The sequence below is a fragment of the Dendrobates tinctorius genome, unplaced genomic scaffold (genome assembly GCF_039654945.1).
Source record: "Dendrobates tinctorius isolate UK_male_01 unplaced genomic scaffold, ASM3965494v1 ptg000374l, whole genome shotgun sequence".
In the NCBI taxonomy this organism is placed as follows: domain Eukaryota; kingdom Metazoa; phylum Chordata; class Amphibia; order Anura; family Dendrobatidae; genus Dendrobates; species Dendrobates tinctorius.
Genome location: NW_027362040.1, coordinates 1,040,359 through 1,182,500, shown reverse-complemented (window position 1 = coordinate 1,182,500; position 142,142 = coordinate 1,040,359). Strand labels below are relative to the sequence as shown.

At 44.6% G+C, this 142,142-nt stretch overlaps 1 protein-coding gene across 1 annotated transcript; it reads left to right on the top strand.

Annotated features, from left to right (window-relative positions):
• Nucleotides 1-37,478: 37,478 nt before the first annotated feature.
• On the top strand, nucleotides 37,479-111,891 carry SLC5A5 (solute carrier family 5 member 5). The gene is made up of 16 exons (XM_073562977.1): nucleotides 37,479-37,685; nucleotides 37,951-38,318; nucleotides 38,495-38,560; nucleotides 38,644-38,695; nucleotides 38,782-38,849; nucleotides 54,561-54,715; nucleotides 55,344-55,484; nucleotides 65,220-65,349; nucleotides 71,096-71,184; nucleotides 71,261-71,373; nucleotides 79,051-79,121; nucleotides 79,205-79,291; nucleotides 91,211-91,404; nucleotides 94,866-94,969; nucleotides 98,054-98,154; nucleotides 110,458-111,891. The coding sequence occupies exons 2-16, from the start codon at nucleotides 37,956-37,958 to the stop codon at nucleotides 110,656-110,658; spliced, it is 1,935 nt and encodes a 644-aa protein (XP_073419078.1). The 5' UTR covers nucleotides 37,479-37,685; nucleotides 37,951-37,955; the 3' UTR covers nucleotides 110,659-111,891.
• The last annotated feature ends 30,251 nt before the right edge of the window (nucleotides 111,892-142,142 follow it).

Sequence of the window (142,142 nt, the reverse complement as noted above, 5' to 3'; positions counted from 1 at the left end):
TACAGACGGAAATTCGAGTGTTTGCAGAAATTTGGGAATTACTAATCACGGGAAAACCTCGGGGTAGATTTCGCTAAGGCGATGCTGACCCTCAATTACTTTGTCTGTGGAGAGAGCAAACACGGTTATTTGTGAAGAAAGGATTGCTGTATCGCAGTAGCGTGGATCACATCACCGTTACTCGTCTCCATCAAACTGTGATCACAGGGAGAGATGTAGACATGGTCCTCACTGCCCATCATGATGTGCCTGGTCACTTTGGAGTGCAAAAGACAGAAGCCACAGGCCGTAGGCGATTCTATTGGATTGGCTATACTTCCAGAGTCAGACACAGACACTCACAGGCTCAGTATGGGATTACACCCGAATATAAAAAGTAGAAAAAGGGAAAAGTATTCGAAGCATACAACAGTATACATTGTTGCGGTACTTTTAAATCTTCGTATATATATCATATATTGGATTGGCATGAGAGGAGACATTGAAAAATGGAGGCAGGAATGTCACACGTTTGTGACTAGGAAAACTGTGAAAACTGATCATACAGCACCACTGCATCCGATTGTGAGTTGAAGTCCATTACAAATGGTAGCCATTGTTCATCTGAAGGTAGAGGCCAGCAGGACAAGGCCATAGCTACATCTTAGCCATCATCGATCAGTACACCAAATTTGTAGTGGCCGTCCCTGTGAAGGATTTAACTGCCCAGACTACACAGCGGTGGAGCAGGAAGAGGTAAGTATTGCAACTTTCAAGTGCTGCGGCCATGAGCAAGCAGGGGGGACCAACTCGTGGGTGACGGTACTGGCACAGGGCCCCTCATAGTATGCTGGTGTGTCTGACGGTGAGTGGGCCCCCCACCGTCAGAGACACTGTATTGTACTATGAGAGGCCCTGTGTCAGTGCTGTCGGCCAAGAGTGGGCCCACCCACCTGTTCAGAGCAACGGCACTTGCCCGGGTGTGCCAGGTGGTGACCCCAGCCCTTGGGGGGGCAGCACAGTTAAAGAGGTTTAAAAAATGGCATATGTTGATGTGTAGGCTGTACATTCAGCAGCTTCAAATGGAGGAATTTGACAAGTCCGAGGAAGAGGAGGACAAAAGCGAGCCAAATTTCTGGCAACCAATGTGTCACCAGGGGAAGGTGGGACAAAATCCTTTGAAACCTATGCATGGTTCATTTTAATGAAGGTTAGATCATCTACATTTTGGGTCGACAGACGGGTCCTTTTTTCTGTCAGGATTGATCCAGCAGCACTGAAGACTCTTTCAGATAGCACAATAGCAGCAGGGCAAGCGAGCTCCTGTAAGGCATATTGTGCCAATTCAGGCCAGGTGTCCAGTTTACAGGCCCAATAGTCAAAGGGGAATGACCTGTGAGGGAGAACATCGATATGGGAGGAGAAGTAGTTTGTAACCATAGTTGACAACTGCTGTCTCCTGTCTCTTGCAATCGATGCAGTATTACCTGTCGTGTGAGCGGTACTTGAGAAATCATTCCACAACATGGTTATGAAACCCCTGTCTCCAACGCCACTTCGGCTGTGTGCACCACGAACACCTCTTCTATTTTGCCCACTTCGGCTCGAGGGAGAACCAGCACTGCTGCTGTGTGCTGGGAATGTCTCAAACAAATGGTTTACCAGAGTGGCTTGTTTGTTAGCCAATATTATCTCTAAGTTCTCCTGTGGCATGATGTTGTGTAATTTGCATTTATAGCATGGATCGAGGATGCTGGCCAACCAGTAGTCATCTCATCATCCTTCATCATTTTGGCAATGTGGGTGTCCCTTTTTAGGATCCGCAAGGCATAATCACACATGTGGCCTATGTTCCAGGTGTCAATGATGCACTGGCAGTGGTGGGTGGAGGAGCACTTTTTGGCAAATCCACATCCCTCTTGTCACGCACAAACCCTGTGCCTTACCTTGCCACGCCAACATTTTCTCTTGCCCCCAGAGAAGCATCTTCCTCCCCAAAATAATCATACCCCTCATCCTCCTCCTCCTCTTCCTCTTCTTCCTCCACCTCGTCCAGGACAGTTCCCTGACCAGACAATGGCTGACTGTCATCAAGGCTTCCCTCCTCCTCTTCCTCCTGTTCCTCCTCCGCTGCAGATGCCTGATCCTTAATGTGCGTCAAACTTTGCATGAGCAGACGCATAAGTGGGATGCTCATGCTTATGATGGTGTCGTCTGCGCTTTCCAGCCGTGTGCATTCCTCAAAACACTGAAGGACTTTACAGAGGTCTTTCAGCTTTGACCACTGCACACCCGACAACTCCATGTCTGCCCTCAAACTGCCTGCCCGTGTATCCTCCCACAAATGCATTACAGCCTGCCTCTGTTCGCACAGCCTCTCAACCATGTGCAGGGTGGAGTTCCACCTTGTTGCAACGTCTATGATTAGGCGGTGCTTGGGGAGGTGGAGTAATCGCTGCAGCTTCTGCATACAACTGGAGTGTACGTGTGAGTGACGGATGTGCAAGCACAGTCTTCGCACCTTTTGGAGCAGGGATGTTAACTCCGGATAATTATTTAGGAAGCACTGCACTATCAGATTCAAAGTGTGAGCCAGGCAAGGTATGTGTGTGAGTTTTGCAAGGGCTATAGCTGCCACAAAATTCCAGCCATTATCACTGACTACCTTGCTTGACTCAAGATGTAGACTGCCCAGCCATGACTCAGTTTGTCACTGCAAGTAGTCGGCCAGTACCTCCGCGGTGTGTCTGTTGTCGCCCAAAGACATCATCTTTAAAACAGCCTGCTGCTGCTTACCGCTAGCTGTTCGATAGTGGGAAACCTCGTGTGCAACACTGGCAGCTGCGGATGGAGTGCTTGTGTGACTGCACTCTGTCGTCGAGCTTTCGCTTCTGGAGGAGGAGGAGGGTCAAACGCCTGCAGCCAACTGTTTCCTATACCGTGGGCTAGGCAGCACTGTTCCACCTCCGCTGTCCTCTGTGGAGCCTGCATCCACCACATTAACCCAGTGCGCAGTGATGGACACGTAACGGCCCTGGCCATGCCTACTGGACCATGCATCTGTTGTGAGGTGCACCTTTCCACTCACTGATTGTTTGAGTGCATGGACAATGCGGTCTTTCACATGCAGGTGGAGGGCAGGGATGGCTTTTCGAGAAAAGAAGTGCCAACTGGGTAGGTCATAGCGTGGGACAGCATAGGCCATGAGCTCTCGGAAAGCTTCGCTTTCAACCAAACGGAAGGGCATCATCTCTAATGAGAGCAGTTTGGCAATGCAGGCGTTCAAAACCAGTGTATGTGGATGAGAGGATGAGTACTTTCTTTTCCTACTCAGAGTGTCTGCTAGTGTGAGCTGGACTTGAGAGCTGCATATGGGGGAACTAGCGGTGGACTGGACAGACTGAGAGGGGGATGGTGATGGTGTTGGTGGTGATGGCCTAGATTCAGTGTTTCGTTGCAAAACCATTGTGATTCCCTGACTGCTTTGGCCTTACAATGACACCTCAACTTTTATTGCTGGTGGTGTGCTTACCGGTGGTGGTGGTTTTACAGTGGGGGAAGCGATGGAGCATTGCTGGCTACCTTCAGTTGGAGCAGGTGCACTTGTGGTACCAGAGGTTTTGTAGTCTGTCCACGCTTGCAAGTGCATGGTGGTTAAATGTCTAAGCATGCAACTGGTATTCAAATTTCTGATATTTTTCCCTCGGCTAAAGGTCCTTCCGCACTTCTTACAGATAACCTTTGCCTCATCAGTAGGATTTTGGACAAAGAAGTGCCACAATGCACTCTTCCTACTATGGTATAAATTTTTAGGGCTTGTACACTGTGCAAATTTGACCATGTGGCCAAGCTGTCCTGCACCTCTTTTGGATTTTGTTCCACGTTTTTGGACAGCTATGGGCCTGCCAGATAATCGCTGCTGCGATGTCGATGCCTGCTACGGATCCTTCTCCTCATCTGAGCTATTGTCAGCGGCACCCTCTTCCCCCAATGGATGCCAATCCGGGTCAACAACTGGGTCATCCATCACCTCCTCTTCAATTTCATCTGCACCTTCCTCTGTGTCACCGTGTAAGGTGGTATAGTATGCGGGAAGGGGCACCTGAGTTTCATCAGGGTCAGATTCTGGCTCAGTAGACTGCGAGGGCAATGTAGTGCTGTGGGTCAATGAACCAGCAGAATCATCTAGCAGTGGCTGTGCATCAGTCCACTCCATGTCAGATTCATCTTGGACTGGGGAATTCAGGATTTGACTGGATAACCCAGGCATGGTATGTGAAAAGAGCTCCATGGAGTAATGGAAGTGTGGGCTGCCGCATCCTTCACTTTTGGTGGGGGTGAAGGACACAAGGAAAGGTGTTTTTTCCTGACCAGAACCCTGCACTGATGACTCAGTGCTTGCAGGTTTTGAAAGTTCAGAAGAGGAGGCAATAGAGCTGGTGGCTGTTTCGGCAATGTAAGCCAAAACCTGTTCCTGATGCTCTGGCTTTAAAAGCAGTTTTCCTACTTCCAGAAAAGGGAATCTTACAGGCCTTCTTGTGGCAGAGGATGATGCAGGCTCAACACCTCCTGCCTTAGCTGCTATTGTGCTTTTGGCATAACCACCAGATGCACCACCACCACCATCATTACCAGCTGCCCCCCCGCCGACGTTCGCAGCCTCTTCCACCATACTTCCTCATGTTTGTGAAAATGTAATAAAAATACCAGCAGATATATGGTACTGTATGAGGAGCGTACAGCGGTATAAGGTGTAGGTAAAAATTTAAATCTCCGTATATATTTCCTTAGACACAGACGCTCTCCCAGTATGTATTTGACAGTAATCCAACCAGCAGATATACGGTACTGTATCAGAAGCGGACAGTTCTATACGGTGTATGTATAGAAAAATAAAAATCTCTGTCTATTTTTTTATGGAGTCACACCCAGATAGCATGTATTTGTCCGTGATACCAGCCGGTACATGGTAGTGTGTGAGGAGCGTACAGCTCTCTACGGTGTATGTATGGAAAATTTTAAATCTCTGTCTATTTTTTTACGGAGTCACACACACGCTGTTTCTGTATAGATTTGACCGTAAGACAAACGCCAGATATACTATACTGTTAGAGAAGTGGACAGCTCTATACGGTGTATGGAAAAATGGAAATGTCCATCTATGTATTTACGGACTCACACACACAAGCGCTGTCTCTGTATAGATTGGACCGTAATCTAAACAGCAGATATACGATACTGTTTGAGAAGCAGACAGCTGTATATGGTGTATGTATGGAAAATTTTAAATCTCTGTCTGTTTTTTTACAGAGTCAAACACGGATAGCATGAATTTGTCCGTGAAACCAGCCGGTACACGGTAGTGTGTGAGGAGCGTACAGCTCTATACGATGTATGCATGCAAGGAGGAGATGAGAGTAACAGGGTGAATATAGTAAAAATACATCTTTATTAGTTTACATATATATCACATTGTACAAACACAGACAAAGTAAAACAACACCACATGATAGAAGACAGAATAACCCGGGAGAAACACCCAGCCACATGATATCAAATAGCAAGACACTATATATGGTTTGAGTGCAGATATAGCCACAGCCAAGTGAATTACCGATGTCTGCTAATTCCCCATCCTCCAGTTAGAGAACTCCTACACCAACTTGTAAAGCCATTATAGCAACCAGTGCGCAGAAATAAATCTCATATGGTCAAGTGTAAGAGTGATGTCTTAGGCTGGTTTCACATTTGCGTTTTTTTGCGCTTGAAAAAAACGCATACGTGCGCATGCGTTTTTTCCCCTATATTTAACATGGGTGCGCATACCTGCGCGCTGGCATGCGCACGTATGCGATTTTCATGCGCTGCGTTTTTTGGGGGTGTGCGTTTGTATTTCACAGACGCTACATGTTGCATTTTTTGGTCCTGGAAAAAAACGCATGCGCACGTATGCGCACGTTTTGCGCTAAAAATGGCCATTATAGCCTATGGATGCGCATACGTGCGCACTGGCATGCGCATGTATGCGTTTTTTTTAGCGCTGCGTTTTTTTGGTGGTGTCCACTTGTTGTACTAGTTATAAACTTCTAAAGTCAAAAAAAAAAAGTCTATATAAAGGAGGTGCCTGCCAAAACTCTGCCACTACTACACTGACAGATTGGAGAGCAGACAGTCACCAAGGAACACATCATCAGCGCAAGAATGTGAGTATATTACATTATATGCCTGTCCTTTTAAATTATGTATGTACTAATGATTTTTATTATTTTTACATGCAGTATGTCTTCAGAATCCGAATATTCCCCATCGCGGCAGGAATTGGCGCAAGCAGACCGTGAGGTGATTATTTTCGTGCATCTGGTAAGTATATCTACTGCTACTCCAAATCTCTTACGTTTTTTTCAACTTTTTTAAGACATCATCCTCATCATCTTCTGCGGACGGGACTTCTGAGGGCGAAGAGCAGGAGCAGCGAAGCCAAGTCCCGGTGGTGATACGGAATGTATGTATCAAATGATTTGTAATGTTCTTTATTTTTTATCTTCTATTTTTACTCTTTTTTTATGTTTCTTTTTTTGTAACTTTTTATTCAATTTAAATTTGATTATTCTAATGAATGTGCTTTGTCTAGGTTCCACAACGGGATGAAGACGTCTACCTGGATAATGAGCAGCTCATCAGCCTGGTCCAGGAGCGTGCGCCGTTGTGGGACAGCCGTGACCGGCTGTACAAGGACAATGTGGTGACCCGGAGGCTATGGAATGAGGTGGCCGCAGTGTTGATGGATGGCTGGGACAGCGCCACAGCATCCTCCAAAAAGGCATTTAGTGAGTATTTCCCTGCTCTGTATTGTGCCGCAGTGACTGTTGTCCTTGATGGCACTGTTGGGTTTCGTGCTAGGTATATTCTAGCAGGAAACCCAACAGTGTCATCGGGCTCTACAGTGACTGCTTTGAGTATTGTATTGCTATATTGTGCCGCAGTGACTGTTGTCCTTGACGGCACTGTTGGGTTTCGTGCTAGGTATATTCTAGCAGGAAACCCAACAGTGTCATCGGGCTCTACAGTGACTGCTTTGAGTATTGTATTGCTATATTGTGCCGCAGTGACTGTTGTCCTTGACGGCACTGTTGGGTTTCGTGCTAGGTATATTCTAGCAGGAAACCCAACAGTGTCATCGGGCTCTACAGTGACTGCTTTGAGTATTGTATTGCTATATTGTGCCGCAGTGACTGTTGTCCTTGACGGCACTGTTGGGTTTCGTGCTAGGTATATTCTAGCAGGAAACCCAACAGTGTCATCGGGCTCTACAGTGACTGCTTTGAGTATTGTATTGCTATATTGTGCCGCAGTGACTGTTGTCCTTGACGGCACTGTTGGGTTTCGTGCTAGGTATATTCTAGCAGGAAACCCAACAGTGTCATCAGGCTCTACAGTGACTGCTTTGAGTATTGTATTGCTATATTGTGCCGCAGTGACTGTTGTCCTTGACGGCACTGTTGGGTTTCGTGCTAGGTATATTCTAGCAGGAAACCCAACAGTGTCATCGGGCTCTACAGTGACTGCTTTGAGTATTGTATTGGTATATTGTGCCGCAGTGACTGTTGTCCTTGACGGCACTGTTTTTTTTTTCCCAACAGTGGACAAAGTCCGAACACGTTGGCGTTCGATCAAGGACCGCTTCAACAGTGATGTTCGTGCTGAGGGCCAGGTTCGCAGTGGATCTGCGTCAAGGACCAGAACTAGATACCGTCACTATCACGCGTTGCAGTTCCAGTATCCTTGCCACGAGATCGTAAGTATTATAAATTTTGGGTTTTTATTTTTATTAATCTGTGTTTTTCTAATCCACAGCTGATGCTTCTTGTAAAGGCATGGTAGTAATGATTTTCCTTTCTTCCACAGCACCTGGAGCAGCACCCTGCAACCTGGCCCTGGAGCGGTCCTTCCTCGGACGTCCTCTGACCCGTCCCAGCCATTCGACAGCCAGGAAGCACCTTGCAGGTCAGCCACACACACAGCTGGTGACCAGGAAGCTGGGCCATCAGGTGTTCCCCTGTCCCAGGTCTCTGCCACTGGTTATGCGGGCACTACCCGCCAGCGGCAGAGGGCCTTGGACAGGAATGTCTTGCCCGAGTTTATGCATTTGAGCGAGGCCTTTAATTCCAGCCTCAAGTCGCTGTCCGACAGAGTTGAAAGCGGTTTTGCACTCATGGAACGTGGTTTTAACCACTTTGAACACCGCTTCAATTCTGTAGAACAGCGCCTTGACCGTCTGGAGGCCGACCTCAACAGACCAGCACACCATTTTTTTAGTAAGATTGAAAAGGGCATGGCGGAACACCTTAGTCCTGAGCAACAGCTGAATGTGCTGCAGGCCTGCAACAATGCTTTCTTGCAGGCTATGCAGCATAATCGGTACGGTCAGCAGTCAGTGGTGTCATTTCCACCTGTGCCACCATTGACTCGCTTCACCTCACTACCGACTTGTGCTGCATACCACTGCACGGACACCTCTATTCAAAGCCAGGACACCCACCGTTACACCACCACAAGTCTGAGTGCAGCTGGTCACTTCACCGACACCACCATGGCAAGCGCTGCTCCTGTCTGGAGCACCACCGCCACTCCCATGCATGCGTGGAGCTCAGCCACCACTAGGCAAACATGGAACAGCCCTGCCGCTACAACAACATGTAGTAGCCCTGCCACTACCACTCCGCAAACCTGGACCATCACTGCCGCCACCAGTCCTCCTGCAAGGACGAGCACTGCCAACCAAGAGCAGCAGCAGCAGCCACCTCAGCAGCAGCAGCAGCCACCTCAGCAGCAGCCACCTCAGCAGCAGCCACCTCAGCAGCAGCAGCAGCCACCTCAGCAGCAGCAGCAGCCACCTCAGCAGCAGCAGCCACCTCAGCAGCAGCAGCAGCCACCCCAGCAGACGGGGGACCTACAATCAATATTTGCCCCAAGTTCAAGGCGAAATCAGCCACCTCAGCAGCAGCAGCCACCTCAGCAGCAGCAGCCACCCCAGCAGACGGGGGACCTACACTCAATATTTGCCCCAAGTTCAAGGCGAAATCCATCAAGGCGGGCATTGGGCCAAAGTCGGTCCAGGCACACAAGCCTACGGCGACATGCCATTACAACAAATGTACCTGAACAGATTTCCTCTCCTCCAAGTGTTCCTAGTTTAATTCCCTTAACTGGACTACCTTCCCCCACAAGTTTTGTTGCCCCTTCCCCTCAAACACCGTCTTCAACTGCAAGTGTTGCATATTCCCTGCACACCCCCAAATTGAAACCATCTGCCCCCAAACGCCGGAAAAAATAATTTTTTGGTTTATTTTTGTGATTAAAAATAAATTTACATTTGTGGTTCACCATTACAAAGTTTCATTAATGTTGTTTGCGCCGCTCACACACACTGATGGGTAAATACATGTTAAAAACCAACCCAAGGCCTAGTATAGTCATATGTGAAATAACACGGACTAGTATAGTCATACCAAGGCCTAGTGTAATAACTCGAGTTTTACCAACTTGGATCTGGTTTCATGAAAAACAAAAAGTTGAAACTTGTCTAAAAAATAAGTTTCTTTCTTAAAAAGTTTCACCAGTTTGTTTTTTGTGAAACAAGATGCTAGTTGGTAAAAATCGAGTTATTACAGTAGGCCTTGGTATGACTATACTAGGCCGTGGTATTTCACATGACTATACTAGTGTAGGCCCAAGGCCTACTATACTCATATTTGAAATACCACGGCCTAGTATAGTCATTCCAAGGCCTAGTGTAATAACTCTAGTTTTAACAACTAGAATCTGGTTTCATGAAAAACAAACTGTTGAAACTTGTCAAGTTTCACCAGTTTGTTTTTCGTGAAACAAGATCCTAGTTGGTAAAAATCGAGTTATTACAGTAGGCCTTGGTATGAATATACTAGGCCGTGGTATTTCACATGACTACTATACTAGTGTAGGCCCAAGGCCTACTATACTCATATTTGAAATACCACGGCCTAGTATATTCATTCCAAGGCCTAGTGTAATAACTCTAGTTTTAACAACTAGAATCTGGTTGAATCTGGTTTCATGAAAAACAAACTGGTGAAACTTGTCAAGTTTCACCAGTTTGTTTTTTGTGAAACAAGATCCTAGTTGGTAAAAATCGAGTTATTACAGTAGGCCTTGGTATGACTATACTAGGCCGTGGTATTTCACATATGACTATACTAGTAGGCCCAAGGCCTACTATACTCATATTTTAAATACCACGGCCTAGTATAGTCATTCCAAGGCCTAGTGTAATAACTCTAGAAACTTGTCTATTTATACACTACCAAAATTTTCAATAAAAGTTGGAATTGAGCTGATTACATTCATCCACTCAATGCTGACTTGTATTCCCCATTGACTTTCATTGGGTGGGGTTGGGTTTTGAGGGTTGGGTTTTGAAAAAATCACATACTTTTTTTTCAACTAGTTTGACAATTTTCTCTTGAAAAAAATTGGTTTCCTGATTCATGGCCTGCAGCTTTGCTCGTTCCAATATATTTCACACAGACTAGCAATGCTGCATTTTAACTCATATGTGTATTTACCTGCCCAGGTGTGTGAACATCAAAAAATTCAGTTATACATGGGAAGTTTTTTATTTAATTGGATTTTAAAAAATATAGTGCACTCAGTAATGGTATCAAATAAGGTTTTTTATTACCATAAACAAACAAAAACATTACACCATTTCATCTTGCCAGTGCACCCGTCCTACATCAGAAATAAAGTAGGCCGCAAATTGGTCCCTCATTTGGCCAACTTCAACGGATGACCTGAGAGTGTGCTGAGTGAATTCAGGCAATGGGTTAGGAGCATCATCGTCCAGTTCAAAGGTCGGGTGCTCTTTAGCCATCACAAAGTTATGTAGAACCACACAGGCCTTCACCACCTCATCGACTGTTTCAAGTTTAAGATTAATGGCCGTGCCCAGAATTCGCCATCTGGAGACAAGAATCCCAAAAGCACACTCGACAGTTCTTCTGGCCCTGGTCAGCCTGTAATTAAACATTTTTTTGGTGTGGTCCAAGTCCCGGCTGGAGTAGGGTTTCAGTAAGTTTCCGCACATTTGAAAAGCCTCATCGCCAACCATTACAAAGGGCAGTGGCGGAGCTTCGGTGTGAGGAAGAGGCCGTGGCATAGGGAAATTAAATTGGTTGCCATACAACCTCCGGCCCATGTCTGAGTTTTTAAAAGCCTGTGAGTCATTACCACGGCCAAATGCTCCAATGTCCACTGCTACAAACATACATCCGGCATCCGCAATGGCCATGAGTACTATTGAAAAGTACTTTTTGTAATTATAGTACTCAGATCCCGTTCTTTTGGGTTTGATGATCCGTATGTGTTTACCATCAACAGCTCCCAAACAGTTGGGAAAATTGCATACTGTCCAGAATTTGTCAGCAATTTCCATCCACTTTTCAGCGGTGGGCAGGGGCAGAAATTCTGGACAAAGAACATTCCAGAGAGTCCGGCAGGTGTCAGCAACAATTCCAGACAAGGTAGAGATTCCAATACGGTACTGGAAGTGTAGTGAAGATAGGGTTTCTCCAGTCGCCAGGAATCTGTGAACAGACAAAGAAGTAAAATTAATATTTATGTATATTATTTTAAAAAACTATAAAATAAAATATTAGTACATTCACGAAAACTAATTACCCAAGGTTTTGAATACTAAATTTAAAAAAAAAACATCAGACCGCACCCCTTGGTTTAATATTACATACCGTAATGTCACCAGTAGCCGTTCCTCAGGAGGAATCGCACGACGGAGCTGTGTGTCCTGTCTCCGGATGGATTGTTGGACACGAGCAAGCAAATCCCTGAAACTTTCTTGGGACATCCGGATATAATCTATAAATTTCTCCGGGTTTGCCTGGAGCTCGCTGTAGAGGGTGTGGTATGCCCCACGGCTCTCCCGGAGATCAACAATCGGATGTATCCACATACGCCGCCGCTGCCGTCTTCGCTCCCTCTCTCTCTTCCTTTGTTCATGGCAAGCAACTGCATACGCCTGAGCCATCGCGATGTCCAAATCCAAGTTGAAGTGAAAACTCTTCCAGCGCAGATCCATGGTCACGAGAAGAATCAAGCAAATGTGAAGAATACTGTAGACAGGGTCTATATATTAACATACCACACCCACAATGAAGTCCCATTGGTCTTGTGTGTTGTTGAATGTTTTTTTTTTCTTTTTTGGGGGGTTTTTCCAAAATCTGTAAAAAAACGCAAACGCACAAAAAACGCATACAAACGCACAAAAACGCTGCGTTTTTTTCCTGCATGCGCATAAAAAAACTTGAAAAAAACGCAGCGTTTGTATGCATTTGTATGCGTTTTTTCAATGCGTTTTTTTGCGGGAAAAACGCGCTGCAAAAAAAAGCAAGTGTGAAACAGGCCTGACCAGATATAAGGATGGAGGCTGAGTGGACCCAGGACCAGCTGGGGGGAACGCCCGACGCGCGTTTTGCGTGACTAGAAGCACGCTTTCTCAAGGGAAGTATGCCGGGAAGTGAGCACAGGACCTTCTTAAGCCCAAATGACTAGTCACATGGCTCCCAATAAGCCAATCAGAGCGGTTTCAAACGGCGCATGCGCGCTGTACACCCGAAGCGCCGAACAATGCAGGAGAAAGCATCATACGTTACCCCGGGCTGAAGGGGAGGAGAAATCCCCGGGGGCCCGGAGGAAGGCAAAAGACAATCCTCCGCATGTCGGCCACGAACAGGGACAGCGGGCATGCGCACAACCACTATCACCAATGAATGTAAATTTGTATCAAAGTAATATACAAAATAGACAAAGATATATAAATAAAGACATCAGATGGAAATAACAGTTACAAATGGGAATTATAAATATATATAAAAAAACTGCATATAATTCAAACATCATAGCATCACTATAAATATGAAAGCACATGTAGTCTCCTTAGATCGCAGCATCTCATATTCATCCATAGGGACAGATGTCCACGGTGACGTGTATATAATGCAGATACGAACATTAGGGCTAATGGAACAGCCAGATAAGCATATGAAATATGGATCCAGGGGGAGAATAAGAGAAAGATCCTGACGTAAACTAAAGAAACATGAATAAAACAACATACATTAAAAAAATTATTACATAAAAAATAATAATAATAAAACCAACCCAGAGCCTGGGGTAGGGAGCAACAGTGAAGGAGGAAGGGCAAAAATACAAGGAACCAGAAAGCCAATACCCAAAAGAAAATATTTTATATTCAGGATACCCTACAAAAAAGAGGAAAAGGACAATATACGGTGTATGTATGGAAAAATGAAAATCTACGTCTATTTTTTTCCGTAATTATACAAATTGTCTCTTCTGAGAGGAAGAGGACTAGAACTCTAGTGCCACCTATTGGAGGTAGCAATCCTAAAGGTCAATGTTGACCCTTTAACGAGCCTAGTTACATGACTTAGGATAAAAGCCAAGCCAGAATCTCCATTTGCAGACACTGTGTTTCGGGGTACTGCCCCTCATCAGTGCAAAGTGGGAGATCTGGTTTGGCTGTGAGAGAGGCGTCTGCCCGATATCCAAGAAGTATCATTTCTCCTTGCGGAGAATGACATGCTAAGCATGTCGAGGTGAGGAGACTTAAAGCCGCAATGCTCCTCTGGGAAATATGCTAATTATGCAAATTGTCTCTTCAGAGAGGAAGAGGACTAGAACTCTAGTGCCACCTATTGGAGGTAGCAATCCTAAACGTCAATGTTGACCCTTTAACAAGCCTAGTTACATGACTTAGGATAAAAGCCAAGCCAGAATCTCCATTTGCAGACACTGTGTTTCGGGGTGCTGCCCCTCATCAGTGCAAAGTGGGAGATCTGGTTTGGCTGTGAGAGAGGCGACACGGACGCTGTCTCAGTATGGATTTTACCGTAATCTAAACAGCTGATATACAGTACTGTATCAGAAGCGGACAGCTCTATACGGTGTATGTATGGAAAAATGAAAATCTCCATCTATCTTTTTACGGAGTCACACACAGATAGCATGTATTTGTCCGTGATACCAGCCGGTAAACGGTAGTGTGTGAGGAGCGTACAGCTCTATACGGTGTATGTATGGAAATTTTTAAATCTCCGTCTATTTTTTTACAGAGTCACACACACGCTGTCTCTGTATAGATTTGACTGTAATCAAACAGCAGATATACGAAACTGATTGAGAAGCGGACAGCTCTATACGGTGTATGGAAAAATTGAAATGTCCGTATATGTAATTACGGAGTCTCACACACACATGCTGTCTCTGTATAGATTTGACCGCAATACATACAGCAGATATATGATACTGTTTGAGAAGCGGACAGCTCTATACGGTGTATGCATGGAAAATTTAAAATCTCCGTCTTTTTTTTTACGGAGTCACACACAGATAGCATGTATATGTCCGTGATACCAGCCACTACACGGTAGTGTGTGAGGAGCGTACACCTCTACATTATACGGTGTGTGAAAAAATGAATGCTCTGTAACTGTGCAGAAAATCAGAATAAAAGTTTTTTGCTTTTAAAAAAGCAGTGTGCACAGCAGTGTGCACACAGCAATGCAGCTATCAGGTAGCCTTATAAGGCAGCCTAATAACCACCAGCGCTGCTGCACACACAAAAATCCTCCCCTATCACTGCACACTAACTGTACAGTTGAAATTGCTATCAGAAAAAGTGCAGTTTTTTTTTTCTTTGTTGTCTAACGCTCTCCCTATTGAGAATCAGCGGCAGCAAGCTCTCCCTATGCTAAGATCGGCAGAAGTAAAATGGCAGTCGGCGGTCAGGGCTTTTATAGCCACTGTGACGCCACACAAAGCAAGCCAATCACACGAATGCCTTTCTCTAAGATGGTGGTGGCCGCTGCCAATGTCATTGTGTTGCCCACAGTGTGTGTCTATGATGATTGGCTGAGAAAAGGCGCTGGAAGCATTATGGGAAACGCGACTTTGGCGCGCGGGTCGGCGACCTCATAGCCGACCTCATGCTATGGTCGGGTTTCGATCAGCGAAACCCGACTTTAGCGAAAGTCGGCGACTTATGAATTTGACCGACCCATTTCACTCAAATCTACTACTGCCAGTTTCTGGAAGACACCTTCTTCAAGCAGTGGTACAGGAAAAGTCGGTATCGTTCACGAAAAACATGATTTTCATGCAGGACAAAGATCCATCAAATGCATCCAAATACTCCACAGCATGGCTTGCAAGTAAAGGTCTAAAAGAAGAAAAAATAATGACATGGCCCCCTTGTTCACCTGATCTGAACCCCATAGAGAGCCTGTGGTGCCTCATAAAATGTGAGATCTACAGGAAGGGAAAACAGTACACCTCTCGGAACAGTGTCTGGGAGGCTGCGGTGGCTGCTGCACGCAATGTTGATCGTAAACAGATCAAGCAACTGACAGAATCTATGGATGGAAGGCTTTTGAGTGTCATCGTAAAGAAAGGTGGCTATATTGGTCACTGATTTTTGTTTTGTTTTTGAATGTCAGAAATATTTATTTCTAAATTTTGTGTTGTTATATTGGTTTACCTGGTGAAAATAAACAAGTGAGATGGGTATATATTTGGTTTTTATTAAGTTGCCTAATAATTCTGCACAGTAATAGTTACCTGAAAAAAACAGATATCCTCCTAAGATAGCCAAATGTAAAAAAAAACCACTCCAACTTCCAAAAATATTAAGCTTTGATATTTATGAGACATTTGGGTTGATTGAGAACATAGTTGTTGTTCAATAATAATAAGAATCCTCTCAAATACAACTTGCCTAATAATTCTGCACGCAGTGTATGCTAGAATATTTAGCGGTTGCCATGTCGCGTTAGGAGAGTCCCTGTGTGCCTAAACATTGGAGCTCCCCAAAAGTGACCCCATTTTGGAAACTAGACCCTCCAAGGAACTTATCTAGATGCATAGTGAGCACTTTGAACCCCCAGGTGCTTCACAAATTGATCCGTAAAAAAAAAGTACTTTTTTTTCACGGAAATTTTCTTTTAGCCTCATTGTTTTCATTTTCACATGGGCAACAGGATAAAATGGATCTTAAATTTGTTGGCCAATTTCTCCTGATTACATTCGGACGCACTCCAGTGCCCGGAAGGGAAGGAGTGTCATTTGACTTTTTGAATGGAAAATTAGCTCCAATCGTTAGCGGACACGATGTCGCGTTTGGAGAGCCCCTGTGTGCCTAAACATTGGAGCGCCCCCACAAGTGACCCCATTTTGGAAACTAGACCCCCCACGGAACTTATCTAGATGTGTGGTGAGCACTTTGAACCCCCAAGTGCTTCACAGAAGTTTATAATGCAGAGCAGTGAAAATGAAAAATCATTTTTTTTCCTGAAAAATCATTTTTTAGACCCACTATTTTTTATTTTCACAAGGCTAGCAGGAAAAATTGGACCACAAAAGTTTTTTTGCAATTTGTCCTGAGTACACCGATACCCCAGATGTGGGGGGAACCACTGTTTGGGCGCATGGGAGAGCTCAGTAGGAAAGGAGCTCCATTTTGGAATGCAGACTTTGATGGAATGTTCTGCGGGCGTCATGTTGCATGTGCAGAGCCCCTGATGTGCCTAAACAGTAGAAACCCCCCACAAGTGACCCCATTTTGGAAAACAGAACCCCCAAAGAGCTTATCTAGATGTGTAGTGAGCACTTTAAACCCCCAAGTGCCTCACAGAAGTTTATAAACGCAGAGCCATGAAAATAAAAAAAGCACTTTTTTTCCTCAAAAAATGATTTTTAGCCCACAATTTTTTATTTTCACAAGGGTAACAGGATAAATTGGACCCCAAAAGTTGCTGTCCAGTTTGTCCTGAGTACGCTGGCACCCCATATGTGGGGGGGACCACTGTTTGGGCACACGTCGGGGCTCGGAATGGAGGGAGCACTGACTTTTTGAACGCAAAATTGTCTGCAATAAATGGTGGCGCCATGTCGCGTTTGGAGACCCCGTGATGTGCCTAAACAGTGAAAACCCCTCAATTCTATCTCCAACCCTATCCCCAACACACCCCTAACCCTAATCCCAACCCTAATCATATCCCTAACCACAACCCTAACCCCAACACACCCCTAACCCTAATCCCAACTCTAACCCTAACCATAAGCCTAACCCTAAGCCCAACCCCAACCCACCCCTAACCCTAATCTTAACCCTAATTCCAACCCTAACCCTAACCCTAATCCCAACACTAATTCCAAACCTAACCCTAATTCCAACTCTTACCCTAATTCTAACTCTAACCCTAATTCCAAGCCTAACCCTAATTCCAACCACTACCCTAATTCCAACCTTAACCCTATTTCTAACCCTAACCCTAATTCCAACCCTAACCCTAATTCCAATCCTAACCCTAATTCTAATCTTAATGGAAAAAATACAAATATTTTCTTTATTTTATTATTGGTCCCTACCTATGGGGATGATAAAGGTGGGTTTATTTACTTTGTTTTTTATTTTGATCACTGTGAGAGGTTATCACAGTGATCAAAATAAATGAATGAATCTGCAGCCAGCAGATTCCAGCGGGCGCACTGTGCATGCGCCCGCCATTTTCCAAGATGGCGGGGCCCATGATCCAGGATGGCGGGACACCAGGACGGCCAGAGGGACATAGGAGATATCTGGGGGGTGAGGGGGGATCGGAAGGCGTGGGGAGCAGAGGGAAGGGGAGGGGGAGCAAATGATGACGGCAACGGCTGATGGCACTGTCAGTCGGTGGCGGCGGCCGATCGGCGCCGTCAGTTGTGGGGGGGTCTGATCGGTGTCTTGTCTTGCTGAACGCACGTGACCTTTGACCCCAGCAAAGGCGATCCCGGAGTGTTTTATCACATTGTGGTGGAGAACGCGGACATCACGTTGGAAGCATGAACATGGAGGACGTGGTGAAAGCGCTGGTACAGTCCACCGCCGTCCAGCAAGAAGCTAATCGGGTGATGATGGCCCAGCTGAATGAGTTGGTGGACATGACAGCTACCGATCGTTCGCTTCTCCAGCAGGTAGCACAGCGCCTGGCAAGCTTACCTGAGGTTAACCTGGAACTGAGTCGAGAGTGATTCACGTGAGTCGGTACTGGCAGAAGATGACGACCGAAGATGACATCGAGGCATACCTGACCACGTTTGAACGGACGGCGGTGCGAGAAAAATGGCCGAAGGCACGATGGGCCGGCCTGATTGCCCCGTTTCTTTCCGGTGAGGCCCAAAAGGCTTATTATGATTTAGAACCTGAAGCCGGGCAGGACTTTGACAAACTGAAAGCCGAGATCTTGGCCCGGCTGGGAGTGAAGACCGCTGTCCGAGCCCAGAGAGTGCATCAATGGAATTATCAGCCGGATAAACCACCGCAGTCACAGATATTTGACCTGATCCACGTGACGAAGAAGTGGCTACAACCCGAGGTGCTGACAGCGCCAGAGATACTCCAGAGAGTCGTCATGGACAAGTACCTGAGAGCTCTACCGCCAGCCCTGAGGAAGTGGGTAAGCCATGGAAATCCTAAGACGGCAGATCAACTGGTGGATCTGGTTGAACGTTACTCCGTGGCGGAAGGACTCCGTGATGACGCTACCCCACCTCGTTCTTCATCATCTCCACGTGGAACCGGTAAGACTGTTCCAGGGAGTAGAGGAGAAGGAAAAATCCCTAAGACAGTGGGGGAGGAAAACGGGACTGCCCGCACTGCGAGGCCGAGAGTAACGAACTGTGGTCTAAGCAAGGGGCCCGTTAGGTGTTTCCGCTGCCAAGAGATGGACCACATTGCTGCGAACTGTCCGGTCACTACTGAACCCATGCAGTGCGACATCACAGACTCTAAAAAACGCATGTCTATGGTTGCACGGGTAGTGAGTGTGAATGCCGGTCAACAGGATATGGAAAAACACTTGTGTGATTTAACTGTTGATGGTAAAAATGTGGTGGCATTGTTAGACTCGGGAAGTGTGGTGACTCTGGTGAAGGCCAGTCTGGTGTCAGCCCCGACTGGACCATCAGACAAATTTTCTGTAACGTGTGTGCATGGAGACACCTGTTCATACCTCACCATGGTCATATGCATTACTACTTCCTATTGGTCTGTGCAACATAAAGTGGTACTCGTCCCTGCGTTATTGCATGATGTTATCTTGGGCCGGGATTTTCCCCACTTCTGACTCAGTTGATACCCCAGGGTAATAGTGTACATGATTCTTCTTCCAGGGCGCGTGTGGGTCCCGAACCCCTGGAAGAGGTCCCACCGGAAGACTCGGGGGAAGAGTCTGCTGGAAATGACCTGCAGTTCCCGTTTTCAGTCATGGCGGGTGAGACGGAGGAGACCAGGGAAGAGGAGAGGCCGACAGCCGTCCACCTCCCCGTTTGCCGGATTTGGAAGTTCAGAAAGATGACTTCCAAAGCGAGCAAATAAAGGATCCTACCCTTTCTCAGGCTAGGACGAATGTAAAAGTGATAAATGTGGTACCCGTAGAACCTGGCTCTAGGCTGGCATATCCTTACATGGTCCTGGAGAATGATTTACTATATCATATAGAGAAAAAGGGGGAAGACACGGTGCAACTATTAGTCATGCCAAAACCCTACCGGCAGCAGGTGCTGGACCTGGCCCATGGACATGTGATGGGAGGTCACCTGGGAGTCCAGAAAACCACCGAAAGGATATTACACTGTTTTGTTTGGCCAGGCATGCATCACGATATTCGTGTATATTGTGAGTCTTGTCCTGACTGCCAAGCCTCTGCGCCTAAGCCCCGGTTCTGTAGCCCTTTGGTACCCCTACCTATTATTGAGGTCCCACTTGAGAGGATTGGGATGGATTTAGTTGGGCCCCTTCCACGGTCTGCACGTGGACACCAACATATCCTGGTCCTCTTGGATTATGCCACTCGTTACCCGGAGGCCATCCCTTTGCGTAACACGGCCACCAAGACGATTGCCAAGGAACTGGTGCATGTGTTTAGTCGGGTCGGTATACCAAAACAGATACTCACCGACCAGGGGACTCCCTTTATGTCCCAGGTAATGAAGGAGCTCTGCCGGTTGTTACAAATCAAACCATTACGCACATCCGTGTATCACCCTCAAACAGACGGGTTGATCGAACGGTTCAATAAAACTCTGAAGCAGATGCTGAGAAAGGCGATAGACAAGGATGGGAAGAACTGGGACTATTTACTTCCTTATTTGCTTTTTGCCATAAGGGAAGTGCCCCAGTCTTCCACGGGATTCTCGCCTTTCTAGTTATTGTACGCCCAACGTCCTCGCGGACTGTTAGACGTCGCCAAAGAAGCCTGGGAGGGTCAGGTCACTCCATTTAAAACGGTGATAGATCACGTATCCCAAATGCAGGACCGTATTGCGGCTGTTATGCCTATCGTCAAAGAACACATGATGCAGGCTCAAGGAGCACAAAAAAGAATCTATGATAGGGGCGCCAAGATCCGAACGTTTGCACCCAGAGATAGGGTGTTGATCCTGGTCCCCACGGTGGACAGTAAGTTCCTAGCAAAGTGGCAGGGCCCCTTTGAGATTAAGGAAAGAGTTGGTGAAGTAAACTACAAAGTATACCAGGCAGGTAAACGGAAACCTGAACAGGTTTTTCATGTAAATCTGATAAAACCCTGGAAAGATCGGTCTGCCTTGTCAGCGGAGCTGGCCCGTCCCGTCTGCCCGCATACCGTACCGGAGGTACGGGTTGCAGAGACTCTCTCGGAGCGGCAAAAGACTGAGGTCAGGCAGTTTCTACTTCACAACCAAAAGTTTTTCTCAGAAAAACCCGGGCAGACTACGCTAATGAAACATGACATCGTAACGGAACCTGGTGTCACAGTTCACGTGAAACCCTACAGAACTCCGGAAGCGTGCAGTGAAGCTGTTTCCCGAGAAGTGAAGGCAATGTTAGAGTTAGGTGTCATTGAGTAATCGCACAGTGCTTGGTCCAGCCCGATTGTGTTAATTCCTAAACCGGACGGTACCATCCGGTTCTGCAATGACTTCAGGAAACTGAATGCGGTCTCAAAATTTGATGCCTACCCTGTACCTCGGGTCGACGAGTTAATAGATCGGTTAGGAAAAGCCCGGTATATTATGACCCTAGACCTAACCAAGGGGTATTGGCAGATCCCTCTGGCGGAGGCTGCCAGAGAAAAGACGGCATTTGCTACGCCAGAAGGTTTATTTCAGTATGTGTATATGCCGTTTGGACTGCACGGAGCACCGGCGACCTTCCAGAGACTGATGGATCGAGTCCTGAGGCCACATAGGCAGTACGCTTCGGCCTGTTTGGATGACATTGTCATTTACAGCTTGGACTGGGAGACTCATCTCCAGAAAGTACAAGCTGTGATTGACGACCTGTGGGAGGCAGGTCTAACCGCGAACCCCAAGAAATGTCACATCGGGCTAGAAGAAGCCCGGTATTTGGGGTATGTAATTGGGAGGGTTATTGTTAAACCCCAGGTCGATAAAATTCAAGCGGTTCAGGACTTGCCGCAACCTGCCAACAAGAAGCAGGTGCAAGCCTTTCTGGGTATCGCTGGCTATTATTGTCGGTTCATACCCAATTTTGCAGCCATCGCTACCCCCTGACGGATCTTACCAAAGGGAAAGACTCTGTCATGATTAAATGGAATTTAGCGGCTGAAGAAGCCTTCCATAGCCTAAAACGGGCACTTTGCTCTCAACCCGTACTGGTGACTCTGGACTTCTGCAGCGAGTTTGTGGTACAAACGGATGCCTCTGATACCGGTATCGGGGCCGTACTGTCACAAGTGAGGCACAGAGTGGAACACCCAGTCCTCTATTTCAGCAGGAAGCTGAATAAACATGAGCAAAAGTATGCAGTTGTAGAAAAAGAGTGCCTAGCCATTAAGTGGGCCGAAAGTTCAGGCTGATCACTGACCATGCCCCTCTCAAGTGGATGCACTAGCACAAGGAACGGAATAGCTGGGTGACCCGTTGGTTCCTTGCCCTGCAGGCCTACACTTTTACGGTGGAGCACCGCCCAGGGGTACAGATGGGGAACGCAGATGCCCTGTCCCGAGTGCCCTGTTTGGCGGGTGTCATTGCTCGACTGGAGTGGTCTGAGCAGAGGGGGGGATATGTGAGAATCATGTGGGAATAGTGGATGAGGGCAGGTATATCTTGTCCAGATACCTTTCCTATGTGGCCTAGTCTGGTCAGTATCACACCTGGTTACTAGTGAATAATGGGAGGCGGATATAAAAGGATGCCAAGTGGTTGTGTGAGTGTCTCAGCCTGGGGACAGAGAGCCTGTCTGTGTGAGAGACACACGTGAATGAAAGCAGTGCCCACTGTAACTGTGGTTTGGCTGGACGGGAGAAGCCCGCCAGTTGGTAGTTAGGTTGTACCTTGTTTAGTTATTAGGATTTGTTTTATGTTTTTATTTCCTTTATGCATTGCTTTCCCCTTTAATAAACCTGAGCCAGTGCCAGTTATACCCGGACCCCGGCTGTGCGCCTGAGTTTCATGCTGAACACACGTGACCTTTGACCCCAGCAAAGGCGATCCCGGAGTGTTTTATCACACCTTGTACAGCATTTTATTGGGGTTATTTATCTATGGAGCTCATGCTGGTGGTGGTAAGGCTGGTAGTTTTGCTACCCCTACTGATGCGGGCATGGCAAGTGCTGCAAATGGCCTGTTTGGGGTTATCATCAGAGTCTTTAAAAAGCAACCAGACTCGGGAAAATCTAACCGAAGGAATGGCCACTTACGTCCTGTTGGTGTTTCCTCGCTCTGCATGTCCTCCTGCCAGGTTGGGTTAGTCACTATGTCATCCACAATCTCATCTTCCACATCCACACCCTGCTCCTCCTCCTGACTTTCCGGCAATTGTGTCTCATCATCATCCACCTCAGGTGACCGTGGCTGCTCAAAGATTTGTGCATCGCTACATGGAATATCATCTTGCCCTGCTTCAAGTGGAGCGGGCGAGAGGCACGAATCTCCAAATGGATAACTGAACAGCTCTTCGGAGTGTCCAAGTGTGGTATCAGTTGTCTCAGGGCACTCGGCATGGTGAGGGGAAGGAGGATCAGGGTGAGTAATATCTGGTCCACAGTCATGGCTACTCAGACTTGACCGTGTGGAAGACATGGTGGTGGTGGTGGCTAAGTGACTGGAAGCATTAAAAAAGACATCAACAAACTGGAGCAAGTTCAGAAAAGAGCGACCAGAATGGTGACCGGTCTGCAAACCCTGTCTTATGAGGAAAGGTTGCAGGATTTGGGAATGTTTAGTTTGCAAAAGAGAAGACTGAGAGGAGACTTAATAGCTGTCTACAAATATCTAAAGGGCTGTCACATTGTAGAAGGATCAACTTTATTCTCATTTGCACAAGGAAAGACTAGAAGCAATGGGATGAAACTGAATGGGAAGAGACACAGATTAGATATTAGAAAAAACTTTTTGACAGTTAGAGTGATCAATGAGTGGAACAGGCTGCCACGAGAAGTGGTGAGTTCTCCTTCAATGGAAGTCTTCAAACAGAGGCTGGACAGACATCTGACTGGGATGATTTAGCGAATCCTGCTTTGAGCAGGGGGTTGGACCAGATGGCCCAGGAGGTCCCTTCCAACTCTACGATTCTATGATTCTATGATTCTATGATTCTATGATTCATTATCCGCTATCCAACCAACAACCGTTTCACATTGCTCTGGATTCAAGAGTGGTGTGGTGCAGTCCCCTAGAAACCTGGACAGGAAGATCGAGCGCGCAGATGTGGGTCTTTGCTGTGGCCCACTTTCTGCTTGACCACGGCCTCGTCCTCTGCATGCACCATCAGCATCACGTCCACTTCCCCGTTCCTTGCCCCTTGCCTTGCCCATTTTAAATGGACTACTGAAATATTTAAAAACCTCAATACAAATGGATTTCTTGTCAGAGAAATTAGAAAAATTAGATGTCTTAAGTAGGCCTGCAAAGCAAACAATTTTCCAGCACAGATACACCAGGCCTCAGCCTGAGATAACAGACTGTATTAATTTTTTAGTATTTTTTGGATACAAAAGACTGCTGGATATAACGACTGTGACAGCCAGGCCCAATAAAGCAAAGCAACGATAAGAGTTGGTACAAAGATACCGCACAAAAAAATGGGTGGCCTTTTGAATTTTTTTTTGCCCTAAATACTGCTTTATTGACGCAAAACTAACAGCCTGGCACAAAAGAGAAAAAAGCCGTAAACTGGCCAAAATTTCACCACGCACAGATAAGAGCTGGCATGAAGATTCCGCACCAAAAAATGGGTGGCCCTTTTTTTGGCCTAAATACTGCTTTATTGAAGCAAAACTAACAGCCAGGCAAAAAAGCCGTAAACTGGCTAAAATAACACCACGCACAAATAAGAGCTGGTACAAAGATACCGCACCAAAAAATGGGTGGCCTTTTTTTTGGCCTAAATACTGCTTTATTGAAGCAAATACAACAGCCAGGCACAAAAGAGATAAAAGCGGTAAACTGACCAAAATTTCACCATGCGCAGATAAGAGCTGGCACAAAAATACCTCACCAAAAATGTGTGGCCTTTTTTTTGCCTAAATACTGTTTTATTGAAGCAAAACTAACAACCAAGCAAAAAAGAGAAAACAGCCGTAAACTAGCCAAAATTTCACCACGCACAGATAAGAGCTGGCACGAAGATGCCGCACCAAAGAATGGGTGGCCTTTTTTGTCCTAAATACTGCTTTATTGAAGCAAAAATAACAGCCAGGCACAAGAGAGAAAAAAGACGTAAACTGGCCAAAATTTCACCACGCACAGATAAGAGCTGGCGCGAAGATACCCCACCAAAAAATGGGTGGCCTTTCTTTTGGCCTAAATACTGCTTTATTGAAGCAAAACTAACAGCCAGGCACAAAGGCACAAAAGAGAAAAAAGCCATAAACTGTCCAAAATTTCACCACGCACAGATAAGAGCTGGCACAAAGATACTGCACCAAAAAATGGGTGGCCTTTTTTTGGCCTAAATACTGCTTTATTAAAGCAAAAGCAGCAGCCAAGCACAAAAGAGAAAAAAGCTGTAAACTGGCCAAAATTTCACCATGCACAGATAAGAGCTGGCACAAAAATACCGCACCAAAACATGGTTAGCCTTTTTTTTTCTTTTTGGCCTAACTACTGCTTTATTGAAGCAAAACTAACAGCCAGGCAAAAAAGAGAAAAAAGCCATAAACTGGCCAAAATTTCAGCACGCACAGATATGATATATGCAATGCTCTATGTACACATATACATTGCCTGCAGACCTTGCAATGATGTGTATACAGCAACGTACACTCCCCTGCCTGCCTAACACTGGAACCTATATACTGCAGAATTAGTCCTTACAAGGACTGTTGGTTTAGCTGGATGTGAGTATTTAGGATGGTAGACACCACACTAACTGAGAAATGCCCAATTGTGACCCTATCAAGGCAGCCGCTGTCCCTACACTCTCTGAATCCGGAGCTGAATGTGGCGAGCAGGGCGGCGTCCTGTCCCTTATACCCCTGATGATGCTGTGCGGCCAGCCAATCAATGCACAACCACAAGAAAGATGGCTGCGGCATTTCATGGCCTGGCAGACAATCCCTGCACTGTGATTGGGTCTTTAAAGTCCGCCAAAGTTGCTGGATGGAGACTCGAGTTCCCACCAAGTAATCCCGGAAATACTCGGTGCTCCCCGAGTACACCAAGCACAGTGATACTCAGGCGAGTACCGAGTAGTGGCAAGCACGTTCACTCATCACTATGTGGTATCTCCGTGCCAGCTCATATCTGTGCGTGCTCAAAGTTTAGCCAGTGTATGGCGGTTTTCTTTTTTTTGGCCTGGCTGTCACTGTAGTTAAATAAAATAGTATTTAGCCCCCCCCAAAAAAAAAAAATACAGGCCACACATTTTTTGGTGTGGTATCTCCGTGGTAGCTCATATCTGTGTGTGCTCAAAGTTTTGCCAGTTTACAGCGGTTTTCTTTTTTCGTCTTCGGTGAAACTGTACTTATATACAGCACTAAGCTGCATTATTTTAAAAAACAGGCCACATTTTACAGTGGGGTCTATCTGTATTCAAGTTACACTGCTCAAGAAAATAAAGGGAACACTTAAACAACAGAATATAACTCCAAATGAATCAAACTTCTGTGAAATCAAACTGTCCACTTAGGAAGCAACACTGATAGACAAGCAATTTCACATGCTGTTGTTCAAATGGAATAGACAACAGATGGAAATTATTGACAATTACCAAGACACCTTCAATAAAGGAGTGGTTCTGCAGGTGGTGACTACAGACCACATCTCAGTACCAATGCTTTCTGGTTGATGTTTTGGCCACTTTTGAATGTTGGTTATGCTTTCACACTCATGGCAGCATGAGATGAACTCTACAACCCACACAAGTGGCTCAGGTAGTGCAGCTCATCCAAGATGGCACATCAATGCGAGCTGTGGCAAGAAGGTTTGCTGTGTCTGTCAGCATAGTGTCCAGAGCCTGGAGGTACTATCAGAAGACAGGTCAGTACACCAGGAGACATGGAGGGGTTTTTTAGGAGGGCAACAACCCAGCAGCAGGACCGCCACCTCCGCCTTTGTGCAAGGAGGAACAGGATGAGCACTGCCAGAGCCCTGCAAAATGACCTCCAGCAGGCCAAAAATGTGCATGTGTCTGTCGGTTAGAAACTGACTCCATGAGGATGGTCTGAGTGCCCGACGTCCACAGATGGGGGATGTGCTCACAGCCCAACACCGTGCAGGACGCTTGGCATTTGCCACAGAACACTAGGATTGGCAAATTATTATTATTATCATTATTATACATTTATAAAGCGCCATTTATTCCATGGTGCTTAACATGTGAAAAGAGGAAATATAGACAAGTACAATAAACATGAGCAATACAAGACACACATAAGTACAGAAGGAGAGAGTACCCTGCCCGCAAGTGCTCACATTCTACAGGAATGGGTGAGGATACACTAGGAGAGGGTAAAGCTGGTTGTGCGGTGGTTCAGTAGACCGAGGATCATCGCAGGCTGTAGGCTTGTTGGAACAGATGGGTCTTCAGGTTCTTCTTGAAGGTTTCCGTTGTTGGTGAGAGTCTGGTGTGTTGCAGCAGAGAGTTCCAGAGTATGGGGGAAGCACGGGAGAAGTCTTGTATGCGGTTGTGGGAAGAAGAGATGAGGGGGGAGTGGAGAAGGAGATCTTGAGAGGATCGAAGGTTGCGTGCTGGTAGGTACCAGGAGACCATGTCACAGATGTATGGAGGAGACAGGTTGTGGATGGCTTTGTATGTCATGGTTAGGATTTTGAACTGGAGCATCTGGACAATAGGAAGTCAGCGAAGGGCCTGGCATAGGGGGGAGGCTGGGGAATAGAGGGGAGAAAGGTGGATTAGTCGGGCAGCAGAGTGTAGGATGGACTGGAGTGGTGCCAGAGTGCTGGAGGGTAGGCCAGAGAGTAGGAGGTTGCAGTTTTCGAGGAGCGGGATGATAAGGACGTGCACTAGTGTTTTTGGGGTTGCACGGTTGAGGAATGCACGGATCCGGGAAATATTTTTCAGTTTGAGGCGGCAGGAAGAGGCAAGGGCTTGGATATGTGGTTTGAAAGAGAGGGCAGAGTCAAGGATCGCCCCAAGGCATCAAGCGTGCAGGACTGGGGAAAGCGAGCAGCAATTGACATTGATGGATAGGTCTGGTGGAGGGGTAGAGTGAGATGGGGGAAAGATGATGAATTCTGTTTTGTCCATGTTCAGTTTGAGAAAGCGAGCAGAAAAGAAGGCTGAAATGGCAGACAGACATTGTGGGATTTTGGTCAGTAAGGAGGTGAGGTCGGGTCCAGATAGGTAGATCCGTGTGTCATCAGCATAGAGACACTAAATGTTTGGTCTGTTAGGTATGATGAGATCCAGGATAGGGCCAAGTCTGTGATGCCAAGAGATGAGAGAATCTGTAGCAGGAGGGAATGGTCCACGGTGTTGAAGGCAGATGACAGGTCCAGGAGAAGGAGGACAGAGTAGTGTCGCTTGCTCTTGGCGGTTAGTAGGTCGTTAGTGACTTTAGTTAGGGCAGTTTCAGTTGAGTGATGCGGTCGGAAGCCAGATTGTAACCGGTCAAAGAGGGAACAGGAGGAGAGGTGGGAGGACAGTTCAAGATATACATGCTGTTCTAGTAGTTTTGAGGCGTAAGGGAGAAGAGATATCGGGTGATAGTTAGACACAGAGGATGGGTCGAGGGAGGGCTTTTTGAGGATGGGTGTGATTGAGGCATGTTTGAAGGATGAGGGGAAGACACCATTTGTAAGTGAAAGGTTGAAGAGATGTGTTAGAGTTGGGATGAAGACTGTGGCAAAGTTAGGGATGAGGTGGGACGGGAGTGGGTCAAGCGCACAAGTGGTGACGTGTGATCTTGACAGAAGGGTGGAGAGCTGACCTTCTGTCATGGTGGAGTAGCTGGCTTTGGAAGAACAGGGCTGAGCGGCTAAGAAGGGCATTGGGGGCTGCGGGCCAAAGCTTTCTCTGATCGTATCGATCTTCTGCTTAAAGAAGGAGGCAAAGTCTTCAGCAGAAATGAGAGGAGAGGGAGGAGGTGCTGTGGGACGGAGTGCAGAATTGAAAGTGTTGAAAAGCTGTTTAGGGTTGTGAGACAGTGAGGATATGAGGGATGCAAAGGGATGCTAATTCGCCACTGGCGCCCTGTGCTCTTCACAGATGAAAGCAGGTTCACACTGAGCACATGTGACAGACGTGACAGAGTCTGGAGATGCCGTGGAGAGTGATCTGCTGCCTGCAACTCCTTCAGCATGACCGGTTTGGCAGTGGGTCAGTAATGGTGTGGGGTGGCATTTCTTTGGAGGGCAGCACAGCCCTCCATGTGCTCACCAGAGGTAGCCTGACTGCCATTAGGTACCGAGATGAGATCCTCAGACCCCTTGTGAGACCATTTGCTGGTGCGGTTAGCCCTGGTTTCCTCTTAATGCAGGACAATGCCAGACCACATGTGGCTGGAGTGTGTCAGCAGTTCCTGCAAGCAAGATGAAGGCATTGAAGCTATGGACAGGCCCGCCTGTTCCCCAGACCTGAATTTGATTGAGCACATCTGGGACATCATGTCTCGCTCCATCCATCAACGTCACGTTGCACCACAGACTGTCCAGGAGTTGGTGGATGCTTTAGTCCAGGTTTGGGAGGAGATCCCTCAATCCCTCAGGAGACCATCCGCCACCTCATCAGGAGCATGCCCAGGCGTTGTACAGTAGGGAGGTTATACAGGCACGTGGAGGCCACACACAATGCTGAGCATCTTTTCCTTGTCATGAGACATTTCCACTGAAGTTGGATCAGCCGGTAATTTGATTTTTCATTTTGATTTTGAGTATCATTCCAAATCCAGACCTCCATGGGATATTCATTTTGATTTACATTGATAATTGTTAGGTTTTATTGCTCTGAATACATTCCACTATGCAATGAATAAAAATTTGCAACTGGAATATTTTCTTCAGAGATATCTAGGATGTGGTATTTTAGTGTTCCCTTTAATTTTTTTGAGCAGTGTATATTTATGAAACTTCATCTCACAAAGAGTTTGAAATTCTTATCTATCATCAACAGTCACAAGCAAGGACATATATTGTATATGCCATAAATCTCTCTCAGATTATCTCCAATTATTTTGGAAACACAAAAACATTTAAATATAATTTACAACACTTCCCTTTTCCGGTTAAGTCACAGAGAAAATAACCATACTGCCTAATTAACACATACCTTTCCATCAGACTAAACACTAGTCACATTCCAGCATTGTTTAACATGTACTATACATTAACACTTGTCAATGCACTAGATACCCATTAATCCACTTCTTTTCACATACTCCGATCATATTTTTACATATTCGGACTATCCTTAGGCCCTCCCTCTTTTTGTTAGCACATTCTGTGGCTAACACACAACTATTCAGTCCCGGACACGTCAGCTGGAGTGATATTCAGGTTTTGGGGATTATGGACTGTGGCTCCAAGAACTGTAAGGGTGTGTGCACACTAGGGTGACCGCAAAAAATCGATGTCGGAATTTTGTCCGTCTGGACCCCACAAAACGATTCCCCTTTCCAGATATTGAGATAGCCAAAATTTGAGCTAGATCAAACGACGTTAACCCGTGCCGCTCGTCGCTCAAAGTTTGAAAAAATCCAAATTGAGGTATTTTAAGATTTAGGTATTTTGCATAGTCTGTTAGACTATAAAGAATGTGACAACAACATTGCAGAAATAGCCCTGACCAAATTTTCGAACCATTTGTGGTATTTGAATGCAGAGTTGGTGGGATTATCGTTTTTTGATCCCACCATTACAGACAATGAAAAGTTGTTAATGGCTAATAAATTGCTGCAATGTTGTTGTCACATTCTTTATAGTCTAACAGACTATGCAAAATACCTAAATCTTAAAATACCTCAATTTGGATTTTTTCAAACTTTGAGTGACGAGCGGCACGGGTTAACGTCGTTTGATCGAGCTCAAATTTTGGCTATCTCAATATCTGGAAAGGGGAATCGTTTTGTGGGGTCCAGACGGACAAGATTCCAACATTTTTCCCCCCCATATGAGATCCGGTCACCCTAGTGCACACGCTGCAGAATGGTCTGCGGATTTTTCCGCGCGGATCTAATAAAATCCGCAGGTAAATCCGTAGGTCAGAAGACCTGCGGTTTATCTGCAGATTAGCCTGCGGGTTTGCCCTGCGGTTTATCAATTCTACAATGGAGCAGATGGTAAACCGCAGCAGAATCCGCAGAAAGAATTGACATGTCAATTCTTTCTGCGGATTTGAAACCGCAGCAAATCCACGCGGAAAATTCCTCAGCATCTGCACTGCGGTTTCCATTTTCCATTCATTTTAATGGTACTGTACACTGCAGCTGATTCTGCTGCAGTTCCGCAGGGCCAAATCCGCTGCGGATCCGCAGCAGAATCCGCAGCATGTGCATACACCCTAAGATTCATCCAAAGTCAGAAGTTCCTGAGATGTAAGCAGCGTTGGGGAGATTCAAAAGGAAAACATAAAAATGTTATTTAAGCAAACTCTATGGCTATGGTGGTTTATTTTATCCCTAAAAATAATCTGCATGAATTTATATAAATACTGTATATCCAAGCACAGAAATTTGACATGAAAAATCATTGCCAACTCATACAGAAAAGATTATCGTAAGACTGTCTCTATTTTTCATAGTTGTCCATAAATTCAGTTCTGGTGATTTCTACATGGCTAAGATGGAAGACAATTAGCCTCAAAACTATGTGAAATTGACCTCCACAGTACACTCCCGGACTTGTTATCTAAAAACATTCTGCCTTAAAGAACTTAAAATACACTGTGTATATATATATATATAAGTGCAGATTATGTAAAATCAGAAAGTGAAATTATGTTTAACCCCTTTGCTGCGTCCCCCAAAGCATCACAACATTTACTATAACATCATTTGACAAATAAGAAGATATTAGCACTTTTATTTGCTTTAACACTTTTAAAGCGCTCCCCATATAAGTCACAGACTGCAGTCATTTTGTAAAAATGAAACAGAGGGACCAGAATATAGGAATAGTATAAGGATCATTAAACAGAGGACACCAGGAATGTTGACAAATACATTTGACTATACAGTCAACTTCTCAGTGTGGAACGTTTAAATACATGGACCGAATGACAGCATGATGCGATCGCTGATGGGTAAACTTTGACTGATTGGTGATCGTTTGACTACGTGTTTACAAACTACTAGATTGCTCAGTGGGCATAGGCTGCCATGGTTCTTGGCAGTGCTGGTCCTGGTTACACAGGACAATACACTGATGACCTTTTATAATGCACAAAAGATCATTTCTCATGATGAACGAGCATTTTGTTCATTCATAGGGTGATCGGCAGCAAGTTTACACTGCAAGATAATTGTGAAACAGTCGTTTTTAACAAACCTTGGTCACGATCAATGTGTTACCAAGGTTTTGTCCCTATGACAATTTTGAGTGTTCCTGATAGATTTTTTCATGCTGATTTCAGAAATGACTTCAGATTTTTTTCACGCAAGGATTTTGAGAAATGATACAAAACATTATAATATTTTGTTATAATTCTAAAAACTCATATATGAACTTTTATATTCTGAATTATAATTCTAAAAACTCATATATGAACTTTTATATTCTGAATTTTCCACTGAAATAACATAAATCGCTTATCTACACATATGCAAGCACTTATTATATGAATTCCGTGCAAGAGCAGTGAATCATTCGGCTGACCGTGTATGGAGCATACCACATCTCCTGGGCAGGGTAGGAATCAAAAGACAATACTGACATACTTAGAGCATGGCTGAATGGATCACGACCTTCAATGCCGTTCGCTGTCCCAATGATATGGAGAGAGCAGAGAGATCATGTAACAGATTGCTATTTTCTGCCTTACAAATGTGACAGAATATTCAGCAAAGAACAAGAAATCAATACAATATCTCAATCTTCCTTCAGCCATAAGACCAGTGCCACATGAAGAAAATCTTTGCCCCAAAGTATGAAACAATGGAGGATGACGAAGATGAACTAACAATGTCAGTGGAAAGCGAAACTGCTGCAGACCCAGACTTTGAGCCTTCTGCATCTAATCCACATCTGTTCAGTTAAGCTGATCTGAGTGACTTGGTCAGAGATTTGAAATTGTCAAAGAGGCAGGCAGAATTATTGGGATCAAGGCTACAAGAACAGAATCTCTTATTACCAGGAACAAGAGTTTCTGTTTTTTGCAGTTGTCAAGAAGACCTTAATCAATTTTTGAACCATGCCAACAATTTAACCTTTTGCAACAACGTCTTGGGGTTGTTTGGTCCTCTTGGATACGAACATGACCTGAAGGAATGGCGACTGTTCATTGACTCATCAATTTTAAGTCTGAAGGCTGTTTAACTACACAATGGTAACATCTATCCTTCTATACCTTTTGGACATGCCGTACACATAAAAGAAACGTATGAGAATATGGAGTTACTGTTGACCCACATTAATTATAGAAATTGTAACTGGAACATATGTGATGATCTAAAAGTTGTTGCACTTCTTCTTGGACTGCAGCTTGGCTATACCAAGTATTGTTGTTTTATTTGTGAGTGGGACAGTCGTGCACAAGAAATGCACTATTTCAGAAAGGACTGGCCACTCCGCAAAAACCTGGTTGCTGGACAGAAGAATGTTAAACATAATCCTCTCATTGATCCAGCAAAGAAATTTCTCCCTCCTTTGCATATTAAACTTGGGCTTATGAAGAATTTTAACAAAGCAGTGAACAAAGAATCGGAAGCCTTTTCTTACTTGCAACAGAAATTTCCAAGAATAAGTGATGCAAAGATTAAAGAAGGTATTTTTAATGGCCCACAGATCACAGATATAATGAATGACAGTAGCTACTGTATGATGGTCTTTTGTAAGGTGCTGAACAAGTGGCATGGAGAGCCTTTAAAGATTTGACCTTCAACTTCCTTGGCAACAGCAGGGCATAGAACTTTGAACAACTCGTGGACAACATGCTCACAGCATATAATTTGATTAAGTACAATATGTCAATAAGAATGCATTTTCTACATTCTCACTTGGACTTTTTTCCAGCCAATCTTGGTGCCGTTAGTGATGAACACGGTGAAAGATTTCACCAAGACACTGCGCTGATGGAGAAAAGGTACCAGGGAACGTGGAGTACGTCAATGCTGGCTGACTATTGCTGGAATCTTATTCAAGAAGCATCTGACATGGATTATAAACGAAAGTCGCCTGCAAAACGCTTTTGAACAATTGCTTTTGCTACTGACATCGATGCACATTTATATAGTGTCTCGGACGTCATAATGTAGACTATAAACTTTTTTTTCTTAACCCTTACTACCAGCTGATGGAATAGTACATCAGCTGGCAGTATCCCCCCCTTTGAGCTCGGCTTCGGCGGTGAGCCCACCTCAAAGCCGCGACAAGTCAGCTGTTTTTAACAGCTGACATGTGCCCGCAATAGGCGCGAGGGGAATCGTGATCCGCCCATGCCTATTAAGTAGTTAAATGCCGCTGTCAAACTCTGACCGCAGGCATTTAAATGCACTTCCAGACTCCGGTCCGGAAATACGCACAGTGTTGAACCCCGTCACATGATTGGGGGTCATCGCTGCATTGCCATCACAACCAGAGGTCTCCTTGCTATGAGCGCCACCCTGTGGTCGGTGCTCAAAGGAAGCCTGTAATTCTGCTGCATTAGGTGATCTGAGCATCACCTCCATGTAGCAGAGATGATTGTGCTATGGCAGCTTCTAGCCTCCTATGGAGGCTATTGAAGCATGCCAAAAGTTTAAAAAAAAGTGTTTAAAAATATTAAAAAATAAACATAAAAGTTCAAATCACCCCCCTTTCGCCCTAATCAAAATAAAACAATAATAAAAATCAAACCTACACATATTTGGTATCGACGCAATCAGAATTGTCCGATCTATCAATTAAAAAAAAAATTAACCTGATCGCTAAACGGTGTAGCGATAAAAAAACCAAAACGCCAAAATTACGTTTTTTGGTCGCCACAACATTGCATTAAAATGCAATAACGGGCAATCAAAAGAATGTATCTGCACAAAAGAGGCATCAGTAAAAACGTCAGCTCGGCAAGCAGAAAATAAGCCTGCACCCAACCCGAGATCACGAAAAATGGAGACGTTACGGGTTTCAGAAAATTGCACAATTTTTTTTTTAGCAAAATTTCACATTTTTTTCACCAGTTAGATAAAAGAGAACCTACACATGTTTGGTGTCTATGAACTTGTAATGACCTGGAGAATCATAATGGCAGGTCAGTTTTAGCATTTAGTGAACCTAGCAAAAAAGCCAAACAAAAAACTAGTGTGGGATCGCATTTTTTTTGCAATTTCACCACACTTGGAATTTTTTCCCATTTTCAAATACACGCCATGGTAAAACCAATGGTGTTGTTTAAAAGTACAACTTGTCCCGCAAAAAATAAGCCCTCACAAGGCCATATTTATGGAAAAATACAAAAGTTATGGCACTGGAAAAAGGGAGTGAAAAACGAAAACGAAAAATCGAAAAAAGCTCCGGTCATTAATGGGTTAAAAACCTTACGTGATACAGACTTTTGGAGCACATATTTGTGTTCAGCATATCAAAATCTATAAGATACAATACAATGTTCTCAGGAGACAAGAACTTCCCTGAAATTTGTTAACTTCCAGTGTAAATACCCTTTAAGACATTCTCCTTAAAGATTGTTCAGCACAGTGGCTCACTAGTTAGCACTGTTACTTTTCCAACACTTGGGTCCTGGGTTCAAATCCCACCAAGAACAATATCTGCAAGGAGTTTGTGGGTTTCCTCCCAAGACATGCTGATAAATAAATTAGATTGTGAGCCGTAATTGGGATTTTGACGATGACGTCTTTAAACTGCTGTGAAATATGATGGCGCAATATACTGTAAGTAAAATAAACACATCTGTGTTCCAATTTTTTTTTTTGCTATGCTTAAGATGGTAATAGCCTTTTATAATTATTTTGTGGTTTGGAAATGACCACTGAATGGCTGGAAACAAGCTGATTGGCAGTTGTCGAATGGTCTGTCTTAAGGCCCTTTTACATTTAGCGATGTACCAGCGATCCGACCCGGTCAGGATCGCTGGTGCATCGCTAAATGATCGCTAGTGAGCTTTCACACAGAAAGATCTCACAGCGATGCAGCAGCGACGCAGCACACGATACTCACCTTTCACACACAGCGATCCTGACATCCTCCCGCCCGCCTCCACGCGTCGCTCGTCGTCACAGCAGGAAGCCGATGACGAGAAATGGAGCCGGACATTCTCGTGCGATCAGCGATGGACAGCGGGGGAGCCGGTCGGAGGTAAGTATCACACATAGCGATATCGCTAGCAATATCGCTGCTGCGTCACAAAATAAACCCACTTAAGGTCAACCATATCTCTTTGCACACAGAACAATTATTAATACCATTGTTCTGTGTGTATAGAATATCATCATTATCAGCAGCACATCACACAGGACAATGTGCTGTCAATAATATCTTTATTGCCAGCATGAAGGACCCAGTAACCAGCATTTAACTTATTTGTTGGGTGATTGGCATCATTATTACACAAGCCGATAATCGGCGAACAAGCAAAGAGTATTCGTTCTTGGTTATCAGCTTCTTACATGTTTTCCCAGATTGCCATGGGCCCTGAAGACCAGGTACTCATCCTCTATGCAGATGTACCTTGTGCTGACGGCTGTGGAGGATCCCACTTGTTGGTGCATCACATCTAGAGGCACTGCATGGGTTACTGAGCCCTCCACTGCAGATTACAGGTGATTGCTGTAACCCCTGTTAATAGCTTATCATTATTGGATATTTCTAACATAAAACAAAATTCTTAAGAGGACATTTGATGTGTATTGTAAATGTAATGGCCCTATTACGATAGGGATGATCAAAGTCACAGCTGAAGTCTAGATTTATTACCTAGACTATACTATACCGAATGAAGCTTTGATACAGAATTAATTTGATTAAGTTTACAGTAAATCTGTTCTTTACTTATTTTTTCACACAATTAAGATCTGTAAAAAAAGACCAATAATCTGGAAAATATGCTCTCTAATGTGCCATTCATAATAACATAGTATTTAAGGTTGAAGGGCGACTTTAAGTCCATATAGTTCAACCCATAGCCTAACATGTTGATCCAGAGGAAGACAAAAAAAACCCAATGTTTCAAACACTGAGCTTCACATTGGGGAAAAAAATTCCTTCCCGACTCCACATTCGGCAATCAGACTAGCTCCCTGGATCAACGCAATATTAAGGAAACTAGTGTATATACCCTGTAATATTATACTTTTCAAGAAAGGCATCCAGTCCCTTCTTAAATTTTAGTAGGGAATCACTCATTACAACATCATATGGCATAGAGTTCCATAGTCTCACTGCTCTTACAGTAAAGAATCCGCGTCTGCGAGTATGCTTAAACCTTCTTTCCTCCAGACGTAGAGGATGCCCCCTTGTCCCTGTCACAGGTCTAAGAGTAAAAAGATCATTAGAAAGATGCTCACTCTTACCGATAAGGGGCTAAAAAGGAAATACCCCCCCAAAATGTGGAAAAGAATACTCTGCATAACGTAATTGTAACTCGTACGCTTGTAATATTGCCACACTGCTCACGTGCATGTGTTTTGCCATAAGAGATAATTAAGTCCTAATGTTAGTGCGAAGTTGCTTTGCAATGTGCTGAGACAGTAACACTCTCACTGTCATTAACACTACAGCCTCACCTTCTGTAGGAGTCACAGAGGCAGATCCCAGTTAACGATTACTGTGTAGGACAGGATTAGGGACAAATGAGGCTACTGTGCAGTTGTGCATAGCTGCTGCTGCTGCATGAACACCGAGTGACATCACCGTGGTCTCCTGTAAGATGTTGAGAACTCCTCCTTTTCATCCTGCCTCCTATTTAAAAGCACCTTTTCCCCATCTAATCTCCTGTTAAGCCCTTGAAGGAGTCAAATCTGGACATCTGTGGATTTAGTCCGGTGAGTTTTGACACTGTATTTATTTTTTCCTTTTCATTATCCAGCCCGGCTGGGCTAGCAGCCACTCAGCCGTATGTGAGCAATTAATATGTATGAGTTTGCACAATAATATACTGTACTTATTATGTATACTATTATCTATCGGTCACAATCACAACTCACATGGCTATGTATACTAGATTTTCTCAATGTGATATAGGGTATTGGAAAAGTGAAATTGCCCCTAATCCTTTGCATCTCTAACTTTTTTGTTCACTTCTCCTAGGTCCAATGGCAGATTACGCGCCTTATGTAAAGGATAAATTGACTTTTTCACTGTGGGACTATGGGGTATTTGCTGCAATGCTCCTGGGATCAACAGGCATTGGACTGTTCTATGCTTTGGCGCGTGGGGGACAGAAGACATCAGATGACTTCTTTACAGGAGGTAGAAGCATGTCGGCATTACCCGTAGGATTGTCCTTATCTGCTAGCTTTATGTCTGCTGTGCAAGTGCTTGGGGTTCCAGCTGAAGCTTATCGATACGGTGCCAAGTTCCTTCTGATGTGTCTGGGTCAGTCATTAAACAGTGCCCTGACTGCCTACATCTTTATGCCAATGTTCTACCGACTAGGTATCACCAGTACATACCATGTAAGTTATATCATTTATTTCAGTTCTGCAAGCAGATTAATGATTTCATCGTTCATGCATGAAACAATAGGCACGGTATCTGGATTTGCTTTCTTTATTTCCACTTCTTCAGCTACCGACTACACATTTCTTGCACAATAAAAACTCCTGACAATGTTTCTCTATCTTCAAAACAGTATTTGGAACTGAGGTTTGCGAAAAGTGTTCGTCTCTATGGCTCTATTCAGTTCCTTGTGGCAACTGTAAGTACATATTTTTAATAAAAGAACACAAATTACATACACGGCAGAATTGCTGATATTAATCTGTTCTGTTTCTTCTGCAGATGTTATACACAGGCATTGTCATCTATGCGCCTGCACTAATACTCAATCAAGGTACCATACTTACAATATTGTCTATACATTAGCACCAATTATAGATCCTTAATTCAAAATCTTTCTTTCTTCATTTCTTTCTTTAGTCACGGGGCTGGACCTCTGGGCATCTCTGTTTTCTACTGGAATAATATGCACATTTTATACATCAGTGGTAAGAATAAAAAACATAGCTTCATCATCGCTTTTGATGGTAATAGGTTGGCAGTTCTAAGTCAGAAATGTTATCATTTTTACCAGACCAATAGCTATTCATGCTGTGCTGCTTTTTCCAGCATGACAGACAACTTTAAGGAAATCCAAAAGACCCGATTATAGGTCAATGGGTTCAGTATGCACTAGTGATGTCCATCATGTTTTGCAGGAGTGGGGAATCTTTTTTTCCGACAAGGGCCATTTGCATATTTATACCATCATTCGAGGGCCACATAAAATTATCAATTTAACCCCTTAGCGACAGAGCCAGTTTGCAGCTTAATGACCAGGCCAATTTTTACAATTCTGACCACTGTCCCTTTATGAGGTTATAACTCTGGAACGCTTTAATGGATCCCGCTGATTCTAAGAATGTTTTTTCATGACATATTGTACTTCATGTTAGTGGTAAAATTTCTTCGATAAGTCTTGTGTTTATTTATGAAAAAAACGGAAATTTTGCAAAAATTTTGAAAATTTTGCAATTTTAAAACTTTAAATTTTTATGCCCTCAAATCAGAGAGATGTGTCACACAAATTTCTTAATAAATAACATTTCCCACATGTCTACTTTACATCAGCACAATTTTGGAAGCAAAATTTTTTTTTGTTAGGAAGTTATATTTCTCATTTTTACAACAAAATTTACAAAACCATTTTTTTAGGGACCACATCATATTTAAAGTCATTTTGAGGGGTGTACATGACAGAAAATACCCAAAAGTGACACCATTCTAAACACTAGACCCCTCAAGGTGCTCAAAACCACATTCAAGAAGTTTATTAACCCTTTAAGTGCTTCACAGGAACTAAAGCAATGTGGAAGGAAAAAATTAACATTTAACTTTTTTTTGCAAAAAATTTACTTCAGAACCAATTTTTTTATTTTCACAAGTGTTAAAAGAGAAAATCAACCACAAAATTTGTTGTACAATTTCTCCTGAATACGCTGATACCCTATATGTGGGGGTAAACCACTTTTTCAGCACACGGCAGAGCTCGCAAGGGATGGAGCGCCGTTTGACTTTTTCAACGCAGAATTGGCTGGAATTGACATCGGATGCCATGTTGCGTTCGGAGAGCCCTTAATGTGCCTAAACAGTTGAAACCTCCAACAAGTGACCCCATTTTGGAAACTAGACCCATTAAGGAACTTATCTAGATATGTGGTGAGCACTTTGAACCCCCAAGGGCTTCACAGAAGTTTATAACGTAGAGCCGTGAAAATAAGAAATCTATTTTTTTCCACAAAAATGATCTTTTCGCCCCCAAATTTTTATTTTTTACAAGGGTAACAGGAGAAATCATACCCGCACAGTTGTTATGCGATTTGTCCTGAGTACGTCGATACCCCAGATGTGGGGGGGAACCACTGTTTGGGCGCATGGGAGAGCTCGGAAGGGAAGGAGTGCCATTTTGGAATGCAGACTTTGATGGAATGGTCTGCGGGCATCATGTTGCGCTTGCAGAGCCCCTGATGGGCCTAAACAGTGGAAACCTCCCTCAAGTGACCCCATTTTGGAAACTAGACCCATTAAGAAACTTATCTAGATGTGTGGTGAGCACTTTGAACCTTCAAGTGCTTCACAGAAGTTTATAACGTAGAGCCGTGAAAATAAAAAAGCCATTTTTTTCCACAAAAATGATCTTTTCGCCCCCAAATTTTTATTTTTACAAGGGTAACAGGAGAAATCATACCCGCACAGTTGTTATGCGATTTGTCCTGAGTACGCCGATATCCCATATGTGGGGGGGAACCACTGTTTGGGCGCATGGGAGAGCTCGGAAGGGAAGGAGTGCCATTTTGGAATGCAGACTTTGATGGAATGGTCTGCGGGCATCATGTTGCGCTTGCAGAGCCCCTGATGGGCCTAAACAGTGGAAACCCCCCACAAGTGACCCCATTTTGGAAACTAGACCCCCTAAGGAACTTATCTAGATGTGTGGTGAGCACTTTGAACCCCCAAGCGCTTCACAAAAGTTTATAAACGCAGAGCCATGAAAATAAAAAGTCTTTTTTTATTTCCACAAAAGTGATTTTTTTAGACCCCAATTTTTAGACCCCCAAAGTTGGCAAATAGTGGAAACCCCTCAATTCTTGCTCCAACCCTAACCCCAACACACCCCTAACCCTAATCCCAACCCTAACCCTAATCCCAACCCTAATCCCTAATCCTAATTCTAACCCTAATTCTAGTTCGCCCTAACCCTAATTCTAACCCTAGTCGTGACCCGAGCCCTAACCCTAGCCCAGCCCTAGCCCTAGCACAACCCTAACCCTAACCCTAGCCTAACCCTAGCCCTAACCCTAACCCTAGCCCAACCCTAACCCTAGCCCAACCCTAACCCTAACCCTAGCCCAACCCTAACCTTAACCCTAGCCCTAACCCTACCCTAACCCTAGCCCTAACCCTAGCCCTAATCCTACCCTAACCCTAACCCTAATGGAAAACTGAAAAAAAAAATATTTTCTTTATTTCATTATATTGGCCTATATAAGGGAGTGATAAACAGGGGGGTTATGTACTATTTTTTTTATTTTGATCACTATGATCGTTTATCATAGTGATCAAAATAATGAATGGAATCTGCCAGCCGGAGCCGGCAGATTCCCGGCGGGCGCACTGCGCATGCGCCCGCCATTTTCAAGATGGCGACGCCCATCGGAGGATGCCGGCGGGACGTGGGACCACCGGGAGGGGACGGAGGGCCACGGAGAGGTACTGGGGGGTGATCGGGGACCCTATTTCTCTCTCCTCTGATGTGAGATCACATCAGAGGAGAGAGAAATTAAATGTAAAACCGACCGATTCATGTTCTCTGGGGTCTCGGCTACCCCTGGCAGCCGAGACCCCGGAGAAAATGCGACACTGGGGGGCGCTATTCACTTAAATCACAGCGCCATGAATTAACAGCGCTGTGGTTTTAGTACCCTTAATTACCGCCGTTAAAAGGCGTATCGGCGGTCGTTAAGGGGTTAAACATTATTCTGCTATATTTGGTCAAATATTTAATTAACTCACCCTAATGTGATGGCTGGAGATGTTTCTCTTTGGTGAAGTGTGTGATGTTATGGGGCATTAATGATGTTGCTAATCAAAACTGCATTTCTAGATTTGCAACGGTCTGGAGCATAGTCAACTCTTTGCAATATGTTTTGTAAAGAACTTGCTGCTCCAGTTGTTCCATGCGGGTCTCCTCACAGTGGGAAATTCATAATTGCACTTGTTACTTTTAAAGAACTCAAGCAATAGGAGGTCTGTGGTATACATCACATAGGAGACACTGAGACTGCTGTATGTATCACACAGGAGACACAAAGACTGCTCTATATACATCAAGTAGGATACACTGAGACTGTGGTATAAATCACTTAGGATACACTGTGACTGCTGTATACATCACAAAGAAGATAGCAAGACTACTGTGTGTATATATATCACATTGGAGACACTGACACACTGCTATATGCATCACATAGGAATCACTGCTGCATGCATCACATAGGAGACACTGAGACTCTGTTGTATATGTATCACGTAGAATATACTGGGACTAGAATATATACATCACATTGGAACGCTAGAACTGATGTATGTACTTTACAATGGAGACACTGGGACTAGCATATACTGTATACACTGCTCAAAAAAGAAAGGGAACACTTAAACAACAGAATATAACTCCAAGTAAATCAAACATCTGTGAAATCAAACTGTCCACTTAGGAAGCGACACTGATTGACAATCAATTTCACATGCTGTTGTGTAAATGGACTAGACAACAGATGGAAATTATTGGCAATTATCAAGACACCCTCAATAAAGGAGTGGTTCTGCAGGTGGGGACCACAGACCACATTTCAGTACCAATGCTTTATGGCTGATGTTTTGGTCACTTTTGAATGTTAGTTGTGCTTTCACACTTGTGGTAGCATGAGACGGACTCTACAACCCACACAAGCGGCTCAGGTAGTGCAGATCATCCAGGATGGCACATCAATGCGAGCTGTGGCAAGAAGGTTTGCTGTGTCTGTCAGCGTAGTGTCCAGAGGTTGGAGGTGCTACCAGGAGACAGGCCAGTACACCAGGAGATGTGGAGGGGGCTGTAGGAGGGCAACAACCCAGCAGTAGGATCACTACATCTGCCTTTGTGCAAGGAGGAACAGGAGCACTGCCAGAGCCCTGCAAAATGACCTCCAGCAGGCCACAAATGTGCATGTGTCTGCAAAAACGGTTAGAAACTGACTCCATGAGGATGGTCTGAGGGCCCGACGTCCACAGATGGGGGTTGTGCTCACAGGCCAACACCGTGCAGGGCCCTTGGCATTTGCCACAGAACACCAGGATTGGTAAATTCGCCACTGGCGCCATGTGCTCTTCACAGATGAAAGCAGGTTCACACTGAGAACATGTGACAGATGTGACAGAGTCTGGAGACGCCATGGAGAGCGATCTGCTGCCTACAACATCCTTCAGCATGACTGGATTGGCAGTGGGTCAGTAATGGTGTGGGGTGGCATTTCTTTCGAGGGTCACATGGTGTTGGGCTGTGAGCACAACCCCCATCTGTGGACGTCGGGCACTCAGACCATCCTCATGGAGTCGGTTTCTAACCGTTTGTGCAGACACATGCACATGGTCATTTTGCAGGGCTCTGGCAGTGCTCCTCCTGTTCCTCCTTGCACAAAGGCAGAGGTAGCGGTCCTGCTGCTGGGTTGTTGCCCTCCTACGGCCCCCTCCACGTCTCCTGGTATACTGGCCTGTCACCTGGTAGGAACTCCAGCCTCTGGACACTATGCTGACAGACACAGCAAACCTGCTTGCCACAGCTCGCATTGATATGCCATCCTGGATGAGCTGCACTATCTGAGCCACTTGTGTGGGTTGTAGAGTCCATCTCATGCTACCATGAGTTTGAAAGCACAACCAACATTCAAAAGTGACCAAAACATCAGTCATAAACCATTTGTACTGAGATGTGGTCAGTGGTCCCCACCTGCAGAACCACTCCTTTATTGAGGGTGTCTTGATAATTGCCAATAATTTCCATCTATTGTCTATTCCATTTGCACAACAGCATGTGAAATTGATTGTCAATCAGTGTTGCTTCCTAAGTGGACAGTTTGATTTCACAGAAGTTTGATGTACTTGGAGTTATAATCTGTTGTTTAAGTGTTCCCTTTATTTTTTGTGAACAGTGTATATCACATAGGAGAGACTGAGACTGTGTGTATACATCACATAGGAGACACAGACTAGTGTATATACCTCACATTGGATACATTGGGAACAGTATATAAACATCACATAGGAGACACTGGGACTGGTGTATATACATGACATGATGCACTGGGGCTAATGTATATACTTCACATACAAGACACTGGGATTGGTGTATATACATCACATAAAAGACATGGACCTGGGGTGTATACATCACATATGATACACTGGGAATAATGTATATACATCACATAGGAGACACAGGGACAGATGTTTATACATGACATTTGATACACTAAGGCTGGTTTATATACATCACATAGGAAACACTGAGGCTGATGTATATACATCAATCAGGAGACACTGGGGCTGGTGTATATATACAAGACATATGAAACACTGGGACTGTAATATATATATCAGATAGCTTTCACAGGCTGCTGCATACATTGCATATAAGAAAACTGAGACTGTTGATTTCATCAAAAGATTGGAACTTGAGAGCAGAGCGCTGGCCAGCATCAGGATATAATCCTTTGCTGCATGCGCTGCCGCTTTCAGTAGTGAATGTAGGAATTTAAGGGAGAAAACGAACTCTGCCCGGGCAGAAGGAAACGTGATCGCAGGCTGTAAACAGCCCACAGGCTGGAGGTTCCCCACCCCTGATGCAATTGATATATCCATTCCATGAATTCTGTTATTTTGATCCCAGTACACAGAACAGAAAAATGTCATCTAGAATGATGCTGTGACCCCAGCTTGAGTTATTCAGCATGTGTCCACACAGTTACCTGCAATAAAGGGGTTATCCACTACTAGGACAACCCCTTCTTGATCTAAATGTTTGGCCCGGATAGCATAAAAAAACTTATACTCACCTCCCATGCCAGCACCATTCCAGTGGTGTTGGCACTAGTGGTCCTGGGGATGCCGTGCGGTTGTGACATGTGAGCCAGGCGTACAATCAGCGTAGGCATCACTGTCACTGTCTTTTGTCAAATTGCTGCAGCTGATCCATGCCTTCCTCTTCATGTTCAATTTGTCTGTAGGCGGAGACAGTGATGCTGACGCTGATTGAGCACCAGGCAACAAGTGTCACAACAACCGCACAGGAGCCCCTGGAGAGCGAGTGGTGACACTGCTTGAATGGTGCTGACATGGGAGGGCAATATACCGTAAGCTTTTTTGTTTTATCAGGGCCAAGCGTGGGGAATGAAAGGAGTTATCCAACTAGTGGACAACTTCTTTAAGTCTATAGATTTGATACATCCAGCAAGTCCATAATATATTTTACGCAAACCAGGCTTATTAAACCAATTTAATCTTTACCAGGACTCAACAAGCATACTGGTAATTAAAAACAATAAATTTGCTTGTTTTATAGGGATATTTAATTTAGTAGGAAAATTTGATCTTGTACGCACAATACAAACCTTTCACGTTTTACATGCAACACATAAAGTGACTTGCGAAAGTTTTCGGCTCCCTGGAACTTTTCAACCTTTTCCCACATATCATGCTTCAAACATAAAGATACCAAATGTAAATTTTTGGTGAAGAATAAGCAACAAGCGGTACACAATTGTGAAGGTGAACGAAATTTATTGGTTATTTTAAATTTTTGTGGAAATTCAAAAACTGAAAAGTGGGGCATGCAATATTATTCGGCCCCTTTAACTTAATACTTTGTTGCGCCACCTTTTGCTGCAATTACAGCTGCAAGTTGCTTGGGGTATGTCTCTATCAGTTTTGTACATCGAGAGACTGAAATTCTTGCCCATTCTTCCTTGTCAAACAGCTCGAGCTCAGTGAGGTTGGATGGAGATCGTTTGTGAACAGCAGTTTTCAGCTCTTTCCACAGATTCTAGATTGGATTCAGGTCTGGACTTTGTCTTGTCCACTCCAACACCTGGATACGTTTATTTGTGAACCATTCCATTGTAGATTATACTTTATGTTTGGGATCATTGTCTTGTTGGAAGACAAATCTCCGTCCCAGTCTCAGGTCTTTTGCAGACTCCAACAGGTTTTCTTCAAGAATGGTCCTGTATTTGGCTCCATCCATCTTCCCTTCAATTTTAACCATCTTCCCTGTCCCTGCTGAAGAAAAGCAGGCCCAAACCATGATGCTACCACCACCATGTTTGACAGTGGGGATGGTGTGTTCAGGGTGATGAGCTGTGTTGCCTTTACGTCAAATATATCGTTTGGCATTGTTGCCAAAAAGTTCGATGTTGGTTTCATCTGACCAGAGCACCTTCTTCCACATGTTTGGTGTGTCTCCCAAGTGGCTTGTTGCAAACTTTAAACAACACTTTTTATGGATATCTTTGAGAAAAGGCTTTCTACTTTGCCACTCTTCCATAAAGGCCAGATTTGTGCAGTGTACGACTGTTTGTTGTCCTATGAACAGCCTTTCCCACCTCAGCTGTAGATCTCTGCAGTTCATCCAGAGTGATCATGGGCCTCTTGGCTGCATCTCTGATCAGTCTTCTCCTTCTTTGAGATGAAAGTTTAGAGGGACGGCCGGGTCTTGGTAGATTTGCAGTGGTATGATATTCCTTCCATTTCAATTTGATCATTTGTACAGTGCTCCTTGGGATGTTTAAAGTTTTGGAAATCATTTTGTATCCAAATCTGGCTTTAAACTTCTCCACAATAGTATCACGGACCTGCCTGTTGTGTTCCTTGGTCTTCATGATGCTCTCTGTGCTTCAAACAGAACTCTGAGACAATCACAGAGCAGGTGCATTTATACAGACACTTGATTGCACACAGGTGGATTATATTTATCATCATTAGTCATTTAGGACAACATTGGATCATTCAGAGATCCACAATGAACTTCTGGAGTGAGTTTGCTACATTGAAAGTAAAGGGACCGAATAATATTGCATGCCCCACTTTTCAGTTTTTGAATTTCCACAAAAATTTAAAATAACCAATAAATTTCATTCACCTTCACAATTATGTCCCACTTGTTGTTGATTCTTCACCAAAAATTTACATTTGGTATCTTTATGTTTGAATCATGATATGTGGGAAAAGGTTGAAAAGTTCCAGGGGGCCAAATACTTTCACAGGCACTGTAACTACAGTATGTCAATTAGCTCTGTTCCCTCTGCTCTGCAACTTCCTGCCCTCAGTTAGGATAATAAGTTCCCTTTAAATGAGTTGTCTGTTTTGAACAATCCCTACAAGTAAAGCTTAATTGGCAATAAGCAGATCACAAAATGTTCTGGTAATTCCAAGGGTCAGCTTTAATATGTACCCTAGATGAATCTGACAGGAAGTGTGCAATTTTTCCTCAGCACTATCACTGGGTAAATTACAGTGGCATGTAGAAGTTTGGGCACCCCTGGTCAAAATTGCAGTTATTGTGAACGGTTAAGCAACTTGAAAATGGTATGATCTCTAAAAGGTCTAAAGTTAAAGATGGCACATTTCTTTTGTATCAAGAATTTGTTGAAATTTCATTCAAACCGTTCTTCCCTCTACCCATGAAATGTTCCCTGTATCATTGGCTGCAAAACAACCACAAAGCATGATTGAACCACCCACATGCTTAATGGTTGGCGAGATTTTCTTTTTGAAATTCTATGCCCTTTTTTCGCCACACATAACTTTGATCATTGTGGCCAAAGAATTCTATTTTAACCTCATCGGTCCACAGGACTTGTTTCCAAATTGCATCAGGCTTGTTTAAATGTTCTTTTGCAAACTTTTGATGCTGAATTTTATAGTAAGGAGGCAGGAGGTCTTTTGCAATCGAGCGGGGGTTCTGATTTGACTCTCTAGCAAACCTATGAGCAGCTCTCACTGAAATTTTGCTTCATCTTCCAAACCATATCTTAACCTCCACTGATCCTGTTAACTGCCATTTCTTAATGACATTTCTAACTGAGGAAAGGGAAACTTGAAAATGCTTTGCTACCTTCTTATGGCCTTCTCCTTCTTTGTGGGCCTCAACTATTTTCATTTTCAGAGTGCTAGGCAGCTGCTTAGATAATCCCATGGCTGCTGCTTTTTGGCACAAGGTTAGAGGAACCTGGATTTCAGGGCCGTAACTACAATCGGGGCAGCCGGGGCACTACCCCGGGGCCCCAACCACCCAAGGGCCCCAAACTGATGGTAAAAAATAGTATTTTAATACTTTAATTTCTCATAAAATACCCAGCTCCTATATTATTTGAGTTTAAAGTTAATAAAAATAACGAAAAGATCCATGAAAGTGCAAGTGTAAATGTTTTTTGTTCGTTTGTACTTTAAACGGGGAAACGCTATTTCGCTTAGTAACAGGAGCTCTATGGCAGACAGTAGACTGTTAGCTGATCGTGTGGTGTTGCGCCAGGCGGTGACTCAGCCAATTGTTCAGGCAGCGGCCGCGACGCGATGTGCACTGACACTGAGGTCTTGTTTACCCCAACTGCTGGACTGCTCATTGGCCATTGCTCATCGGTCAGTGGCCAGTGTCGGATCGTCAGTGCAGTCTGTGTCGCATATAGTAGTTGTAGTGTATGTGTAGGTAGATAGTATTTAGTATTACCGTATTTTCCGGCTTATAAGACGACTGGGCGTATAAGACGACCACCAACTTTTCCAGTTAAAATATAGAGTTTGGAATATACTCGCCGTATAAGACTACCTCTGTTCTACGGTATGATTCCCATTGTGAACCCCACACAGCCCTTCATACAGTATAATGGCCCCTACATCTCTTCACACTGTATTATGGCCCCCACCCAGCCTTAAAGGGACACTGTCACCAGGATTTTGCCATCCCATCTGATAGCAGCATAATGTAGAGATAGAGACCCGGATTCCAGCGATGTGTCACTTACTGAGCTGCTTTCTGTAATTTTAATATAATTACTGTTTTCCCTGCTTCATATTTAGCAGTAAATGAATGTGCTGGATTATTTGATTAGTCCTACAATGTTAATCTCAAACTAATTGAACAGTGATTTTATGAAAACTACACTGAGCAGCCCAGTAAGTGACACTGGTGGCAGTGTCCCTTTAAATCGCCCTCCATAAAGTATAAAGGCTTCCTCATAGTCCTTCAAGTATTATCATGCCCCCCACAGAGCCCTTCCAGTATTATAATGGCTTCCACATAGTATAATTGGCTCCTTATATTATAGTGCATCATCCATATTCACCCACTATAATGCACCATCATAGTGCTCCATATAGTATACTGCACCCCCCATAGTCCTCCATATACTATAAACATGGAGAGGGGTGATGTGCCAGCATCGTGTGGAGGGGGGTGGAATATGGGGATTGGGATGTGCCAGCACCGTGAGGGGGTAGGTGACATGGAGAGGGGTTTGTGCCTGTGTCAAGATGGGGGGTTGGGGGAGTACAGGGGGCAAACTTTTCTGTCAGACAATGTCACCCGGAGGACAGGAGACTCTCATTTCAATAATTTACAGGAGCTCTGCCAGCTGTCAATGAATGGAAACCTGCACTGGCCTTGACAGTCTCATAGCACAAGATTTGTAACAATATGTTAGTCTGGAGATCACAGAGAGTTGGCATTGGCAAGGCACAGTGCACACTGTAACAAACTCTCAGCATTGAGAGGAGACAGCCTTAGCAGACACAAATATCTCTGTGACAAACTCTGAAAAGCCCTGCCTCTCTCCAGTCTGCAGGTCTATACTGCTGCGAGGGGGAGGGGAGGAGATCAGGAGGAAGTCTCCATAATCACACATTTCTCTCAGCTCCAGGTCATGCAGTATCTATCTTCTCAGTGAGTCATCTGCCTCTTGTTTTCAATAATCAGAGCTGTGTACAATCCCCACTCAGTCTCTCCTCACAACCGGGAGGGAGCAAAAGTGACTGCTGTACCTGTGGTTGGGGGTTGTAGTATTTGATGTCTGGCACCTGCTGGGGGAGGCAGAAATGTCAGCTCCAGTCTCTCTCCTCCTGGAGAGAGCAGCTGGACGCAGTGCGCATATCCTGGGCAGCCGCACAGTCTCTTTTCCAGTAGGTGGCGCCCTGCACCTGGCATATAAGACGACCCCTGACTTCTGAGAAGATTTTCAGGGGTTAAAAAGTAGTCTTATATGCCAGAAAAGGAAAATACGGTACTGTGATTGTGTGTGTTAATAAAACCGTTTATTATTAAACGAATTCGGCACCAGCCAAGTGGAAATAAAAAAAGACAGACTGCGAAAAGAAGAAACTTGGAGGCTGAAAAAAGTTCGAAGAACTTGGCAGCATGGCTGGATGTTGAAAACCACTCGACAGGGAATGATATTGAAATCTCACAAAAATTAAATTCAGATACGTCGGAACAAGACAACCTTAATAATGATAATGACTCGAAAAACCAAAAATTTATAGGCGAAGAAGATATAACAGACCCAACCAATGATACACCAAATTTTTTGGAAGATGAAGATTCTGCCTTCTACAACGCCTTTCCTACTGTGATTGAAAATCAAGATAAGAAATGTAGGCTGATAGCGTCTGGTCCAATACAGCCTGACGGACCATTTCCCAAGGATATCAATCAACAAGGTCGATCTTTTACAAGTAACTATTATTTTATCAACACAAAGTCAGGGTTGAAGCTTAAAAGAAGTTGGTTATGTTACTCAACAAAATTAGATTGTGTTTACTGCTTGCCATGTTGGCTATTCCCTCAGTCACAGTCGGAAGCACTTGAATACAGAAATCGTGTATTACCGTTTTCAACAACCGGAGTTCGAGACTGGAAGCATATTTCAGAACGTATTTCAGTTCATGAAGCATCCAAAAGCCATATACATGCTTGTGTACTTTATGAGCAATGGCGGAGACGTGGTACTTTAGAAGATGTTTTCGACAAAAGTGTGGAGAGTGAAAGAAGCTTTTGGCGTAAAGTTCTTGAAAGAATCCTGAATGTGACATTAACACTTGAAACATGTAATCTTGCGTTTCGTGGATCTATTGAAAAGTTAGAATATAGTAACAAAGGAAACTTTCTCTTGATAGTTGAGCTTTTGTCAAAATATGACCCAGTACTACAAGACTTGCTTCAGCGTCCGCAAGGGACTTTGAAATACCTCAGTCCTAAAATTCAGAATGAGCGTATTAATTTATTAGCCTTACAAATCAAAGATGAATTATAGTTGAGCTTCAAAATTCCTTGTTTTTTTCATTGATCCTAGATACCACCCAGGACACAGCTAAAACTGATCAGATGAGTGAAGTTTACCGGTATGTCAAAATAGTTAAGGATGAAGAGGGGAAACCTATTGAAATCAAAATATGTGAAACTTTTGTATCCTTTAGAGAGATAAAGGATCAGTCTGCACAAGGTCTTGCAGAAGAAATAATAACTTCATTGAAAGAGAAAAACTTGGATTTGAGCAAATGTCAGGGACAAGGCTATGATGGTGCTGCAGTCATGAGTGGGGTATACAATGGAGTGCAGCAGCGTATTAAAGAAAAAGCCCCACACGCATAACCTTAATTTAGTGTTGAAGGATGCTGTGGAAGAGAACCGAGTGGTGAGCCAGTTTTTTGAATCAATTCAAAGTGTATATTGCTTTTTTGGTAATAGTATTATTCGCTGGCAAGATATGAAATCAGTGTACTGCATCGAAGCTCAGCCCGATTCACTGAATTCAAAATCGAAAGTAACACTGAAAACTCTTAATCCAACTCGTTGGTCTGGCAGACATGATGCAGTGTATGCACTGAAACACAGGTTTTGTGACGTGATGGAAAGTCTTACTCGCATAACTTTGACTTCCAAAAAAAGCAAGGAAAGAAATGAAGCACAGCTGCTAAAGAACAAAGTTGAAAGTTTGATTTTGTATTACTTTTGGTTGTGCAGTGTGAAGTCTTAGAGACTCTCAACCTCGTATCGAAATCCTTACAATCTGAAGCCATGGACCTCTTGTCTGCATATGGGTTATTGGGTAATGCATTGTTAAAGATAACCGAAATGCGTGAAAGGTTCGAAGCACTTGTTTCTGAAGCATCAGATGTGTGTAGTCGATGGGGAATAAAAAATGAATTTCACCAGAACAGAGTAAGGAAAGTGAAGAAACACTTTGATGAGTTGTGTGAAGACGAGAGATTAGCAGACCCAAAAACTTGCTTCCGAGTTACTGTGTTCTATCCAATGGTAGACACACTTTGTACTCAACTTCATCGCCGCTTTGAAGGGATGAAAGCTGTTCTTGACTCCTATGAAGTAATACAACCTGATTTTTTGGTCAGTGCAAGTGAAAGAGATATTCACAAAAAAGCTGTTGATTTTGTTAACTAGTTTGCAGATGATGTAACTCCAGCCTTTCCTTCACAGTTATGTTCAGTAAAAAATTCGTTTCAAAAGCAACTGGAAAAAATGAAAAGTGTTAAGGAATTTGTTGATTTCCTAATAGTCGAGCATTCTTCACTTTTATCAAGCTATCCAGACGTTTGCACAGCGTGCATCATGTATTTGTCTGTGTCTAAGGCTGAACAATCCTTCTCTAAGCTTAAACTCATAAAAAACTACTTGCGAAGTACTATGACTCAACAAAGACTCAGCAGCTTAGCTTTACTTTCAATTGAGAATGATCGAGCTCAACAGATCAACTTTCACAAAGTAATTGATGAATTCGCTTCTCTGAAAGTTAGGAATGTTTAAGTAGCTGCTGTTTAAAACTGAACAAATTGGTAATGTTTAAGTAATGTTATGTTTAAGTGAACAAAGTTTAAATATATACTGTTTAAAACTACTTGATATTTAATAAACATATACAGTTATTTGAAAATTGTGCTATATTTGGAATGATTATTCACCTTATTAATTTTCCAAACATATTCACTGAATATTTAACTTCTAAAACTTGCATCATAAACAAAATCTATTAAAGGTCTTGCGGAACGTGGTGAAGCCTGTGTGTTGTATTCAACAATGCGTAGCAGGCTTCACCACGTTCCGCACAACCTCTAGTAATTGAAATGTTTAGGGGCCCCACTAGGAAGTTTTGCCCCGGGGCCCCAAAGTTTATAGTTACGGCACTGCTGGATTTTTATAAAGCTGGAAAATTTGCATCTCCAGGCCTTTGCTAACGATGAAAGTGAACAAGCCATAACCATAAAAGGCTAATTAAGCTCTGAAACCTTGGTCAATGTTATCTGAGGACACAAATTTCTAACGGCACCCAAACATTTGCATCGGACCATTTTCCTTTTTGTAATTTTTAAAATGAAAAAAATTACAATTTTTTTTGCCTAAAATTCAAAGGAAATGTGTCATCTTTAACTTTAGGCCTTTAAGAGATCATTTCATCTTCAACTTGCTTAACGGCTCACCATAACAGAAATTTTGACCAGTTGTGCCCAAACTTTTACATGCCACTGTAAATATTATAGTGCCCAGTGAAATCAATGATAAAGACTGCTCTTTATCCAGACCAAGAGACTAGGTTCTCGAAAACAGGACTACTTGATTGCTTCAAAATTTATTTATATCAACTGGCAGTATATATACAGGAAAACCCTGTAAAGCCAAATTCAGTTAAAGGGAGATTTTTACAACAATGATATTGCTGACCTGGCATTAGCATAGGTCATTAATATCGGATCAGTGGGGGTTTGACATCTGTCAACCCCACCAATCAGCTGATACCAGGTAAGGAAGCATGAAACCAAAATACAATATGGAAAACAAATATGCATACAAATTAATCTTATCTCTATTTTTGAATAAAAAAAGAACATAATATCAAATTTACACAAATGAATCCACCAAAGGGTTGCATAGAATAAAAAATACAAATATAGAAGATTAAATTATATTATAAGCAGGCATTGAGAGGGATCATATACGAGTGTCACTCTGGATGTGCATAGAAACATACTGAACGTGCTGAAGAGCATGGAAATTACAGCCACAGCTGGGGCTACAATGTAAAGTAAAAGAGAGTGTGGACTTGGTCAAGCTATTTGACCAAGTCAGAGTTAGGAAAACCTGATATGGGATTTTATTTTTGAAGAGCTCTGTAGGAAGGTAGTGTGATGGATCTCTCCCTCCAGTCCGGGTCTTGTAAGTGGCCCTTGTCCACAATTCTCATTTAAGCGGTCAGTTAAGGTTTGGGCTTGGGTGTGTCAGTATTTGGTTTTGCAAGCAACAGAGCAGGAGCCCTGTGTGTGTCAGATCTGTGTGAGACTGAACACAGCTCAGAGCTAGAGAGAGCAAAGCCATTGCGGCACCCACGAGTTACACAGTGGTGCGATCGCCCACTGCAATAGATTGTTATGGAAGACCCAACTGCGAACCGTAGGATAACGTTTGAGTTTATTTTTGTAAGTTGCTAAAATAAAAGCATTTGAGCTGAACTATTTTGGGTCACTGCCTCATTACCGAAGTATCATGAAAGCAGTAACACACCATAAAAAGTGCAGGAATATTTTAATTTTACAGGCTTTCACCCTGTGCTTGTTTCTCATAGGGTGGTATGAAAGCGGTCATCTTTACAGATGTTTTCCAAGTACTGGTAATGATCTCTGGTTTCTTTGCGATTGCTATTCGTGGTGCTATGCTGGTTGGTGGACCCTCTACTGTACTGGATATTGCAAGAAATTACTCCAGAATTAACTTTGGGGAGTAAGTATAATTGTTCTTTGATTGTTTTTTTGTACAACAGTGCTTGTTAGGTTTGTCTATAGTTCATAGAATATGGACACTACATAAACAGATAATATGATGGATGCTCTTAAAGACTTGACAACTATTTTTAGTCATTTGAGACATTTTTAAGATTTGTTTGATGTAGTTCAAATCATTCAACCATCACCAATCTTGAGAACCACTCCAGTGAGTAAAAGGAAATAGGAAACGTTCTCAGAAAAAAACAGAGGTGCCACACTTACAGTACCTGGCTCCTACACTGAACACAAAAATAAGGGGAAGATGCCTGGTAAAACTGTAATCAGCTAATCCTAAAGTGGTTTTCCATGAACATTTATCATTTGATAATTGTATGATTGTTGGGGTTTCACCATTGATACGAAATTTCATAGTTCTGAATTTAAAGATTGTGCAAAGAATTCTCCCAAATGATGTATTTTGCATAAAGAACATTATGTAATTCTCTAAAAATGTATTCATTGGTATTTCAAAACTAAAACAATGAAACAGATGGAAGCATAATGGTACCATAATTAATAAGTACTAATGATTGATGACTTTACATAGGTATGTATATGAGAGTGATAATTATTGTTTGTAACAGCTTTGACCTAGACTCACGCAGGCGATACACCTTCTGGACATTTGTCTGTGGCAGCACCTTCCTGTGGTTATCCATGTATGGGGTCCATCAGGCCCAGGTACAGCGCTACATATCCTGTAAATCAGAAAATCAAGCTAAACTGTGAGTGATCTATTCTCATTCATTGTAAAAAAAAATGTTTATTTTTATGAATTAATTCCCTGCTGCTTAGCGAATTCACGTCAGTTTTTTCTCATTAACATAAGAGTACGGATTTTACCAGTGTGTCGGATCTGATTCTCATAAGTTATCGATCTGTCAGTTTTAGCCACGCAAGTGTCATTTATTTTTGTTGAATTAGGAAAAAAACTGATTGTGGTTTCCTAAGTTTCTCCAAGGATTACTCAGTGAAAAATGGGAAGAACATGGCTGCAATATTCTGTAGATGACAACCGAGTGCTGATTTGTGTTTCATGGAAACGTTCACTTGAATGGAGAAGTTTGATCTACAAATAGGACACAAAATAGACATGTATTAAAGGGAACCTGTCACCATTTTGTTATGTACGAACCAATACCTCCACCTTCCTCAGCAACTGTGCTGCATTCCAGAAAGTTGTATACTATGTTCTGACACCCCTGTATATCACCAAAAAACCTTTTGAAGTGTTCCAACGAGGTATGCAAATTCGGACAGTGTGGTCCAGTGGGTGTCATTGCAGCGGTGCCAGTCCCTCCTCTCCCCTGCTAATGCCGTCCTCCCACTCTATGTGATGTGGATGACGCATCCTGCATCATCCACATAGCCGAATGAAATCATGTGCTTGCGCAGAGACATCAACGACTCTCGCAGGCGCACTTAGCTCTGGCCTATTGCAAGCAGAGCTTAAAACCTAACTGTACATGTGACAGCACAAGTCTTTCCAGCTCTTGCTTACTGGAGCTATTTTGCCCATCTTGTTTTGTGCCATTCCGTCGGAATAAACTGGATTCCAGGTTTCAAAGGAACTCCATAATGACAAGCATGAGCTTCTTCAGCAGACCCCTGGCTGTCATTGCAACCCATCGGTGACCAGTGAGCGCGCTGATGGGCATATGGAATGATGCGCCATCATGCCAGTGCATGTTAAATACTGCTGGCAGAGTTTGATAGCAGCATTTAACAGGTGGACAATCTACTCCACAGGCGATTGTTTCAGGCAGCTCCATACATCCACTTTGCCGTACATGTACAGCAAATGTCATTACGGGGTTAAACTCTGCGGCATTATAGAAACTATAACTATGTCACAGATGATTTTAGTCAAATATTTAACTGTATTAGTAAGATATTATAGTAGAGCAAGACTGACCATTGAGGCACTAAAGCAGGATCCATAACCTCTCAGTCAAATGCATCAATGTGTAAGAAGAAAGTCCGCAAAGAAAGAAAAAATTATATAACACAAATCTCCAAGAGCTATTATTAAATGTAAATGGCTTTTTTATATATAAACCTCTTCCCCCTATGCTTCAACATACCGTATAATGCATTGACTAAGTGTTCAATCCTACTATATTTGGAAAACTGATGTCATCAATATTTCAGAACATTTCTTTGACAAGGATACAAGTCTTAGCCTGGTCTCTGCAGAAATCATTGTTATACAGTGAAGGAAATAGTTATTTGATCCCTTGCTGATTTTGTAAGATTGCCCACTCACAAAGACATGAACAGTCTAAAATTTTAAGGGTAGGTTAATTTTAATATTGAGAGGGAGAATATCAAAATTAAAATCCAGAAAATCACATTGTATAAATTATATTTAAATTATTTGCATTTTGCAGTGAGAAAAGCCAGATTACTTACCGATAATGCTCTTTTAATGAGTCCACGACAGCACCCACTTGGAGAGAGGGATCCGCCCATAGGAACAGGAAACCTACAGAGATAAAAGAGGGCGGTCCGCCTCTCCTCCTCAGTTGGATTTCAGAGTACCCGGAGGACCGCCAATTATTAGGCCATTATATTAATCAATATTTTAAATTTATCAATTTTACATCTAAGAAGGTGTATATACATTATGTTAACTTCCAGGGAGGGTAGTGAACAGGTGCTGTCGTGGACTCATTAAAAGAGCATTACCGGTAAGTAATCCGGCTTTTTACTCTTCGCCACGACAGCACCCACTTGGAGAGACTTTCAGAGACCTTCACCTGGGAGGGACCACCGTGCTGAGGACCGCTCAACCAAAGGCTAGGTCAGATGAGCATGATAAGTCAAGCCTATAGTGATTATAAAAAGTAGAAGGCGTCGACCAAGTTGCGGCCTTACATATAGACTCGATTGCGACGTCTCCCCTCTGCGCCCACGAGGATGCCATAGCTCTGGCGGAATGTGCCCTGATACCCTCCGGAGGATCTTTATTTATCGCGGAGTTTACCAGACAGATCGCGTCTCTGATCCACAGAGACAGGGTACCCCTTGTGACTTCATATCCCTTCTTTGGCCCTGGAAAGAAATAAACAGAGCCCTGCTCTTCCTCCAGCTGTTAGACTTCTCGATGTATTGTAACACTGCTCTTCTAATGTCTAATGTATGGAATTTTTCTTCTTCTGGAGTAGAATGGTTACTGTAAAATGACGGGAGGTGGATCTCTTGCGACCTATAAAATTTCCCCACTACTTTTGGCTGAAACGAGGGGTCTGGTTTTAATATCAACTGATCCTGGAATGTTTAACAGGAACGGAGGTTCTATTGAAAGTGCCTGTATGTCGTTGACCCTTCTGGCTGAAGTTAGTGCCACTAGCAGTACCTTTTTAAGAGATAAGTGTTTAAGGGATATTGAGTCTAATGGATCAAAGGGGGAGCGCGTTAGGGCATCTAGTACAAGATTCAAGTCCCAGGGAGGCACTCTGGGTATGTGTACTGGTTTGCTCTGTTCACAGCCAGAGATGAGTCTGGCTATCCATCTATTGCCTGCCATGCTATAATTATAGAGGGCCACTAGAGCAGACACTTTTAGTGTGTTGACGGATAGCCCTAGATCTTTCCCCTTTTTGTAGAAATTCTAGAATGGGTGTTATTGGGATTTCTCTAGAGTCGAAAGCTGTGTGAAACTCTAGGAACTTCCTCCATACCCTGTTATAAATCTTTGTAGTAGCCAATTTTCGACTCTGTAGGAGGGTATCGACTAGTCCCCCCTGTGAACCCTCTTGCTCTCAACATCTCCCTTTCAAGTTTCAGCCGTCAAGCAGAGATTGTCCACTTAAGGATGGAAGAATGGCCCCTGAGAGAGGAGCTTGTGGGTTGAGGGAGCACCCAAGGGTTTGTCACTGACATTGCTTGTAGGCACGAAAACCCATGGCCTCCTGGGCCAAAATGGCGCTATTAAGATTATTCTCGCCTTTTCTGCCTTGATCTTCCTGATAACCTGTGGCAGTAGTATGATTGGGTGAAAGGCATATGCCAATCTAAACTGCCACGGGGCTTGGAGGGCATCCAGAATTTCCAGACAGTCTGCCACGTTCAGGTAGGCGAACCTTCGCCCCTGTCTGTTTTGTTTGGTGGCAAAGAGATCTATCTGGGAAAGACCCCACAGTGACAAGACGTGTTTGAATATTTGCCGGCTCAGGCACCATTCTCCTTGCCATAACGTGTGGCGACTTAGGAAGTCTGCTTCTGAATTGTCTCTTCCTCTTATGTGGAGAGCCGAGAGAGACAAAAATTGTTTTCGGCTAAGAATAACATTTTTCTTGCGGAAGACATTAAGCTGTTTGATCGAGTTCCGCCTTGCCTGTTCAGATATGCTACCACTGTGGTGTTGTCTGAAAGGATTCTCACGTGTTCTCCTTGCAACTGTGGAAGGAAGTGATATAACGCATGTCTAACCGCATTCAGCTCTTTAAAGTTTGAGGAATCTTGTCTCTCGCTTATACCCCACTGGCCTTGGGAGAAGGTCCCCCCATATGAGCCCCCCATCCTGTAGGGCTGGCATCAGTAGTAACTATACTGGAAGGTGTTATCACCCATGACACTCCTCTCGATAGATTATTGTCATCTAACCACCATACTAGGGAAGTTAGGACTGTTTGGGATAAGGTGATTTCCTTTGCCAAATTCCCTCAGACACAAGCCTCTTCTAGGAGAATCTGTTGTTGCAGTTCCCTGGTGTGGAACTGGGCCAACTGAACCGCTGGGATGCAGGAGGTAAGGGACCCCAAGAGGGACATTGCTTCCCTCAAGGACAGGCCTGGTTTGTCCATTGCTAATGTGATCTTTGTTTTGATCATTGCAATCTTTACCAGTGGTAGCAGACATTTTTGTAACGCATGACCTCGGACCTGTGAGTGCGGGTGGTCTCCCATTCGGGTCCCGGCCCAGGCCGCTTAGCGGCCGCCACCCGGTGAACGCAATCACGCTCGGTCTAGAATGGCCGGCGGCCTAGTTGGAGACCTAGGAAGGACTCTGGACTTCTTGAAGTTTATTATCCAACCTAGAGCCTGTATGGATAAGATTGTTTCAGCAACTTGTCTATTACATTGTCGAGTTGAGTTCCCTATTATTAAGAAGTCGTCCAGATAGGGTATTATCAAGCTGTGTTTCTGGCGTAGGAAGGCTTTTACTTCCAGCATCACCTTTGTAAAGACCCGTGGTGCAATGGAGAGGCCGAATGGCATGGCTGTGAACTGGAGATGGTGTATGGTGCCATCGAGGAACACCGCCACTCTGAGGTATTTCTGATACCTGTAATGGATGGGAAGAGGATTATAAGCATCCTTTAGATCTAGGCCCGCCATCATACAATTGGGGAAGAGAAGTTTAATTGTAGACCTAATATACTCCATCTTAAATCGTTGATTTTTGACAAATGTATTTAGCTTTTTCAGGTTGATGATTGTCCTGAAAGAGCCATCTGGCTTAGGTACCAGAAAAAGAGGGAAGTAAAACCCTCTCCCTTCCTGCCCTTTGGGCACATGGTCCAATACTTCTTTGTCCAACAAGCTTAGAATCTCAACTTCCAGGGCCTGCAGTTGGATTGGTGAGTTGAGAGATGCTATAATAACCGAGTTATGTGGGATATGATGGAACTCTATCTTTAGCCCATTTCTAACAATGTCCAGGACCCAAGAACTGGCTGTGATTTTTCCCCATTCTCAAAGGAAAAAATTTTAGTCTTCCTCCTACTGGAGGGACTAGCCCTTTAGTTTCTGTCTACGGGAGGATCTTGTCCTCCTTTATGGCCCAACGATTCTGGTTTTCCGTTGGCCTTCCTCTGCCAAATGGCCATCTCCTAAACGCCCTCTTAAAAAATGGGAGAGAGGGGTTAGGGAAGCCCTTTTTCCTCTCTTTCGCCTTGGTGAGGATCTGATCTAAGTTTTTCCCGAACAGAAACTCACCCTCACAAGGAATGGCACAGAGCTTTGCCTTGGATTGGGTATCGCCTCTCCGGCTTTTAAGCCATAGACTACGCCTGGCGTTAAGTAAGCCTGCTTTCCTGGCTGCCAAACGTAACGAGTCAGCAGAAGCGTCCGCTATAAACGCAGCCGCGCCACGGATCATGGGAACAGCGGCTCGTAATCTGTTTCTGGAGGCCTTTTGGTCTATTTGCTGGTCTAGTTGATCAATCCAGATCAGCATAGAACGGGCCGTGCAAGTGCTGGCTATTGACGGCTTAAACGTGCCGGTAGCTGCCTCCCATGCCCTTTTCAATGCAGCATCGGCCTTACGGTCGAGTGGATCTTTTAGCACGCCCTGATTGTTTTGAGGTAGAGGCGACAACAGCGTCCACTTTCGGGACCTTAGACCCCCGTTACAAACTCCTTGTCACTGAAGGTGTACTTCCTCCTTGAAGCCGAGGGGAGGTAACCTCTCCTGGTCCTGTTTCTCCCATTCTTTCTTAACCAGGCTTTTATGACTGGTATAACAGGGAAGGCTCTTCTCTTCCTATCAGTTAGTCCTGCAAACATTATTTGTTTGCAGCTCCCTTGTGTCTGTGCATCCCATGGTGTTTCTCACAGACTTAACTAAGTTGTCCATGTTCTCTAAGGCGAAACACGAACGCCCCTCCATACCTGAGGAGGATGACGATGTGGATGCGTTAGAGCTATCAGATCACAGCCTCGTCAGAGTCTGAGCTGGCCACAGTCGGTTTCTAAGTCTTAGTATGTGTAGGTGTACTACTAGACTGGATTAAGGCCCGTAACTTCTGTGGCTGATGCTGATGCCCATTTCGCAGTCTCATTAATGCATTTTTGACATAGCCTCTTTTCTTTTTTTTTTTGAGGGAGGAGACGTAACAAAGAGGAGAAGTGGGAGAGAGGAAGAGAGAGAGAGGTACTTGTCAGCTTGATAGGCAGAGAGTCGTTCACTCACCCAGAGAAGCTGTAGGTACCGGATCAGGAGGCTGAGATGGGGGCTTGTTGGCGTGGCTTCTGTCCGAGGAAACTCTGCCAGAGTGGTCCTTAGATGCCACCGTGTCACCTGAAAGACATGCTTGCCTGCTAAACCCTCTGCAGCAGAGGTTTTTTTTTTGCTCCACCATTACTGAGCACCTCCTCAGGGAAGGCGCAGCTAATTTGCGCGTGCTCGGCCTGGTATACCGAGCAGCGCCGCTGAATATTGTCCCTTTTTTTTCTCTTGCAGCTTCTGCGGGGAGGGGGCGGGGAGTGCTTTGCATGCTTATGCACGGTCTCGCGATGCACCTTGCCGCTGGGGATTCTCCAGTGACCCGGAAGTTCCCCCTTACCACTTCCGGTATCGGCGCTGCATGTACGTCCTCCCTCTGGGGACTGAAGCCACGGGAAAACGGAGGCTGCATCTGTTCCCTCCGGTTCCGCGCTCCCACACGGACCGGAACGGCCATCTCCGGACCCCGGTGGCGTGTATATGCAGGAGAACCCCGGGCGGCCTCACCCGGACCCGTTGTTTCTGCCATCGCTGCTGCGGCTGTTCAGACGAGGAGGGAGCCGGATTACAGCACTCCCCCGTCGCTGCTTCTGGACTTGAACCCCTGCCGTTCCCACAGAGACTGCACAGGCGGTTCATTGGCCCAGGTATGTCTGTAGAGGAATCCTGCTGTTTCCCACCGGAACAGGAAACCAACTGAGGAGGAGAGGCGGACCGCCCTCTTTTATCTCTGTAGGTTTCCTGTTCCTATGGGCGGATCCCTCTCTCCAAGTGGGTGCTGTCGTGGCGAAGAGTAAAATAAGTATTTGATCCCTCTGGCAAACAAGACTTAATACTTGGTGGCAAAACCTTTGATTGGCAAGCCAAGCAGTCAAATTTTTTTTGTAATAAACCAATACAAATTCCTCACATAATGTAAACATAATCCCTTCAAAACACTAGCACTACAAACCAATAAAGAAAAAAAATGAAGGAGTAGAATCAAAAATTCTGAAAATAAAAAAATATATTTTATTGAGATAATTAAAACAACATATCACAAAAATATTAAAATAGACTACAAATTCATGGGGTACAAAGACACAATAAAGCTAGCAGCAGGTCCTACCCCTGATGAAGGAGGGCCCAGATATGAAATTGCTTATAAATAGTAATAATGTCAAAATATCAGGTGCACTTCCTAATACCTAATCATAAATGGAAACCCAAGCAAAGAAAAAAACATATCAAAATCACCTGCCAATGCATATAAGTACAAAATGGTAAAAAGATATATCATGCTCAGTTAAATACCATAGCGGTATAATACCAGATTAGGCCACAATCTAGGTCATTTCATATCACAAATAACCACAATAGATAAACACATGCATGCCCATTAACAATTACCTGCAGTCATGATGAAAAGGGAAATGGTGACATGCTGAAACACACCTCGATGCACGTTTCACCGCCTCTGCAGTTTCGTCAAAGTTAAAATTAAGCTACCCTTAAAATTATAGACTGTTCATGTCTTTGTAAATGGGCAAACTTACAAAATCAGCAAGAGATCAAATAATTATTTCCTTCACTGTATGTAATGCAAGCAATTATCAGCTACACTGCATGGTTATTTTGTTTAAAATGGTGAACTCTGAATGTTTGCAATGGGAATAATTGCTACTTGAAGGGAATCTATTATCATGATTTTACCCAACAAACTATTTAGATATGCATGTACAGTTGTGGCCAAAAGTATTGACACCCCTGCAATTCTGTCAGATAATACTCAGTTTTTTCCTGAAAATGATTGCAATCACAAATTCTTTGGTATTATTATCTTCATTTAATTTGTCTTAAATGAAAAAAAGACAAAAGAGAATGAAGCAAAAGCAAAACATTGATCATTTCACACAAAACTCCAAAAATGGGCCAGACAAAAGTATTGGCACCCTCAGCCTAATACTTGGTTGCACAACCTTTAGCCAAAATAACTGCGACCAACCGCTTCCGGTAACCATCAGTGAGTTTCTGACAATGCTCTGCTGGAATTTTAGACCATTCTTCTTTGGCAAACTGCTCCAGGTCCCTGATATTAGAAGAGTGCCTTCTCCAAACTGCCATTTTTAGATCTCTCCACAGGTGTTCTATGGGATTCAGGTCTGGACTCATTGCTGGCCACCTTAGAAGTCTCCAGTGCTTTCTCTCAAACCATTTTCTAGTGCTTTTTGAAGTGTGTTTTGGGTCATTGTCCTGCTGGAAGACCCATGACCTCTGAAGGAGACCCAGCTTTCTCACACTGGGCCCTACATTATGCTGCCAAATTTGTTGGTAGTCTTCAGACTTCATAATGCCATGCACATGGTCAAGCAGTCCAGTGCCAGAGGCAGCAAAGCAACCCCAAAACATCAGGGAACCTCCGCCATGTTTGACTGTAGGGACCGTGTTTTTTTCTTTGAAAGCCTCTTTTTTTCTCCTGTAAACTCTATGTTGATGCCTTTGCCCAAAAAGCTCTACTTTTGTCTCATGTGACCAGAGAACATTCTTCCAAAACGTTTTAGGCTTTTTCAGGTAAGTTTTGGCAAACTCCAGCCTGGCTTTTTTATGTCTCGAGGTAAGAAGTGGGGTCTTCCTGGGCCTCCTACCATACAGTCCCTTTTCATTCAGACGCCGACGGATAGTACGGGTTTACACTGTTGTACCCTCGGACTGCAGGGCAGCTTGAACTTGTTTGGATGTTAGTCGAGGTTCTTTATCCAACATCCGCAGAATCTTGCGTTGAAATCTCTTGTCAATTTTTCTTTTCCGTCCACATCTAGGGAGGTTAGCCACAGTGCCATGAGCTTTAAACTTCTTGATGACACTGCGCACGGTAGACACAGGAACATTCAGGTCTTTGGAGATGGACTTGTAGCCTTGAGATTGCTCATGCTTCCTCACAATTTGGTTTCTCATGTCCTCAGACAGTTCTTTGGTCTTCTTTCTTTTCTCCATGCTCAATGTGGTACACACAAGGACACAGGACAGAGGTTGAGTCAACTTTAATCCATGTCAACTGGCTGCAAGTGTGATTTAGTTATTGCCAACACCTGTTAGGTGCCACAGGTAAGTTACCGGTGCTGTTAATTACACAAATTAGAGAAGCATCACATGATTTTTCGAACAGTGCCAATACTTTTGTCCACCCTCTTTTTTATGTTTGGTGTGGAATTATATCCAATTTGGCTTTAGGACAATTCTTTTTGTGTTTTTTCATTTAAGACAAATTAAATGAAGATAATAATACCAAAGAATTTGTGTTTGCAATCATTTTCCGGAAGAAACTGAGTATTATCTGACAGAATTGCAGGGGTGTCAATACTTTTGGCCACAACTGTATCGCTTTCAAAATATTTAAAATATTATGGTGTCTTACCGATGCCATATTCATAGAACAGAAAACAGTTTTAGGCTCCGACTAGCTTAAGTGTTTCTTTCCAGCTCCTGTTGGTTTTGCTTGGATTACAGCTTGAGAGTCTATTTTCTTGCAGAGCAATCTTGGTGAATCAAGTGGCTCTTTGCGTCATCGTGTCAAGTGCGGTCATTTGTGGAATTATAATGTTCACATTCTATGTGAACTGTGACCCTCTTCTTGCCGGATATGTCTCTGCTCCTGACCAGGTAGTTATATAGTCACTTATTTTAGGATTTAAAACTATCTTGACTTGTTCCTAATATTATGGCTTTACTGCCAGTGGAATTAAATTGTTAGGTACTTATATGTACTTTGTTATTTAGTAGAGATATTTCTGCATCACCAAATATTAGTACCAAAGAAACAGAAAAAGAGCTTGATTTCGGAAGAACATAAAAAATTTTTTAAAAATCTTTATAATAGGCAAACTTTAGAAAAGACATTGCAACCCTAGGTTGCTTCTACATGGCCATGTCCTGGTCAGTATTTTGTAAGCCAAAATTAGGACTGGATCCAGACCATGGAAGGTGGACATTTTTCCAGTATATGTTTTCTGCTATATTCAACTCCTGTATTTGGCTTACAAATATTGATGGAAAATGCTGACCAAAATACGCAATCATAGGCTTTAATTTCACTGACAAGTTCATTGCTGGGTCTAGCGGCCATAACTTGGATTTCTGAAACTGGCCGCTGGCTGTAGAAAGCTCTCTTTGGTTAAAATATCTTTATTTAACCCCTTTCTGTCATGTGACGTACTATCCCGTCCATGTGTCCTGGGACTTAATTCCCAGGGACGGGAGAGTACGTCACAGCGATCAGCGGCACCCACGTGGTGAGCGCCGCTGATCGCGGCCGGGTGTCAGCTGATTATCACAGCTGACACCCGGCACAATGTGTCAGGGGCAGTCACGGACCGCCCCCGACACGTTAACTCCTTGCACACCGCAATCAAACACGATCGCGGTGTATCGGGGGGGAAAGGGAAGCATCGGCAGGGAGGGGGCTCCCTCCGTGCTTCCCTGAGCCCCCCACAGCAGCGCAATGTGCAGCACTGCTGCGGGGGGCTCCATCCCTGCAGGTCCCCGAATCCAAGATGGCGACGGGGACTTTCGGGGGCCTGCAGGGAGCTGGCTTCCTCAGTGCCTGCAAAGCGCAGGCATGAGGAAAGCCTGTGCAGTGCCTGTGACAGATCGCTAATCAGCCTACTCAGGACAAATTGCAAGGCAACTTTTGGGGTCCAATTTCTCCTGTTACCCTTAGGAAAATAAAAAATTGGGGGCAAAAATATCATTTTTGTGGAAAAAAATGATTTTTTTATTTTCACGCCCGGGCGTTATAAACTTCTGTGAAGCACTTGGGGGTTCAAAGTGCTCACCACACATCTAGATAAGTTCCGTGGGGGGTCTATTTTCCAAAATGGGGTCACTTGTGGGGAGTTTCAATAGTTTAGGTACATCAGGGGCTCTCCAAACGCACATGACACCCGCAGACTATTCCATCAAAGTCTGCATTCTAAAATGTCACTACTTCCCTTACGAGCCCCGATGTGTGCCCATACAGTAGTTTTCTCCCACATATGAGGTATCAGCGTACTCAGGACAAATTGGACAACAACTTTTGGGGTCCAATTTCTCCTGTTACCCTTGGGAAAATAAAAAAATTGGGGACTAAATGATCAGGTTTGTGGAAAAAATACGATTTTTTTATTTTCACGCCCGGGTGTTATAAACTTCTGTGAAGCCCTTGGGGGTTCAAAGTGCTCACCACACATCTAGATAAGTTCCTAAGGGGGTCTAGTTTCCAAAATGGGGTCACTTGTGGGGGGTTTCCACTGTTTAGGTACATCAGGGACTCTCCAAAAGCAACATGACACCCGCAGACCACTCCATCAAAGTCTGCATTCCAAAACGTGACTACTTCCCTTCCGAGCCCCGACGTGTGTCCATACAGTAGTTTTCTCCCACATATGGGGTATCAGCGTACTCAGGACAAATTGGACAACAGCTTTTGGGGTCCAATTTCTCCTGGTACCCTTGGGAAAATAAAAAAATTGGTGATCATGTTTGTGGAAAAAATACGATTTTTTTGTTTTCACGCCCGGGCGTTATAAACTTCTGTGAAGCACGGGGGGGTTCAAAGTGCTCACCACACATCTAGATAAGTTCCTTGGAGGGGTCCAGTTTCCAAAATGTCATTTGCTGGGGTTTTTCACTGTTTTGGTACATCAGGGGCTTTCCAAACGCAACATGGTGTCCGATCTCAATTTTAGCCAAAAACGTCAATTGGCGCTGCTTCCCTTCCGAGCTCTGCTATGCGCCCAAATAGTCGTTTACACCCATATATGGGGTATCACCATACTCAGGACAAATTGCACAATAACTTTTAGGGTCCTGTTACCCATGGAAAAATACAAATTGGGGGTGAAAAGATCATTTTTGTGGAAAAAATATGATTTTTTAGTTGTACGGCTGTACGCTATAAACTTCTGTGAAGCCCTTGGGGGTTCAAAGTTCTCACCACACATCTAGATAAGTTCCTGGGGGGTCTAGTTTCCAAATTGGTGTCATTTGTGGGGGATTTCCACTGTTTTGGTACATCAGGGGTTTTCCAATCGCGACATGGTGTCCGATCTCAATTCCAGCCAAAAAAGTCAAATGGCGCTGCTTCCCTTCCGAGCTCTGCTATGCGCCCAAATAGTCGTTTACACCCATATATGGGGTATCAGCATACTCAGGACAAAGTGCACAATAACTTTTAGGGTCCTGTTACCCTTGAAAAATAAAAATTGGGGGTGAAAAGATCATTTTTGTGGAAAAAATATGATTTTTTAATTGTACCGCTGTACGTTATAAACTTCTGTGAAGCCCTTGTGGGTTCAAAAGTTCTCACCACATATCTAGACAAGTTCCTTGGGGGGTCTAGTTTCCAAAATGGGGTCACTTGTGGGGGGTTTCCACTGTTTAGGTACATCAGGGGCTGTCGAAGCGTGACATGGCGTCCGATCTGAATTCCAGCCAATTTTGCATTGAAAAAGTCAAACGGCACTCCTTCCCTTCTGAGCTCTGCCATGCGCCGAAACAGTGGTTCCCCCCCCACATATCAGGTATCAGTGTACTCAGGACAAACTGCACAATAACTTTTGCTGTCCAATTTCTCCTGTTACCCTTGGTAAAATAATTGAATCTGAATTATTTTTTTTGTGAAAAAAAGTTAAATGTTCATTTTTTTTTTTAAATATTTAAAAAATTCCTGTGACGCACCTGAAGGGTTAATAAACTTCTTGAATGTGGTTTTGAGCACCTTAAGGGGTGCAGTTTTTAGAATGGTGTCACTTTTGGGTATTTTCTATCATATAGACCTCTCAAAGTGGCTTCAAATGTGATGTGGTACATAAAAATAAAATGGTGTTGCAAAAATGAGAAATCGCTGGTCAACTTTTAACCCTTATAACTTCCTAACAAAAAAAATTGTGCTGCTGTAAAGTAAACATGTGGGAAATGTTACATATTAAGTTTTTTGTGTGTCGTATCTCTGTGATTTAAGGGCATAAAAATTCAAAGTTGGAAAATTGCAAAATTTAAATTTTTTTTGCCACATTTCCGTTTTTTTCACAAATAGATGCAAGTTATTTGAATGAAATTTTACCACTAACATGAAGTACAATATGTCACGAGAAAACAATGTCAGAATCACCAGGATCCATGGAAGCTTTTCAGAGTTATTACCTCATAAAGGGGACAGTGGTCAGAATTGTAAAAATTGGCCTTTTCATGAACGTGCAAACCACCCTTGGGGGTTAAGAGGTTAAAGCGACAAACATCTGTCATCTTTTTTAACCACCCACAAACTGTATTTTTGGAATGCTTTTGCATTCTTCTCTAATACACACGTTGCCTGATTCATACTGTTTATATACAAACCAGACAGGCCTAAATGCATCTGCACTAATACAGGGTGCAGCGGACCCAAGTAAAATGGCAGCTGCACAGGTGCAATAATACCAAATGAAACAGCCTACAATCAGGGATTGACCGTGTGGTACACCAGTGCAGAAGAAATAATCCGCATGTGGCAGTGTTCACACAGGGAATGCAGGGCTTCTGGTTCACAACCTCTTAGTAACACCATATAGGGGGGCTGCCCAGTGCCAACTAGAATGCATCCCGCGTGACCAGAGGCACAAGTTTGCAGAACCATTTGGGCCCAACTGCACCCTGAAAGAAATATAAAAAGTGCACAAAAAACATATCAATATATGTAAGGTATACTGTTTATGCCAGAACTCTTGCGCAAAACATATTAAAAAGTTGCAAAGTGTTTGCATGCAATTGGAATGTGCTTCCTAATGATTTAGGCACGTCTTCATTTTGCATGCCCCTTCATTGAGACGGGTGTGTACAATGTCAGTCTTAATGGCTCTGATTCATAGTCCATTTTTTCTACTTCTTCTGGCTGTTCATTCAATTCAGTGGATGGATCTGTTGTGCAGACTAACCAGTATCCCCACAAAATAGCTCTAAGAAAAATGAACAGTAGAATATATTATTAAAAAAAAGTGACTGTAATGGTTGACATTTTTAAAGGGACTCTGTCAGCACAAAATGACTGCAGAAACCAAGTAGAGGCACTTAGTAACTCCTTGGTGGGCCAGGCACTATCCCATTTATTTGTTTTCTCTCTCTCTCCATCCTCCTATTCCTTGATTTATAGCTCTGGCTCTACAGGAGGAAGAGTACTGAATAGTGATGAGTGAATAGTGAAATATTCGGATTTGGGAAAGTCGACACAAATACTTTCTAATAACCGTGTATTCTTACCGCATAACGGATCCAATGCAAGTCAATGGGAAAGCTGAATATTTTTCTGATGGACCCCTGTAATTGTTATCATAGGTAGACCACAACTATGAGAGTCAAAATGAGAAAACAAATCCAGAAAATCATCTTGTCTGATTTGGCAAGATTTATTTTGCAAATTATGGTGGAAAATAAGTATATGGTCATTAACAAAAATTAATCTAAATATTTTGTCATATATCCTTTGTCGGCAATGACAGAGGTCAAACGCTTTCTGTAAGTCTTCACAAGGCTGGCACACACTGTTGGTGGTATGTTGGCCCATTCCTCCAGGCAGATCTCCTCTAGAGCAGTGATGTTTGGGGCCTGTCGCTGGGCAACACAGGCTTTCAAATCCCTCCAAAGGTTTCCAATGGGGTTGAGATCTGGAGACTGGCTAGGCCACTCCAGGACCTTCATATGCTTCTTTCGAAGCCACTCCTTTGTTGCCCTGGCTGTGTTATTTTGCATGTGCGCATTGAAATGTGACCTCGCGCGTGCGCAGTATGTTTTGCCAACTGAGGGCAAAGCCGAAAATCAGCAGTGCAGATGGCCACAAAATACTTCCTAGACATAAGAAACAACTGTGTATGCTGGCACATGCACCCTAATGATTTTCAGCTTTGCCCTCAGTTGGGCAAAGCATACTGCGCACGCGCAAGGTCACATTTCAAAGCGCACACACAAAATATGTATGCGATCTTCACGCCGAACAATGCATACAGCAAGGTGAGGAGGGGTAGAGTGACGGAACAGAGGCAACTCCCATCGGACCGGACCGAATAGATTAACATACAGCGCGAGACAAATAAAAAAGGTTTTTATGGGTGATACATGGGGAGTCAGGGGGTTTCCGAACTAGTTGTGGAACGCATAGCTGACGTTCAATTAAATGATATTTTTACCTAGTAGGCCAAAAAAGTGGTGACAGGGTCCCTTTAACACTGACAAGTAGTGTCGATTTACTAAAACAGGCACAGCTGTATTGTCCTCGTAAATACGATTTCTAATAGTCAAATGACACTGTTAAAATAAGGTGACATGTTGGTAATTACTGTACAAGAATTTAGGTGTGGAAAATCCCAGCCTAATATTATATTTTGTTTCCTTCTAGTACATTCCATACTTCGTGTTGGAGATATTTGAACAATATCCAGGTATCCCAGGTCTTTTCCTTGCCTGTGCATACAGTGGTACACTAAGGTACAGCGATTCATGAATATGAACAATTAATAGCATTTTCTGCATCTTCTATTAACTATATTTTATATTGCTACAGCACAGCATCTACAAGCATTAATGCTATGGCTGCAGTGACCCTTGAAGACCTCATTAAGCCAAGAATGCCACATATTTCTATGGCAAAGCTAATAATCATTTCAAAGGGATTGTGTGAGTACGGTGTACTGCCAATATAGATGAGATATCATCATGCTGATTCTCAATGTGCGTTACACTGTGTATTAGGCTACTTTCTGACTAGCGTTTGGAGGCACAGCGCAGGGCCGCCGCTAAGCTCCGCCCCAGCCACGCCTCCTCCAGTCAGCTCCTCCTATGATCGCATGACGCTGAATGTGATCAGCGTACCCAATATTTGCAGCGTCATGGGATCATAGGAGGAGCTGACCGGAGGAGGCAGCCAGGGGCGGAGCTTAGCGGCGGCCCTGCGCTGCGCCTCCGAATGCTAATCTGAAAGTAGCCTTAGCACAGCGTTGTGCTGGAGTCCTAGTATTATCTGTTACATTACCAAGAAGTTTTTGTGTTTAGCTGGATTGTTGTATTAATGTTTGTTAGGCGTTACTCTAACTTCAGTGCAACATCAGCAAACAGAAACGGTTTTAAGAAAGTCCGCTTTTCAGCAAACGTTCAATAATGTTGTGAAAGGGCTTCCACAGAGGAACCAGTACAGAGGATTCCTACATAAGGCTATGTTCACAAGTTGCATTTTTCTTTATTTTTTTTCTGCAGGCAAAACATTCTCTCTTTGCAGTAAAGAAGCTGCTTACGAAAAGCAGAATTTGCTGCATTTTTCAGGATCTCAAAGTTCAGATTTGCTTCCACTACATAAGCATGAACGAAGCATGAACAATGCAAGGTGTGAGGTCACCAATGCAAGACCTACTGTATGTGAAACCCAAAAAACATTTTGGAAAAAACAGCAATTGATCAAATTATTTAGTGGAAAAAGATTTTTATGAATGAAAAAATAGTGACTATTATGAACAAAAAAGTTCACAAGAGTTCATGAAAAAATACATAATTACAAATGTAACAGCAAGGGGAGGTGAATTGGTCACGAATAGTTTACCTAAGACATTAGCAGAGCATCGCGTTTGTGGGGCAAGGTTTACTTTCATACCTTGGTCAGCCCTTGAGCTGATCAGGTATTGTTCAATCTCATACCTTGGTCAGCCACCGTTTACTTTACACATATCACTATGCTAATTAAACTATACTAATCAAAGCTGCCATTCTCAGGAGAGGATACCAAGACATTGTGGTCTAAACTTGGGGAAATAATAAAAATAAATGGGTTTCACATTCTGAGGTACCTGCTTTTTTTCACTAAAAATGCAACAAAGCCTGATACCTCCATTGTTTGCTATGTTTTTGCACTTACTCATTACTTTCTATGGCTGAAAAAATACTGCAAAAACACTGATAGAAGTGACATGCTGCAGTTTTCAAAAATCCCAATGTGTATGCATGAGTTTTCTGAAATGTTATAGCTTTTACTGGTACTGTAAAACACCGCTCTAAATTTGCATTAAAAAATGCAGCAAAAATGCAACATGTGAACATAACCTAAGAGGTCAGACAGGACTCGGGAAGGGTTGAGCACAATGATTTGTAGGCGCAGGCTTCCTAGGTTCAAATCCCATCAAGGACAACATCTGCAAGGAGTTTGTATGTTCTCCCAATGTTTGTGCGGGTTTCCGAGTTCTATGGTTTCTTCCCACACTCCAATGACATACTGATGTGAATGGTATGATGAGGTCTGTAAAGCGCTGTTGATTATGTTGGTGCTATATAAACAAGCATAATAAATAAAAAACATGTGGGATAAAGTACCACATACAGATCGTACATGGTAACTATTACGGGCTTTATTACTGTAGGTCTTGCAACTAAGGATGCTAATGGAACCTGGGGCCAGCACACACTTCATAAGCTCACTGTCTCTTCCTGTTCCCATTTTCATACAATAACAACCCTTACCCCACAGGTTGTCAGTAGTTGTATCCCTCCTTCCTCACTGTAGCTATGTACCCTTGTTCTGTTAGGAGTGGCGGAAGGCACTAAAAAAAATAAATAATTAAAGTGCCTTCGCCACTCGGGGTCCACCGTGCGGCAGATGGCAAAACCACTGCTAAGGAAGGCAGAGCACTACAGCGGTAGTGTGCACAGGGTTGAACTACACCTAGTGCACTAAAGCAAGCTCAGTTAGGATTCACAGAGCTGCACACATAACATAAATGCAAAAACGCTGAGTCTGAATAGCCTTCTCAGACACTCAGCGGCACACGTGCGGTAGTCGATAATCGGAGTAGTTAAAAAGGCGTCACTACCACCGAATGGACTTACCGTTCCAGGACGTGTGCATGGCGTCGCAACTGTGAACGCCAAAATGACTGCAGGCGCAAATGCAGGACGCTGGCTGTTGCAACAGGTGATGCTTGAGCGCGCTGGCGCTAGCGCAATACTGGCTGTACCCAATCACTCACACAGACGTAATATCAGAGGGAAGGGGTTTCATAATAAGTCATTCACCAGACCAAGCATCCATCACCAAGCACACAGCAGCAAGTATAGAAATACTAGCGCCTGGCATAGCGGCCATGCGCACTTTTTATAGCGTACGGGACCTGCCAGAAATCTCCAGAGCCCTGAACTGGACCAATGGAATCCGGAGCAGGACCTGAGCACCTGACTCCTGAACTCCAATGGGAGCTCATTCCATGAGCATGCTCAGAAGCCGGCTGAAAGGACTTAGCCTCTGGAGACAAATGTGAGGATCTGGATCTCTGCATACGTATGGCAGGACACAGATTCCTAACATTACCCCCCCCAAGGCCCCCTCCTCCTTGAGCCTTCCGGGTGAATACCCTGTGTCCTACGGTGGCATAAGGTTCAAGCTCGTCCGAGGGCGAGCTTGGTGTCCCGGTAGGAGATACAGTAACCCGAGACACCTGGAAGGCATCAGAGGAATCGAGGTCACCAGGTTTCAAGAGGGACACTTGGGAGATAATAGGAGCGGGAGTGACAGGGGCACGCCGCTGCATGTCGGCAGAAGTCACCACCCTCTGCCTAGGAGGGTTAGGCTGAGCACATAAGGTGCAAGCCTGAATGAATTTTTTCATGTCCCGAGCTCTATGGGGCCACCAATACGCACCAGCCAATAGTTTTGAGACCTGCATATAGCCCCGATGGTGGTGCGTGTTAGGCGCATGCGCCCAGGTGAGCACCTGAGCCCTAAGATGAGGAGGGACAAAGGTCTCGATAACCTGTCCAGACTCTAAACTTTGCGGGGGGCCGGCTTCCGGAGAAACCGCACCTACATGATGACAACCGCAGATGGATTCTTGTTCAGAGTCTGGGTTAACGTTGGTACGAGACACCTCCATGGGCTCAGGAGGTAGAACCTCTGGCTCGTCTAGCTCAATGGGAACAAAAATTTTGGGAGCTGAAACGGATTTGCGCTTGGAGTGAGCCTGCTCCATACCGCGCTCCGAAAAACGGAGGTCGATACGTGAGGAGACTGAGATTAGCTCCTCCAAGCTAGTGGGTATCTCTCTGGTTGAGAGAGCATCTTTCACATGCTCCGCTAGACCTCGCCAAAAAACGGGGATTAGAGCCTTGTCGGACCATTCCAACTCGGACGCCAGTGTCCGAAAACTGACGGCGTACTGGCTGACCGAGAGTGACCCCTGAGTAAGGGCGAGTAACTGCAGGGACGTATCATGCGTGACCCAAGGGCCGAGAAAAACTTGCCTGATGGCAGTTAGCAAGTTAGCCACGGTCCGAATTTTGGGGTCGCCACGCTCCCACAGAGGCGTAGCCCATTCCAGCGCCTTGCCCGACAGTAGGGAGATAACAAAAGCCACCTTAGCCCGCTCCGTAGGGAATTGCGCTGCCAGAAGCTCTAGGTGTATCGAGCACTGGCTGATAAAACCCCTACAAGAGGCGCCATCCCCAGCATATTTATCGGGCAACGGGAGGCGGGTGACTGTCGGCGCAAGGGTGGACATGGAAATACGCCCTACTGCATCCGTGAGTGCCTGGACGGCAGCATCTGTAGCCTGCGCAGCTGCAAGAGACCTCTCCAGGGTAGCAAGACGAGCCTCGAGCTGACGCACAAGCTGTAACAGCTGCTGCTGATCTGCCATCCCTTAGCCAGACCCTGGCGCTAGTATTATGTTAGGAGTGGCGGAAGGCACTAAAATAAATACATAATTAAAGTGCCTTCGCCACTCGGGGTCCACCGTGCGGCAGATGGCAAAACCGCTGCTAAGGAAGGCAGAGCACTACAGCGGTAGTGTGCACAGGGTTGAACTACACCTAGTGCACTAAAGCAAGCTCAGTTAGGATTCACAGAGCTGCACACATAACATAAATGCAAAAACGCTGAGTCTGAATAGCCTTCTCAGACACTCAGCGGCACACGTGCGGTAGTCGATAATCGGAGTAGTTAAAAAGGCGTCACTACCACCGAATGGACTTACCGTTCCAGGACGTGTGCATGGCGTCGCAACTGCGAACGCCAAAATGACTGCAGGCGCAAATGCAGGACGCTGGCTGTTGCAACAGGTGATGCTTGAGCGCGCTGGCGCTAGCGCAATACTGGCTGTACCCAATCACTCACACAGACGTAATATCAGAGGGAAGGGGTTTCATAATAAGTCATTCACCAGACCAAGCATCCATCACCAAGCACACAGCAGCAAGTATAGAAATACTAGCGCCTGGCATAGCGGCCATGCACACTTTTTATAGCGTACGGGACCTGCCAGAAATCTCCAGAGCCCTGAACTGAACCAATGGAATCCGGAGCAGGACCTGAGCACCTGACTCCTGAACTCCAATGGGAGCTCATTCCATGAGCATGCTCAGAAGCCGGCTGAAAGGACTTAGCCTCTGGAGACAAATGAGAGGATCTGGATCTCTGCATACGTATGGCAGGACACAGATTCCTAACATGTTCCTTACAGCCTGTTGAGTCTTCATCCCTCCCTCCTGCAGACATCCGAGCACTCTCCTTGCTGCAGACTTCTGCGTACTTCTCCCTTTTCCCTACATACTACGGAGCCATTTCACAAGCATCCCGCTTGTATGGGTGTGTGGAATAAGCTGCATTTACCTTGCGCATGAATGTAAGACTGTAAATGAGGCAGCTGATGTATTTACCACTGTAAAATATCTACAGTATGTACTTACAATATGTTAGGATTAAATTGAAAAGATTTGGTCTGCAGTACTTTCCCTGGTCACAGTATCATTTGCAGATAATATTTGAGCAATTAACGTATTATATGTGCGTTGTGTGGTCTAAATATTTTATGACTGTATGTCGGAGTTTTTTGGAGCATTGCGCGGTATTACTTACTTACCTTCCACGTAGAGATAACTTTTTAAATAAATTATGTCACATATCATATTTGTAATGAAAAGGCCAATGTAAATAATTTTATGGCCAAAAATGATAAAAGTATTCTCAGAGTGTTACCTTTATTGGCTAACCAGAGAAAAAATATATTTGCAAGCTTTCAGAGGCTCCTTCTTCAGGCAGGATTACAAATGGAAAGGCCAAAAGACAACTGAACCTTTTGTTATTTGTGCCAAAAATTCAGATTTGGCATTTGTCAACTTTCGATAGGTAAAATGAAGTCACATACTAACATAAGAAACAAAATTCAGTGCACATTTCTCAATGTTGTTGGAGGAACAAATTCAGTAATGGAGTTTGCAGTGTTTGTAGGATCAAGGAACATTGGAACATTAGTGTCCCCATACACTTTCAGCTAAATTCTGGTTCAGGCGATTATTTGGTGATCTCTTTTGACTCCTTCATACACATGTTGAGTTCTCTCGTGTTCTCTACAAGAGAGCCACTGCTAGACTCCTCTGACAGCGATTTATCTGGCCAAGAACAAAAAAATGCCGGATCCTTCTGTCCGCGACATCATTTGTCGAGGTAAAGTCTGGAGGCCCCCGAACACATTAGACATTAGACAGCTGAGCCCGCCGATATTGTGTAACTAGCTAAGAACCCATTCTACGCCCGGATGGCAAGCATTTTTTTTGGTATATGGTCTCCCATCCTGGTATGTGTTGCCCCCTCCTATCCTGGTATGTATGGCACCCCTCATCACTATCCTGCTATGCATGGCCCCCTCATTCCTATAATGGTATGCATGGCCCCCTTATCCCTATTCTGGTATGCATGATCCCCCCCATCCTGGTATGCATGGCACCCCATTCCTCATCCTGGTATGTATGGTACCCTCACCCCCCAATCTTGGTATGCATGGTACCCCCTCATCCATATCCTGGTATTCATGGTTCCCTCACCCCCAATCCTGATATGCATGGTCCCCTCACCCCTCTAATCCTGGAATGCATGGTCCACTCACTCTCCAGTCCGGGAATGCATGGTCCCCTCACCCCCCCAATGCCGTGTTCTCTGGACAGGGCGTGTAGTGGTGCCTGCGCCATTTTCTTGAAGACACACTGTAGTCTTCTACAACATGGCGGCAGAAAGCGAGGACTGGCCAGGCGCCGAGTCTGGCACCATAACACGCCCTGTCCAGACATCACGACCCAACAACGTAACGATCGGGTATTGACACGGGGTCTCGCCGTGATGTCAGGAGAGGGCCCGCGTCAATATCCGATAGTTCAGTTCCTGTTCCGTGATGTCTGGAGAGGGCGTGTTGTGGTGCCGGACTCGGCGCCTGCGCAGTCCTCGCTTTTCGGCACTATTTTCTTGAAGACACACTGCAGTGTCTTCTACAAAATGGTGGCGGTAAGCACGGACTGTGCATGTTCTGATTCTGGCGCCACAACCCCCCTTCTCCTGACATCACATGAAGATGCAAGACCCCGCGGCAACAGCAACCCTGGATCGGTAAGGTGTTGCGGAGATCGTGGTATGCGTTCAGTGCTTACACATATCGCGATCTCCTGGGGAGATGTGTCACTCTGTCTGGAGCAAGACTGCACAGTGCGCAGGCACATCGCGCTTGCGCAGTCTATAGAGGCTTCAGACAGAGTGACGCTTACAGCATTATATTATAGATGTGTATGGAGGCCTTAATTTATCTGGTGGTCTTGCAGCTACTTTTACTTTTCTTTGTTTTTCTGTACTTTCCAAGAAACATAGCATTTTTGCCATATAATATACAGAAAAAAAAAATCTTTGTATGGAGGAAAGGTGAAAAAACTCAATTTTGCTGTGGCTTACATTTATTATGTAGTACAAATATGAAAATACCTAATTTATATTTTTTTTTGTTTTCCTACTTTTAAAAAATAAAAAGATTTAAAAAAAAAAAATTGATTTGTGTTGCTATATTCTGATACTCATAATTTTTTGATTTCTCCATCTACTGAGCTGAGGAGGCTTTTTTTTCATTACAGACTACAGTTTTTATTGGTACCAGCTTTTATGGCGCAAACTCGTTTTATTTCACTTTTTTGGAAGGAGGGTGACAAAGAAAAAACAGCAATTCGGTTTCTTTTTTTTTACAGCATTTGTAACGCAGAAGGAAAAATTTGACATCTTAAACGTTTATTATTAGTCTATTGAAATTTTACTAATCACCTAAGAAGCTCTGCCTGTAGCATAGAAGTTTAATCCTCTTAACACTGGGAACATTTTGCCCCTAATAAACGTAAGAATTTACAAGCCAAGGTTGAGAACAACAGACATGAGAGAGCAACACCAAAGTTAGTGTGATTGTGGAGGGCTTATTAGGCTTACTTAAGTTTCCGAAAATCCACTTCTAACAAACTTACATTGCATGTGAATATACTGTAAATGATTTTTCCTGTCTTTTCTTTCTTTCTCAGCTTTCTTGTATGGGTGCTCGTGTATTACAGTAGCTGCTTTATCCTCATTGCTAGGAGGTGGAGTTCTGCAGGTATCAGTATATTTAACTAGGGCTAAAGAATAGTATTATTCGCGACCCAATGATTTATGATTGTGACTGTTTCTCTTATACAGGGCTCATTTACAGTGATGGGTGTGATCAGTGGCCCATTGCTCGGGGCCTTTATACTAGGAATGTTCACTTCGTCATGCAACACTCCGGTACGTTCTACATTATGTAAATTGACATATGTAAAAAAAAAATACAGAAAACCAATTTAAATATGTTTGGGTGTGGACTGTGATTATATTATTCTTTATAATCGTACCCAGGAAGTAGCATACGCATACTTCCTGCAGTGCTCTACATTTTAAGTATGCACGTGTGATGGCATATACTAAATTGTGAAGCTTAGATATGATAAATGAATAGACATGTAACTGGACTGCAGGACATTTCCACATATTAAGTAACAACATGGGACATGATGACCCCTTTTATGATGCTAGAGTTGTGCAGTTATATAACTAAACTTTCCATAGGGTCTGGATGCCTTTCTTGAAAAATATATGTGGCGCCCCTGAGGCTCAGTCGCCACAGAGGTACTGCACCTCCTCCTGAGGTGTGGTATCCCACCATCCTGGTAAGGTGGAGACTCCTGACCACGCTCCAACACCTGCACCCCACACCACAAAGTAGTGTAGCAAAGCACCCATTGGTGGCTCCCTGCTTGGAACACGAAACGTGCTGGGAGGTGGGTGGAGTTAGATTACATTACAAGGAGCGGGAAGAGTTTAGGATGAGAGGTCAGTTGGTTCGAGAGTTGGAGAGAAGAAGATCCCTGGAGAGAGGGATAGATGGATGGAAGTGCTGCAGCAGATCCCAGTGACCTGGGTCTGCTGGCACGGGAAAGGAAGAGAGAGAGAGCAACATAGACTGAAAGCCTGATTCTCCATAGAAAGAGAGATTAGTACGGAACGTGAGGAGTAAAAGGGAACAAAATGTGGGTTAGAAGAGAAGTGGGTTAGAAGTTCCAAGTGCAAGGCTGGGGCCCGGTCCCCGAGGTTGTATGGATACTAATGGTCCTGCAGCAGACACCGGAGGAATAGAAGCAGTGACCACTTTATTCCCACACAAGACTTGGGGGCACAACAGCAACTGGATAGTGAGCCGGGACTTAGTAGCAAGAAGTCCCCAAAGCAGGCTACAGCTGTCTGCCGTACAAGTAGAGTTCATAAGAACATCGGACAGGAGGAACTCCAGTGTAACTCAGTACTAGGAGTACTTCATTTAAAGGCGCTATAAGAGGAGACGTTCAGAAAGGCACATGTTGGCGGAGTGTTGGAAAGGAGTATTCCATCTGGCCTGGAGGTTGACTGAGTCCCTGACCCGGAGGACACGGCACGGAGGCAGGCACCTGTTTGTACAACAGACTGTGAGTAAGGCTTTGGAACTACATGCCCTGGTGTCCTCCACTCATTCCTGCGCCAACCCGCCCAGCACTGCTACATCCCTTGTGCCTGACACTGCATCATCCAAGTGTCACTTCACCTACACTGCCCTGGGACTACAGCCCTGCCTGTGGAGGGCTATAACATCATTGCTGCACCACCCCATCTGTCCCAGAGGATCTGTCTGCAGCGTCGGCTTACATCTCCATTGCCAAACACCACAGGTGGCGTCAGGAAACACATAAACTTTCATCACCATAAGCACACTGCAACAACCCCCTTTTACAATGGGCGCCTAGGGCCACGGGCCGGGTCCCAGCTGTCGTGACATCTCCCACTGAAGCTCATCGGGCCCGGTACCGAGTACCCCACAGCCCTGGCACGGGGTGGCCCATTTTTGGCATCACGAACAGGATGACGAGACCCGATGCCGGGCCGGGTCACAGCTGCCGTGACAACTCCTATTGAAGCTCATCGGGCCCGGTACTGAGTACCAAACAGCCCTGGGTGTGAGGGAGACCCATTTTTGGCATCACGAACAGGATGATGAGACCCGATGCCATCGGGTTCTATGTGCCTGAGATCTGTTGGACTTAAAACTGTTGGAAATGTGCAGAAGACCTAATTTGATTGACTGTGAGATGAATGTTAAAAACGGCCGCCGGCACGCTGAAGAAGGGCGTGACAGCCTGGGTGGTCCTAAGAAAAGACAGCGAACTGTCCTGGGCCTCCCCTGTCTGAACTTCTATGCGACAGCAACATGGCCCACCCCCCGACGGGTTTGTATACTGGCTTAGTATGGAGGAGTTGGAAGAAGACGCCGCCCCCAGAAGGAGGAGCGGAAGCCAGTGGAGGGAAGAAGAACGCCAGAACACCATATTGGAAGGAGAAAGGAGGAGGCCTGCGGAGCGTGAGGGGGTTGAGTTGAATCTCCCCGGCGCCATGGCTGAAGGCTCCGACCCGGCTTCCAGGATGGACTGTCAACAGCTGGAGCAGGAGATTGCCCTGTTGACTCATGAACTGCGGCTGAAGCAGGAGGCGCTCTGGAGGAAGAAGTGGCAGCCTGCCCTGGAGGGGCCTACACCCGAGGAACCCCAGTCACCGGGTACCCGCCGTCGCTGCACCGGATCTTCCCCAGGCAAACCCTGTAGAGCCTGTGACCGCTGCAATACCATCGGCAGCGTCCCCTGCAATCTCTCCGTTACCACCGCTGCTGTGTGAGGCAGAGGGAGCTGAAGCGGAGGAAGAGGAGCTCCCGCCTGGACCTGACACGGCCGCGCAGGTCCCACCGGAGACCCCCGTGGACCGGACAACTACCACCACTACCCCTGTGGACACCCCTGCAGCTGCCCACCGTCTCAGGCCTGCACCGGAACCGCAACACTGACAGGAGGCACCAGGTATGGCCGTCGGCCCTGAAGTTAGAGAAGCCACTGGGTGCCCGCCGGCCATGGCAGTCGGACAGGTGGTGCTGGACTTGGTTTGGGACCGGGATATCAGTCCCCGGGGGAACACCTGAACCCGTGACAGTGGTGCCACGGTCCACAGTGGGCAGGGGCCGGTCCCGGGAAGAGGATGAGGAAACGAGTGCCCAATGCCGGGAGACCATCCGCCCGCTGGCAGTCGAGCAGCGGGAGAGAGAACAGCGGAGGTTGGCTGAGCTGGGCCCTGATCTGGACCGCAAGGAGAAAGCCCGTGCTAGTCACTATGGGTCCCGGGATTCGGCAGGATGGGGCCAGGTCCTTAATGTGAACCATGAGCGGGGGTTCGGTTTCATCGCCGACCCTACACGGATCTCCGACCTGTTCTTTAGCCAGAGAGATGTGGAATCCCATCTCCGGAAAGGACACCCTGCTCGAGACCTGCAACCGGGGGAGTAGGTGACTTTTACACGGCATGAAGGGCTCCGTGGCTGGTACGCTTTAAACGTATGCAGGATACCAGAGGATTTCCTCGCCACCTTCAGGAAGGAAAAGGTCTGCACTTCCCCGGTACCTCCCACCGTGATCACCAAAACTGTGCTGGTACCCACGCCCGTAAGCCAATCTACCAATCCAGCATCCCTGGGTACAAGTCACCACCCCTGCTGTACCTCAGGCAGCATCTTCAACCACTGCAATCGCATCTGGTGGACACCCAGAGCATCTCCCCTGGAAGCAGCCCAAGCAACCAGCTTCCAGAAACCCAGGAGGGGATAACTAACTATAATGTTGATCTGAACTAACTTTTGTTGCCCAGGAGGGTATTAGCAAGTTTCCAGCTTTTCTATTTTTTTCTATTTTTGATTATGATGTTTATTTGTTGATCCCGTTGTTGCCCAGTTTTATTGGCAGCATTCTTCTATTACCTTTGAACTGTGGAGATCATGGACGCTGAGTGATCCGGAACTGATAATGTACATAGTTTGCACCTCTTTAGGTGCTTTCTCTTGGTTTTACATAGAGAGAGAGCAACATAGACTGAAAGCCTGATTCTCCATAGAAAGAGAGATTAGTACGGAACGTGAGGAGTAAAAGGCAACAGAGGATGTGGGTTAGAAGGGAAGCCTTCCTAGAAGTTCCAAGCGCAAGGCCGGGGCCCGGTCCCCGAGGTTGTATGGATACTAATGGTCCTGCAGCAGACACTGGAGGAATAGAAGTAGTGACCACTTTATTCCCACACAAGACTTGGGGGCACAACAGCAACTGGATAGTGAGCCGGGACTTAGTAGCAAGAAGTCCCCGAAGCAGGCTACAGCTGTCTGCCGTACAAGAAGAGTTCATAAGAACATCGGACAGGAGGAACTCCAGTGTAACTCAGTACTAGGAGTACTTCATTTAAAGGCGCTATAAGAGGAGATGCTCAGAAAGGCACATGTTGGCGGAGTGTTGGAAAGGAGTATTCCATCTGGCCTGGAGGTTGACTGAGTCCCTGACCCGGAGGACACGGCACGGAGGCAGGCACCTGTTTGTACAACAGACTGTGAGTAAAGCTTTGGAACTAAATGCCCTGGTGTCCACCACTTATTCCTGCACCAACCTGCCCAGCACTGCTGCATCCCTTACACCTGACACTACACCATCTACGTGTCACATCACCTACTCTGCCCTGGGACTACAGCCTTGCCTGTGGAGGGCTATAACATCACTGCTGCACCACACCATCTGTCCCAGAGGATCTGTTTGCAGCGTCGGCTTACATCTTCATTGCCGAGCACCACAGGTGGCGTCACGAATCACTTATAAACTTTCATCAGCATAAGCACACTGAAACAACCCCTTTTACAATGGGCGCCCAGGGCCACGGGCCGGGTCACAGCTGCTGTGACATCTCCTATTGAAGCTCATTGGGCCCGGTACCCAGTACCCCACAGCCCTGGGTGTGAGGGCGACCCATATATTCCAGGCATTACTAGATTCTATGATGAGACGTTAATCCAGAGAACTAGTCTGATTGCCATATGTGGAGTGGGAAAGCAATTGCTCCCCTAATATGGAGCAATTAGCATCTGCCTCATGGTTTTTTTTGCATTCCTCTGGATCAACATATTAGATTTGTGTCTACCTTCAGCCTTAAAAACTATGAAACTATAGGCTGTTTCACAGCTCAAAAACTCAGGGCTGGCTCCAGGTTTTTGTGGGCCCCGGGCAAAAGAGTCTCAGTGGGTCCCTTTAACACATACCACGATTCATGATCCACAGATAAGAAATATAGATATAGTACAATGCCAAAGATTTCAATAACTTCTTTCATTACATGAGTCATATCTATTGTAAATTCCACAATAGCTCAGGAACTGGCGAATTCTCGCAGTGCACAATGCATGCACGCCCTGGAGGGATTGAAAAGTTTTTATTTTAGACCTGACAGTATAGTCCTCCATACAGTATTATGGGCACCACATAGTCCTCCATACAGTATTATGGGCACCACATAGTGCTACATAAAGTATTATGGGCACCACATAGTCCTCCATACAGTATTATGGGCACCACATAGTCCTCCATACAGTATTATGGGTACCATTAGTCCTCTATACAGTATTATGGGCACCATTAGTCCTAAATACTGTATTATGGGCACCACATAGTCCTCCATACAGTATTATGGGCACCACATTGTCCTCCATACAGTATTATGGGCACCACATAGTCCTCCATACAGTATTTTGGGCACCACATAGTGCTTCATACAGTATTAAGGGCACCACATAGTCCTCCATACAGTATTATGGGCACCATTAGTCCTCAATACTGTATTATGGGCACCACATAGTCCTTCATACAGCATTAAGGGCACCATTAGTCATCCATAATATATTATGGGCATCATAGAGTCTTTCATACAGTATTATGGGCATCACATAGTCCTCCATACAGTATTATGGGCACTACATAGACCAACATACAATATAATGAGCCTCACATATTGGGCCCCATATATTGCGTCGTACAGAATAATGGGCCTCACATAATGATCCATACATAACAATGCAGGTGCTTCTCATAAAATTAGAATATTATCAAAACGTTAAGTTATTTCAGTTTTTCAATACAAAAAGTGAAACTCATATTATATAGAGTCATTACAAACACAGTGATCTATTTCAAGTGTTTTTTTCTGTTAATGTTGATGATTATAGCTTATAGCCAATGAATTCCCAAAAGTCATTTTCTCAGTAAATTAGAATACTTTATAACACCAGCTTGAAAAATGATTTTAAAATCCGAAATGTTGGCCTATTGAAATGAACTCAATACTTGGTTGGGGCTCCTTTTGCATCAATTACTGCATAAATGCGGCGTGGGATGGAGGCAATCAACCTGTGGTGCTGGCACCGGGCTCCCCTGACTCGCGGTCCCCATAGTGTGCCGGTGTCCCTGACAGCAAGTCCCCCCTCCTTGCGCTTGCTCAGGGCCTCGACACTTGCCCGGGTGCACTAGGGGGTGATGCCGGCGCTGCATATACATTAAACCCCTTCACGACTCATGACTTACCATATTTTCCGGTGTATAAGATGATTTTTTAACCACTGAAAATCTCCTCAAAAGTCTTGGGTCATCTTATAAGCCGGGTGTCGTTTTATAGGGCGGGTGCAGAACAATCTGTGGTCACAGCATATGGTGGGGCAGTAGTCCCGATGACGCGATGACGAGGTGAGGGGTGCGCCTCACCAGGAAGGTGTAAGTGAAGCAAGCTGCAGGCGTCCGGGACACCTGGGGTATGGAAAAAAGAGGGGGAGCGGCGCTCTGCCCAGTAAAACATGCCTCTTTCACCCGTCTGACCTTGTATCTTATTACCTTCTTCTCTGCCCCTCAGATCTCTCACATGTACACCTGCACCGCTTCACTGCAGCCAACAGAAGCAAGACCTGAGAGGCAGAGAAGGAGGTAAAAGGATACAAGGGCGGGCCACCTTCCCAGTGAGGTGCCCCCTCACCTTTTCACTGCAGTCCTCAGGAGCGAGATCTGAGAGGCAGAGAAGGAGATACTGGTAATAGGATACAAGGGCAGGCCTGAGGGATGCGCTACCGCTATGATAGTCTTGGAGATAGGGAGGGCTGGGCAGGCAGAGAGAGCTGACCAATCCAAGCAGGATTTGTATACAACAAACAACCAATTGCCTGTAAGGTACATCGCTTGCCGTGATTGGCTGGTTGTTGTTTACTGGGTACCACATACCGTACATCACCAGTATCTGTACCTATTCATACAGTATAGCACCAGTACATACAGTACAGTATGCAAATGTCCAACAGTCAAAACCCCATCATGGCTCCACCAGCAAGAAGAAAGAAATATGAAGCCAGTTTCAAACTTAAAGTTGTAAACTTTGCCATTGAACATAATAACTGCACTGCTGGAGTAACAGAAAAGTTGGTTCGGGACTGGAAAGCAAATGAAAAAGCAATGAAGAGTATGCCAAGGGGTAAGTGTGCATTTAGAAGAGGCACCCCACATTGGCCAGAACTCGAAAAACATGTAGGAGACTTGGTGAATGAGCATCACCAAAACGGTTATGTAGTGACCAAAATAAAATATGTTTGTTTGCAGTTCAGTGGGCCAAATCTTACCCAGATCACAGCAACAGCGCACTAAACATGGCTTTATGTTAAGTAGTATTGGAAATATGGATGAGACTCCAATGAATTTTGATATGGTTGGAAATAAAACTGTCCATCAAAAAGGTGAAAAAACAATTTAAATTAAAACAGGGCATGAGAAGTCCAGTTTTACAGTTGTATTAGGATGCACAGCTGATGTCGCCAAACTGAGACCAATGATTATTTTTAAAAGAAAAACAATGCCGAAACTCAAGTTCCCTGTTGCTTGTTTTGTACATGTGAATGAAAAAGGCTGGATGGATGAATAAGGGTGTGTGCACACGTTGCAGATTCTGCTGCGGAATTGTCCTCACGGATTTGTCTAAATCCGCAGGTCAAAAGACCTGCGGTTTATCTGCGGATTTCCTGCGGATTAGCCTGCAGTTGTTCCCTTGCGGTTTGACACCTGTCATAGAGCAGGTGCCAAACCGCAGTGGAATCCGCACAAAGAAGTGATATGCTGCGGATTTAAACTCGCAGCAAATCTGCACGGAAAATTCCACACCGTGAGCACTGTGTTTTTCATTTTGCATTGCCTTAAATGGTACTGTACACCGCAGCAGAAACTGCTGCAGATCCGCAGGGCCAAATCCACTGCGGATCCGCAGCAGAATCCGCAAAGTGTGCACACAAGTTTCTGCTGCGTTGTACAGTACCTTTATTTTCTATGGAAAATGAAATCCACAGTGCACACGGTGCAGAATTTTCCGCGCGGATTTGCTGCGGTTTCAAATCCGCAGCATGTCACTTCTTTGTGCGGAATCCGCAGCGGTTTTACACCTGCTCCATTGTACAGGTGTCAAACCGCAGGGGAAACCTGCAGGCTAATCCGAAGATAAACCACAGGTCTTCTTACCTGCGGATTTTGCCAAATCCACACAGAAAAATCCGCAGCACCATCCGCAACGTGTGCACTTACCCTAAGGGGTAAAGCTATGGCTTGATGATGTATGGAGCAGGCGACCAGGTGGACTTATTCAAAAATGTAGTCTACCGGTGTGGGATATGTTCAGGGCTCATTTAACTCCACCACCAAGCAAAGGCTTGCAAGACTAAACACACATGCGGTAGTTATTCCTGCAGGATTGACATCGTTGGTACAGCCACTGGATGTGTGCCTAAACAAGCCATTTATAGATCGCTTTCGAGAACGGTGGAATGAATGAATGGTTAGCGGCGAAAAGTCATTCACAAAAGGAGGAAACATGCGTGCCCCACAGTTGGATGTTTTGTGCATAAAAGACTGGAATGATATTGATGCAGAAACAGTAATCAAGTCTTTCTAGAAGTGTGGCATATCGAATTCATTAGATGGTATGGAGGACGACTACTTGTGGCAAGATGAAGAGGAAGCTGAAGCTGAGACCACACCATCTGACACGAGATTTGATCCGTACGATGACTGCCTTACAAATGTCATTGATGTAGTTATGATATCAGATGACAAACAGGAGGTTGTTTTTTTAAAAGTGAAACTGTCACGCCAGCAAAACCTGGTTATTGTCTTATCCTTCCTTTCAGCTTTAGGCTATGTGCACACGTAGTTGGAAGTGCTGTGGATTTTTCCGCGTGTTTTTTGAAAAATCCGCTGGTAAATCTGCAGGTCAAAATACCTGCGGTTTACCTGTGGATTAGCCTGTGGTTTAGCCCTGCGGTTTCACACCTCACAATGGTGAAGGTGTGAAACCACAGCGGAATCCACACAAAGAATTGACATGCCGCGGATTGTAACCCGCAGCAAATCCGCGTGGAAAAATCCGCAGCATGTGCACAGCGGTTTTGGTTTTACCATTGCAAAGAATGGTACTGTACAACGCAGCAGAAACTGCTGCGGACCCACAGGGCCAGAAACGCTGCGGATCCACAGCAGAATCCACAATGTGTGCACATAGCCTGAGAATGAATTAGGAAAAGTTTAATCCACTTGCACTGTTTTATTACACAGGTTTGCTGACAAACAGCCTTACGTTTATAGTACCTGCATGTCATAAGCATGTGAAGTAAAATTACCATATTCAAATCAAATCTGAGGCTTTTTTTTTACTTTTATCGTATGTGCGTTGGAAGAGGGGTAGTCTTATACAGCCAGTATATCACAAACTCTAAATTTCAACTGGAAAAGTTGGTGGTCGTCTTATACGCCGGAAAATATGGTATATTTATGTAATCGGCCGTGTCCCTGCCTTTGATGCGGGGTCAGACACTAAGCTTGCATGTTTCCTCACACTTGATGGCTGTTTTAGTCAGCCATCACGTGCCTCTAACAGCCATGGCTTTTAGCCAGGTAAACGCCATTGCCATTCACTGACAGCGGCATTTAACATGCTATGTATTGCAGCTTCAAGTCTCATAAAAGGGCTATTAATAAAGTGAAAAGTGAAAAAAAAAGTTTTTAAAATTATCAAAAAAATAAACACAAAACTTCAAATGACCCCATTAAAAATAAAACAATAATAAAAAATACACATATTTGGTATCGCTGCGTTCAGAAATGTCCGATCTATCGCAATATAAAATAAATTAATCAGATCAGTAAACAGTGTAACGAGAAAAAAAATCAAATTGCCAGAATTATTGGTTTTCTGATCACAGCAGCAATGCAATAAAATGCAATAAAAGGCAATCAAAACATTGCATCTACCCCAAAATGATATAAAAAAAAAACCCCATCAGCTCAGGGCGCAAAAAATAAGCCCTCACTCAGCCCCAGATCCCAAAAAATGGAGATGCTACGGGTCTTGGAAAATGGAGACAAACGCAAAAACTTTTATTCATACAAATTTTGGAATTAGTTTTCACCACTTACTATAAATAAAAAAATCAGTTGTAGAATGGTATTTTTTTGCAATTTCACTGCACTTTTTTTTCCCATTTTCCAGTACCATATGTGATAAAATCAATGGTGTTGTTCAAAAGTACAACTTTTCCCACAAAAAGCAAGCCCTCACATGGCCATATTGATGGAACAATAAAAAAAAAACTTATGGCTCTGGGAAGAAAGGGAGATAAAAATGGAATATTGCTCATGGGTGAAAGGGCTATTCCCTAGTTCTTATAGGGGTAAAATTAGAAAGTGCTTGTAAAGGCCAACAACTTTGCAGTTGCACACTATTAAAAATCCTCTCTGTTTTCAAGAATTGTAGTGATTTTTAATTTACTGTTTAAGGCTCTTTGCCTTGTTAACCAGCCATTGCTTCTGTTTAGCAATGAAGACTTAACATATATGCAAGCAAGCTCATTCCAATAGTATTTTGAAGCACTGCTTTGAAGCTGTCCAGTATCACTCAAATGCACTGCTAGCTCTTGATACCGGCTAGCTTCAGTGCCCCTGCGCTCCTGCAATGCAGCATTGGGGGGGTGCGCAGTTTGGACCAGTCGTTCAACAATGCCACTTGTCTGAATTGTCAAGCAGGCAGGTAACTGGCAGGCAGGGGAGTGATATGTCGTGGTTGATAAGGAAATCATTAATACCAACCCAGGCACCTTGTGATCCTCCTACCTACCTCATCTATCAAGTCCACCAAATTATTTTCCTATGTGTAAGCACTTATTCATAGTCTCAGTAGAATATTTGGCAAATAGTGCACTGGTAAGACTACTTGTAGTGATGATATTGCGTGGTGTCACGTGTATTTCTCAGCATAAACAGTAATAGTCCTACAAGTTACCTATTTGCAACAGGTCCTATTGAGAGTGATCAGAAGTTGGCCATGGGATAGTGGAGCATAGAGTGTCTTGTTCACTCTTTAAAACACTGCACTCCAATAAGGCAAACATGATGTTGTTTTATTCATGAAATCAAAGCAAAGGGTGGCCAAAGTTTGGGTTCCTCCTGGACCTTGTTCATGGACACAGTGGGCACATATAGAAACCTTGAAAGGTCCACGATTTACCATTGAATGAGACTGTGCATCAGAAGGCCATTACTGCAACATGGCCAAGTATAAGGAGCTCATTGATTTCAACTACGTTTGCAGTCTGGAGTTTGTATGTTCTCCCCATGTTTCTGTGGGTTTCCCCCTAGTGCTCTGGTTTCTACCCACATTCCAAAGACATACTGATAGGGAAACTAGATTGTGAGCCCCATCTGGGACAGTGCCAATAATGTCTATAAAGCGCTGTGGAATTAATGGTGCTATGTAAGCAATGCATAATAAATATTAACTCATTTCAAGACAGAAGAAAAGATTCTAGAATTCAGTTATTCAATATTTATAATCTATATAACTATTATTTTACCATATTGTGTAGTGAGGGCATAGCTTTAATACAATGAAATAGCACAAAAAAAAGTACGAAACAGTACTCACAAATATCTTAACATGATTTATTCATGTCACATTTCTCCAATGATAGGAGATCAGGAATGCTTCTCGAATTGATCAGGGAACCAAAGTTTGAGCATATGGTCTTCTTTCTATGAAAACATTTTTTGAACTAGAAAAGGAAGTTTTAACAGACATCAAGTCTGTGTTTCATTTTACTAACAATTTTTTACAGCACTAATATAACAGTATAATTGAATTTATGAATCCTGCATATACCGTAAGTATTCTTTTCTATCGGATTTCTTTTAACTGATGTCTGCACTTATTTCCTCTGTTCAGGGAGTGTTCTCGGGCCTTGTTGTTGGCCTTATTCTATCCTGTTGGGTAGCAGTTGGCGGAACTATTTATCCACCATCTCCAGAGGTTATGGGAGTACTGCCCACTTACGCAGAACAATGTCCCATTTATAACTCCAGTCAAGGTATCATATATGGGTCACCAACAGCAAGAAACATTACAGCTCCTCTACCAAGGTGAGGGGTGTATTACCAGTATATTTGCAAAGTTAAAGGGATATTCCAATACTATGCCTTTATTATAATACTGTTTAGTAGCCATTTTCTGATTCTGCACATCAACTCCTATTCAAAAAACTATGCGACTCCATATAGCCATAGAATGGCGTGGGTCACCTCTGTTGCTTACTTGCTAATCACTAGGCCCCCGGCTGTTATAGCAACCCATCAACACCACTTGACTGCATTGGGGAGAAGCAATGGACGCACGAATGACACCCATTCCGATGGGGCGGCTTAAATGCAGCTGTCAGTGATTAACATTGGCATTTAAGAGGTTAACAGCAGCAATTGGCAGATGCCAGCTATGGAATATAACCAGCATCTGCCCTGTGTGGAGCAGTCATATATAACTGCCATGGAACGTTTGATGATGGAAATATATGAGGAATAGGTTTCAGAATATGTTAACACAAAAGAAAATTATTTTTTTAAAAAGCTTGTTTATATTGTACAGAAATAGTAAGCTACATACATTTGGAATTGCTTTAATAATATTAACCCACAATACAATTTTTTCAACCTCTTTTTTTTTTTAAAAAAAACAGTAACTTAACCCCTTCGCACCCGAGCCTGTTTTTGCCTTCGTGACCGGGCCAATTTTTTCAATTCTGACCAGTGTCACTTTATGAGGTCATAACTCTAGAACGCTTCAACGGATCCTACTGATTCTGACATTGTTTTCTCATGACATATTGTACTTCATGATGGTGGTAAAATTTTTTAGATATGATCTGCGCTTATTTGTTAAAAAAATCAAATTTTGGCGAAAATGTAGAAAATTTTGCAATTTTCAAACTTTTAATTTTTATGCCCTTAAATCAGAGAGTGATATCGCACAAAATAGTTAATAAATAACATTTCCCACATGTCTACTTTACATCTGCACAATTTTGGAAACATAATTTTTTTTTTAGGAAGTTATAAGGGTTAAAAGTTGACCAGCGATTTCTCATTTTTACAACAAAATTTGCAACACCATTTTTTTTAGGGACCACCTCACATTTGAAGTGAGTTTGGGGGGTCAATATGACAGAAAATACCCAAAAGTGACACCATTCTAAAAACTGCACCTCTCAATGTACTCAAAACCACATTCAAGAAGTTTATTAACCCTTCAGGTGCTTCACATGAATGAATGGAATATGGAAGGAAAAAATAAACATTTAACTTTTTTTCACAAACATTTTACTTCAAAACCATTTTTTTTTATTTTCACAAGTGTAAAAAGATAAAATGAACCACAAAATATTTTGTGCAATTTCTCCAGAATACGCCAATACCCCGTATGTGGGGCTAAACCACTGTTTGAGCACACGGCAGAGCTCAGAACGGAAGGAGTGCCGTTTGACTTTTTCAATGCAGAATTGGCTGGAATTGAGATCGGATGCCATGTCGCATTTGGAGAGCCCCTGATGTACCTAAACAGTGGAAACCCCCCACAAGTGACCCCATTTTGGAAATTAGACCCCCCCAAGGGACTTATCTAGATGTGTGGTGAGCACTTTGAACCCCCAAGTGTTTCACTAAAGTTTATAATGTAGAGCCGTGAAAATAAAAAAAATCATTTTTTTTCCACAAAAATGATCTTTTAGCCCCCAATTTTTATTTTCACAAGGGTAACAGGATAAATTGGACCCTAAGAGTTCTTGTCCAATTTGTCCTGAGTACGCTGGTACCCCATATGTGGGAGAAAACTACTATTTGGGCACACGGTGGGGCTCGGAAGGGAAGTAGTGACGTTCTGAAATGCAGACTTTGATGGAAAGGTCTGCGGGCGTCATATTGCATTTACAGAGTCCCTGATGTACCTAAACAGTGGAAACCCCCAATTCTAATTCCAACCCTAACCCCAACACACCCCTAACCCTAATCTCAGCCCTAACCATAACCCTAACCACAAACCTAACACCAACACACCCATAACTTTAATCCCAGCCCTAGCCCTAACCCTAGCCCTAACCCTAACCCTAGCCCTAACCTTAACCCTAACCCTAGCCCTAACCCTAACCCTAGCCCTAGCCCTAACCCTAACCCTAGCCCTAGCCCTAACCTGTGTACCTGCTTTTTTTTCTTTACTTTTTTTTATTTTTGTGACAAGATCGCTGCCCTGCGATCTGACTCATAGTAACGCCACTTGTCTTCTGATCTCACACTGACAGATGATCAGAGGTGAAGCAGCGTTACTATGTGACAAGATCGCTGCCTAGCACATAATAACGCGACTTCTCCTCTGATCTCACAATGACAGATGATCAGAGGTGAAGCAGCGTTACTGTGTGACAAGATCGCTGCCTGGCACAGCTGTGCCAGGCAGCGATCAGCTGTGCCAGGCAGCAATCTAGTCACACAGTAACGCTGCTTCACCTCTGATCATCTGTCAGTGTGAGATCAGAGGGAGAAGCCGTGTTACAATGAGTGAGATCGCCGGGAAACAAGCAGCTTTCCCAGCGATCGCTCCCATTGGCTGCTGTGACGCTGACGTCATCAGGACCTGAACCAATCAGGTCTCGATGACGTCGGGGGTCCCAGCATGCATTGTGCACCGGGATCCCTGTGTTGTAAGGTATGTGGGGGTCCCGGGGGGCACAAAACCGCCGACAGTAGATAAACGTCGGCGCTGCACAACGCCCAGCAAGCGTTCGGGAAGCGGTTAAAGACACAGGCTGTCAGGGCTGCTGCAATGCAGATAGGTGCAGGCTCCACTAGATGGCAGTAGAGTGGACGCAGAACTGCACCCAAACAGAGCAGACTTGTAATGCAGCAGCCAGGCTACACACAGGTGGCAGCAGATTAGTCAGACAGGCCGAGTCAAGCAACACACTGTAGCGCAGTACAAAGCAGAAAAAACAAACTCAGGGTCAGAGGCAAGCCGAGAAGGTCAGTAGCGGTCAGGAGTGGATAAGACAAAAGACAGAAGCAGGTCAGGATACAAGCCAAGTCAGAACCGGGAGGTCAATACACTAAAGGGGAACACTGAGTCAAAATGGGAATGGGGAAAACAGAGACAATGGTTCAGACAGCAAACACAGGAGGGCAAATCAGTGCAATCAGAGCCAGCTACAGCAGCCCTAGGCAGGAACTATAACCGACACAGCCTGCAGGAAGCAGCAGCGATAAATATCACCCCTGAACCCAGACTGAGGCTGAGAAAGGTTAACCCCTTCATGACCAGACCGGGAAAAAGGGAAAACAGGACTCCAACTCAAGTCTGGATCATGACCACATGCTCACTTTTCCACCTTCAATAATTACATCCTCCATCAAATTGTCTGTCCCACTCTGCACTTCTTTTATATATTATAACTGTGTGGCACTAGCTATGTAATCTTCATCATCAGCTGTGATATTGCTTCTTGCTATATTTACAGAACTGAAGTCTTAATGTTAAATTTTCATGTAATTTTTTTTCTGCATAGGACAACCATTGCAGATGAATTCTACTCTTTGTCGTATTTGTATTATGGTGCCTTGGGCACCTTCAGCACAATTATAAGTGGAGTTATTGTCAGCTATATATCAGGTAAGGTGACAGAATTTTAAGGTTTTTTTCAGGGGTTCTCAGCTTTAACTTTTTTTTACTGTAAAAGTTTAGTCTGTATAAAGTCTTCCACTTTAGTCTCTCACTGACATGGGTACAGTGATGATGCAAGTGATCGCTGCAGCCAATCACAGGACTTGATCTCGGCATGACCACTGAGCCCAGTCAGTGTCAAATGCTAGAGTCATACCATCACAACAGCAGCTGATTTATTAATAAAAAGAGGCAGAAGCGTAGTGACCTGGTCCAGGCTATCATTGTCCCTTTAAATATCCCTGGACCGTGAGTAATCCTGTACACTACAGCTCACATTCTAGCTACCCTTTTTACTTTTGAGGCACATGCTTTCATTTGATCCATGTATTTTTCCTGGTATTTTTATCATTTATTGTGTTCCAGCACCATATATACAATGTAAAGTTTTGACATGAGAACTGAGGTTTCAAGAGGAGGGGCTATTCTAGTTCTGCATAGTCTAGACCAGGCTGATCTGGGAAACCCCCAGCCCCAGTCAAGCTGTCTCTGGGAGCAGAGCATATGTGGGGACACCCTTTCTCCAAGATCCCCTGGTAGGCCTGACAAGCTGAGAAATTACCTCCGGACTCCCAGTCCGTGATATACTTTTGCTATGTAAAATCTTCTGCATAAAGCTACGAAAGACTGAATCCCTCTATGACAACTTAAAAGCACTACATCTAAAGGAGCAGGTTCTTAAAGCACCGAAGCCTCAATTCCATGTTAGAATCTAACTCTGAACTGTATTTGCTGTGGTTTACCCACGTGAGCTTTGAAGAATTTACTCCGTGTCATATTTCCCCGTTCCTACGAAAGCAAACGCAACAGTTATCCCCAGGACCTATGTCTGGGGTCATTATTGTGGACGTTGCGTGGGGGTGGATAGCAGTGAATAGAAAGTCCTCTATTTTTAGGGATTTACATAAGTGAGGTGGCAGTGCAGGGGCACCAGTGGATAAGTAACATTAAAGGGTACCTGTCAGGTCCTCCATGCCCTCCAACCCAGTAGCATTCACCTATGTGTGATTAAACTCCCTCCCTAACCATCCCTGTAAAATGCAATTCAATTACATAAATGCTTTAAAAAAGCATTTATAAGGCTAGTTTCACACTAGCGTTTTTTTGCGCTGCGCTTCATGCGCATGCGTCCTGCGCCCCTATCTTTAACATGGGGGCACATGGTCTAGCGTATGTACGCGTTCATGTTTGTTTTCGTGCGCATGCGGTTTTGTTTTCGTCTAGGCGTGCCGGACGCAACCTGTTGCATTTTTGGTCCGTCCGCCCTGTCTCAAAAAAACGCATGTGCACGCTTGCGCACGAAATGCGCAAAAAAAATCACATTACAGTCTATGGGAACACAGGCGTGTGCATGGACATGCGCACGCCTGCGTTTAAAATCGCATGCGTTTTAAGAGTTAACATGGCAAGAAACTGGTTAAAATGCATGCGCCTATAAAAAGCAAATGCATGCAAAACGCATGATACGTTTTTTGTATGCAATTCTATTGTGCACGAAGCGCAGCGCTAAAAAACGCTAGTGTGAAACTAGCCTAAGATTGCTTTTCCTATGCTAATGAGTTGACTTGTCGATGGGGCATTAGTTGCCTCATACTAGTCAGCACTCTTTCCATGTTATCATGCCCACCGGGGCGTCATGGCCACTCATGTAAATCTAGAGCATGCACGCCAGTTTACTCTTCTCAGCTTCAGAGGTGCACACTGTGCATGACCGGAGGTCATCTTCTGAACTTCTGGTCATGTGCAGTGTGTCTCTAGAAGAATTTTGGAAACAAGTCCTGTGGACCAATGAGGTTAAAATAGAACTCTTTGGCCATAAAGATCAAAAGTATGTGTGGAGAAAAAAGGGCACAGAATTTCAGGAAAAAAAACATATCATCATCCATTAAGCATGGGGTTCGATTAATCATGCTTTGGGGCTTTGTTGCCGCCAATGACACAGGGAAACATTACACAGGTAGAGGGAAGAATAGATTCAATGAAATTTCAACAAACTCTTGATGCAAACATAACACATCTGTAAAAAAAAAAGCTGAAGTTAAAGAGGATGGCTTCTACAAATGGGTAATGATCCTAAACACACGTCAAAATCCAAAGTAGACAACCTCAAAAGCCACAAGCTGAAGGTTCTACAATGGCCCTCATAGTCACCTGATCTGAACATCTTTGAAAATCTGTGGCTAGACCTCAAAATAGCAGTGCATGCAAGACCACCCAGGAATCTCACAGAACTGGAAGAATGTTCCAAGAAAGAATGGATGACAATCCCTCAAACAAGAAGTGAAAGACTCTTGGCTGGCAACAAAAAGCATCTACAAGTTGGGATTCTTTCAAAGGGGGATGGTACTGACCATGCAGGTTGCCCAAACTTTTGCATTGGCCCATTTTCCTATTTTAGTTTTTAAAATGTAAAAGGTAAGTATATATCTTCTTTTGCCTTAAATACAAAGGAAATGTGTCATCTTTAACTTTAGGATAAAATGGAATAGACCAGTCAAAAGGAGCGCAAGCGCCGCAGTTCAGCTGGTATTAAAAGTCTTCATTTATTAGTTTCCACAACGCGTTTCAACGGAATAGCTCCATCTTCCACAGGTGGCAGTTATACATAGGGTGGGATGGGGAAGGTACATAAACGTGGAGCAGCAAATGAAATTTAAGAAGCAATTAATCAGAACGCTACATGAGCTATTCTGTTGAAACGTGTTGTGGAAACTAATAAATGAACTGCGTCGCTTGCGCTCCTTTTGACCGGGCTATTCCATTTTATCCTGTCTGATCCTCTCTTGAGGTACCCAGTAGGAGCTGCAGTGGACCACCCTCATTTCCCTACTCTCACCGCCAGCCTTGGCGCTCCCATTGAAGCCATCTACCTGACTCTGTCTGCAATCTTTAACTTTAGACCTTTTAGAGATCATTTAATCTCCAATATGCTTAACTGTTCACAGTACAAGTAATTTTGACCAGGGGTGTCCAAACTTTTATATTCCACTGTATTTAGGTGACTTCACCAATAATGTATTTAATGTAATTTAGGACCTACCAAGAGAGAAATGATAGCTCATGGATTGCTTTGGTGGGACCTAATAAGGCTACCAACCTCAAAATCAGCAGAGCTCGAACCCAAAACAGAAAAGGTAAATGAAAATTTTATTGACAATTGAGGATTAAATAAAGCTTTCTGGTATTTCTGATGAAATGAATAACGATCTGCAGAGCTATTCTAGACATCAAAATCAATGGAAACTCCAAGGCCCAATTAAAGTATATGAAATCCATCAGAGTCTGTGACGGGGAGAATCAAATTTTGTCTAAAGTTGATTAAAACATAAAAAGCACACAACTTTAGATGTGAAAAAATAGCAACACCTTTTTTCCTGATATCATGTGTTGGAAGTATAACTCACTGATATTTAGCTAGACATAGTTTGTCAGCTACAATAAGCAATCACAGTGACATGGTTGGTAGTGGTCCTGTTGTAGATGAAAAAGTCATCTATCATGGGAACAGTAAAAAAAAAATCAGTAGGCTCATTATGGGGGTGGTCAGGAACAAAAATGTATTTTACCCCTAAATGTCTATCTATTTAATGTCATAACCTCATCTTTTTTTAATCTATTCTATTATTTCTAAACACTGATTTTCGGTGATTCCCTTGTATCCCTGTTCATACTGCACCGATACACACAAATGATACACCATTTCAGAGATAAACTTGCCCTCTTGAGCAAAAAAATAGCCAAACAAACCACACATCCACGATTTGATCACAAAATACAGTTTAAACATTAATTTTCATAAACCTGCAGTAAGGAAAAATGTCCTTCAGGTGGCACCACAGTACCCCAAAGCACACTACCAACACATTTGTATACATGCACTGCTTTTTCGGGGATTACTTTGCTCCATAGACACACACATGATACACCATAACTTGCTCCTTTCAGCAAGAAAACAGCCAAACAAACCACACATTCACGATTTTATCACTAAATACAGTTTAAACATTTATTTTCATAAACCTTCAGAAAGATACAATGACCTGCAGGTGGCACCACAACCGGAAAACATTTTTTGGCCTCTACTTATCAAAACAATTTATTGTATTACCGATCTACATATATAAATACCTGTCTGTGTTCATCAGCTCATGAAATACATTTACATTTGACCAGCTTGCATTTTCTGAAATTGCCTGCGCCCCCGATGACCAATGTGCGAAAATTTTGCACTGGCCAAGCTAGTATCTTTTAATTTATATTTCCCAACAATTCCCTCTCTATTCTATCTGCCTTATTTTTATTTTTTTACTGCTTCCTCTTTGATGACACTTCTTTAGAGAATCCCAGTGCATGCAGGAATAATCAAACAAGTGATAATCAGGGGGAAAAGGTTACAGTCACTGCCACAGACTCTTCCCCTTTCCTAAAATAAAGTATCATCAGTGACACCCATTTCAGGAGCTGCGCTAGACCCTGCTCTACTGATGCATACAGAATAAATGGAGTATATAATCCAAATTAAAGTACAAAAAGACTTTAATTTATAATTATATATATATATATATATATATATATATATATACAATGCAATACATAATAAAAAACATATCAGTGACAGAGTTGTTCAAAGCAGAGACTGGACGCAAAAGAAAAAGTGGCGTAGCATCACAAATATAGTTTGTTCAGGGAAAGTCTAATAGTAAAAGTAGTCTCAATTTAAAGTGACAGTGCTATGAATTTGGGTTGCCCGCCAGGGCAGTGGGGTACTCGGTACCGGGCCCGTATCTCAGAGGGAAGTGTCACAGTAGCGGTGACCCGGTCCGTGGCCCTGGGCGTCCATGTAAAAGGGGTTAAGAGTGGCTGGTTAAAGTTTATAAGTGGATGATACGAGACGCCACCTGTGGTGCTCGGCAATGAAGGGGTTAAGCCGACGCTGCAGGCAGATCCTCTGGGACAGATGGTATAAGGCAGCAGGATGTAATAGCTCCCCACAGGTAGAGCTGTAGTCCCAGTGCAGTGGTAATAGGTGTTGAGGAAGAGGGTGTAGTGTCTGGCACAGAGATGTAGCAGTGCTAGAGGGTTTGCTGGAAGAATGCAATGACACAACAGGTTGCAGTTTCCGTTACCTTTACTGTGCTTTGTAAGTGCAGTCCAGGGTCCAGATTACAGATGGAACAGAGGCTGGCCAGCTTGGAAGCAACTTAGGAATCTCTCTATGCAGATGGGTTGTGTAGTCTCCTTTTTAGCGCTTTCTGAGGTACTTGCAGTACTGTGTTACACTGAAGTTCCACTTGCTTGTTCTCTTTTAGAACTCCCTCGTATGGCAGACAGCTGTAGCCTCCTTCTTCTGGCTCACATGTTTCTGTTGTGCCTCCGAGTCTTATGTGGGAACAGAGCATTTACAGCTTCCTATTCCTCCAGTTTCTGCTGCAGGAACATCAGTATCCGTACAACCTTGGAGACCGGACTCCAGACCATGTGCTACAGCTAGAAGTGAGCCTGAACGCTGCTCAATCCTCCAGCTCGTCTCCTCATATTCACACACGTTTCCCTCCTCACACGAACTAACTAATTTCCCCTTCCTGGCCCCCAGAGAGCAGCTCCTCCCCCAGTTTTGGTTCAGAGCTCCCTCTGCTGGCCTGGAGTGGGAACTGTGCTGTGTGCTGTGTTTAACTGATAGAGAGACCCTTTATTGCTTCCAAGCATGACATCACACTCCCTAGGAGGAAGGTAATGCCACTGTGGCGACCATACTCCTGGGGGCGCCACATTCCCCCTAGTGCAATTCAGTACTCCCGGACTGAAGAAAACATATAAAGCAGATGAACAATTGTAACTGTTACAAGATTTAAAAAAATGAAAAATTACAAAAACCAAAGCTCAAAAATAGACCTGATGACGATTAGTCCATGTGTCAATGTCCATGGTCCATTTCCTGAGCAGTAGGTAACTATGTACAAGTTGGTTTTGACCACACATAGTCCTGTGGCCCAATTGTCCATCAAAAACACAAACAGACTGTTCAAAAAGATTCTTACAGAGTCTCTGTAGGCACGTAAGCTTGAAAAGATGTATATTTACATTTTACCATTCACATAACTTATTTATATATGAAACCTTATGGGTGGTATACCTTGGGTACTACGGACAGACCTACGTAGCACTGGTGTTGTTGGGAACCTTACTGAATGCCTTGTGTTAACTACTGGTGTAATGTGTGTTGTACTGGCTACACTACTGGTGGTTCTGTGTAGCACAGGGATACTAGATTATCTAGGACAACTTCGACTCACTGTGGGCATGACAGATTCACCACAGGCAGGATGAGAATTATCTTGTTCCACTGCTGGTGTGGTATCTGCTACCTGTACTTGCTGGTTTTCAGGGTGGTCTTGAGTCACTTCTTCTTGCACTACCAGTTGGGGAAAGGTCAAAATTGGCACCACTATGGCTTGATTCGTTCTAGTCCAATTTGCAGGGAACTCTCCGAGTACAGTACTGACCTTTTCTTCTTTTTCCTCTATGGGCTGAAGGTTGTTTTGCTCTTCCATTCTGTCCTTTAGTTGGTCAGAGCACAGTTTCAGATGATCCCTCGATACAGCCGATGAGGTTTCTCCTCCATCCTTACTGATAAGGCACACTTTGGTGTTGTCAAAGTTTGATGGTAGGACGGTGTAGGGTTCAGCTTCCCTTTGGTCATCCAATTTATGCATCCTCCTTTTCCTCTTTAGGACCTGTTCTCTTGGTGACAAGGGGACTGCAGGTGCATGTTGATTGTAGTGCCTTTTCTGTTTTTGTCTTGCCTGCGCTAGACTCTTTTCCACGCACTCTTGTACTCTGCGGTACTGCTGCTGCCATTCTGTATCCCAGTCAGCATCTGGTGATGTTACCTCTGGTGTAAGGACTCACATATCCAAATCAATAGGCAGCTTGCCAGCCCTCGCTCTCATTAGGTAGGCTGGTGTGCAGTTGCTGGAATTCACAGGAATGTGATTGTAGAGATCTACCAGATCTGGCAACTTCTCTGGCCACAGATTCCTCTCTTCCAAAGCCAAGGTCTTCAGTAGATCAATCACCACCTGATTCATCTTTTCACACATACCATTGGTCTGTGGATTGTACGGTGTTGTCCTGATCTTCTTGCAACCATACAAGTTACAGAATTCCTGGAACACTTCTGCCTCACAGGCTGGACCTTGATCTGTAAGCACTCGCTCGGGATATCCCTGTGGTCGACATAAGTGCTGTTGGAATGCTCTGGCTGCTGTTCTGGCTGTTTGATCCTTGACAGGCACGACTACCAGGAATCTCGAGTAGTGGTCAACGATGGTAAAAGCATAAAACGTAGCCTGAATGGCTTGAGACCAGCTTCACATGGTCCAGGGCGACCAACTCAAGTGGTTGTTTGGTTATTATTGGCTGCAAAGGAGCTCGCTGGCTGTTATGGTCCTTCCTGCGCAGGTTACATTGTCCACTCTCCCGGCACCAATTTTCAATGGCCTTCCTCATACCAGTCCAGTAGAATCTCTCTCGGAGCAAGGCCTCCAACTTCTTCCATCCAAATAGTCCTGCTCCATTGTAGTACGCTTCCAAGACCATCGATGCCTCCCTCTTTGGGACTACCACCTGCCAGACCAACTCATGAGTGCGGGCATTGATACTCCTCCAACACAGCTTTCCCTCATAGATGAACAGCCTGCCTCTTTCCTTCCACAACTGCTGGGCTTCTTCAGGAGCATCTGGACTTGGGCGTGAGTCAGCTTGTGACAGTAGCTCCTTTATCAAGCGGACTGCGGGGTCGTTATCCTGTGTTTCTGCCCAGTCATGATGAGGCAATGGATTTAGGGTGGCCTCTTTCATGATAGATCATCTGTTTCTCACTCCTTGGGCACGTTGGGCCGCAATTGGCCGGTGGAAAGCAGGTAACTCTATTTCTTCGAGTGCCTCAGGGTCTTCTCCTGCATCTGGCAGTTTAGGCATTCTGGACAGCGCATCAGCATTGGCATTCTTGTGCCCCACTCGGTACTTGATGGTAAATTCATAGTTAGACAGCTGGGCCATCCATCGCTGCCCCAGTGCACCTAGTTTTGTAGTTTCCAAGTGAGTCAACGAGTTGTTGTCCGTTAAGATGGTAAACTTGGCTGAAGCTAGGTAATGCTTGAATCGTTCAGTCACAGCCCAGACTATGGTGAGGAACTCCAGTTTGAAGGAACTGTAGTTGTCAGGGTTCCTTTCAGTGGGACGAAGCTTCCTGCTGGTGTAGGAGATCACTCTTTCTTTGCCATTCTGTACCTGTGACAGTACTGCTCCCAGTCCCACGTTGCTGGCATCAGTATACAGAACAAATGGTTGGTCATAATCTGGGTAGGCCAGAACTTCATCTCCTGTGAAAGTCATTTTCAGTCGAGTGAAGGAGCTCTCCAGTTCCTCATTCCGGCTATCTCAGTGAAGTCTTTGATGAACCTTCGGTAGTAGCCTACAAACCCGAGGAATTGACGCACCTCATGGAGGTTGCTGGGCTTCTGCCAGTCTCAGATGACAGTGACTTTGTCTGGATCCGGTGTCACACCTTCTGCACTCACTACATGACCGAGGTACTGTACCTTGGGCTTCAGGAGGTGGCATTTGGATGGCTTCACTTTCAGGCCAAAGTTGGACAAGGCTTCAAACACCTCAGCCAGGTGCTCCAGATGGTCTTCATAAGTCTTGGAGAAAACAATGACATCATCAAGGTATAACAGAACTGTCTCGAAGTTCTTGTGTCCAAGACAGCACTCCATTAGCCGTTGAAATGTCCCAGGGGCGGTGCAGAGCCTGAACGGCATGTAGTTGATCTTGCAGAGACCCATTGGTGTAGTAAACGCTGTTTTCTCCTTGTCTGCCTCTGCCACGGGAACCTGCCAATACCCACTAGTGATCTCTAAGGTGGAAAATAGTTAGCAGTTTTAAGTGCAGCTAATGACTCTTTAATTCTGGGTAATGGGTAGGCATCCTTATGTGTAATGCTGTTAATTTTTCAGTAATCAACACACATTCTCATGGTACCATCTTTCTTTTTCACAAAGACTATTGGGGCTGCCCAGGGGCTACAACTGTCTCTGATCACCCCAGCCTCCTTCATTTCCCACAACATACTTTTTGCACATTGATATTGTGTTGGGAGTATAGGCCGGTACCTTTCTTTAATGGATGGATGGATCTCCAGTGGGGATATGGTGTTGAACCCCTTTTGCCTTCCCAAAGTCTAGGGGGTGTTTACTGAATACCCGCTCATACTCCTGAGTCACTCGGTAAACCCCACTCTTTTGGTATGAAGGGGTGGAGTCAGTTCCCACCTGCAGCTGCTGACACCACTCCTCCAGCTACTTTACAGAGCCATTGTCCTCCACCTGGTTGGATGAGACCAAGGGCTCTGCTGCCCGTATTGCATTGTTACTGACAGTAAGCAGCTTAGTAACTGTGGCATACCGAGGTATTGTGGCCTCCTCTTCCCCACAATTCAAGAGGCGTACAGGTACTCTCCCTTTGCGGACATCAACTACCCCTCTGACTGTCAGGACAGTACACTGGCTCTACCAAGGCTTGGTAATCTTTTCCTCTGAGGCCTATGGCTGCCCGACACCAAATTAACATTTCACATCTGGGGGGTATCGCAATGGGGAAAGAATCACTCACTCTGACGCTGCCAATTTCTCTGCCAGACAGTTCTACCTGCTGTCTTTGCATAAGTGCCTTGATCTCCTTCTGCAGGACTCGTTGTTCACTGGAACCAGCAGTCTCAGCCACCTGTTGCAACAAAACAATAACCTCGGGAAGACAATTTTCAATCACATTAGTACCTAAGGTCATTATTGGGTTACATTCTCATCGATCAATGTCTTCAGCTATCAGACCTTGTGATTTTAACTCTACTCGCCCCACTTTAATGGTAATCTCTTTACATCCTACTTGCAGCAAAGACTGACCATTGCTGGCAACTACTGTCAGTTCATCACTTGGGCCGCGAGTAAGTTCAGAGTCAGCCCAATACCGCTTGTAAAGGACATATGGCATAGCAAAGCGTTCATGGGGATGACGTCAATCACGACTGGGAGGACCGGTCGCCCTCCACATACGTGGCTCGCCAGTTCATTGGGCCTTGTGGTCCTACTCCTGGGGGTTGGCTCTCTGCCCCAGGGGTTGCCCGTTTAAACAGAATCTTGCGATGTGGTCTGCCATTTGGCAGTGACGACAGATGGGACTTCCGTCCTGTTCATATTGATCGTTGTCTCTCCCTCGGCGTGGTGGGATCCTTTTCTTCCATAGCCACGGGACATCCTCTGGACTGGAGGCCAGCTGGATCTTCTCCTTTGAGGACACCTGCATGGACTGCACAGTTTTAGCAAGTGCAGCCATACTGTTGGTCAGCTCTTGGACCTGAAGACTCAATTCTGTAGATGGATGATTATCCAGAGTCTGTGCGTCAGCCCCCACAGGGCTGGGAGGGAAAGATGCTGCTTCTTGTTGGTATGTGATTGCTGGGTGCCTAGGGGGTGCTGGACGGCTGATATTTGGTTCATGCAGCACCCAAATAGCCCTGTCTTTGAAGTCTGCAAAGTCTAGGTCAGGGTTTTGTAGGGCTATGATGCGCAGCTGTGCTCTGTGGGTACTGGATAGGAGTCCCTCAATAAATTGCTCCTTTAACAGTTTGTCTCCATCTTTCACACTGTCTGGGTCAATCTGCTTTATGACTCGCAGCGCCTCCTGCAGGTTAAGAGCATAGTCCCGTATACTGTCCTGAGCCCTTTGCTTACACCCAAAGAATCTCATTTTTATTTCAGCTGCAGTGCGGGTGTCAAAGGTACTTCTTAGCTTAGCCAGAATCTTTTTAACTGTCTCTTTATCAGTGTCCTGCCAGGCTTTTACTTCCCTTTGCGCTGCCCCAGTTAGCTGCCCATTAAGGATGTTTACTTTCTGGCTTTCAGAGGATACACCTCAAACAAACTGCACAGTCTCTCTTTAAATTCACTCAGGGTATGTGACTCCCCTGAGTACTGCGGTAGCCAGGCTGCTCCCGGTATATAGGGCATGGACAGTGGCATTATGGGGACTGCTGTGATGGGCGCTTGTTACTGCTGCGCTCTGGAAGCGGTGCTGGCTGCTGGATTCTGCGGTGCCATTGGAGCCGCAGCTGTGCTGGCCCCTGCATCTTGTGGCACTGTGGGGGGTGCGGAGGCGTCCACCTCTGCAACTGCTCTTGCCTCAGACCCCCTAGTTAACGTTGGCCAGGCCCTGCGTTGTGCTGGCTTACCGGTCACCGCTCCACAGGCTGGATGATCAGGGGAGGCCGGGACTGCAGGCCTCTGCTCCTCACTTCCCGCGCACTGGCTTCTTCCCACGCAGCACACTTTTTTGCGCTTTTCGGCTGGCTCCGCCCATGACGGACCGCCCCTTTGGCTTCCCGCAGCCAAGCGGCGGGGTAATGGTGGCAATTGCGCAAATAGTCTATGGCACACAACACAGTCTCTGGCACACAGGTCCCGGGGACACCGGGCTCCGTAAATCCTGTTGGTGACGCCAAAATGGGTCGCCCGCCAGGGCAGTGGGGTACTCGGTACCGGGCTGATATCTCAGAGGGAAGTGTCACAGTAGCGGTGACCCGGTCCGTGGCCCTGGGCGTCCATGTAAAAGGGGTTAAGAGTGGCTGGTTAAAGTTTATAAATGGATGATACGAGATGCCACCTGTGACGCTCGGCAATGAAGGGTTTAAGCCGACGCTGCAGGCCGATCCTCTGGGACAGATGGTATAAGGCAGCAGGATGTAATAGCTCCCCACAGGTAGAGCTGTAGTCCCAGGGCAGTGGTAATAGGTGTTGCGGAAGAGGGTGTAGTGTCTGGCACAGAGATGTAGCAGTGCTGGAGGGTTTGCTGGAAGAATGCAATGACATAACAGGGTGCAGTTTCCGTTACCTTTACTGTGCTTTGTAAGTGCAGTCCAGGGTCCAGATTATAGATGGAACAGAGGCTGGCCAGCTTGGAAGCAACTTAGGAATCTCTCTATGCAGATGAGTTGTGTAGTCTCCTTTCTAGCGCTTTCTGAGGCACTTGCAGTACTGTGTTACACTGAAGTTCCACTTGCTTGTTCTCTTTTAGAACTCCCTCGTATGGCAGACAGCTGTAGCCTGCTTCTTCTGGCTCACACGTTGCTGTTGTGCCTCCGAGTCTTATGTTGGAACAGAGCATTTACAGCTTCCTATTCCTCCGGTTTCTGCTGCAGGAACATCAGTATCCGTACAACCTTGGAGATCGGACTCCAGACCATGCGCTACAGCTAGAAGTGAGCCTGAACTCTGCTCAAACCTCCAGCTCGTCTCCTCACACGAACTAACTAATTTCCCCTTCCTGGTGTCAGTAACACCGCACTGCACTTGCTCACTGAGCCAGTGCGCTTGTCCTGAGTAAGACAACCTGTGCTCAGAGATACCTGTGGAGTGGGCAGCAGCAGAGAAGATGCGTGCTTCAGACCCACAGGATCTGAAGCATGTGACTGCTGGGGGTGTGGCCTAAACTCCCGAGAGCTAGGAGCTGCAGGAAAACTCCTAGAATGGTAACTACGGAACAAAGTTACTAATTGGCATAGACAGGGAAATAAACCAGATCAGGCCGGGGTCAAAGCACGAAATAGCACGACAATTACCAAAGGGCAAGACAGAAAGGATAGTCAAGACGTAGCCAAGAAGTCAGAAACCAGAGAAGCAGATTTACAGTACAGAATCAACATGCAAACTCACAACAGGGGACAGAACCGGATCAGAAACATATAAGCAAGCTATAAGACAACGAACAGGCACACAGGGGTCACAACAATCGACCAAAGGCAAAAGTATAACTGACAGGGATTGGAGTATCTCAGGGCAATAAAAAGCTCTGCCTGAACCAAAGAGAGGCCACAATAATTAACCCCAGGTGTGCAGGTCAAAGCCTGCACTGAGCTCAAGACATTAACCCCTGACGTGCAGGTCAAAACCTGCGCTGGGATCTTGACTCTTGGCTCCCAGAGAGCAGCTCCTCCCCCAGTTTTGGTTCAGAGCTCCCTCTGCTGGCCTGGAGTGGGAACTGTGCTGTGTGTTGTGTTTAACTGATAGAGAGACCCTTTATTGATTCCAAGCATGACATCACACTCCCTAGGAGGAAGGTAATGCCACTGTGGCGACCATACTCCTGGGGGGCGCCACAAATTCTTAATTCTATTGCTTAATTGTACGGCCCCCTGAGGAAACCAACGTGAAACGTGTGTTGGGGCTGTGTGCATGGCACCACAGATAGGAACATGGGTAAAAGAGCCATTAAATGTTAGATGCGTACTACCATTATCAAGATAATGAGACTTGGGACTTCACCATATATATTACAAATGTATTTCCATTGATGTGGTTTCATGCATCTACAGCAATACAATTAAGAATTCATAGCATTGTCACTTTATATAGAGACTAATTTTACAAACTATATTTGTGATGCTACGCCACTTTTTCTTTTGCAACCGGTCTCTGCTTTGAACAACTCTGTCACTGATACTTTTTTATGATGTATTACCTGGTATATATATAACTAGCTGCTGGCCCGATTCTAAAGCATCTGGTACTCTAGAATATGGCCAGCGGGAGATTAAAATAAAAAAAGTGATATACTCACCATCCGACGGCCCCCGGACTGTGTCCCTCCTGTCCACGCTCCCGACATTTTCCGTTCCCAGTGATGCTTTGCGCCAAAGACCGCTGCTGACGTCACTCTCGTGAGAGCGCGACGTCATCAGCGGTCTTTGACGCACAGCCTTACTGGGAACGGAAGATGCCGGGAGCGTGGAGAGGAGAGAAAAAGTCCGGAGGCCATCGGAAGGCGAGTATATCACTCTTTTTTATTTTAATTCTATTTTTCACACATTTATGGTACCCAGGGTCTCCCCTCCTCCGGACCCTGGGTACCGCTAGCCGGTCATCTCCCGGCTGCGTCACCGCTAACGCCTGTGTGCCCGGAGATGACCCGAGGCAATCGTCGTGAGATCAGCGGCTAGCGCCACTGATCTCCCGACGGTAGTGGTGGCGTGCGTCCTTCTAATTGAGGACTGTGCCTGCACACTGTGCCTGTCGCTGATTGGTCGAGGCCTGGCAACGCAGGATTTCGGTTACAGACAGACAGACACCATAAGACGATTATATATAGATTATGAATTAAAGTATTTTTTGTACTCTACTTTGGATTATATACTCCATTTATTCTGTATGCATCCTTGATAGGAGTATCCATATGTATTGTCGGTGACGGTCCAGATATGTAGGCATAGGACTGTCTTTAGTATTGAATTATTATGGTTTCTGTTTTGATGATATTGTATTATCCCTGCTCTCCTGAGCGTTGGTTGTCAATTCCGACATATGATGAGTAGATTCATTTCACTCTGCAATATCTACAGTGACTTAGCGCTCAATTGCAGTCTCTGATCAGAAGTAATGAGCTGGCAAGAGAGCGCACTTACTATTGTAAGAAGAATACCTGGCATGAAGGAAAAGCAGAGATCAGTGACGCCCCTGCAAATGACGTCAATTGCGTGGACGGCGCTGGTCTCTGAACACCAGGTATTCTTCTTACAACACACACTGGCAGTGTACTCTCTTGCTGGCTTATCAGAGCAAGCGAGCTAGTGCACTGTCACTGTGCATTAGAAGGAATATTGCACAGGGACAAGATTCTACTGAGCATTTATAACCAAAGCATGCTCAGTAGATCAGTGACTAGCCCAATCCCTGAAATGGATATTATTGATGATACTTCATTTCAGAGAGGGGTAGAAGGCATTTTTTGACCGCAGCGTCTGCCCCTGATGACGACCAGTTTGACTATCCCCGCATGCACTGGGATTCTTAAAGTGTCATCAAAGAGGAAAACAAATAAAATAAAATAGACAGAGAAGAGAGGGAGCAATAGGGAACTTTTAATTAAAGTATATTAGAAAAGAGAATAGATTAGGACATTAAATAGACAGACATTTAGGAATAAATTTTAGCTCAGAGAGTAGCCTGCACCATATAAAATTTCTTTTTAGGGAGACCCATATTTAGACAAATGTTAAATGGATGGATTACTTGCTAGAAAAGCCATAATTTCTATTTAATTCTTTTGAAGCATGATCTGTGGTAGCAGATTTTATATCTAGTGTCATTTTATGACTTACCATTGCCTTGATTTTTTTGGCAATATTTAAGCTACTTCTACATCTTGATAGTGAACATTTTCATACTGAAACAAATGTTTTATGAGCTATAGCTATAAATGCTGTGGTTGTGGTTTTGTTATTAATCTTATGTCAATATCTATATCAGTTTGATTAGGCTTAATGTTAACATATATTTGGATGTTATGCGTTAAGCTTGAAAATGACTGATATATTCTATTTCCAGAGTTCTCAAGCTACAGAGAAGATGGACATTCACTACTCCACATTTCAGCCGAATGTCAAATTCTCAAATATTGACAATAATCACTTCATGTTGAACGCAGATCCCGGATCTTCCCATAAGATAAAACAAAAGAAATCTACAGAAAACAGTTGCTTTACTCTTTGGCCTAGAAACACGGCTGACAGAGAATCCTATTTATGATTTTCAACTAAACATACAAAAGGAATTCTTACAATTTATCCTAACAAGACATCAAGTGTACATATGAACTAACTTTTCTGAAGCCAGAATTTATATTGTTGATTTACACTATGATTTTTTTTCAATATATGAGAAAAGTGCCTTAAATCACTGAAAGATATAAAAGGGAAATCCTGATAATTTAAATGCATTCTCTGCTCTAGACTATCCCTATTTATGTAATATACAGTATTAGAGCACTTTGACCTGAAAAGACAGAGTTTGTCCACACCACCATGTCTATACCCAGAAGCAATGTCCAGCTTAGATCTTGCTGAGCAATGATTTCAATAGATGCCCATAAATTTCAATGAATGTCAAAAAATGCCTTTTTTTCTAATGTGTGGTTAGATTATGATGATAATGACGACAAAAAAATAACTTATTGTATGGGCTCCAAACTTGACTCTCTTTCAAGGGGTTTTCGGTTTTAGAAAACAAATATTATTTTACATAATAAAAAAAGTATCCAATTTTATAATATACTTTTGACATCAATGTTTAATAGTTGTTGATATCTCTGCTAACTTTTATTTGTGGCGCCCCCAGGAGTACGGTCGCCACAGTGGCCTTACCTCCCTCCTAGGGAGAGTGATGTCATGCCTGGAAGCAGTGAAAGGGTCTCTTTATCAGGTTGTTCCAGCACACAACACAGTTCCTACTCCAGGCCAGCAGAGGGAGCTCTGAACCTAACTGCAGAGGAGCTGCTCTCTGTGGTCAGGAATAGGAAGTTAGTTAGTTGAAGTGTAGACAGGGAAGAGGGAGGACATGGGAAAAGAGCTGGGGACTGAAGCTATAGCAGAGCTCGACCCCAAGCTGAAGCGCAGAGACCGGACGCCGGAGTCCGAGTTTGTGTGAATACTAAAAGTCCCACAGTAGAAACCAGAGGAATAAAGGATGTAAATGCTCTGTTCCCAACTGAGACTCGACAACACAGCAGCAACGTGTGTGAGCCAGCGAAAAGGAGGCTACAGCTGCCTGTCATGAGAGTGGAGTTTCGACGGACAGAAAGAGGAACTTGAGTGGAGTTCAGAACCGCAAGTACTTCAGAATAGAGCTAGGAAAGGAGACCTCACAACCCACCTGCATAGAGAGATTCCCAAATTGCTTCCAGGCTGACTAACTCCTGCACCATCTGTAATCTGAGTCCTGGACTGTACCTACAAAGCACAGTAAAAGGTAAAAGAAACTGCATTCTGTTGTGTCCTTTGAATTCTTCCTGCATCACCTTCTCAGCACTGCTACATCTTTTGCTACCTACTACATCCCTATCTATTCCTCAACATCTTTCACCTGCCCTGGGACTCAGCTCTACCTGTGGAGAGCTTTACCACCTCTGCTGCATCACACCATCAGTCCCAGAGGATCTGCACTGCAGCGCTGGTCAGTATTGATCAGATACCACAGGCGGCATCACAAACTCATTACAAAAACTCTTTCTTTTTCATTCCTTTGTAAATACATCCCTTTTATTGGATGCCCAGGGCCACGGGCCGGGTCACCGCCACTGTGACACTGCCCCTTTAAGAAAGTGGCCCAGTACCGAGTATTCCCCACTGCCCTGGTGGGCGCTCCAGCTTGGCGTCACAAACAGGATATCGAAGCCCGGTATCACCGTGTACCGTGTGCCATAGACTGCATTGAACTATGTAATTTCCGCCATTACAAAACCGCACGGCACGTGGGAAGCAGAAGGGGCATGCAGTCGTGGGCAGAGCCTGAGAGAAAAGTGAAGTGCCGCAAGCGAAGATATCAGCTGGCGGGAAGCAAGGAGCTGAGGCCTGGAACCCCGGCGTGCACTGTTGATCCAGCCTGCAGAGCTACAGCCTGGTAAGCCAGTGGAGATTCAGAGCCTGGCTAAGGTTAACTAGGGGGGGAAGAGAATGTCTGATGAAGGAGAAGACTTAGCGGTGGATGCCGCAATAGCCCCAACAGTGCCGCAAGATGCAGGGACAGGTGCAGCTGCAGCCTCAATAGTGCAGCAGAATCAAGAGGCCGGTGCAGCTCCCAGAGCGCAGCAAGATCAGGTGACCGCCACTGCATTCCCCATAATACCGCTATCAATGCCATATATACCGGGAGCGGCCTGGCTACTGCAATACTCAGGGGAGTCCCATACCCTGAGTGATTTCAAGGAGATACTGTGCAGTTTATTTGAAGTGTATCCTCTGTCTGAAAGCCAAAAAGTAAGCATCCTTATTGGACAGCTAACTGGTGCAGCTCAAAGAGAAGTAAAGTCCTGGCAAGACACTGATAGAGAGACTGTTAAACAAGTTCTGGCTACGCTGAGGAGCACCTTTGACACCCACAGTGCAGTTGAAATATAAATGAGATTCTTCGGGTGAAAGCAAAGGGCGCAGGACAGTATACGTGACTATGCTCTTAACCTGCAGGAGGCGCTACGGTCCATAAAGCAGATTGACCCAGACAGCGTGAGGGATGGAGACAGACTGTTAAAGGAACAATTTATTGAGGGACTCCTGTCAAGCACCCACAGGACACAGCTGCGTATCATGGCCCTACAGAACCCTGATCTAGACTTTGCAGACTTTAAGGACAGGGCTATCCGGGTGCTGCATGAACCAAATGTCAGCCGCCTAGCGCCCCCTAGGCGCCCAGCAATTACCTACCACCAAGATGCAGCATCTTTCCCTCAGAGCCCTGTGGAGGCTGACGCACAGACTCTGAATAATGATCCATCTGCAGAACTACGCCTTCAGGTCCAAGAGCTGACCAAAAATATGGCTGCACTTGCCAAAACTGTGAAGTCCATGCAAGTGTCCTCAAAAGAGAAGATCCAGCTGGCCTACAGTCCAGAGGATGTCCCGTGGTTATGGAAGAAGAGGATCCCACCACTCAGAGGGAGAGACAACAATCGCTACGACCAGAATGGACGTCCCATGTGCCGCCGCTGCAGCATAGCAGGCCACATCGCAAGAGTCTGTTTAAACAGGCAACCCCTGGGGCAGAGGGCCAACCCCCAGGAGAAGGACAACAAGGCCCAAAGAACTGGCGAGCCAAGTACGTTGGAGGACGACCGTATTCCCAGTGTTAATTGGCGGCATCCTTATGAACGCTTTACTGGACACTGGCTCTCAGGTGACAACTATGCCATACATTCTTTACAAACGGTATTGGGCTGACTCTGAACTTACTCGCGGCCCAAGTGAAGAGATGACAGTAGTTGCCAGCAATGGTCAGTCTTTGCCACAAGTGGGATGTAAAGAGATGACCATTAAGGTGGGTCGAGTAGAATTTAAATCTCGAGGTCTGATAGTTGTAGACATTGATCGATGAGAATGTAACCCAAAAGTGACCTTACTTAGGTACTAATGTGATAGAAAATTGTCTTGCCGAGGTTATTGTTTTGTTGCAACAGGTAGCTGAGACTGCTGGTTCTGTGGCGCCCCCAGGAGTATGGTCGCCACAATGGCATTACCTTCCTCCTAGGGAGGATGATGTCATGCTTGGAAGCAATGAAGGATCTCTCTGTCAGGTAAATCTAGCACACAGCACAGTTCCCACTCCAGGCCAGAAGAGGGAGCTCTGAACCAAACTGGGGGAGGAGCTGCTCTCTGGGGCCAGGAAAGGGAAGTTAGGTTCAGTTCGTGTTGAGAGGGAAAAGAGTGTAGACGTGGGAGAGAGGAGCTGGAGGATTGAACAGAATTCAGGCTCACGTCTCGCTGTAGCGCATTGTCCGGAGTCCGGTATCCGAGGTTGTATGGATGCTGATGGTCCTGCAGCAAAAACCAGAGGAACAAGAGGCTGTAAATGCTCTGTTCCCAGCTAAGACTCGGAGGCACAGCAGCAACTTGTGTGAGCCAGAAAAAGGAGACTACGGCTGTCTGCTGTTATGAATGAGTCACCGGAGGAGGAAAAAACAAAAATGCAAGCTAAGTCCAGAAAACCGGAGCGGTTGGTAGCTAGCAGATTGCAGACCCCTGATCCTACTCACAACAACTAACAGTAGCCGTGGAGCGTTCCTACGGTGGTCCTAGACGCCTCTTCACAGCCGGAGAACTAAATAAGCCTAAAGAAAGAAAGGGGAAATCTAAACTGCCCCAGAGCAGACCCCAAAGCAATAGACAGCCCCCAACATGTATTGTCGGTGTAAACAGATGAAAACACAAACACAGACAGAAAGACAGGCAGCGCAAATGATGGGGCCCAACTAACTAGATAGGAAAGGACAGAAAAGATGCTGGCTGCAATCCGCAAAAACCCTACCAAAAATGTCCCAACACGTCTGATAGGAAAAACGGCCCAGAAGTCACTAGACTTCAAAATCCCTATATCAGCACTCCAATATATTCTGAAGACAAAGCAAAAGAGATTTAACCGATCAGGGACAAAAATGGAAATTCAGCAGAGCCACAGCCGCGGCTGGCAGAACACAAAACTAAGCAAATAAGACAAAATCTCATGGAACAATAACAGAGCAAAACTTAGCTTTAGAAGACAGGAACTGAACTGGAGGCCAGAGATCAGAGCAGAGAAATCACCAGCAACCCTACAGGGCGTCGGCTGCCTTATATCCACTCAGAGATTCCGGATGTCCAATCGCAATCCACCTGTTCAGGTGACAGGTTTCTCCCATCCAAATCAGTTTCACCACCTCCTTTCACCAGCAGAGGGAGTTCATCGGACATCAAAGGTGAACGAGAAAATGAGCTCACAACAGTCTGCCATACGAGGGGAGTTCTAAAGAGAGCAAGCAAGGGGGACTTCAGTGTAACTCAGTACTGCAAGTGCCTCAGATGAGCGCTAGAAAGGAGACTACACAACCCATCTGCATAGAGAGATTGCTCCTAGGCTGATCAACTCCTGTTCCATCTGTAATCTGGATCCTGGACTGCACATACAAAGCACAGTAAAGTTAAAGGAAATCCAAATGCCACCTCCTGAAGCCCAAGGTGCATTACCTAGGCCATGTAGTGAGCGCAGAAGGCGTGGCACCGGACCCTGACAGTCACTGTCATCTGGTACTGACAGAAGCCCAGCAACCTCCATGAGGTACGTCAATTCCTTGGATTGGTAGACTACTACCGAAGGTTCATCAAAGGCTTTAAAGAGATAGCCTCACCTCTGCAAAACCTCCTCATGGGCTAGCCCAAGAAAGCCAGAAAGAAGAGTCCTACATTTGACTGGAATGAGGAACTGGAAAGGTCCTTCACTTGATTGAAGTTGGCTCTCACAGGAGATGAAGTTCTGGGCCACTCAGACTCTGAAATAGCACAGAAAGAGGACTTAAAAATCCTCCAATAATAGAACACTAAATCCTAAATGCACTATCAGGATGCAGTGGACCAGTGGACCCATATAGTTAAGACTATATGGGTCCACTGCATCCTGATAGTGCATTTGTCTGGAGGCCTGTACGGGTAAACCTTTTTGCTTTTTTGCTGTTTTCTATTATTGGAGGATTTTTAAGTCCTCTTTCTGTGCTATTTCAGTGTTAGGATTTAATGTTAGGTACCCGTAAACATGGAGACCTTTAGCGCAGGTTACGGGCTCACATATTTTGGCCAAAATATCAGCTAATACTCCACATTTTTTATGTGTTTTTTTGCACTTTTTATTCAGGGTGCAGTTGGGCCCATTTGGTCTTGTAAACTGCGGTGTCTGTTTACATGGCATGCATTTTGACATAAAAGGGTGTCACTACTAGGCTGGCCTGGATGCTGTGCATGGCCATAGTGTGAATAGCGCCGCATACAAGTTTTTTATTGTCCATTAACATACCAGGCAACCGCCCCCTCCATGTATTGGTAGGCTGTGAGTGGTTGTTTCATCGGTATTCTTGCACCTGTGTTGCCATCTTAACTATATGGGTCCACTGCATTTGTCTGGAGGCCTGTACGGGTAAACCTTTTTGCTTTTTTGCTGTTTCCTACACAGACTATGACCAACAATTTATCCTTTATACTGATGCCAGCAACGGGGGACTGGGAGCAGTACTATCACAGGTACAGAATGGCAAAGAAAGAGTGATCTCCTATGCCAGCAGGGAGCTTCGTCCCACTGAAAGGAACCCTGACAACTACAGTTCCTTTAAACTGGAGTTCCTCACCATAGTCTGGGCGGTAACTGAATGATTCAAACACTACCTAGCTGCGGCCAAGTTTACCATCTTCACGGACAACAACCTGCTGACTCACTTGGAAACTGCAAAACTAGGTGCGCTGGAGCAGTGATGAATGGCCCGGCTGTCCAACTACGAGTTTACCATCAAGTACCAAGCGGGGCACATGAATGCTAATGCTGATGCACTATCCAGAATGCCCAATCTACCAGATGGGGGAGAAGATCCTGAAGCACTCGAAGAAATCGAGTTACCTGCCTTTCACTGGCCAATTGTGGCCCAATGCGCTCAAGGAGTGAAAAACAAGCGCTACATCATGAAACAGGCCACACTAAACCCATTGCCTCATCATGAGTGGGCAGAAATGCAGCATAGTGACCCAGCAGTCTGCCTAGTAAAGGAGCTACTGACACAAGCTGACTCACGGCCTGGTCCAAATGCTCCTGAAGAGACTCAACAGTTGTGGAAGGAAAGGGGCTGGCTGTTCATCTACAAGGGAAAGCTGTGTCGGAGGAGTGTCAACGCCCGCACTCATGAGTTGGTCTGGCAAGTACTAGTCCCAAAGCGAGATGCATCAATGGTCTTGGAAGCATACCATGACGGAGCAGGGCAGTTCGGATGGAAGAAGTTGGAGACCATACTCCGAGAGAGATTTTGCTGGGCTGGTATGAGAAAGGCCATTGAAAATTGGTGCCGGGAGTGTGGACCATGCAACCTGCGAAGGAAGAACCGTAACAGTCAGTGAGCCCCATGACAGCCAAAAATAACCAAACAACCACTCGAGTTGGTAGCCCTAGACCATGTGAAGTTGGTCCCAAGCCGTTCAGGCTATGTCTACGCCCTTACCATCGTTGATCACTACTCAAGGTTACTGGTAGTTGTGCCTATCAAGGATCAAACAGCCAAGACAGCAGCCAGAGCATTGCAACAACACTTTTGTCGACCACACGGTTACCCTGAGCAAGTGCTTATAAATCAAAGCCCAGCCTTTGAAGCAGAAGTGTTTCAGGAGTTCTGTAATCTGTAAGGCTGCAAGAAAATCCGGACAACGCCATACCAACCACAGACAAATGGCGTGTGTGAGAAAATGAACCAAGTGGTAATTGCCCTATTGAAGACCTTGCCCTTGGAAGAAAGAAATCTGTGGCCAGAGAAGTTGCCAGATCTAGTAGATCTCTACAATCACATTCCTGTAAAATCCACCAACTGTACTCCATCCTACTTGATGAGAGCACGACCTGGCAAGTTGCCCATTGACTTGGATATGGGAGTCCTGACACTTGAGGTAACATCGCCGGATGCGGACTGGGATACAGAGCGGCAGCAGCAGTACCGCAAAGTGCAAGAATGCATAGAGAAGAGTCTAGCTCAAGCCAGACAGAAGCAGGAAAGGAACTACAATCAGCACGCACCTGCAGTTCCCTTGTTGCCAGGAGAACGGGTCCTAAAGAGAAAGAGGAGGATGCACAAATTAGATGACCCATGGGAGGCTGAACCCTACACCGTACTACCTTCAAGTTTTGATAATACCAAGGTAAGCCTCATAAGTAAGGATGGAGGAGAAACCTCAGCATCAGTGTCGAGGGATCATCAGAAGCTGTGCCCTGACCAACTAAAAGAAAGGATGGGAGAGCAAAGCAACCTTCAGCCCATAAAAGAAGAAAAGGTCAGCACTGTACTCGGTGAATTCCCTGCAAATTGGACAAGAGTGAACCAAGCCATCGCAGTCCCTGTCCTAATATTTCCCCAGCCTATGGCACCTGAAGTAGCAGAAACTCAAGATAACCCTGGAAATCAGCAAGTTCAGGCAGCGGATGCCACACCAGCAGTGGAGCAAGAGAATCCTCGCCCTGCCAGTGATGAATCTGTCGTGCCCACAGTTAGTCTAAGAGTTCACAGACAGCTGCCTAGGTTACCCACAAAAGGCCCACTAAACCTAAATAGGCCATCAGAAGTACCCATGCTATGTAGATCTACCCGTAGTACAAAAGATGAGATCCCAGCCAGGTATAGAGAGTAAAATGCAAATAGTATATGTAAATATAAAATGTAAATACATAACTTTTAAGCATATGTGCCTACAGAGACTCTGTAAGAACGTTTGAGCAACCTTATTTTGTTTTGATGGACGATTGGGTCACTCGACTCGTAGTGACCAGGACAATGCATGTAAATAGTTGCCATTAATGACCACAGAACAAAAACCGTCTGACGTGGCCAAAGATGTGGTCCAAAAGGGAGACCAGCCATGCCTTGTAGCCCGCCCAAGGCCTACGTTGAGGGTTTGAAACGGGTTCCCTCATACTGTACTTTGTTAGGGTGAAAAAGGACACCCCATTTCAGAACTTTTCTTGTATATAGTTACCAACTTTCTCAGGAGTGGACCATGAACAATGATGCATGGACTAATCGTCACAAGGACTATTTTTGAGCTATGGTTTTTGTAATTTTTCATTTTTTGAAATCTTGTAATAATTACAATTGTTCATTTGTTAACAGTCTTGTTTATGTTTCCTCAGTCCGGGAGTACTGGAGTACTGAATAGCACTAGGGGGGAATGTGGTTCCCCCAGGAGTACAGTCGCCATAGTGGCCTTACCTCCCTCCTAGGGAGAGTGATGTCATGCCTGGAAGCAGTGAAAGGGTCTCTTTATCAGGTAGTTCCAGCACACAACACAGTTCCTACTCCAGGCCAGCAGAGGGAGCTCTGAACCTAACTGCAGAGGAGCTGCTCTCTGTGGTCAGGAATAAGAAGTTAGTTAGTTGAAGTGTAGACAGGGAAGAGGGAGGATGTGGGAGAAGAGCTGGGGACTGGAGCTATAGCAGAGCTTGTCCCCAAGCTGAAGCGCAGAAACCGGACACCGGAGTCCGAGGTTGTGTGGGTGCTAAAGGTTCCACAGCAGAAACCGGAGGAATAAAGGCTGTAAATGCTCTGTTCCCAACTGAGACTCGATGACACAGCAGCAACGTGTGTGAGCCAAAGAAAAGGAGGCTACAGCTGCCTGTCATGCGAGTGGAGTTCTAAGTAACGGACAGAAAGAGGAACTTGAGTGGAGTTCAGAACCGCAAGTACTTCAGAATAGCGCTAGAAAAGGAGACCTCAAAACCCACCTGCATAGAGAGATTCCTAAATTACTTCCAGGCTGACTAACTCCTGCACCATCTGTAATCTGAGTCCTCGACTGCACCTACAAAGCACGGTAAATGGTAAAAGAAACTGCATTCTGTTGTGTCCTTTGAATTCCTGCATCACCTTCTCAGCACTGCTACATCTCTTGCTACCTACTACATCCCCATCTATTCCTCAACATCTTTCACCTGCCTTGGGACTCAGCTCTACCTATGGAGAGCTTTACCAACTTAGCTGCATCACTATCAGTCCCAGAGGATCTGCACTGCAGTGCTGGTCACTATTGATCAGATCCCACGGGTGGCGTCACAAACTCATTACAAAAACTCTCACTTTTTCATTCCCTTGTAAATACATCCCTTTTATTGGACGCCTAGGACCACAGGCCGGGTCACCGCCACTGTGACACTGCCCCTTTAAGAAAGCGGCCCAGTACCAAGTATTCCCCACTGCCCTGGTGGGCGCTCCATATTTAACATTCGATAAGAACCTTGTTTTCTACTCCCAGGAGATAAAAATGTGTCTTGGTATCAATACATGATGTCTAATCCATGTGCAGCATGTACCAGGCACTAGTTGTAGAATTTCAGCCAGGTATGTATGACTCTGAAAAGCTGCAGCATTTCAGAGAAAAACATTTTTTAAAAGACACTGGGGACCAGTTAGGCAGGCGGGTTCCTGGCAGCTTCTCCCCGCCTACTGCTCTAGAGTGACAGGTCTCTCAGGGAGAAGCCACCGGGGACCCACCTGCTTAGCTAGTGCCCGGCGCAGTTCGGTCGCTGGTGGCTTTTAAAGTATGTTTTTCTCTAACATGCTGTAGTCACTACAAGTGACTATCCTAGTTTTACTCCTGCTATAACATTTTAGTACCCAAGTGCATAACTTTACATTAGTCACCAATGAACCTCATCTTCCAAGAGAATGCCCAAACACTCAGTTTGTCTAACTCAGCTTGTAACTTATGAACATCTTCCATAGACTGCACTATACTATATTGCTTGGTGTCTTCTGCAAAATTGAAACACTATTAATCCTATCTTCTACATCTACAGTCATGGCCAAAAGTATTGACACCCCTGCAATTCTGTCAGATAATATTCAGTTTCTTCCTGAAAATGATTGCAAACACAAATTCTTTGGTATTATTATCTTCATTTAATTTGTCTTAAATGAAAAAACACAAAAGAGAATGAAGCAAAAAGCAAAACATTGATCATTTCACACAAAACTCCAAAAATGGGCCGGACAAAAGTATTGGCACCCTCAGCCTAATACTTGGTTGCACAACCTTTAGCCAAAATAACTGCGACCAACCGCTTCCGGTAACCATCAATGAGTTTCTTACAATGCTCTGCTGGAATTTTAGACCATTCTTCTTTGGCAAACTGCTCCAGGTCCCTGATATTAGAAGGGTGCCTTCTCCAAACTGCCATTTTTAGATCTCTCCACAGGTGTTCTATGGGATTCAGGTCTGGACTCATTGCTGGCCACCTTAGAAGTCTCCAGTGCTTTCTCTCAAACCATTTTCTAGTGCTTTTTGAAGTGTGTTTTGGGTCATTGTCCTGCTGGAAGACCCATGACCTCTGAGGGAGACCCAGCTTTCTCACACTGGGCCCTACATTATGCTGCAAAATTTGTTGGTAGTCTTCAGACTTCATAAGCCATGCACACGGTCAAGCGGTCCAGTGCCAGAGGCAGCAAAGCAACCCCAAAACATCAGGGAACCTCCGCCATGTTTGACTGTAGGGACCGTGTTCTTTTCTTTGAATGCCTCTTTTTTTCTCCTGTAAACTCTATGTTGATGCCATGGCCCAAAAAGCTCTACTTTTGTCTCATCTGACCAGAGAACATTCTTCCAAAACGTTTTAGGCTTTTTCAGGTAAGTTTTGACAAACTCCAGCCTGGCTTTTTTATGTCTCGGGGTAAGAAGTGGGGTCTTCCTGGGTCTCCTACCATACAGTCCCTTTTCATTCAGACGCCGACGGATTGTACGGGTTGACACCGTTGTACCCTTGGACTGCAGGGCAGCTTGAACTTGTTTGGATGTTAGTGGAGGTTCTTTATCCAACATCCGCACAATCTTGCGTTGAAATCTCTTGTCAATTTTTCTTTTCCGGCCACATCTAGGGAGGTTAGCCACAGTGCCATGGGCTTTAAACTTCTTGATGACACTGTGCACGGTAGACACAGGAACATTCAGGTCTTTGGAGATGGACTTGTAGCCTTGAAATTGCTTATGCTTCCTCACAATTTGGTTTCTCAAGTTCTCAGACAGTTCTTTGGTCTTCTTTCTTTTCTCCATGCTCAATGTGGTACACACAAGGACACAGGACAGAGGTTGAGTCAACTTTAATCCATGTCAACTGGCTGAAAGTGTGATTTAGTTATTGCCAACACCTGTTAGGTGCCACAGGTAAGTTACAGGTGCTGTTAATTACATAAATTAGAGAAGCATCACATGATTTTTCAAACAGTGCCAATACTTTTGTCCACCCTCTTTGTTATGTTTGGTGTGGAATTATATCCAATTTGGCTTTAGGACAATTTTTTTTGTGTTTTTTCATTTAAGACAAATTAAATGAAGATAATAATACCAAAGAATTTGTGTTTGCAATCATTTTCAGGAAGAAACTGAGTATTATCTGACAGAATTGCAGGGGTGTCAATACTTTTGGCCATGACTGTATATACAGTATATAAAATTGAATGTATGTATGTGTGTGTGTGTGTATATCACCAACCAACCACAAAGCATCTTTCATTTCACCAGAGCTGTTTAAAAGAAGCTGAGCTGTGATTGGTTGCTATGAGCAACAGTTTTCCTTGCAACCAATCACTAAGCATCTTTCATTTCACCAGAGCTGTTTAAAAGAAGCTGAGCTGTGATTGGTTGCTATGAGCAACAGTTTTCCTTGCAACCAATTACTAAGTATCTTTCATTTCACCAGAGCTGTTTAAAAGAAGCTGAGCTGTGATTGGTTGCTATGAGCAACAGTTTTCCCACTCCACGACAACACCTCAGAAGACAATGACTGGGTGGGAGAAATGTAGCATCCCCGGAAACATAAGATCCCAGCTATTGTCTGCCTCCCAGAAAGGAGCAGAGATCACATGACTGAAATAAATCCCCCCCTCCCTGCCCATATATCCATCACACATTCTCCATCCCATAGGCACATCTTCCCTCTAAAAGGTATCTCCGGTATGGAAGTTAGGGCAAATCCCTCAGTGCTCTGATTCTGACCCCAGGCTTCTATTAAAGAGATCATGGTATGGAAGTCAAGGCAAATCCCTCAGCGCTCTGATTCTGACCCCAGGCCTCTCTTAAAGGGATCCCTGGTATGGAAGTTAGGACTGTTCCATTCAGCTCTGTGGTTCTGACCACAGGGTCTCTAAAAGGGATCATTACATATATAGGAAGGAGAGAAGTCCGGCTTTCAGGATCGCGGTGTTCCAGTCCAAAGTTCACAAGGAGTTAATCCAAGGACCAAGCAGTGATTATAACTTTCTTTTTATTCCATAAACTCTACGCGTTTCGTGTACACACTGTACATTTCCTCAGGAGCAAAGTTACACTGGCATCACATTCCATTCTCCTTATATACTACCTCCCCCAGGAAGTGAGGTAGATGCTCATTGCACTTAAAAAAATCCATATCTGTGAAACGTTTATATCATTGGATAAGGCCCTATTGTGCGCTTCTGTCTCCCCCTTTTTTTAAAAGGGATCATTGGTATGGAAGTTAGGGCAATTCCACTAAGCGCCCTGGTCCTGACCCCAGGCTATCTTAAAGGGATCTCCTGCATGCAAGTCAGGGCAAATCCACTCAGCGCTCTGGTTCTGATCCCAGGCTCTCTTAAAGGGATCCCCAGTATGGAACTTTGGGCAATTCCACTCAGTGCTCTGGTTCTGACCTGTTTCTCTTAAAGGAATCATTGGTATGGAAGTCAGGGCAAATCCATCCAGCGCTTTGGTTCTGACTCCAGGCCTCTCTTAAAGGGATCCCTGGTATGGAAGTGAGGGCAAATCCAAACTGTGCTCTGATTCTCATCCCAGGCTTCTATTAAAGGGAGCATTGGTATGGAAGTCAGGGCAAATCCACTCAGTGCTCTGGTTCTGATGCCAGGCCTCTCTTAAAGGGATTCCTGGTATGGAAGTGAGGGCAAATCCAAACTGTGCTGATTCTCATCCCAGGCTTCTATTAAAGGGAGCATTGGTATGGAAGTCAGGGCAAATCCACTCAGTGCTCTGGTTCTGATGCCAGGCCTCTCTTAAAGGGATCCCTGGTATGGAAGTTAGGACCGTTCCACTCAGCGCTCTGGTTCTGACCCCAGGCTGATGGGATAATATGGGATATTAGGGGTAGTAGTCCGGTGGCTCTGACGGGATGATGTGGGATATTAGTGGTAGTAGTCCAGCGGCTGTGACGGGATGAGGTGGGATATTAGTGGTAGTTGTCCGGCGGCTCTGGCTGACAGGATGATGTGGGATATTAGTAGTAGTAGTCGTCCGGTGCCTCTGGCTGACGGGATGATGTGGGATATTAGGGGTAGTTGTCCAGTGGCTCTGGCTGACGGGAAGATGTGGGATATTAGTGGTAGTAGTCCAGTGGCTGTGGCTGATGGGATGATGTGGGATATTAGTGGTAGTAGTCCGATAGCTCTGGCTGACGGGATGATGTGGGATATTATAGTGAATGTGGCTATGCATAGTGGACAGGGCTCTACACTCAGTTTTATATATATATATCTATATATATATATATAGATATATAGATATATATATATAGATATAAGCATTATAATTTGCTATAACTAACCGTAGTTAGTTACTAGGCCCAGGCAATGCCGGGCTCTTCAGCTAGTTATACATATAAGCGACATGGTAATTCTTATACAATGGTAATGGAAAGGAAGTTCCACATCCAACAATTAATTCATGAATAGCCAAATATAGATGAATCTTTGATCATGTATAGACTAAAAGCAGACAAAAACACACAATTAATAAAATAGAAAAACAGAAATAGCAGGAGCCTTAGACATTCTTGGTAATAAGGCTTGTTATTAATTATTTTTACATTTCTTAAAGGAACGGGAGGAAACAATTTCTCATTAAGGCCTTTTGAGGCCATAGTATCCAAATTAGTAATCCATTGGCACCCCAGTTGTGCCAATGTACGCTTTAGAGCACTTCCTCTAATTCATGCATGTATACAATCAATTCCTTGTACTTTCAAACTCCTCGGGTCACAGCCATGATAGATCTTGAAAAGTCTAGGCAACGTTTTAAGAATGGTAAAACCCTCAATTTTCTTTGTTCCCTTACCCATATGCACGATTGTCGAGAGGTTAGCCCTACGTATATCATAGAGCATGTACATGTGGAGAAGTAGACCATGTACATGGTACTGTATGAGATATAACTTTGAATCATGAATTGATTCTGACCATCAAATGGTACAAAGTCTGTGCTCCTGATGATATTCTCACAGGCAAATTAATCCCCACATGAATTACACCCATTTCTTGGTTTACTGTTTAGTGAGACAAAGGGACTGCACAATGTATATATAGGAGGGTGCACTATTGTCAAACCGCAATATCTAGTGGAGTGCAATACCTAGCCTGTGAACAATGAGACCAAAAAGACAAGAGAGAAAGACTAGGCTAATAATGGTATGCACATCCACATATAAAAAATGCAAAAACCTTTATTTCACAATGGACACGAATAAGATTAAAAACATTTAAAATACATACATGAACCAATAACCCAACACCTCCAAAACGCCCCACGGATACTATATCCCACCCATAATGTGCAATAAAGAAACCTCTGTTCAGCAATACAAACAAAGCATAATGCAACAATAAATTGCCAGAATATGATTGCACAATATAAGCAAAATAATCACGCAAGCATAATGAAATTGATGTATATTAAATATCAAGAGATAAATTCTCCTATCTAGCCTCAAATGTGCACATGGCCTCAAGGAAATCACCAATGCAGGAAAAGACCTGTATGAAAATGCATAATAGCTAAGAAGCACAGAATGTGCAGTCAAACTATGATCTCCAGGGGAATAGCCAGACCTGGACATGGGCAACAAAGTCCCAGTGGGGATAAGGAGGAAGGTGGGAAAGGCCCCACGCGTATCGCCACTGCAAAGGCGGCTTCGTCAGGGGAAGTTGATCCAAAGCAAAATAAGATTAGTTTAAATATCCTTACCAATAGTCACAAAAGGAAGGGAACGAACAGAAACACACTTGGTACGGATAAATGCAGCAACTTCCCAACCCAGGTGCCGAAAGTGATAATCATGGTCCAGATAGTATCTGCTCGTGTGCATTGAGGAGCACAAGATGTTATTGCTGTGACAGAGGTAATCAGTGCGCGTGCGCACTAAACAATGTGCAGTCATGAAAAAAAAAAGGGGAGAGAAACTCCCAAAAACACACCTGATAGGGATGAATGCAGCGACTATCCAGTCATGATACCGGAAGAGGTATTCGCGGTCCAAAAGGTATCTGCGCATGTGCGTTAGGAAGCACAGGATGTTATTGCTGCCACCAAGGTAAAAGGCGCCCGTGCGCACTAAATGGTGCGCGGTCATGGTAATAACTGTGCATGCGCATCTGAGAACCCAAGAAGCTCATACTGACACCATGAAAACAAACGCGCGGTCATAGAGACAATCGCATGTGCACATCAAAGATCACAAAAAGTGGTAATTACCACCATATTAACAGATGCATGCATAATACCATACATAGCAAGCCTTATTGTTAAAAAAAAAATGGAAATAAGAACTACATATATATTTTGCTTAGGCCTGTTTCACATTTCCGTTTGTTTCCATCAGTCAAAATCGTTTTGCAAAAAAAAAAAAACAGATCCGCCATTTTTTTTGGCGGATCCGTTTTTTTCCCCATTGACTTGCATTAGCGGCGGATTTTGACGGATGGTCATCCGTTGGATCTGTTTTTTGACGGATCCGCCAAACTTTTGGCGTCCACTGACTTGAGTGGACGGACAATGAAACATTTTTTGTCTCTCTCTCTCTCCTTTTCCAGGCTGCGGTTCCTTTAAATTTCCGACTTCAGCGGATCCATCAAACCAACGGTCCGGTGGCATACGTTGGTGTCACAATGGAAACGAATCCGTCTTTTGCATTTTGTCACGGATTGCAACTAACCAAAAAAACGGAAGTGTGAAAGAGGCCTAAGCCACAAAGGCCTTGTACAGCAGAAAAGCAGCATGTATTAGAATGTATCAGCAGCAGGTGTCACCTGCAAAAGAGCACGTGCGCACTGGTACCAGCACAAAAAAAATGAAAAATGAAAAAAAAATGTGTGCAAACAGTGTTTTTATATATATGATTAAACACATATATATGAAGCAAAGACATATATACAAGACCAAATATAATTTAATGAATGATATAAGGGAATAAGAAATGGGTCCATAAAGAATCAAAAAAATCAAAAAAGAGGGTAGCAAGTGATTTTAGACAAAGGCCCAGAATTGTACATGGAATTTAAAGGCCAGGAACAAGGCAAATAATTAAACAATATGAGGTTACATGACATATAAATGCCTTATGCAGAATAATAACCCAAGACCACTATGTTGGTATAAAGACCCCAGTATAATCCCACCCTCAACAATGACATAGCACATGTATTAACAAACAACTAATGTGAACCCACCCAATATGCGCACAGTAAGTATGCATATAGATAATGCTCATCAATTGAGCATATCCATGTATCATAAACTAGATATCCGAAAAATGCTGCAATTTATCCGTAAGGTCCAGTCCAGATTCAATTCATGTCCAAGTGTCATTACCCTGGACTCCATAAAGAAAGAAGAAACCAATCCATAATATGTTGAGTGTCCAGAAGATATCATAATTCCTCCAAGGAAGCCCGGTCCAGATCCAATCCATATCCCAGAGCTGATGCCAAAAAGGCCACATAGTCTATAGTGAAGAATTGCCCAAAAAGCCACATAATCCATAACACGGACTCCAATGATTAGATTGAACCATTGAATATCCGTGAGAGACAAAAAGATTCCCCTCCGTGGGCCGGAGTAATAGCCAGGCCCATCTATGCAAAATAGCAGTATCTCCAGACCAAACATCACAGGCACCTGTGAACAAGAAATGGATACAATATAAGGGGGGGATGTACTCACACAACAAAGGGGAGAAAGAATTCATCCAAAGAAGCCAGTGAAGAGTAATTCTTCATTAAGCCCTATTGGCGCCACCGAATTTAACGCATAAGTCCACCGGGATTCTATGCGTAATAATAGCTTGTGTGAACTCCCCCCCTGGCACCCCAGAAAACTTTTTGTAGCCCAACAATCTTCAAATTCCTGTGTAAACCCCCATGGATCTCCAAGAAGTGGGCAGCTATGGGAGTAAGCAGTTTACCCTTTTCTCGATCAGTTGCTGCCAAATGTATGGTAGATATATGCTTTTGGGCCCTTTTTCTTAATTCTTGAGGTTTGACCAACATATACTTCATTGCAAGGGCAAACTGTTATGAATGAGTCACCGTGCGAGGCAAAAACAGAAATGCTAGCTAAGTCCAGAAAACCAGAGAAGTTGGCAGCTATGGGATTGCAGACCCCTGAACCTATCAACAACAACTAGCAGTAGCCGTGGGGGGTTCCTACGATGCCCTAGACCCCTCGATCACAGCCGGAGAACTGCCTAGCCGAAAGACAGAAAGGGAAATCTAAACTGCCCCAGAGCAGACCCCAAAGCAATAGGCAGCCCCCAACATATAATGACGGTGAGGCAAGAAGAAAAAACACTAACACAGATAGAAAGATAGACTGAGCAAATGATAGGGCCCAAGCTAACTAGATAGGACAGGATAGGAAGACTGCTGTCTGCAATCCGCGAAAAACCCTATCAAAATAAGAGCCAACAGACTGACAGGGAAAAAGGCCCTGAAGACGCTAGGCTTCAAAAAGACTATGTCAGTACTCAGTTATTTTCTGAAGACAGAGCAAACCGACAAAAAGGAATTCAGCTCACCCCAGCAGGGAATGGCAGAATCCAGAAAAGCAAGGCAAACTAAAACCAAAACACAAATGCAAAAAGGCAAAGCAGAAAACTTAGCTTTTGAGGAGCAGGAATCAGACTGGTCTCCTAGAATTCCACAGAGAAATCACCAGCGAGGCAGAAGGGCATCGGCTGCCTTATATCCAGTCAGAGATCCCCGTCGCCCAGTCATCCTCTCCCAGCTCAGGTGCTTGGTAATCAGCCTCACTACCTTCCTTCACCAGAAGAGGGAGTTCATCAGACCTCAATGGCGAAGGGGAAAATGAACTCATAACAGTACCTCCCCCTTGAGGAGGGGTCACCGAACCCTCATCCACACCACCAGGGCGATCAGGGTGAGTCCGATGAAAGGCACGCACCAATCTTTTGGCATGAATATCAGAGGCAGAGACCCAGGAATTATCCTCCTGACCATAACCCTTCCACTTAACCAAATACTGGAATCTCCGTCTAGCCAGACGGGAATCCAGTATCTTCTCTACCTCATATTCCATGTTACCTTCAACCAATACAGGGTCCGGAGGTGCCACCCCAGGAACTACTGGTTCAACAAACCTCTTCAACAAGGACTTATGAAACACATTATGGATTTTAAATGTGACAGGAAGAGCCAACCGAAAAGAGACCGGATTAATGATCTCCAAAATCTTGTAAGGCCCAATAAATCTAGGCTTAAACTTAGGAGAAGCTACCTTCAAAGCGATATTTTTTGATGATAACCAAACCATATCACCCACCTTAAACTGGGGACCAACGGTCCTATGTCAGTTGGAAAACCACTGGGCCTTTTCCTGGGAGAGAGATAACTTATCCACCACTTAGTCCCAGATCTAGTGCATTCTCTCCATCACAGTGTCAACACCTGGGCAGGCAGAAGGCTTCACCTGCCCTGAAGAAAATCGAGGATGAAACCCAAAGTTACAAAAAAAAGGTGACATCAAAGTGGCAGAACTAGCTCTATTATTTAAAGCAAATTCGGCCAAGGGCAAAAATGAAACCCAATCATCCTGATCAGCGGAATTAAAACATCTCAAATACGACTCCAAGGTCTGGTTTGTTCTCTCCGTCTGCCCATTGGTCTGAGGGTGAAACGCAGAGGAGAAGGACAACTGAATTCCCAGCTTGGAACAGAACATCCTCCAAAATCTCGACACAAACTGAACTCCTCTGTCAGATACAATGTTCTCAGGAATCCCGTGCAAACGAACCACCTGTTGCAAAAACAGGGGCACCAACTCAGAAGAAGATGGCTACTTAGGGAGTGGTACAAGATGAACCATCTTAGAGAACCTATCAGAAATCACCCAAATAACAGTCAATCTCTGAGAGACAGGCATATCAGAGATGAAATCCTTTGAAATATGGGTCCATGGCCTCCTGGGGACCGGCAAAGGCATCAACAACCCACTAGAGCGAGAACAAGGTTTAGACCGGGAGCAAGTCCCACAGGACTGCACAAAATTCCTGACATCAAAAAGACCGACTCACCAGATCTCTAGTACCAAAAATACCTGGATGACCAGCCAATGCAGAGCAATGAACTTCAGACATCACTCTCTTCTTCCACTGGTCAGGAACATACAATTTTCCACTGGGACAACGCTCAGGTTTGTCCTCCTGGAACTCTTCCAGAGCACGTCTCAAATCGGGTGAGATGGCAGAAAGAACTACCCCTTCGCCTAAGATGGTAGCAGGCTTGGTCACCACAGGAGAATCAGCAAAGAAGCTCCTAGAAAGAGCGTCAGCCTTGACATTCTTAGTGCCAGGAAGAAAAGAGACCACAAAATCAAAACGTGTAAAAAACAAGGCCCATCTAGCCTGTCTAGGGTTCAAGCGTTTGGCCGACTCCAGGTAAATCAAATTCTTGTGGTCAGTGAGGACCACGACTTGATGTTTAGCTCCCTCCAACAAATGTCTCCACTCCTCAAATGCCCATTTCATGGCCAACAGTTCCCGATTCCCCACATCATAGCTGCGTTCAGATGGGGAGAACTTTCGGGAAAAGAAAGCACAGGGATTCATTTTAGATGTTACAGGATCCTTTTGGGACAAAACAGCTCCTGCACCAATCTCAGAAGCGTCCACCTCTACCTGGAACGGGAGTGAGACATCAGGTTGCCGCAAAACCGGGGCAGAAGTGAATCTTCGCTTCAGCTCCTGAAAGGAAGAAACAGCCTCCGGAGACCAATTCAACACATCAGCACTCTTCTTAGTCAGATCAGTCAATGGCTTGGCAATACTAGAAAATTTTGCTATAAATTTCCGATAAAAATTAGCAAAACCCAAAAACTTCTGAAGGGCCTTCAAAGAAGTGGGCTGAACCCAATCATAAATGGCCTGTACCTTGGCTGGATCCATTTCAATTGTTGACGGAGACAAAATAAATCCCAAAAATGAAATCCTCTGTGCGCCAAAAAGGCATTTCGATCCTTTGACATACAGGGAATTCTCCTCCGGAACAACGTCCGAACATGTTCCACATGAGAATCCCAATCCTTGGAGAAGATCAAAATATCATCCAGATAGATAATCAAAAATTTATCCACAAAGTCTCGGAAAATGTCGTTCATGAAGCACTGGAAGACAGAAGGGGCATTAGAGAGCCCAAAAGGCATCACCAGGTACTCAAAATGTCCCTCTGGAGTATTAAACGCCGTCTTCCATTCATCCCCATGCTTAATGCGGATAAGATTATACGCCCCGAGGTCAAGCTTGGTAAACCAGCAAGCACCTTTAACTGTGAAGCATAGATCCGAAATCAGGGGTAACGGATACTGATATTTTATAGTAATTTTGTTGAGGGCACGATAATCAATACAAGGCCTTAATGAACCATCCTTTTTGGCCACGAAAAAAAACCCAGCACCTAATGGTGAAGAGGATGGTCTAATATGACCCTTCTCCAACGCCTCCTTAATATAGGATCGCATAGCCTCGTGCTCGGGTACAGATAAATTGAAGAGCCGACCCTTGGGAAATTTAGACCCCGGGCTCAGTTCAATTGCACAGTCATAACTCCTATGAGGAGGCAAAGATGCAGACTCATTCTCACTAAATACATCATAAAAGTCCCCCAAATAGTCAGGAACATCATGCGCCTGAGGAGAGGTGGAAAAATCCGGAGCCTCACTAAGGGCACACCGACAACCCCAACACACCACAGACACAGATTTCCAGTCCAAAACTGGATTATGAATTTGCAACCAGGGAAACCCCAGAACAATGGTATCATGCAAATTATGCAACACCAAAAATCTGCAATTTTCTTGATGGTTTGGGGCGACCCGCATTGCCACCTGGGTCCAAAACTGAGGTTTATTTTTTGCCAAAGGAATAGCATCAATCCCCCTCAAAGGGATAGGCGTCCGCAGAGGTGTCATAGGAAATCCACAACGTTTAGCAAAATCCAAGTCCATTAGGTTCAGGGCTGCTCCCGAATCCTCAAAAGCCTTGGCAGAAAATGTGGACAGGGAGCAGATCAGAGTAATTGCCAGAAGAAACTTAGGTTGAACACCACCCACAGAAAACGTGTGTGCAAAACGTTTCTCTCGTTTAGGACAGACAGAAATAATATGCGAGGCATCTCCACAAAAAAAACACAGCTTATTACGCCTTCTGAACTCCTGACGTTGCTCCCTGGACAAAACTCTATCACATTGCATAGGTTCAGACACTTGTTCAACAGGTGGCCACACCTCTCGTGCAGTCCTGCGTTCACGTAAACGCCGATCAACCTGAATGGCTAATGACATAGAATCGTCCAGACCAGAAGGAACAGGAAATCCCACCATAGTATCTTTTACGGCTTCTGACAAACCCTTCCGAAAGAGAGCTGCCAAGGCATTATCATTCCAGGCAGTAAGGAGCGCCCACTTTCGGAATTTTTGACAGTACAATTCTTCAGAATCTCGACCCTGGCTCAATGCCAATAGGGTCTTTTCAGCCTGATCAATAGCATTAGGTTCATCATACAACAACCCCAAGGCTTGAAAAAATGCGTTCACATTAGTCAGACTAGGATCATCAGGTTTCAAAGAAAACGCCCAATCCTGGGGATCGCCACGCAGCAAAGAGATGACAATTTTAACCTGCTGCGCGGAGCTCCCTGACGAGTTAGGCTTCAAGGCAAAACATAATTTACAATTATTTTTGAAATTCAAAAATTTAGACCGATCCCCAAAAAACACATCAGGAGTAGGGATCTTTGGTTCAGCAGCATGTGAATGAGCAAGGTAGGCAGAAATTCCCCGCACTTCCGCAGCGAGCTGCTCCACACGATCAGACAATTGCTTTATCTCCATTGAGAGAAAAAAAAATTCCCCCTACGGCCTCAGAGATATAGAGGAAAAAATATACACACTTTTTTTTTTAAATTCTTTCCTGCTATTGAGTACCCTAGGACCTGCGTAAGGCTGGTGATTCTGTTATGAATGAGTCACCGTAGGAGGCAAAAACAGAAATGCTAGCTAAGTACAGAAAACCAGAGAAGTTGGCAGCTATCGGATTGCAGACCCCTGAACCTATCAACAACAACTAGCAGTAGCCGTGGGGGGTTCCTACGATTCCCTAGACCCCTCGATCACAGCCGGAGAACTGCTTAGCCTAAAGACAGAAAGGGAAATCTAAACTGCCCCAGAGCAGACCCCAAAGCAATAGGCAGCCCCCAAAATATAATGACGGTGAAGCAAGAAGAAAAAACAATAACACAGATAGAAAGATAGACTGAGCAAATGATGAGGCCCAAGCTAACTAGATAGGACAGGATAGGAAGGCTGCTGTCTGCAATCCGTGAAAAACCCTATCAAAATAAGAGCCAACAGACTGACAGGGAAAAAGGCCCTGAAGACGCAAGGCTTCAAAAAGACTATGTCAGTACTCAGGTATTTTCTGAAGACAGAGCAAACCGACAAAAAGGAATTCAGCTCACCCCAGCAGGGAATGGGAGAATCCAGAAAAGCAAGGCAAACTAAAACCAAAACACAAATGCAAAAAGGCAAAGCAGAAAACTTAGCTTTTGAGGAGCAGGAATCAGACTGGTCTCCTAGAATTCCACAGAGAAATCACCAGCGAGGCAGAAGGGCATCGGCTGCCTTATATCCAGTCAGAGATCCCCGTTGCCCAGTCATCCTCTCCCAGCTCAGGTGCTTGGTAATCAGCCTCACTACCTTCCTTCACCAGAAGAGGGAGTTCATCAGACCTCAATGGTGAAGGGGAAAATGAACTCATAACAGCAAACGATGGCATAAATCACATCCCTCATTTTACAGTTCACATACATCCTCAACGGATGTCTCTTGGAGTTAACATGATCTATAAACAGATCCCTTGTAGGTGGCATAAAAGGGCAGATATTACAATCCCCACAGGGGAACGATCCCTTGACTATAATGCCTCTGTTAAGTCGGGTAGTTGGCATAGAGAAGTGACTCTGAGTGAGCAAATCACGCAAATTGGTGGCCCTTCTTGAAGTGAGCAATGGTCTATCCAAAGTGACCACCGCAGTCTGAGCATCAGTCCTCAAAATAGGCCAATGTCGAGATAAGATAGATCTTACCTGGTGCCAGCTGCTATTAAAGTCTGTGATGAATCTAGTCTGTGTGTCCTGATCACATCTCTTAGGGGATGAGTGACACCTGATTTTGTCCCCTTGTACGTTGAAAGACCTTAGATATAATCCTTCTAGGGTAGCCTGTTTGCCGGAATCTGTCAGTGAGGTGGCTAGCCTGTAACAAGAAGTCACGGTCACGAGTACAATTACGTCTCACCCGCAAAAATTGACCAACGGGTACACCCACTTTGGTGTGCATTGGGTGGAAACTGTTAAACTCCAACAACGAGTTGGTTGCCATTGGTTTGCGAAAGAGATTAGTAACCAAATGCTGACCCTCGACCTCCAAGAATGTGATGGAACTGTTGTAAATACAGTGGGTCAAGAAGATGTTGTAGGAATTGATATTTAGACTGTTTAAGAACTGTATACAGTCCCCCTCGGTACCCTCCAAACAAAGAAAAGGTCATCGATGTAACGATGCCAACGACAGACCTGAGACTGAAAGGTCTCCAAAGGGACTGGACACCTTGGTGGTATAATGGCTCCTCACCAGCATGTCCTTTAGATTCCGACATTCCTGGCCGTCGTAAGATGAGTCTCAGGTAATTGTGCTGCCAAAATTGGGTACGTTTTTAATACAAACCAGTGTTTAGAGAGGATATTCTGCATCTCCTTCCACCAACAATTATGTGTAGAGATAAATCTGATTTCATGATTTTCAGTGGTTTTCTCCTATGAGATAACAATTTATCCCTTAGGGGTTTTTTTTTGCCCGTTAATACCCATTTATTATGCGATTACTATACCCTCTTCTTTGGAATCTTAATTTTAAGTCGGTGGCTTGACGTTCAATTCCTCAGAAGTGGAGCAGATCCGCTTCATCCTGAGGAATTGACCAACTGGGACAGCGTTTATGGTAGAATGGGTATGGGCTAAGGAAGCGTGAAGCAAAGCATGGAAGCATGAAGCAAAGCGTACACCAACCTGTCCTTGCGGAACACATCCATGTATATCAGGCCCCCCACTACAACCTTTAGAACTATGTCAAGGAATTCAATTTTATGTTGACTCGCTTTGAATGTGAGTTTGATATTGAAAGGATTATGGTTCAAACTCTCCATAAATCTGTAAAGTTCCATCTCAGTGCCTTGCCAGATGTTCAGCAGGTCAACAATATACCTTAGCCAGCACTGTGCCTGGTCCCCGGGCCGTGCCCCGTCTCCCCTGCAAGATGGAATGTTCCCAAAATCAAAGGAAAATATTTTCATATGATGAGTCACAGGACTCCCCCAACGCAGTGCCTTGTTTCAGGAGGTAGAATCTGTGCTTAAAAGCAAAGACATTATGAGTAGGGATGATCGAATAGCTTCAGTTAAGATCTTATCCAAATAGGTATAGCACTTACCGAATAGCTGTATCGGGAATCCGGATACGTGTAGCGCTCCCGATAATCAGCAGTTTGGTGCTGCAGCTGCATGTGTCATGGCTGTTTGACAGTCACAATACATGCAGGGATTGCCTAACAAACAGGTTCTCCATGCATGTCCTGGGATTGTCACACAGCCGCAACATATGCAGCTGCGGTGCCGAACAACTGATCAGCAGGAACGCTCCAGGTACCCAGATTCCCGATGCAGCTATTCGGTAAGCACTATAGTTATTTGGATAAGCTCTTATCAAAACCTATTCGATCATTGCTAATTATGAGTCAAAATAAATTCCAAGAGTTCTAAAATCAATTCACACAGGTAGCCGTCTCAGTTGCTAGTCCCCAGGAAGAAGCAGACCACCTCCATCCATCCACATGGGAAATGAAAGTATACAAAGATTCAACGTCGGCTGTAACCAGTCAAATATCAGGTTCTAAAGAAATCCCATCCATCTTGGTGAGGACATCATTGGCAACAAATATATCAGAACAAAGGATATCACACAGCGGTGACTCAAGGCAATAGGGGCATATAAAACGTTGTCAAGGACAACAGAATACTCCAATACATATACAGTATGCAGAATCAAGAAGACAAGGAATAACAAAATTCTGTTTAAAAGTTACAGAAATTTTTATTTATAACAATAATATCACGTTAGAAAAATATTAGTAAGGATGATAAGTCATACAAGGACAAACAAATTCGGAGTTAAGGACTCGGATGTAGTGGGCCAAAGGTCAACACAGTAAGTATAAGGATCAGTAAGTCACATTCCCAAGACTGACTAAGAAAAATTTATATCCCAGGGGTGCAAGACATAACAATTCCTACTGCTAACAGATTTCCCCATATATAAAAGAGTGTTTGTATGAAAATTGTCACTCAGTTAACTGTTTATAACCAGGGATACTCCTATAATACACAACCCTATTTCTACCCATATTCACAAACTTCAAAAGATCCTACAATGGGCTTTTGAGAGTGGTGTTATCCCCAAGAAAATTCTGGATGGTCTCCTCACCAGCTGTCCTAGGATTCCTATCTTTTACCTAAGGTACACAAAGATCCTATTAGTCTTCCTGGCCGTCTAATTGTCTCCGGAATTGGTCAACTATATGATCCAGTGTGCAAACTGATCTGAGTTCTATTTGAAACCTCTAGTTGAGGAATTACCCTCATACATCCGTGATACAACTGATGTCCTCACCAGTGCAGAATAAGGAGGATAAGGAGTAACAAAATTCTGCTTTATTTATAACAATATTATCACATTACAACATTTTTAGTAAGGATGCAAAGTCATATAAGGACAAACAATTTTTTTTTTTATGTCTTTAAAAACATTTGTCAGCTGTTCAAAACAGCCATAATCATCAACATTAACTCAGGAGTGGAGCCTGCGGCTGCATGTATTGCTATGCGGCCGCACGCTCCAATCCGAGTGCCGGGAACTAACGTGAGACTCGTCCGAGTTTCTCGCATGTGTGATCCCGGCCCAATGGTGATTTCCTGACTCATTGTGTCACATGGGAAGCCGGAGCGTGATGCAAATTCTGGCGCTCACGTCGTGTGTGCATGCGGCGCCGATTATGTCTCAATAAATAAACAACTGATGAACTGATATAAAACATGGTGGATACACACTCTATCACAGCCCCCCGAGGAAGCCCACACGAAACGCGCGTTGGGGCTGCGTGGTCTGACTTCACAGAGGGATTTATATGGGTAAGGAGCATTCCTGCTGCACTGTTTTACATATATATTATATGTATCAAGAAGAGTTGAGAAATCAATATTTTGTGATATAACCAGGATTTTTAATCACAGCTTTCATGCATCTTGGCATGCTTTCCACCAGTCTTTCACACTGCTTTTAGGTGACCTTATGCCACTCCTGGTACAAAAATGTAAGCAGTTCTTCTTTGTTTGATGGCTTTTGCATATCCATCTTCCTCTTGATTACATTCCAGAGGTTTTCAATGGGGTTCAGGTCTGAAGATTGGGCTGGTCATGACAGGGATTTGATGTGGTGGTCTTTCATCCACACATTGATTGACCTAGTGTGAGGCTCTGAGCCATGTTCCTGTTCTGTTTGACTTTGCCCTTACTTTTGCCCTTATCAAAGATGGAGTAAGTAGCTTCACAAGGGGCCATCTTGTTCCTGTTTGACTTTGCCCTTACTTTTGCCCTTATCAAAGATGGAGTAAGTAGCTTCACAAGGGGCCATCTTGTTCCTGTTTGACTCTTCCTGTTTCCTGCCTGCTGTGTACAAAAGGGACTCAGCACATTATACCTGTGCTTGTGTATCTGGATCTTCACCTGCTGCCAAGCTTGGAGAACTCGCATTGTGCCTGCTTCTTCTATACCTCGGGATTCCCCGTTTGTTACTTACCTGCCGTCCTGCCTGACCGCCTCTCCTGTCCGGATCTGCTCTGCTTCATTCATCTCTGCGGCCTGCTCTCCGCTTGAAGCCTGGTCCAGGCTCAGGACTTTAGGACTGTGTGCTCCCGGACCTCAGACTCTCGCCAGTTGGTTCGTACAGACTCTACCTGTTGCCAGAACTTATATCTGCTTACCGTGTAATACTGAAGCCTGCTTCCTGCAATACCCCTGAACTATCTTTGCATAGTACTGTGACCTGTTGCTACAATACAATACTGAACCTTTGAACATATACTGTGTCTGTCTTCTCTGACCCATGCTACCGAGTTCCATAGAACCTATAGTACCAATTTGACAGGATACACAAGTCAATAATATGGAGCTCGCTGGGTCATATTCTGTGGAAGTACGCCTTAAAAAGATATGCACATTTATCTCAGGACTTCAAGGGGAGCTTCAGGCTACCAAAACAAAATTGTCGGCACTAGAGACTCAAGCTAACCATAATGCTACCATAGCCGATACGTCCATTCAGGCGTTAGCTACTCGTCTCTCAAAACTAGAGACTACAGTTTCAGCCCCAGCCGCAACCCCACCTTCGATTCCAGCTTTCCCTAAACTCCCGCCATTCAGGTTCGGTGGCGAAAGAGAAAAGTTCCGAGGGTTCCTAAATCAGTGTCAGCTGTATTTTGCTGCGCATGCGGCTCAGTTTCCAACAGGACGAGACAAGGTGTTAGCTATGATAATGCTGTTAACCAACAAGGCTCTTGCTTGGGCAAATCCCCTGATTGAAACTAATGATGTCTGTTTGAATTCTTTAAATGACTTTATTTCCGCAATGTGTCAGATGTTCGATGACCCCAACCGAAGTGCCACAGCAGAAACCGCATTGCTGGCCCTCCATCAGGGAAAGTGTCCTGTCGTAGAATACGCGATGGAATTTCAGAGGTGGGTGTTGGATACCACATGGTGCGACTCAGCAAAATACGCAGTGTTTAGGAGGGGGTTATCTGCCGCAATTAAAGACGAATTGGCTAGAAGCGAGTCACCCACTGCCCTGGGAGACTTCATAAACCATTGCATTCGTATTGATATTCGTCTTGCAGAACGCCAGCAAGAGAGATGGGCAGATGCTAACCACAGTAATTTTTTAACCTTGCCGTTTCCCTCCAGGGAAGCTCAGAACAAGTCTTTCCTCCCGGTTGAGTCAGAACCTATGCAGGTCGATGCAGTCCGGAGAAGTCCTCCTGACCCACGCAAGGAGCACCGTTTTAGAGAAAATTTATGCTTCTATTGTGGAAAATCAGGTCACTATATTTCAAATTGTCCCGGTAAGAATCACAAGACCACGGCTGCGGTAATAGAATGTGACTTTTCGGATGTATCTTCAGTAGTTTCCCACTCAAACCCTCCTAGGAAGGAAATAGTCGACTGGAATCACGACTTCTCCGACTGTACTTCAGAAATATTCTCACCGGTGAATGCAGCCATCTCATCAGTAAGTTCCACTACTTCGACCTTGGACGGCTCAAGGAAGGACTCGCACTGTTATATCCCCATCAAGATATGGACCCAGTCCCAGTGGATTACTAGTTTCGCTATGGTTGACTCAGGGGCCAGCGGCAATTTTATGGACATTACATTCGCTAAAAAACACAGTATATGTTCACAAAGGAGGATTTCTCCGGTATTGATGGAAACTGTGGATGGTTCCCCACTGGTATCCGGGCCCGTAGACCTTGAAACAACGTCACTGAAAGTCCGTATGGGGGCGGATCACTCAGAAAGACTGTCCTTCTTGTTAATTTCTTCCCCTCATTTTCCCATAATCCTAGGATTACCATGGCTACGACTGCAAAACCCTACTATCAATTGGGAGACGAAAGAAATACAGTTTCCAAGAAGACAGATATCATCTAAAGAACCAGCTTTAGTTGGGTCAGCATGCTCAGTTGACCTAAATCTACCAATAGAGTATCAGGATTTCATCGATGTATGTGACAAAAAAAATGCAGACAAATTACCTCCACATCGGCCGTACGATTGCCCCGTGGAACTGCTACCTGGTGCCGCGATTCCGTTCGGTAACATTTACCCTTTGGCTGGGCCAGAACTAAAAGCCCTTAAGGAGTATATCGATGAGAACCTAGCCAAGGGATTTATACGACCATCTTCCTCTCCAGCGGGTGCCCCAATCTTCTTCGTAAAAAAAAGGATGGTTCACTGCGCCCATGTATTGATTACCGAGAACTCAACAAAATTACGATCAGGAACTCCTATCCACTTCCATTAATTCCTGAACTACTTGAAAGGGTGCGACACTCTAAAATCTTCACGAAATTAGATCTCTGTGGAGCATACAATCTAGTACGGATCCGCCCCGGTGACGAGTGGAAAACAGCCTTCCGGTCACGCTATGGGCATTTTGAGTACCTCGTCATGTCTTTTGGTCTCCGTAATGCGCCGGCTACATTTCAACACTTGGTGAATGACATTTTCAGAGACATACTCGATATTTTTGTTGTTGTTTATTTGGATGACATTTTGATCTTTTCCAGCAACATCGAGAAGCATCAGCAGCACGTGAGAGTAGTCTTGGATCGTCTACGGCAGAATCACTTGTATATCAAGTTGGAGAAATGCGAATTTCACAAGACGGAAATCCAATTCTTGGGGTATGTTATCTCTCCTCAGGGTCTCAGCATGGATGCCAGTAAAACTCAAGCCATTCAGGAGTGGCCAATTCCCAAGTCTGTGAAAGAAGTACAACGATTTATTGGATTCGCCAATTTTTACAGACGATTCATTAAAAATTTTTCGGAGATCATCATACCCATCACCCAATTGACCCGGAAGAAGATACCATTTGTCTGGTCACCGCAAGTGCAGACAGCATTTTCCAAGTTAAAAGCTAAATTCACATCAGCACCGATCCTCGTACACCCGGATCCGGATCGAGCTTTCATAATGGAAGTAGACGCTTCCGACTGTGCGATAGGGGCCATACTCTCGCAAAGAACAGGTGAGAAAGATCTTTTACACCCTTGTGCCTTTCTTTCCCAGAAATTGTCGCCCGCAGAGAGAAATTACGATGTCGGGAATAAAGAGCTATTAGCCATTATAACCGCATTCAAGGAATGGAGGCATCTACTACAGGGAGCATCTCACCAGATTGTTGTATTTACGGATCATCGGAACCTCGAATTCATGAGATCGGCAAGGTGTCTAAAACCTAGACAGGCCCGATGGACTTTATTTCTTAATCAGTTTGACTTCATTGTTTCCTACAGGCCAGGCTCTCGTAATGGGAAGGCCGATGCACTATCTAGGATTCACTCAGGAAACGTAACTCCAGCATTACCTCCGAGGACTATACTCTCAGAAAGAAACTTCATAGGAGTGTTACACAATCAAGATCTATTAACAGGTATTAAGGAAGCCTACGCTGGAGACCCACTACTGATCCGATCCCCCAATCAGGTAAACCTAACCTTGAAAAACAGACTTTGGTTTCAGGGGCAACGCCTGTATATTCCGGAAACGGTCAGACTAAGTGTACTAAAATTAATGCATGACTCAAAGATCGCCGGTCATAGAGGAGTCCAGAAGACTCAGGAATTGTTGTCTCGCTTCTTTTGGTGGCCGACCTACTGGAGAGACGTTCAGCATTACGTCTCGTCATGTGAGGTATGTGCAAGATCAAAGGTTCCCCGCTCCTCACCTACGGGACTGTTACAACCCCTCCCTATTCCATCTCGCCCTTGGGGGTCTGTTTCAAT

Bases quoted from the DNA above. Each gene is read 5' to 3' on its own strand.
- SLC5A5 (XM_073562977.1), top strand. From the start codon at position 37,956: ATGGCAGATTACGCGCCTTATGTAAAGGATAAATTGACTTTTTCACTG. The intron at 65,350-71,095 runs GTAGTTATATAG...GTTTCCTTCTAG, and splicing joins ATGTCTCTGCTCCTGACCAG to TACATTCCATACTTCGTGTT. The intron at 71,185-71,260 runs GTACAGCGATTC...ATATTGCTACAG, and splicing joins GCATACAGTGGTACACTAAG to CACAGCATCTACAAGCATTA.